A 130000-nucleotide genomic window follows, 5' to 3' on the forward strand; every position below is an offset into this window, starting at 1 on the left:
TGGGAGCGATATGACAACAGCCAGTGAAAGTGCAGGGCGCCAATTTCCAAAAATCAAAAATCTCATAATTAAAATTCCTCAAACATACATGTATCTCATACCATTTTAAAGCTACTCTTGTTGCTAATCCCACCACAGCGTCCGATTTCAAATATGTTTTACTGCAAAAGCACCACAAACGATTATGTTAGGTCACCACATAGCCACAGAAAAACACAGGCATTTTTTTCCAGCCAGAGTCACAAAAATCACAAATAGAGATCAAATTCATCAATAACCTTTGATCATCTTCATCAGATGACACTCATAGGACTTCATGTTACACAATACATGTGTGTTTTGTTTGATAAAGTTCATATATATCAAAATATGAGTTTATATTAGCGTGTTACATTCACTAGTTCCAAAAACATCCAGTGATTTTGCATAGCCACATCATTCAACATAAATAATCATCATAAATGTAGATGATAATACAAGTTATACACATGGAATTATAGATATACCTCTACTTAATGCAACCGCTGTGTCAGATTTTAAAATAAAAAAAAAGAAGAAAGAAGAAAAAGAAACCCATGCAATAATCTGAGCCGGCGCTCAGAAGTAAACGTCACAATAGCCGTAATGATGGCGTGAACATAAACAAGAAATTACACGATAAATATTCCCTTACCTTTGATGATCTACATCGGAAAGCACTCCAGGAATCCCAGGTCCACAATAAATGTTTTTTTTTGTTCAATATTGTCCATTATTTATGTCCAAATACCTTCTTTTGTTAGTGCGTTTGGTACACATATCCAAACGCTCATTCTGGTCAGCGTTACATCGGACAAAAACTTCAAAAAGTTATATTACAGGTCGAGGAAACATTTCAAACTAAGTACAGAATCAATCATTAGGAAGTTTTTAACATATAGCTTCAATAAAGTTCCAACCGGAATATTCCTTCGTGTCTTCATGAGCAATGGAACGCAAGTGGGTACCATAAGGAATAAGCGTGATCAGAAAATGGCTGACTGCCAGACACCTGATAGATTCTGCTCTCATTCACTCCCATAACACCGTAGAAGTCTCATTCAAATTTCTATTGATGGTTGACATCTAGTGGAACCCCTAGGCAGTGCAACATCATTAATATCTCAAGGGGATTTCATTGGTGAATACATACAAAGCTCAGATTTCTCACTTCCGGTTTTGATTTCTCCTCAGGATTTTGCCTGCCATATGAGTTCTGTCATACTCACAGACATCAAACAGTTTTAGAAACTTTAGAGTGTTTTATATCCAATACTACTAATAATATGCATATATTAGCAACTGAGACTGAGTAGCAGGCTGTTTACTTTGGGCAACTTATTAATTCAAGCTACTCAATACTGCCCCCCCAGCCATAAGAAGTTATTAAACAGTTTGGAAAATTCCTGAAAATGATGTCATGGCTTTAGAAGCTTCTGATAGGCTAATTGACATCATTTGAGTCAATTGGAGGTGTACCTGTGGATGTATTTCAAGGCCTACCTTCAAACTCAGTGCCTCTTTGCCTGACATCATGGGAAAATCAAAAATAAATAAGCCAAGACCACGCAGCCGTCATACAGCTCAGGAAGGAGACGCATTCTGTCTCCTAGAGATTAACGTACTTTGTTCCACTACCACCCCCAGTTCGACCATCACCCACCCAGCTCGACCACCACCCACCACCCTCCCCAGCTCGACTACCACCCACCCAGCTCGACTACCACCCACCCAGCTCGACTACCACCCACCCAGCTTGACTATCACCCACCCAGCTCGGGCTGCCAGCAATGCAGGTAGATTCCTTAACCAAGCAGCGACAACCTCTGAAGCTAGAGACTTGATGCTTGTTTGATACTTTTCAAGCAATTCAAGATGTTGTTGTTTTGTGTATTGCAATTAAGCCTTTAGCTGCCAAGTACAGGCTACATGTACGACACTACTACAACATAAGAGCGTTGATTTGAAACACTTTACATCCATTCTATTTCATGGCCATTCTAAATCAAAAGAATACAATTACATTTGCATGTGATGACATCACAATAGCGGAGTACCAAAAGATGGCGGCATCCATGTACCACAAATGCCTTGTTTGCTCAGTTCACCGTATTGTACAATGCTCTCCTTTGCTCTTTTTGTGAGTCGTCATTAGCACAGTATACATGATCCTGATTCTAGCTCCAAGACACCGGCAGCAATGATGGCGAGATGTTGTATCCACTGTGACTATTAAAACCTACACTAACCAGAAACCGTGGATGGATGGCAGCATTCACACAAAACTGAAAGAGCAATCCACTGCATTTAACCATGGAAAGAGGTCTGAGAATACGTCTGAATATAAACCGTGTAACTATTCCCCTCCGCAAGGCAATCAAACAAGTGAAATGCCAGTACAGGGACAAGGTGGAGTTGCAATTCAACGGCTCAGACATGAGACGTATGTGGCAGGGACTACAGACAATCAGACTACAAAAAGAAAACCAGCCACATCAAGGACACCGACATCACGCTTCCAGACAAACTAAACACCTTCTTTGCCCGCTTTGAGGATAATACAGTGTAACCGTCCCGGCCCGTTAACAAGGACTGCCCCACCCCCCCTCCTTCTCCGTGACCGACGTAAGACATTTAAACGTGTTAACCCTCGCAAGGCTGCCGGCCCAGACAGCATCCCTAGCTGCATACTCAGAGCATGCACAGACCAGCTGGCTGGTGTGTTTACAGACATATTCAATCACTCCCTATCCAAGTCTGCTGTCCCCACATGCTTCAAGATGGCCACCATTGTCCCTGTACCCAAGAAAGCATAGATAACTGAATTAAATGACTACCGCCCCGTAGCACTCACTTCTGTCATCATGAAGTGCTTTGAGAGACTAGTCAAGGATCATATCACCTCCACATTACCGGCCACCCTAGACCCACTTCAGTTTGCATATCGCCCCAACAGGTCCACAGACGATGCAATAGCCATCACACTGCTCTATCCCATGTGGACAACAGGAATGCCTATGTAAGAATGCTGTTCATTGACTACAGTTCAGCACTCAACAACACTAACATAATTGCAAAAGGGTTTTCTAATGATCAATTAGCCTTTTAAAATTATAAACTTGGATTAGCTAACACAACGTGCCATTGGAACACAGGAGTGATGGATGCTGAAAATAGGCCTCTGTACGCCGATGTCGATATTCCAAAAAAAAATCAACCGTTTCCAGCTACAATAGTCATTTACAACATTAACAATGTCTACACTGTATTTCTGATCAATTTGATGTTATTTTAGTGGACAGAAATGTGCTTTTCTTTCAAAAACAAGGACCCCAAACATTTGAACGGTAGTGTATGTTTGAGAGAGTGTGTGTTAATATCTGCTCTCATATGAATCATTTCTTGTTTGACACCTGGCCAATCAGGTGATGCGGCGGGGCAGAGCACTGATGTGTCAGGCCATGACTCCTGATAGGCTCCCTGCAAATCATCAGGATGCATCACGCTAGAAGTTGGCCGTTCGGCACAGATCTATCTAGGATCAGCTTACCACCCTTAATTCCTAACCTTCACCACTAGGGAGAAAAACACTAAACAGACCTTACATCAGCATGTCAGGCCAACATAATTGTACTCCTATCTGCTCATCCCAACATGGGCTACACCCACAACACCTGAGAAAGTCACCTAGCCTAACCAGAGGCAGATTCCAGTTTAACGGAAACTGTGGTTGGGAACATTTGTCTTTTCTGCCCCGTCGGTTCCAGGTAGCACACAGTAGTTGATAGATGGAATTTTTTTTAATTTAACCTTTACTTAACTAGGCACGTCAGTTAAGAACAAATTCTTATTTACAATGACAGCCTACCCAGGCCAAACCCTAACTCGGACGATGCTGGGCCAATTGTGCGCAGCTCTATGGGACTCCCAATCACAGCCTGGAATCGAACGAGGGTCTGAAGTGATGCCTCTAGCACTGAGATGCAGTGCCTTGGGGCTCCCGATAGGAACAGGCTTGGCAGAAGTCCTCTCTGATGGAGGTGTAATTGAGGACAAGAGGGCAGGGCCTTTATGCAATGTCATGGTAGGGTGGGTGGAATAGCACAGACATGCTATGTCAGCATAATCAAGACTCCTGCTATAGTCTACTGTACTGTTTTGAGTTGGTATCAGGGCACCTGGGAGTCAGTGCTGTGCTCATCACTGACCGAAAATCCCCATGCATGAAATACAAAGACAGACAGACACAGAGACAGATAGACAGACCCCAGTGGCGGATTTAGGCATATGCGACATGGGCCCAGGGGCCGCTGCCCCGCAAAAATGACAAAATAAACTAAAAAGTAAAATACTCCGTATGGTGACATTTGCACGATCAGTTTTCTATCACTCATTTGCACGTCATGTCAATGATATCATGTCACCATGTGGGACTGTGGGTCAATCAACCTTGTCGGAATGGGCGCCCTGATTCTAGTTTGTGAGCTCCTCAGAAGTACGAGATGGGGAGGGGGCGGGGGTAGGTTGACCTCAGGTCTCCCCACTGGAAGCCCGAGATAGGGGAGGGGGTAGGTTAACCTCAGGTCTCCCCACTGGAAGCCCGAGATAGGGGGAGGGGGTAGGTTGACCTCAGGTCTCCCACTGGAAGCCCGAGATAGGGGAGGGGTAGGTTGACCTCAGGTCTCCCCACTGGAAGCCCGAGATAGGGGAGGGGTAGGTTGACCTCAGGTCTCCCCACTGAAAGCCCGAGGTAGGGGCGTGGGGTAGGTTGACCACAGGTTTCCCCACTAGAAGCCCGAGGTAGGGGAGTCTTTGACCACAGGTCTTATTTCAGCCCGAGGTATTTGTAGGTGATATAGGTCTCCCCACTGGAAGCCCGAGGTAGTTTAATGGGGGTAGGTTTTTGTCTCCCCACTGGAATAGAGGTAGGGGAGTGTAATAATTATATTCTCTTTTATAACTAGGTTGACCACAGGTCTTAGAAGCCCGGGGTAGGGGAGTTAGGTTGACCTCAGGTCTCCCCACTAGAAGCCCGAGGTAGGGGATTTTTGTTTGATGTCTCCCCACTAGAAGCCCGAGGTAGGGATTATTTAGGTTGTGCTCAGGTCTCCCCAAAAGTCGAGGTAGGGGAGGGGGGTAGGTTGACCTCAGGTCTCCCCACTGGAAGCCCGAGGTAGGGGAGTGGGGGGAGGTTGAGCTCAGGCCCACTGAAAGCCCGAGGTAGGGGAGTGGGGGTAGGTTGACCTCAGGTCTCCCCACTAGAAGCCCAAGGTAGAGGGAGTGGGACTTCAGTTGACCTCAGAGTCTCCCCACTAGAAGCCCGAGGTAGGGGAGTGGGGGTAAAATGACACAGCCCACTGAAAGCCCGAGGTAGGGGAGTGGGGGTAGGTTGACCTCAGGTCTCCCCACTAGAAGCCCGAGGTAGAGGGAGAGGGGGTAGGTTGACCTCAGGTCTCCCCACTAGAAGCCTGAGGTAGTGGAATGGGGTAGGTTGACCACAGGTCTCCCCACTAGAAGCCCGAGGTAGAGGGAGTGGGGGTAGGTTGACCTCAGGTCTCCCCACTAGAAGCCCGAGGTAGATGGAGTGGGGGTAGGTTGACCACAGGTCTCCCCACTAGAAGCCCGGGGTAGGAGGAGTGGTGGGATCTATCAAATAGCGCACCTCTAACTTTGTACAGTACTAATGCAATTATTAATGCAATTAGTGGTGACATTTAGTTTGTGTGTTTCTTGTGTGAAGTGCAATAATCAGGTTCTCATCTTTATAAGCATCTTATTTCATTTGTGTATTTGTGTGATATAGTATTTGTACAATTTTGTTTAATTTGTGTTTTTTGTTAGCAATAGGGTAATAGTGTAATAATTATATTCTCTTTTATATACTACAATTTGTTTCTATTTGTCTTTGTTACTTATTTTTATATTTATGAGTCTTATATTTTTGTTTAGATGTTTCTATAGTTTTTAATCTCATGATTATTTATTTGTGCTGTTCCAAATGTCTGGGGGCCGCCCAACTTAGAAGACAAGAGGGGAAAGGGAGGGAGATGTCCGAGCTCAGCCTGCTACAGAGTTCCACGGGAGAACGTGTAGAGATATGGAGCAGTACAGAAAAACAACAGGTAGGTGACTTCAGTTTAATCAGGAGTTCCGCTGTGTAGAATGTGTCAGAAAAAATGAAAAATACACAGCCAAACATGTTAGCAATGCACTCTGGCAATGTTAACCTTCTCTGTGGAATGGTTTGCGTGACCCGAGGTTACATAGAAGACATTTAAACCTTAAAAGGAATGTTCTGGGAATGTGTAAGATCCTAGAAATTAGAGTACACCCACGGATGAACCGGCATCATTTCTGGTTCAGTTGTCTAAGCATGTATCACTCACACAAGTCCACACAGATACAGGGAACTAATGTCTAGAGAGAGAGAAGAAAAACAAAAATGATTTTACACAATGTACTGTACATGAAAATGGACCCTATATCTACGTCTGTAGGTTGTTATAACGCAGGAAATATTCATAGATGTAATTTAACAAAGCAGATATATTAATAATGAACTAAACATACAGTCTAATGTAGACATATCAAAGCGTCATAGAAGGGTGACTAAGTCTGTGTGTTCTAAAGTGACTGTGTGTTAATGTATGGTGACTGTGTGTTAATGTGTGCCAGTGACTGTTAACTGTGTGTTAATGTGTGGTGACTGTGTGTTAATGTATGGTGACTGTGTGTTAATGTATGGTGACTGTGTGTTAATGTATGGTGACAAGTTAATGTATGGTGACTGTGTGTTATGTATGGTGACTGTGTGTTAATGTATGGTGACTGTGTGTTAATGTATGGTGACTGTGTGTTAATGTATGGTGACTGTGTGTTAATGTATGGTGACTGTGTGTTAATGTATGGTGACTGTGTGTTAATGTATGGTGACTGTGTGTTAATGTATGGTGACTGTGTGTTAATGTATGGTGACAGTTAATGTACCAGTGACTGTGTGTTAATGTATGGTGACTGTGTGTTAATGTATGGTGACTGTGTGTTAATGTATGGTGACTGTGTGTTAATGTATGGTGACTGTGTGTTAATGTATGGTGACTGTGTGTCAATGTATGGTGACCATAGTTAATGTGGTGACTGTGTGTTAATGTGTGGTGACTGCAAAAATGTGTGGTGACTGTATGTTAATGTATCGTGACTGTGTGTTAATGTGGTGACTTGTGTTAATGTGTAGTGATGTGTTTCAACAGTATCTCCCTGACTCTCCTAGACCCCTCTCAAAGACCTATAGGGGTTAAGGAGATCGAGAGATTAGAGATGATCGAGAGACTGAGAGAGATCGAGAGAGAGGGAGAGATCGAGAGAGGAGAGAGATCGAGAGAGAGGGAGAGAGATCGAGAGAGAGAGAGAGGAGTCAGCCTATAGGGGTTAAGGACCCCCAGAGAGGATAACCATAGGGGTTAAGGAGATGAGAGAGAGGAGTCACCTATAGGGCTTAAGGAGATGAGAGAGAGGAGTCACCTATAGGGGTTAAGGAGATGAGATAGAGGAGTCAGCCTATAGGGTTCAAGGAGATGAGAGAGAGGAGTTAACCTCAGGGGTTCAGGAGATGATTTTTAAGGAGTCAGCCTCTAGGGGTTAAGGAGATGAGAGAGAGAGGAGTTAACCTATAGGGGTTAAGGAGATGAGAGAGGAGTCAGCCTATAAGGGTTAAGGAGATGAGAGAGAGAGGAGTCAGCCTATATTAAGGAGATGAGACGAGGAGTTAACCTATAGGGGTTAAGGAGATGAGAGAGAGAGGAGTTAACCTATAGGGGTTAAGGAGATGAGAGAGAGAGGAGTTAACCTATAGGGGTTAAGGAGATGAGAGAGAGGAGTTAACCTATCATTAGGAGATTTGAGAGAGGAGTTAACCACAACAGTGGTAGGAGATGAGAGAGGATCAGCCTACAACTGGGTTAAGGAGATGAGAGAGGAGTTAACCTATAGGGGTTAAGGAGATGAGAGAGAGGAGTTAACCTATAGGGGTGCCAAGGAGATGAGAGAGAGAGGAGTTAACCTATAGGGGTTAAGGAGATGAGAAGGAGTCAGCCTATAAGGGTTAAGGAGATGAGAGAGAGGAGTCAGCCTAGGGTTAAGGAGATGAGAGAGAGAGAGGAGGGCCTATAGGGGTTAAGGAGATGAGAGAGGGGTCAGCCTATAAGGGTTAAGGAGATGAGAGAGAGAAGTCAGCCTATATGGGTTAAGGAGATGAGAGAGAGGAGTCAGCCTATATGGGTTAAGGAGATGAGAGAGAGAGGAGTTAACCTATAGGGGTTAAGGAGATGAGAGAGAGAGGAGTTAACCTATAGGGGTTAAGGAGATGAGAGAGAGGACAGGGACAGGTAAACAGAGAGGACATAGAATGGCTCTATCTGAGAAACCTCTTCATAAGAAAAAGATGATGCCAAAGAACATTGCTGACGTTTTACATTCTCTCAACCAATTGTGCTGATTTGTTAGTTTTGTTGCGCAACTTATTTTTTACATAATGTTGCTTCCGTCTCTTATGACAGAAAATAACTTCTGGACATCAGAACAGATTACTCACTGGCGGACTGGAAGAAACTTTTCCTTTAACGAGTCTGACGAGAAGGATATCCTGCTCTCTCTGGAACAGGCCCAGATCCCCACCTTTTGCTTGAAGAAAAGACGCCACAGATCAGGCAGCCTGCTGAGAATCCATAGTAAACTCCCACTGCCATCCGTTCTTCTTGCTAATGTGCAATAATGTGCAATAATTGATGACCTACGATTAAGATGATCCTACCAACGGGACATTAAAAACTGAAATATCTTATGGTCAATGAGATGTGGCTGAACAATGAGATGTGGCAGATCAGAGAAGCTTCGTCTGGTAAGACGAGGGGTGGGATGTATCTATTTGTCAATAACAGCTGGTGCGCAATGTCTAATATTAAAGAAGTCTCGAGGTATTGCTTGCCTGAGGTAGAGTACCTTATGATAAGCTGTAGACCACACTATCTACCAAGAGAGTTCTCATCTATAATATTCATAGCCGTCTATTTACCACAACAGAACGAAGCTGGCACTAAGACCGCTCTCAACCAACTATATAAGGTCATAAGCAAAGAAGAAAATGCTCACCCAGAAGTGGCACTCCTAGTGGCCAGGGACTTTAATGCAGGCAAACTTAAATCAGTTTTACCAAATTATTACCAGCATGTCATATGTGCAACCAGAGTTAACAAATTCCTAGACCACCTTTACTCCACACAGAGATGCATACAAAATTCTCCCCCACCCTCAATTTTGGCAAACTTTTGTCTATTTGGACCATAATTCTCTCCTCCTAATTCCTGAGTACAAGCAAAAACTAAAGCAGCAAGTACCAGTGACTTGTAAACACGGAAGTGGTCAGATGACGCGGATGCTACACTACAGAACTGTTTTGCTAGCACAGACTGGAATATGTTCCAGGATTCATCCAATGGCAATGAGGAGTATACAACCTGTCACTGGATTTCATCAATTGCATCGACGATGTCGAGCCGTGTGTCTGGCGATACGTTAGGGCGTTTCTACGGTAATGAGATAGGACTCGGCTGTGCTCCCTCATCCAGACGCTGATGCGGCGGCAGACAACTCCTTGCCGCCATCGGTACCGGCGGCGAGACGTCCCTGGAACCAGCCACCGGCATGATCCGGTAATATACCGTTAATTATATCTTAAATACCAACAAGGTGTGAGCCGCCACCTGTGGATAACGTGCCAAATGGGAAGGAGAAAAATTATAAACATATTTCAAATGCGGTGACTTGAACCGGGAGTGTCTATCAACTGTCAATCAAATGCCAGCTTCCCTAACGTATGGCCTCTTAATTAGGCATATTCAGACTCATAATGACAGGATCATCTTAAAGGGGTGCATGTCGTTGACTGGCGTCTTGTGGATGATATCAGAACAACTCATGTGTAGTATGAATAGAGGAATGGAAACGGGTCAGAGATGGAGACAGGCTGCTGTTGGCTTTACCCATCTCCTTTCAAAGCTCTTCAGCCTAAAACGGCTAACATGGTAAGTTGATGAAAGTTAATAGATGACAAATTATTATGGACAAATCTACCCAGAAGCGCACCTCATAAACCAGTGATCAGAGAGAACCTGCCCAAGGCTCCCACTTCCCTCTGTGGTTTCAGACTGAGTTCAGTTCCAAACCTCAAACCACCAGCCCATGTCAGCTAAAAGAACAAACCACAATGGTGTCGTTGAATAGACTTTAAAAACAGCGAGAGGACCTGCAGACTGCTTCCTGTAGACTCTCATCAGTCCTAAAACACATCTCCTTACTCCAACTTCCTCTTTCTCTGCACCTCTCACACCACACCCTCATAAAGCCTCATCAAGGCCCACCTAAGGTAAACTCAGGAAAAACTCCTGGCACTAATTATGGGATAACAATCTGAGTGCTGATGATGTAGTCCGAGAGGAAACAGACTGTTTAATGCCTAGACGCAACAGAGGAGTTTACATTATTCATTTTCACACTCTCCCTTCACCTTTACCTCTCCTCCTCCACAGATCAGTGTGAACTATGACATGAGGTTGAATGAGGCATGGATTCTTCATCACCTTCCTCATAGCCAAATCAGCTCTTTACCCTTCAGAGAGAAAACTTTCACATTTGATCTATAGGAGCAGACTATTATTTAAGCAATAAGGCACGGGGTTCTGTGTTATATGGCCAATATACCACGGCTTAGGGCTGTTTTTTATGCACAACGCAATGAAGAGTGCCTGGATACAGCCCTTAGCTGTAAGACTACATACCACAAACCCCCAAGGTGCCTTATTGCAATTATAAACTGGTTAGCAACGTAATTAGAGCAGTAAAAATACATGTTTTGTCATACCTGTGGTATACGGTCCGATATACCATGGCTGTCAGCCAATCAGCATGACATTAAAAGGCAGAAATGGTGAGAAATTGTGAGGGTGTATCTACTGAGGGGAAGAGAAGGGACTAGAGGAGAGGGCGTATCTACTGAGGAGAAGAGGAGAAGGGACTAGAGGTGAGGGTGTATCTACTGAGGAGAAGAGGAGAAGGGACTAGAGGTGAGGGTGTATCTACTGAGGAGAAGAGGAGAAGGTACTAGAGGTCGGGGTGTATCTACTGAGGAGAAGAGGAGAAGGTACTAGAGATGAGGGTGTATCTACTGAGGAGAAGAGAAGGTACTAGAGGTGAGGGTGTATCTACTGAGGAGAAGAGAAGGTACTAGAGGTGAGGGTGTATCTACTGAGGAGAAGAGAAGGTACTAGAGATGAGGGTGTATCTACTGAGGAGAAGAGGAGAGTAGAAGGTACTAGAAATGAGGGTGTATCTACTGAGGAGAAGAGGAGAAGGTACTAGAGGTGAGGGTGTATATACTGAGGAGAAGAGGAGAAGGTACTAGAGGTGAGGGTGTATCTACTGAGGAGAAGAGAAGGTACTATAGCTACTATATTTACAGGACTAAAAGCTAACCTTGGACACATGCACAACTCAAACTTCTGTTCTAATACTGTAGAGAGAAGAAAGGGACAAAGATATTGCAGTGGAGGGGTGTGAGTAGGGGAGGAGAGAGAAAGGGGGAAAGACAGAGGAGAGGTGATGTTGGGCGAGTGAGGAGGAGGTTGTTTCCCCAAACACGCCCCCTCATGGGGTGATGTGAGGGGTGGGGCAGGAAGGAGAGGCCAGGGCAGGGTGATCCCTGGATACCCTGCAGGGGTTTGGGCAGAGGGCCAGGCACACAACCCCTTTGGCACCTGCTAGACACACACCCTCCTCTCTGATGCCCATAGCAGTGACATCAGCAGCACTCGTCTCCACTAACCAGCCAAGCACACACCCACTGTTGTTTGTCAGGTAGGATGTGAATGATTATGGTTTAGCTGAACCTGACACTAGAGTCACAACAAATGAGAACAGACATTTTGTTACAAACTGTTACTATAATTTCTTACAAAGGACAGAAGGCCAACTTAAAAAAGCTCACTATAATGATAGATGGAGTGAGAAGAATGAGAAAGGGGAGAGAAGAGAGAAATGCAGAGAGCCCTCCTGTACACACAGGAAACTTGCTGAAACTCAGCCTTCTCTAATATTCACTGCTACACATGCTTTAGTGCTCCACTCCTCGCTCGCCCAAGCAAGCAAGGGCCCCTTCCACTCTCTCACACACTTATAACACAATCTCACCAGACAAAGTTCTGAGCCACACAGAGAGAAGCAAATACAGTTGAAGTCGGAAGTTTACATACACCTTAGCCAAATACATTTAAACTCCGTTTTTCATAATTCCTGACATTTAATCCTGGTAGAAAATCCCTGTCTAAGGTCAGTTAAAATAAAGTGGTGATCCTAAGAATGTAAAATGTCAGAATAGTACAACATGATGCTGCCACCCTCATGCTTCACGGTTGGGATGGTGTTCTTCGGCTAGCAAGCTGGCCCCTTTTTCCTCCAAACATAACGATGGTCATTATGGCCAAACAGTTCTATTTTTGTTTCATCAGACCAGAGTACATTTTTCCAAAATGTACAATCTTTGTCCCCATGTGTAGTTGCAAACAGTAGTCTGGCTTTTTATGGCGGTTTTGGAGCAGTGGCTTCTTCCTTGCTGAGCGGCCTTTCAGGTTATATCGATATAGGACTTGTTTTACTGTGGATATAGATACTTTTGTACCCATTTCCTCCAGCATCTTCACAAGGTCCTTTGCTGTTGTTCTGGGATTGATGTGCACTTTTCGCACCAAAGTACATTCATCTCTAGGAAACAGAACATGTCTCCTTCCTGAGCGGTATGATGGCTGCGTGGTCCCATGGTGTTTAAACTTGCGTACTATTGTTTGTACAGTTGAACGTGGTACCCACAAGCCTTTGGAATTTGCTCCCAAGGATGAACCAGACTAAAATATTTTTTCCGAGGTCTTGGCTGATTTCTTTTGATTTTCCCATGATGTCAAACAAAGAGGCACTGCGTTTAAAGGTAGGCCTTGAAATGCATCCACAGGTACATCTCCAATAGGCTAATTGACATCATTTCAATCAATCAGAAGCTTCTAAATCCATGACATAATTTTCTGGAATTTTCCAAGCTGTTTAAAGGCACAGTCAACTTAGTGTATGTAAACTTCTGACCCACTGGAATTGTGATACAGTGAATTATAAGTGACATAATCTATCTGTAAACAATTGCTGGAAAAATGACTTGTGTCATGCACAAAGTAGATGTCCTAACCGACTTGCCAAAACTATAGTTTGTTAACAAGAAATTTATAGAGTGGTTGAAAAATGAGTTTTAATGACTCCAACATAAGTGTATGTAAACTTCCATGCATGAACACACTCACACACACTCTCTGACATGTCTTCAGAGGAGTACAGGAAACTCACTTCACTGATTTAAACATAACTTTGTACATTACAAATCTACTCACTCTCTGTGTGATATTTCTGGTGACGACAACGGCTGAGAGGACAAGGGATGAATATGACAGTGGTTTTAAAAAGGTTTTAGAGCCGCGTGTCAAGGGAAGCTGTTTAACTTCCAATGTCCTCAGAGCTTTGCAGGCCACGGTGGAAGACAAGGACGCTGGGCTCTGAGATCTCTAAAAGACATCAAAGGCTCACAGATCTCAAAGACAGAGACTCGGAGAGAAGTCTGATTTCTGACGCTGCGAGTTAAAATCCTTGAATACAATCTGACACGAAAGATCTCGGTTCACAACTAAGTCATTCTGATCTAACTAAGAGTCAATCTGATCTAACTTTGACACTTACTTTTGTTGCATTACACTTGTGCTTTGGCAATACACATATGACCTTCCATGTCTTAAAGTAATTATACATTAATATATATACACACAGTAGCAGGCAAAGGTTTGGATACACCTACTCATTCAAGTGTTTTCCTTTATTTTTACTATTTTCTACATTGTAGAATAATAGTGAATACATCAAAACTATGAAATAACATGTGGAATCATGTAGTAACCAAAAAAGTGTTAAACAAATTCTTCAAAGTAGCCACCCATTTCCTTGATGACAGCTTTGCACACTCTTGGCATTGTCTCAACCGTATGACTGCAGAATGCTGTGGTAGCCATGCTGGTTAAGAGTGCCTTGAATTCTAAATAAATCAATGACAGTGTCACCAGCAAAGCAACCCCACACCTCCTCCTCCATGCTTCACGGTGGGAATCACACATGCAGAGATCATCTGTTCACCTACTCGGTGTCTAACAAAGACACAGAGGTTGGAACCAAAAATCTCAAATTTGGACTCATCAGACATTGCTCGTCTTTCTTGGCCCAAGCAAGTATTTTCTTCTGTATATGCTTTAAAGCTGCACTATGCAGAAATGTCTCCATTTCCCGATTGGTAAAATTCTAATAGTTTGCCTAATTTTAGTTTATGTGAAAAAACAAGCAAGTATAGCGTAGAGAATCATTATACCATCTAAACCTCTGTGAAATATATTTTCAATAAGCAAAAATATTGTATTTTCAGCTGTTTGAAGTTGGTGTACACAACCGAAAGTAAAAGACAGACACAAAAACGAAACTGAAGAACGGGAAGCATAGAAATAGCACCCATAGAACATATTTATGGCTTCTTAGACTTGCTTTCAATGAGAATGATGGATCGCCCAAAAAGTTACCTATTGCAGCTTTAAATATGCTACATTTCAGAGACTAATACCACTGGTCATACCATTAGTATGCACAGACTCATGCATGCACAAGTACACTAATGTACAGTGTCTCTCCCAACATCAGGCTGTCAGACGGCCGTCCCCGCCCGAACGTCAGATGCCCCCCGAACGTCAGATGGCTGTCCCCCCGAACGTCAGATGCCCCCCGAACGTCAGATGGCTGTCGCCGCCGAACGTCAGATGCCCCGAACGTCAGATGGCTGTCCCCCCGAACGTCAGATGGCCCCCGAACGTCAGATGGCTGTCCCCGCCCCCGAGCGTCAGATGCCCCCCCGAACGTCAGATGGCCGTTCCCCCAAACGCAGATGCGCCCCAGATGCGCGCCCCCGGCGTCAGATGGCCGTCCCGCCGAACATGAAGACTTTAATAGATGTGACACTGGGATGGTTTCACACCATAGTCTGGAAACAGGAAACAGAGGTTGACGAAGCAAAACAACTAATACAGAACCAGGGTACAAAGAGGGCTATGGTGAACACACACACACACACACACACACACACACACACACACACACACACACACACACACACACACACACACACACACACACACACACACACACACACACACCAAAGGTCTCAAGAAACTCCCCCCACCCCAAAAACATTACAAATCTAAAAAAAAATCTTGTGACTAAGATATGAAGTAACCTTGGTAGTAGCAAGTTGGTCCCCTTCCGGGGCTTGGGGCCTGTGTGGGCGGTCTGTCCGCTCTGAGGACTGTAGGCATGGCAGGGAGAGGTGAGCTGTCACCCACCATTAGCATCACCGCAGCCGCTCCGAGAGAGAGGGAGGGAGGGATGAAAAGCTGGATCCTCGCTAACCGCCATCCAGAGCCCATCCCCAGGCCTCAGAACCCTCACGCCTCCAGGGACTGGCTCGCACGCTAACACACAAACCCTCCCTCCTCAGCAATTGTTAGTAGTATCAAAGGGTTGTGTGTGAGGGAAGTGAGAGGGTTGGTGTGGAGAAGTGTGTGTGTGTGTAAGAGTGTGGCAGGGCTGAGAAGCAGAATGTGGAAGATGTAGAAATGAACAGGAGGAGGGGAGGATAGTTTAGGAGAGGTGTTGCCAACAGTAGGCGAGAGCCACACACAGAGTGCTGTGATGATTAAAGTTGAATGTGGGGAGGGTTAGAGGAGGCTTAGATAATGCATAACTGTTGTATTGGAAGTCTAACATAACCTACACTGACACACCTACTTATTTAACTCTGTGTGCATGTGTCACACATGTACCACTGAGTACTAAAGACCCAGATACAGTTCAACCCTCCTACACAGGCTGTAACGGGAATCGTCCTCCTCTGACGAGGAGTATGAGAGATCGGACCAATGTGCAGCGTGGTACGTGTTCGTCATGTTTTAATGAACAAAATCCCTGAACACGAAAATACAGAATAACAAATAGAAAGACAGAAACTAAAACCCAAAGTTCCGTGTGGAACACAGACACAGAAAACAATCACCCACCAAACACTGGTGGGAAAAGGTTACCTAAGTATGATTCTCAATCAGAGACAACTAACGACACCTGCCTCTGATTGAGAACCATACTAGGCCAAACGCAAAATACAACATAAAAAAACAGACTGCCCACCCCAACTCACGCCCTGACCATACTAAAACAAAGACAAAACAAAGGAACTAAGGTCAGAATGTAACAGTACCCCTCCCAAAGGTGCAGACTCCGGCAGCAAAACCTGAACCTATAGGGGAGGGTCTGGGTGAACGCCTGTCCGCGGTGGCAGACCGTGGCCTCTTAAAAACGGCGACCCTTGCCGCCGACCTCGGACTGGGGACCCTAGGTCCGGGTCCTGAATGGACGGCAGATTCCGGCAGCACCGGGCGGACGGGAGACTCCGGCATCTCCGGAGTGACTGGCGGCTCCGGCAGCTCCTGGCAGACGGGAGACTCTGGCAGCTCAGGACAGACGGGAGACCCCGGCAGCTCAGGACAGACGGGAGACCCCGGCAGCTCAGGACAGACGGGAGACTCCGGCAGCTCAGGACAGACGGGAGACCCCGGCAGCTCAGGACAGACGGGAGACCCCGGCAGCTCAGGACAGACGGGAGACCCCGGGCAGCTCAGGACAGACGGGAGACCCCGGGCAGCTCAGGACAGACGGGAGACCCCGGCAGCTCAGGACAGACGGGAGACTCCGGCAGCTCAGGACAGACGGGAGACTCCGGCAGCTCAGGACAGACGGGAGACTCCGGCAGCTCAGGACAGACGGGAGACTCCGGCAGCTCAGGACAGACGGGAGACTCCGGCAGCTCAGGACAGACGGGAGACCCCGGCAGCTCAGGACAGACGGGAGACTCCGGCAGCTCAGGACAGACGGGAGACCCCGGCAGCTCAGGACAGACGGGAGACTCTGACAGTGCTGGGCAGGAGGAAGACTCTGGCAGCACTGGACAGGCGGGAGCATCTGTAGGAAGGAGACGGAGAGACAGCCTGGTGTTGGGGGCTGCCACCGGAGGGCTGGTGCGTGGAGGTGGCACCGGATAGACCGGACCTGAAGGTATACTGGAGCTCTTGAGCACCGAGCCAGCCCAACCTTACCTGGTTGATTGCTCCCCGTAGCCAGGCCAGTGTGGCGAGGTGGAATAGCCCGCACTGGGCTGTGCTGGCAAACCGGGGACCCCCAATGCGAAAGGCTGGTCCCCATGTACCCCGGCCAGAGGAGACGCACTGGAGACCAGATGCGCTGAGCCGGCTTTGTGGCATCTGGCTCGATGCCCAACCTAGCCCGGCCGATACGAGGCGCTGCGCTTTAACGCACCGGGCTATGCCTGCGCACCGGGGACACTGTGCGCCTCAAGGTGCCATCCATCTCCACTCAAACAATACAACAGAGGAGGAACAACTGCGTGTTTTACCTGACAAGTTGAAAATAGTCATTTTAGAGCCACGGCCTCATAACAGCTTGGGTACCAGTCTGTTTAGCCATCATTCCTCACAGAGTACAAGGAGTGGAATGTAGTCACAAAACAGGCTCTGGATTTCAGGCTCATAATAATACTCTAGTCTGACAATCAGGTCATAATATGTCCTCACACAGCCTAGATATACTACAGATGGTCCTTTCCCTGATTCCTAAATGACATCATTATGAATGATTCTATAAAGGAATCATAAAACTACGCCAGGAAATACACAGTCCTCTACTGACCTGGTTGTGCTGTTCATGTGTGTGAAGCTCCAGTCCTCTACTGACCTGGTTGTGCTGTTCATGTGTGTGAAGCTCCAGTCCTCTACTGACCTGGTTGTGCTGTTCATGTGTGTGAAGCTCCAGTCCTCTACTGATCCTGGTTGTGCTGTTCATGTGTGTGAAGCTCCAGTCCTCTACTGACCTGGTTGTGCTGTTCATGTGTGTGAAGCTCCAGTCCTCTACTGAGCTCCAGTCGTCTACTGAACTGGTTGTGCTGTTCATGTGTGTGAAGCTCCAGTCCTCTACTGACCTGTGCTGTTCATGTGTGTGAAGCTCCAGTCCTCTACTGACCTGGTTGTGCTGTTCATGTGTGTGAAGCTCCAGTCTTCTACTGACCTGGTTGTGCTGTTCATGTGTGTGAAGCTCCAGTCCTCTACTGACCTCGTTGTGCTGTTCATGTGTGTGAAGCTCCAGTCCTCTACTGACCTGGTTGTGCTGTTCATGTGTGTGAAGCTCCAGTCGTCTACTGAACTGGTTGTGCTGTTCATGTGTGAAGCTCCAGTCCTCTACTGACCTGGTTGTGCTGTTCATGTGTGTGAAGCTCCAGTCCTCTACTGACCTGGTTGTGCTGTTCATGTGTGTGAAGCTCCAGTCCTCTACTGACCTGGTTGTGCTGTTCATGTGTGTGAAGCTCCAGTCCTCTACTGACCTGGTTGTGCTGTTCATGTGTGTGAAGCTCCAGTCCTCTACTGACCTGGTTGTGCTGTTCATGTGTGTGAAGCTCCAGTCTTCTACTGACCTGGTTGTGCTGTTCATGTGTGTGAAGCTCCAGTCCTCTACTGACCTGGTTGTGCTGTTCATGTGTGTGAAGCTCCAGTCCTCTACTGACCTGGTTGTGCTGTTCATGTGTGTGAAGCTCCAGTCCTCTACTGACCTGGTTGTGCTGTTCATGTGTGTGAAACTTCAGTCCTCTACTGACCTCGTTGTGCTGTTCATGTGTGTGAAGCTCCAGTCTTCTACTGACCTGGTTGTGCTGTTCATGTGTGTGAAGCTCCAGTCCTCTACTGACCTCGTTGTGCTGTTCATGTGTGTGAAGCTCCAGTCCTCTACTGACCTGGTTGTGCTGTTCATGTGTGTGAAGCTCCAGTCGTCTACTGAACTGGTTGTGCTGTTCATGTGTGTGAAAAGCTCCAGTCCTCTACTGACCTCGTTGTGCTGTTCATCAGTCCTCTACTGACCTGGTTGTGCTGTTCATGTGTGTGAAGCTCCAGTCCTCTACTGACCTGGTTGTGCTGTTCATGTGTGTGAAACTTCAGTCCTCTACTCCAGCACACTGTCCTCCCATCGGCCCAGGACTAACATCCTGTCACTCATCATCACTCACTCTCATGTGGGACAAAAGGATAGTTTGTCTAAGGGACACACATTGGAGATCACTGCACCACTGCAACCCCCCCCCCCCAAAAAAAAAAGAACCCCTCCCCTCTCCTTTTGAAGTTTAGGGGGCTGTCTCGTTCTATCTGAATAATATAGTGTCTGTAATTAAAGTCCATTCAGGGCTCATCTAGTGGTGTCCTAACTGTCCCCCATCATCTGCTCTGGCCCTTTCAATGGCCACCTGTGACCTCGGAGACGGGGAGACAGAGTGCCATAAAATTCAGAGCCACTAACACGTTCTGGTCAACAGTCCGTCTGCCTGTTCAATCACAGTCAATGAGCACTGTTTTATACAGCCAACTCATCTTTAAGATGTTAAGAGAAGTTATTTCTAAATAGACCTTCCTACAGCCAAGCGTATTGAGCCTGGTAGGGGTTAAGAGAGTGTCATGATTAAGCAGACAGCAATGTCTCTGTGGTCTCTTTCACTTCTCTTTCTGGAAGACAATGAAACAATGGACCAGCTGGGTTTCTTTAGCCAATGAGGCCAGCACATTGTGGCATTGACTGGGCCTCATTGGATAGCGATAGTACTGAGGTATTGATGATGTAATACAATACAGGATGGAATGCAATCTGTCTCATTGAAACTATACATGTTTATATTGAAGTATAATAATAACTGTGTTTATAGTAGCTATCAACATTTCCTGAGGTAAAGTTTTACCCTAGTATTTATTATTTTTGTGTGCGAGTTAAACCTGGTTTTCACAACACGATTTGGGCCTTGATGTAGCGGTCCCAGACATGTTTTTGAGATTAGAGACAACATCCCTATGTCGATGCCGACAAGGGTTCGCGGCAGTCACCGACGCTCATTTAATGTTAGCGGGACAGAGACTCAATCTGAGGGCTACCGATTCCGTCTTTAAGCACTCCCAGACGTCCCAATCATTTCAAACCATTGATTTTGTCACCACAAAACCCGCAATGCTCCAGTAGTGTGATGTGTTACGACAAGTTTTGAGAACGGTGATCAGCAATAGCCAATGAGAGCTTGCCAGAGAAGAAGCCAGTGAGTATCGCATCACCCAGAATGTGTACTCTCGAGCAGGAGCGATGACGACTACTAGAATGGGTTTGTACTTGCCATAATGTCAAATCGCTACAGCTCTGACAAGCTCTTTACACGCAATGTTATTCAATTCAAAATGTATTGGCTAGATTTTTCAACTCTTTATGGCAAGCGTGAATGTCTGACTGAAAATGTTTATGAGGCTTCTTTGAGCCACAGCTCGTGGTCAAGTGAAGAATCTTGTAGTGTGTGATACATCCGTGCCACATCATTTAGTGCCCACCACTATGTTGGCAAGACAAAAAAACTACAGGAACGACGGTTGTTTAATGTGAGAGGCTCAGCAATTTTAGAATTTTAAAAGTAGTGTAGTGTCTGCCCGGAATTAGCCTATCCAAGTCCAGCTCTCCTTTGGGTGAGGAGATGGGTCACACTGTCCTCCAATCCTTCAGTCAGCTAAAGACAAAGCAGGCTCAAAGCTCTGTTATGAAGTTTCCAAACTAGACGTTATTTTAGCCACATTTTTGCCGGCCAGCTGAATACGACCAAACTAAACAGAAACCTCTGTATTCACACACACACACACACACACACACACACACACACACACACACACACACACACACACACACACACACACACACACACACACACACACACACACACACACACACACACACACACACACACACCACACCCCCCCAGGACACGGAGCAGTGAGAGTGTGGGAAAGTTATTTCTAGGGCAGAAGCGGAGAGCGTTCCTGGGCTTTGACTCTCCTGCTCCAGATCAACATTCCACCTTTGAACCGCTCAGACTTCGGCCGTTTGTGCCCATGATGACAATTTCTCCTTTCCTCTTAGGGGGGCGGGCACAGGGGTGGAGGGGGGGGATCACCTTTTTGGCAAGTTCCATTCTCTCCGCTAACGTGTCAATTAGGCACAAGTTAAAAACACAGACAACGTAACTTACTCCAGTTTTAATGATGGATTCATTGGTTTGGTCATATTCTGCATTGGAAGTCCAGACCCTAAGAGACGTAACAGCCCACGTTACCCAGCAGACCATAGACCAGGGGACCCTAAGAGACCTAACTGCCCACGTTACCCAGCAGACCATAGACCAGGGGACCCTAAGAGACGTAACAGCCCACGTTACCCAGCAGACCATAGACCAGGGGACCCTAAGAGACCTAACTGCCCACGTTACCCAGCAGACCATAGACCAGGGGACCCTAAGAGACCTAACTGCCCACGTTACCCAGCAGACCATAGACCAGGGGACCCTAAGAGACCTAACTGCCCACGTTACCCAGCAGACCATAGACCAGGGGACCCTAAGAGACCTAACTGCCCACGTTACCCAGCAGACCATAGACCAGGGACCCTAAGAGACCTAACTGCCCACGTTACCCAGCAGACCATAGACCAGGGGACCCTAAGAGACCTAACTGCCCACGTTACCCAGCAGACCATAGACCAGGGGACCCTAAGAGACCTAACTGCCCACGTTACCCAGCAGACCATAGACCAGGGGACCCTAAGAGACCTAACAGCCCACGTTACCCAGCAGACCATAGACCAGGGGACCCTAAGAGACCTAACTGCCCACGTTACCCAGCAGACCATAGACCAGGGGACCCTAAGAGACCTAACTGCCCACGTTACCCAGCAGACCATAGACCAGGGGACCCTAAGAGACGTAACAGCCCACGTTACCCAGCAGACCATAGACCAGGGGACCCTAAGAGACCTAACTGCCCACGTTACCCAGCAGACCATAGACCAGGGGACCCTAAGAGACGAAACAGCCCACGTTACCCAGCAGACCATAGACCAGGGGACCCTAAGAGACCTAACTGCCCACGTTACCCAGCAGACCATAGACCAGGGGACCCTAAGAGACCTAACTGCCCACGTTACCCAGCAGACCATAGACCAGGGGACCCTAAGAGACGTAACAGCCCACGTTACCCAGCAGACCATAGACCAGGGGACCCTAAGAGACCTAACTGCCCACGTTACCCAGCAGACCATAGACCAGGGGACCCTAAGAGACGTAACAGCCCACGTTACCCAGCAGACCATAGACCAGGGGACCCTAAGAGACGTAACAGCCCACGTTACCCAGCAGACCATAGACCAGGGGACCCTAAGAGACGTAACAGCCCACGTTACCCAGCAGACCATAGACCAGGGGACCCTAAGAGACCTAACTGCCCACGTTACCCAGCAGACCATAGACCAGGGGACCCTAAGAGACCTAACTGCCCACGTTACCCAGCAGACCATAGACCAGGGGACCCTAAGAGACCTAACTGCCCACGTTACCCAGCAGACCATAGACCAGGGGACCCTAAGAGACCTAACTGCCCACGTTACCCAGCAGACCATAGACCAGGGGACCCTAAGAGACGTAACAGCCCACGTTACCCAGCAGACCATAGACCAGGGGACCCGTTACCCAGCAGACCATAGACCAGGGGACCCTAAGAGACTAACAGCCCACGTTACCCAGCAGACCATAGACCAGGGGACCCTAAGAGACGTAACAGCCCACGTTACCCAGCAGACCATAGACCAGGGGACCCTAAGAGACGTAACAGCCCACGTTACCCAGCAGACCATAGACCAGGGGACCCTAAGAGACCTAACTGCCCACGTTACCCAGCAGACCATAGACCAGGGGACCCTAAGAGACCTAACTGCCCCGTTACCCAGCAGACCATAGACCAGGGGACCCTAAGAGACGTAACAGCCCACGTTACCCAGCAGACCATAGACCAGGGACCCTAAGAGACCTAACTGCCCACGTTACCCAGCAGACCATAGACCAGGGGACCCTAAGAGACCTAACTGCCCACGTTACCCAGCAGACCATAGACCAGGGGACCCTAAGAGACGTAACAGCCCACGTTACCCAGCAGACCATAGACCAGGGGACCCTAAGAGACCTAACTGCCCACGTTACCCAGCAGACCATAGACCAGGGGACCCTAAGAGATGTAACAGCCCACGTTACCCAGCAGACCATAGACCAGGGGACCCCGTAACACGTTACCCAGCAGACCATAGACCAGGGGACCCCGTAACAGCCCACGTTACCCAGCAGACCATAGACCAGGGGATCCTAAGAGACCTAACTGCCCACGTTACCCAGCAGACCATAGACCAGGGGACCCTAAGAGACCTAACTGCCCACGTTACCCAGCAGACCATAGACCAGGGGACCCTAAGAGACGTAACAGCCCACGTTACCCAGCAGACCATAGACCAGGGGACCCTAAGAGACCTAACTGCCCACGTTACCCAGCAGACCATAGACCAGGGGACCCTAAGAGATGTAACAGCCCACGTTACCCAGCAGACCATAGACCAGGGGACCCTAAGAGACGTAACAGCCCACGTTAACCAGCAGACCATAGACCAGGGGACCCTAAGAGACGTAACAGCCCACGTTACCCAGCAGACCATAGACCAGGGGACCCACGTTACCCAGCAGACCATAGACCAGGGGACCCTAAGATACGTAACAGCCCACGTTACCCAGCAGACCATAGACCAGGGGACCCTAAGAGACGTAACAGCCCACGTTACCCAGCAGACCATAGACCAGGGGACCCACGTTACCCAGCAGACCATAGACCAGGGGACCCACGTTACCCAGCAGACCATAGACCAGGGACCCACGTTACCCAGCAGACCATAGACCAGGGGACCCACGTTACCCAGCAGACCATAGACCAGGGGACCCTAAGATACGTAACAGCCCACGTTACCCAGCAGACCATAGACCAGGGGACCCACGTTACCCAGCAGACCATAGACCAGGGGACCCTAAGATACGTAACAGCCCACGTTACCCAGCAGACCATAGACCAGGGGACCCCAACAGGTGGCCCACATATGAGTAGCTCACCAAACAATTATCAAAGTACATGCAATTTTCACGTGTTCCACTGCAAATTGATGTAAATAAAAGCTCCCAGCTACTATCTAATCAACGCAACAATGACATTATCCACCCCTGGTTAGCCACTAAACCTAACAATATTTGCCAATCAATTTCCAGAAAAATTGCCCGTCTGTCTGGGTGGTGCGCGTGCTTGTCCATCACTCCGTGTGTAGCCTGTTGATGTGACAACCATCTTGTTGTTTGACAGAAATACTTCCCCCAAAACAGTCTCAATTAAATGTTCACTGCAAAGCAGGCTTACCTGGCAGAAGTAGATCATGAGGAAGTAGACTTTGCCATGGAATGAGCAGCAGCAGTACAGAACCATCACATTAGACTCACATTCCTCACTCTATAGATGCGCATTTAAAAGGGCCAGAGGAGCGATTAAAGGGGTATTACACCATAAAAATGTTAGTTTTCTTCCAGACCTAAAAAATAATAAAGGTCTTCAGATGTGATGTAATTATTCACATGGACTCAGAACATCACATTTAGTTGTTTCTCTATGAACAATTGTAATTTTGAAAGTGAAAAACCAAACAAATCTAAAACCAGGAATAAATAAAACTGAGAAAACCTAATTATGGAAAATAAACGGAACTTGGGGGAAAAAAACATATGAACCGTTATTTTAACAGGTATATTGACAGAAAACATAGTGCACTACTTTCTCTTGAACACTAATGACCCAGGGAAGAGTTGACAACAGAGTGCACTACTTTCTCTTGTACACTAATGACCCAGGGAAGAGTTGACAACAGAGTGCACTACTTTCTCTTGTACACTAATGACCCAGGGAAGAGTTGACAACATAGTGCACTACTTTCTCTTGTACACTAATGACCCAGGGAAGAGTTGACAACATAGTGCACTACTTTCTCTTGTACACTAATGACCCAGGAAAGAGTTGACAACATAGTGCACTACTTTCTCTTGTACACTAATGACCCAGGGAAGAGTTGACAACATAGTGCACTACTTTCTCTTGAACACTAATGACCCAGGGAAGAGTTGACAGCATAGTGCACTACTTTCTCTTGTACACTAATGACCCAGGGAAGAGTTGACAACATAGTGCACTACTTTCTCTTGTACACTAATGACCCAGGGAAGAGTTGACAACATAGTGCACTACTTTCTCTTGTACACTAATGACCCAGGGAAGAGTTGACAACATAGTGCACTACTTTCTCTTGTACACTAATGACCCAGGGAAGAGTTGACAACATAGTGCACTACTTTCTCTTGTACACTAATGACCCAGGGAAGAGTTGACAACATAGTGCACTACTTTCTCTTGTACACTAATGACCCAGGGAAGAGTTGACAACATAGTGCACTACTTTCTCTTGTACACTAATGACCCAGGGAAGAGTTGACAACATAGTGCACTACTTTCTCTTGTACACTAATGACCCAGGGAAGAGTTGACAACATAGTGCACTACTTTCTCTTGTACACTAATGACCCAGGGAAGAGTTGACAACATAGTGCACTACTTTCTCTTGTACACTAATGACCCAGGGAAGAGTTGACAACATAGTGCACTACTTTCTCTTGTACACTAATGACCCAGGGAATAGTTGACAACATAGTGCACTACTTTCTCTTGTACACTAAGGACCAGGGGAAGAGTTGACAACATAGTGCACTACTTTCTCATGTACACTAATGACCCAGGGAAGAGTTGACAGCATAGTGCACTACTTTCTCTTGTACACTAATGACCCAGGAAAGAGTTGACAGCATAGTGCACTACTTTCTCTTGTACACTAATGACCCAGGGAAGAGTTGACAACATAGTGCACTACTTTCTCTTGTACACTAATGACCCAGGGAAGAGTTGACAACATAGTGCACTACTTTCTCTTGTACACTAATGACCCAGGGAAGAGTTGACAACATAGTGCACTACTTTCTCTTGTACACTAATGACCCAGGGAAGAGTTGACAACATAGTGCACTACTTTCTCTTGTACACTAATGACCCAGGAAAGAGTTGACAGCATAGTGCACTACTTTCTCTTGTACACTAATGACCCAGGAAAGAGTTGACAACATAGTGCACTACTTTCTCTTGTACACTAATGACCCAGGGAAGAGTTGACAACATAGTGCACTACTTTCTCTTGTACACTAATGACCCAGGGAAGAGTTGACAACATAGTGCACTACTTTCTCTTGTACACTAATGACCCAGGGAAGAGTTGACAACATAGTGCACTACTTTCTCTTGTACACTAATGACCCAGGGAAGAGTTGACAACATAGTGCACTACTTTCTCTTGAACACTAATGACCCAGGAAAGAGTTGACAACATAGTGCACTACTTTCTCTTGTACACTAATGACCCAGGGAAGAGTTGACAACATAGTGCACTACTTTCTCTTGTACACTAATGACCCAGGGAAGAGTTGACAACATAGTGCACTACTTTCTCTTGAACACTAATGACCCAGGAAAGAGTTGACAACATAGTGCACTACTTTCTCTTGTACACTAATGACCCAGGGAAGACTTGACAGCATAGTGCACTACTTTCTCTTGTACACTAATGACCCAGGGAAGACTTGACAGCATAGTGCACTACTTTCTCTTGTACACTAATGACCCAGGAAAGAGTTGACAACATAGTGCACTACATTCTCTTGTACACTAATGACCCAGGGAAGAGTTGACAACATAGTGCACTACTTTCTCTTGTACACTAATGACCCAGGGAAGAGTTGACAACATAGTGCACTACATTCTCTTGTACACTAATGACCCAGGGAAGAGTTGACAACATAGTGCACTACTTTCTCTTGTACACTAATGACCCAGGGAAGACTTGACAGCATAGTGCACTACTTTCTCTTGTACACTAATGACCCAGGGAAGACTTGACAGCATAGTGCACTACTTTCTCTTGTACACTAATGACCCGGGGAATAGTTGACAACATAGTGCACTACTTTCTCTTGTACACTAAGGACCAGGGGAAGAGTTGACAACATAGTGCACTACTTTCTCTTGTACACTAATGACCCAGGGAAGAGTTGACAGCATAGTGCACTACTTTCTCTTGTACACTAATGACCCAGGAAAGAGTTGACAGCATAGTGCACTACTTTCTCTTGTACACTAATGACCCAGGGAAGAGTTGACAACATAGTGCACTACTTTCTCTTGTACACTAATGACCCAGGGAAGAGTTGACAACATAGTGCACTACTTTCTCTTGTACACTAATGACCCAGGGAAGAGTTGACAACATAGTGCACTACTTTCTCTTGTACACTAATGACCCAGGGAAGAGTTGACAACATAGTGCACTACTTTCTCTTGTACACTAATGACCCAGGGAATAGTTGACAACATAGTGCACTACTTTCTCTTGTACACTAATGACCCAGGGAAGAGTTGACAACATAGTGCACTACTTTCTCTTGAACACTAATGACCCAGGAAAGAGTTGACAACATAGTGCACTACTTTCTCTTGTACACTAATGACCCAGGAAAGAGTTGACAACATAGTGCACTACTTTCTCTTGTACACTAATGACCCAGGAAAGAGTTGACAACATAGTGCACTACTTTATCTTGTACACTAATGACCCAGGAAAGAGTTGACAGCATAGTGCACTACTTTCTCTTGTACACTAATGACCCAGGGAATAGTTGACAACATAGTGCACTACTTTCTCTTGTACACTAATGACCCAGGAAAGAGTTGACAGCATAGTGCACTACTTTCTCTTGTACACTAATGACCCAGGGAAGAGTTGACAACATAGTGCACTACTTTCTCTTGAACACTAATGACCCAGGAAAGAGTTGACAACATAGTGCACTACTTTCTCTTGTACACTAATGACCCAGGGAAGAGTTGACAACATAGTGCACTACTTTCTCTTGTATACTAATGACCCAGGGAAGAGTTGACAACATAGTGCACTACTTTCTCTTGTACACTAATGACCCAGGGAAGAGTTGACAACATAGTGCACTACTTTCTCTTGTATACTAATGACCCAGGGAAGAGTTGACAACATAGTGCACTACTTTCTCTTGTACACTAATGACCCAGGGAAGAGTTGACAACATAGTGCACTACTTTCTCTTGTACACTAATGACCCAGGGAAGAGTTGACAACATAGTGCACTACTTTCTCTTGAACACTAATGACCCAGGGAAGAGTTGACAACATAGTGCACTACTTTCTCTTGTACACTAATGACCCAGGAAAGAGTTGACAACATAGTGCACTACTTTCTCTTGTACACTAATGACCCAGGGAAGAGTTGACAACATAGTGCACTACTTTCTCTTGTATACTAATGACCCAGGGAAGAGTTGACAACATAGTGCACTACTTTCTCTTGTACACTAATGACCCAGGAAAGAGTTGACAACATAGTGCACTACTTTCTCTTGAACACTAATGACCCAGGGAAGAGTTGACAACATAGTGCACTACTTTCTCTTGTACACTAATGACCCAGGAAAGAGTTGACAACATAGTGCACTACTTTCTCTTGAACACTAATGACCCAGGGAAGAGTTGACAACATAGTGCACTACTTTCTCTTGAACACTAATGACCCAGGAAAGAGTTGACAACATAGTGCACTACTTTCTCTTGTACACTAATGACCCAGGGAAGACTTGACAGCATAGTGCACTACTTTCTCTTGTACACTAATGACCCAGGGAAGAGTTGACAGCATAGTGCACTACTTTCTCTTGTACACTAATGACCCAGGGAAGAGTTGACAGCATAGTGCACTACTTTCTCTTGTACACTAATGACCCAGGGAAGACTTGACAGCATAGTGCACTACTTTCTCTTGTACACTAATGACCCAGGGAAGAGTTGACAACATAGTGCACTACATTCTCTTGTACACTAATGACCCAGGGAATAGTTGACAACATAGTGCACTACTTTCTCTTGTACACTAATGACCCAGGAAAGAGTTGACAACATAGTGCACTACATTCTCTTGTACACTAATGACCCAGGGAAGAGTTGACAACATAGTGCACTACTTTCTCTTGTACACTAATGACCCAGGGAAGAGTTGACAACATAGTGCACTACATTCTCTTGTACACTAATGACCCAGGGAAGAGTTGACAACATAGTGCACTACTTTCTCTTGTACACTAATGACCCAGGGAAGAGTTGACAACATAGTGCACTACTTTCTCTTGTACACTAATGACCCAGGGAAGAGTTGACAACATAGTGCACTACTTTCTCTTGAACACTAATGACCCAGGGAAGAGTTGACAACATAGTGCACTACTTTCTCTTGTACACTAATGACCCAGGGAAGAGTTGACAACATAGTGCACTACTTTCTCTTGTACACTAATGACCCAGGGAAGAGTTGACAACATAGTGCACTACTTTCTCTTGTACACTAATGACCCAGGGAAGAGTTGACAACATAGTGCACTACTTTCTCTTGTACACTAATGACCCAGGAAAGAGTTGACAACATAGTGCACTACTTTCTCTTGTACACTAATGACCCAGGGAAGAGTTGACAACATAGTGCACTACTTTCTCTTGTACACTAATGACCCAGGGAAGAGTTGACAACATAGTGCACTACTTTCTCTTGTACACTAATGCCCCAGGAAAGAGTTGACAACATAGTGCACTACTTTCTCTTGTACACTAATGCCCCAGGAAAGAGTTGACAACATAGTGCACTACATTCTCTTGTACACTAATGACCCAGGAAAGAGTTGACAACATAGTGCACTACTTTCTCTTGTACACTAATGCCCCAGGAAAGAGTTGACAACATAGTGCACTACTTTCTCTTGTACACTAATGACCCAGGGAAGAGTTGACAACATAGTGCACTACTTTCTCTTGTACACTAATGACCCAGGGAAGAGTTGACAACATAGTGCACTACTTTCTCTTGTACACTAATGACCCAGGGAAGAGTTGACAACATAGTGCACTACTTTCTCTTGTACACTAATGACCCAGGGAAGAGTTGACAACATAGTGCACTACTTTCTCTTGTACACTAATGACCCAGGGAAGAGTTGACAACATAGTGCACTACTTTCTCTTGTACACTAATGACCCAGGGAAGAGTTGACAACATAGTGCACTACTTTCTCTTGTACACTAATGACCCAGGGAAGAGTTGACAACATAGTGCACTACTTTCTCTTGTACACTAATGACCCAGGGAAGAGTTGACAACATAGTGCACTACTTTCTCTTGTACACTAATGACCCAGGGAAGAGTTGACAACATAGTGCACTACTTTCTCTTGTACACTAATGACCCAGGAAGAGTTGACAGCATAGTGCACTACTTTCTCTTGTACACTAATGACCCAGGGAAGAGTTGACAACATAGTGCACTACTTTCTCTTGTACACTAATGACCCAGGGAAGAGTTGACAACATAGTGCACTACTTTCTCTTGTACACTAATGACCCAGGGAAGAGTTGACAACATAGTGCACTACTTTCTCTTGTACACTAATGACCCAGGGAAGAGTTGACAACATAGTGCACTACTTTCTCTTGTACACTAATGACCCAGGGAAGAGTTGACAACATAGTGCACTACTTTCTCTTGTACACTAATGACCCAGGGAAGAGTTGACAACATAGTGCACTACTTTCTCTTGTACACTAATGACCCAGGGAAGAGTTGACAACATAGTGCACTACTTTCTCTTGTACACTAATGACCCAGGGAAGAGTTGACAACATAGTGCACTACTTTCTCTTGTACACTAATGACCCAGGGAAGAGTTGACAACATAGTGCACTACTTTCTCTTGTACACTAATGACCCAGGGAAGAGTTGACAACATAGTGCACTACTTTCTCTTGTACACTAATGACCCAGGGAAGAGTTGACAACATAGTGCACTACATTCTCTTGTACACTAATGACCCAGGGAAGAGTTGACAACATAGTGCACTACTTTCTCTTGTACACTAATGACCCAGGGAAGAGTTGACAACATAGTGCACTACATTCTCTTGTACACTAATGACCCAGGGAAGAGTTGACAACATAGTGCACTACTTTCTCTTGTACACTAATGACCCAGGGAAGAGTTGACATAGTGCACTAGTGACCCAGGAAAGAGTTGACAACATAGTTACTTTCTCTTGTACACTAATGACCCAGGGAAGAGTTGACAGCATAGTGCACTACTTTCTCTTGAACACTAATGACCCAGGGAAGAGTTGACAACATAGTGCACTACTTTCTCTTGTACACTAATGACCAAGGGAAGAGTTGACAGCATAGTGCACTACTTTCTCTTGTACACTAATGACCCAGGAAAGAGTTGACAACATAGTGCACTACTTTCTCTTGTACACTAATGACCCAGGAAAGAGTTGACAACATAGTGCACTACTTTATCTTGTACACTAATGACCCAGGGAAGAGTTGACAACATAGTGCACTACTTTCTCTTGTACACTAATGACCCAGGGAAGAGTTGCAGAGAGAAGGGCCAATTTGAAAACTAGAAGTGTTTTGTTTTATTTTAAGCCTTAGAAAATAGCAATAAACCTTTCCATATCCCAAAGACACTTAGACACAATCTATAAGCACCAGCAGGGTTCTACAGTAGCTACTAGTCACTACCATTATGCTAATTTAGGGGTGTTTATGAGATAGCCTCATCCCCTGTCTCCCAGCATCACTACACCCCACACACACAACCCCACCCCAATCAACCAACCACCCCTCCCTGGTTGTTGTACTTGTACTCTCATCCTAATCCGAGTTGAAGATCGCTATGATTGTTTAATCTGGTCTGAATCGAGTCTGGCCGGGCCAGCCCAGTGTAATGTAATGAATGGTGAGCGCTATACGCACCCTGTTAAGGGTTCACTGCTCCCCACTGCAACAGCTTCACTTCCAGGGCAGCTCAGGCAGAGCACAGCCTTACACAGTCTGGCAGGAGGGCAGCACATACGTCTTACTAGGTTATTATCCCACCATCTTGTTTTCATATCTGCTGCTCGTGAGAAGGTAGTTTTGTGTTGGAGGCTGGATGTAGGGTAGCATGTCTGGCAACATTCCTGTCTCATCCTCTTTCTGGAGTTTGACTGGCCTAGATTACAACTACTACAAACACTAATACTGTTGCTCCTTTGTCGGGGGAAGACGGTAAGTGATGTACACTACCATCCAAAAGTTTGGACACCTACTCAAGTCTTTTTAAAAATCTATTTTCTATATTGTAGAATAATAGTGAAGACATCAAAACTATGAAATAACACATATGGAATCATGTAGTAACCACAAAAAGTGTTAAACAAATCAAAATATATTTTATATTTGAGATTTTTCAAAGTAGCCACCCTTCGCCTTGATGACAGCTTTGCACACTCTCAACCAGCTGTCATCAAGGTAAAGGATGGATACTTTGAAAAATCTAATATGTAACATATTTTGATTTGTTTGACCCTTTTTTGGTTACTACATGATTCATATGTTATTTCATAGTTTTGATGTCTTCACTATTATTATACAATGTAGAAAATAGTAAAAATAAAGAAAAACCATTTAATGAGTAGGCGTGTCCAAACTTTTGACTGGTACTGTAGATAAAAGAGTTGTGTTCTACCCAATGTCATCTCTGACTTCTAAACTTTAAAATGTTCCCTGACAGCATCAACAACCCTCCCCATCAGTCTACCCATAATCAAAATATCCATCATGTACATCTAATGTGTTTTTGGCCAATCAGAGGCCTCCAGCCATACTGACTCCCTGGAATGTTGGGATCCCAAGGACTCACCCAATTAGCAGAGGACTTAGAGCTGATGGCCATTTCACCTTACTGTCCTAGTCAGCAGAGACATTACATGCTACTCAGGAAGTGTTACATATAGACACTCTTACACAGTCTTACCTAAACCCTGTAAGGCACAGTCTCTCTCATGCAAACACAATGGCAGAATACTGTACATAAAAACCTCATATACATGTACATACACAGATAGATATTACACAAATACATACACACTGCATTCAGAAAGTATTCAGACCACTTTTTCCACATTTTGTTATGTTACAACTTTATTTTAACATTTTATTAAAACAATTTTATCATTGACACACAATACCCCATAATGACAAAGCAAAAACAGGTCCTGACTAGTCTCCCAGTCCCCGCCTCTGAAAAACATCCCCACAGCACGATGCTGCCACCACCATGCTTCACCGTAGGGATGGTGCCAGGTTTCCTCCAGAAGTGACGCTTGGCATTCAGGCCAAAGAGTTCCTTCTTGGTTTCATTAGACCAGATAACCTTGTTTCTCATGGTCAGAGTCCTTTAGGTGCCTTTTGGCAAACTCCAAGCGGGCTGTCCTGCCTTTTACTGAGGAGTTGCTTCCGTCTGGCCACTCTACCATAAAGGCCTGATTGGTGGAGTACTGCAGAGATGGTTGTCCTTCTGGAAGGTTCTCCCATCTCCACAGACGAAACCTAGGAGCTTTGTCAGAGTGACCATTGGGTTCTTGATCACCTCCCTGACCAAGGCCCTTCTCCCCTGATTGCCCCGTTTGGCCGGGCGGCCAGCTCTAGGAAGAGTCTTGGTGGTTCCAAACTTCTTCCGTTTAAGAATGATGGAGGCCACTGTGTTCTTGGGGACCTTTAATGCTGCATAAATATTTTGTTACTCTTTCCCAGATCTGTGCCTCAACACAATCCTGTCTCGAAGCTCTACAGACAATCCCTTCGACCTCATGGCTTGGTTTTTGCTCCGACATGCACTGTCAACTGTGGGACCTTATATAGACAGGTGTGTCTCTTTCCAAATCATGTCTAGTCAATTGAATTTACCACAGGTGGACTCCAATCAAGTTGTAGAAACATCTCAAGGATGATGAATGGAAACAGGATGCACTTGAGCTCAGTTCCAGTATCATAGTAAAGGGTATTTATTGTTAATACATTTGCAAAAATGTCTAAAAAACTGTTTTTGCTTTGTCATTATGGGGTATTGTGTGGAGATTGATTAAATAACAAAATATTTCAATATCAATTTTATAATAAAGCTGTAACGTAACAAAATGTGGAAAAGGGGAAGAGGTCTGAATACTTTTCGAATGCACTCTACATCAGAATACTGTATATAACAACCTACTGCATCATAATAGCAGATGGGGGAATATTCATAACATACATCCAATTGGTAAGTATTCAGCTGAGGGGTCCGGTTGCGTGCCACGGACTCACCTACACACCTCGCCCAAAACACAACAGGGCCTGTGTGCTTCGAGGTAGAGGAAGAGTATGATCGCGAAGAGGTCTGGTCGCGTGCCACGGACTCACCTACACACCTCGCCCAAAACACAACAGGGCCTGTGTGCTTCGAGGTAGAGGAAGAGTATGATCGCGAAGAGGTCCGGTCGCGTGCCACGGACTCACCTACACACCGCGCCCAAAACACAACAGGGCCTGTGTGCTTCGAGGTAGAGGAAGAGTATGATCGCGAAGAGGTCCGGTCGCGTGCCACGGACTCACCTACACACCGCGCCCAAAACACAACAGGGCCTGTGTGCTTCGAGGTAGAGGAAGAGTATGATCGCGAAGAGGTCCGGTCGCGTGCCACGGACTCACCTACACACCGCGCCCAAAACACAACAGGGCCTGTGTGCTTCGAGGTAGAGGAAGAGTATGATCGCGAAGAGGTCCGGTCGCGTGCCACGGACTCACCTACACACCGCGCCCAAAACACAACACGAGGTAGAGGAAGAGTATGATCGCGAAGAGGTCCGGTCGCGTGCCACGGACTCACCTACACACCGTGCCCAAAACACAACAGGGCCTGTGTGCTTCGAGGTAGAGGAAGAGAATTAATTATTTATGTGGATTCTTTTTCAAGGAGTTTGTTCCGATCTGATTGTGACTCCCAAGACAGGCTATAGTTCCTTTGGCAGATGTATTGGAAATGTGACGAGTCATTGTGTTTTCATGTTAGGGTATTGCAGTTTTAGATAGATTTGATGTAAAATCATCACGTATATAAAATCAAACCACGACAGCTGTGATCGAAACAGGAAGGTTCGGTATAATTTTATAAATGCAGACAGAATTTGTTTGTTCGACATGGTGGGATCTTTTTGTGTCTGCGAAATTAATTATGCGAGCAATGGCGGTGGTAACGCCTTTATGAGCAAATATTGATACAATGACCATCACATCGAAGTAAACATGGGGTCCTCCCATTACGACTGGGGAAACCATGCAGTTTATTAGGCTACAGATGAAATTCACAGGCTGGTGAAAGAGCACGATGATCTTGATACTCCTTTTCAATACATATCAAGAGTCTTATTCTGGTGACATGATGATCAATGCTTGACTGCCGATTGACAAATACAAATATTCTCGCTATTATCCAGAATAATCTCATCAGGTAGACTAGCCTACCCAAACTGTATCTGCTGGCTAGAGGCTTGTGCCAAGTCCAGATTGGGTACATTTACTATTTAACGCAACAGTTTGTGACAAAACTATCCGTAGAGTTCAAAATGGATGGAAATGCATTGAACTTTAGATTGTTACTCGGTAGATGAAAACTTAGGCGATAAAGTACATTTTATGTGCACTACGTCATCCTGCACAGCCTTTTATCTGCAACAAGTTCATTTGATGGATACACCTCGTGGGAAAATGCCCAAATTGTTTTTATGCAGATTTTTAGAATATCTGCATGAAAATGAGTCATCAATTGGATGGAAACCTAGTTGGTGTTTTATTTACTTCCTGTGTCTTGGCAGGACTACATTCTACTGTGAATGTCATACTGAGTGTACTCTATTAGAGTCAATATTGAATGACCCAGTTCTACAGTACAGTCTATCAGGCTCAGCTCTCCTCAATGGGAGCTTTACTACTACCACCATGCATAACCTAACACACATGCATAGAAACACACAGATGGGTACTCAGACATGGAATACAAATAAACTCAAACATTCACTAAGTCTCCCTCCCTCTCTCTGTTTAGAGCCTCTGAGGAGCCCTCATTTTAATTAGACCTGACCTCAAAATCACTTAACAGCTCCTCTCTGCTTCCACCTCAACCCCCTCTTCTCCTTCCCCATCGCTCAACTCCGCTCTTCACATATGTCCATTAACACTCCTCCCTCGGCACCCACAGCTTTATACAGGGGGGCGGGGGTAGAGGGGTAGGGGGCAGAGCATGTGAGCGGAGCAGAGCAAGGAGCAGAGCGTGCCCAATTTGACTGGAGCGTGGAGGAGTTTCCCCAAAGGCTGGAGCGTCGGCCATTAGTGCTCACTTCCTCAAGGCATGCCCAGGCCCAGCATGCATTTGATGTCTACTTGTGTGCTGCTACAGCCCCTTGCTTTAGCTACTGTCATGGAGTTCACGAAATATTTTCATTAAGAAACTGATAAAACACACAGGTGCTAAAACAAGGTTAACTTACAAAGATGAGGACCAAGAGCAAGAGAGGGAGTGTGGTGATGTAGTGTCCACAACTAAAGAATCATTGTGGAATCTGAAAAGGCTCATCCAAAAAGCATGATGGTGTACTTACTACGTGGACATGCTAACAGAAAGGAAGGAGGTGGGTAGCTAGCTAAGTGTCATTGTAGCAAAGTATTTATAAACACAAAATCAGATCTCTTAAAAGTTTTGTTAATTTTCGTTTCAATAGGCCATCATTGATCATCGTTTTAATATGACACGTGACCTATTTAGAGTGTTTATATGCTGTTTAATATGACATGTGACCTATTTAGAGTGTTTATATGCTGTTTAATATGACATGTGACCTATTTAGAGTGTTTATATGCTGTTTAATATGACATGTAACCTATTTAGAGTGTTTATATGCTGTTTAATATAACATGTGACCTATTTAGAGTGTTTATATGCTGTTTAATATGACATGTGACCTATTTAGAGTGTTTATATGCTGTTTAATATGACATGTAACCTATTTAGAGTGTTTATATGCTGTTTAATATGACATGTAGCCTATTTAGAGTGTTTATATGCTGTTTAATATGACATGTGACCTATTTATAGTGTTTATATGCTGTTTAATATGACATGTAGCCTATTTAGAGTGTTTATATGCTGTTTAATATGACATGTGACCTATTTATAGTGTTTATATGCTGTTTAATATGACATGTAACCTATTTAGAGTGTTTATATGCTGTTTAATATAACATGTGACCTATTTAGAGTGTTTATATGCTGTTTAATATGACATGTGACCTATTTAGAGTGTTTATATGCTGTTTAATATGACATGTGACCTATTTAGAGTGTTTATATGCTGTTTAATATGATATGTGACCTATTTAGAGTGTTTATATGCTGTTTAATATAACATGTGACCTATTTAGAGTGTTTATATGCTGTTTAATATGACATGTGACCTATTTAGAGTGTTTATATGCTGTTTAATATGACATGTGACCTATTTAGAGTGTTTATATGCTGTTTAATATGACATGTGACCTATTTAGAGTGTTTATATGCTGTTTAATATGACATGTGACCTATTTAGAGTGTTTATATGCTGTTTAATATGACATGTGACCTATTTAGAGTGTTTATATGCTGTTTAATATAACATGTGACCTATTTAGAGTGTTTATATGCTGTTTAATATAACATGTGACCTATTTAGAGTGTTTATATGCTGTTTAATATAACATGTGACCTATTTAGAGTGTTTATATGCTGTTTAATATGACATGTGACCAATTTAGAGTGTTTATATGCTGTTTAATATAACATGTGACCTATTTAGAGTGTTTATATGCTGTTTAATATGACATGTGACCTATTTAGAGTGTTTATATGCTGTTTAATATGACATGTGACCTATTTAGAGTGTTTATATGCTGTTTAATAAACATGGTTCAAAACCAAATGACCTATTTGGGTGTTTATATGCTGTGTTTTAAATGGACCAATTTAGGGTGTTTATATGCTGTTTAAATGAGATGGGTGTTGGTTAAATGAGCCTTTTCCTGTTGTTTATTTAAATACTTTTCATTCAAACAGATGGGTTTGGTTAAATGTTAGGTCCAGGTCGTCACAACAGATGGGTGTTGGTTAAATGGTAGGTCCAGGTCGTCACAACAGATGGGTGTTGGTTAAATGGTAGGTCCAGAGTCGTCACAACAGATGGGTGTTGGTTAAATGGAAGGTCCAGGTCGTTACAACAGATGGGTGTTGGTTAAATGGTAGGTCCAGGTCGTCACAACAGATGGGTGTTGGTTAAATGGAAGGTCCAAGTCGTCACAACAGATGGGTGTTGGTTAAATGGTAGGTCCAAGTCGTCACAACAGATGGGTGTTGGTTAAATGGAAGGTCCAAGTCGTCACAACAGATGGGTGTTGGTTAAATGGTAGGTCCAAGTCGTCACAACAGATGGGTGTTGGTTAAATGGTAGGTCCAAGTCGTCACAACAGATGGGTGTTGGTTAAATGGTAGGTCCAAGTCGTCACAACAGATGGGTGTTGGTTAAATGGAAGGTCCAAGTAGTCACAACAGATGGGTGTTGGTTAAATGGTAGGTCCAAGTCGTCACAACAGATGGGTGTTGGTTAAATGGTAGGTCCAGGTCGTCACAACAGATGGGTGTTGGTTAAATGGTAGGTCCAAGTCGTCACAACAGATGGGTGTTGGTTAAATGGAAGGTCCAAGTCGTCACAACAGATGGGTGTTGGTTAAATGGAAGGTCCAAGTCGTCACAACAGATGGGTGTTGGTTAAATGGAAGGTCCAGGTCGTCACAACAGATGGGTGTTGGTTAAATGGAAGGTCCAAGTCGTCACAACAGATGGGTGTTGGTTAAATGGTAGGTCCAGGTCGTCACAACAGATGGGTGTTGGTTAAATGGAAGGTCCAAGTCGTCACAACAGATGGGTGTTGGTTAAATGGTAGGTCCAAGTCGTCACAACAGATGGGTGTTGGTTAAATGGTAGGTCCAAGTCGTCACAACAGATGGGTGTTGGTTAAATGGTAGGTCCAAGTCGTCACAACAGATGGGTGTTGGTTAAACTCTGATTTTAATGGAGCCAATTTGGAGCGTCAGTTTGGTTTCCTGTGAGTGAGGAGCGGTTGGAAAGGACGTGGAGCGCCGGAGTGGTATGCAAGCACCGCTCCATGAGCTTGATTTCCGAACGCTAAACGCCACTCACATACTCTGGTGGGGGTAGACCAATAAGGCATTGTCTTGAAGACGTTTTTAGGACATGCCATGAGACATTAGCCTGCTCTCCCACCCCTCTGGGGTCCACCATCTCATCTTCAGCTTCCTCTCATCACCACTTATTACTCCTCATCCCTTTCTATCCTCTCTGCTCTCGTCTTCCACCCTCATCCCTTTCTGTCCTCTCTGCTCTAGTCTTCCACCCTCATCCCTTTCTGTCCTCTCTGCTCCAGTCTTCCGCCCTCATCCTTTCTGCCCTCTCTGCTCTCGTCTTCCGCCCTCATCCCTTTCTGCAGTCTCTGCTCTCGTCTTCCACCCTCATCCCTTTCTGTCCTCTCTGCTCCTGTCTTCCACCCTCATCCTTTTCTGTCCTCTCTGCTCCTGTCTTCCACCCTCATCCCTTTCTGTCCTCTCTGCTCTCGTCTTCCACCCTCATCCCTTTCTGCCCTCTCTGCTCCTGTCTTCCACCCTCATCCCTTTCTGCCCTCCCTGCTCTGTCTTCCACCCTCATCCCTTTCTGTCCTCTCTGCTCTCGTCTTCCACCCTCATCCCTTTCTGCCCTCTCTGCTCCTGTCTTCCGCCCTCATCCCTTTCTGCCCTCTCTGCTCCTGTCTTCTACCCTCATCCCTTTCTGCCCTCTCTGCTCTTGTCTTCCGCCCTCATCCCTTTCTGCCCTCTCTGCTCCTGTCTTCCACCCTCATCCCTTTCTGTCCTCTCTGCTCTCGTCTTCCAACCTCATCCCTTTCTGTCCTCTCTGCTCTCGTCTTCCACCCTCATCCCTTTCTGCCCTCTCTGCTCCTGTCTTCCACCCTCATCCCTTTCATCTTCCATTCCTGGACATTAACCCACATCTTCCTCCTCTTTCATCCTCTTCTTTCGCAACTTCAATTTCTCCTCTGGTTTCCCCTTAATCTCCCCCATATCCTCTCCGCTCGCTCACTTCCTTCTTTAGTCCTCAAAAGATGATCTGGAAAATAACCAAACTAAAACTAAAAAACCCTCTTCCACTGTTACTCCTCCACACCTAACTGACAGACAGACATCACAGAGGATCGGCCTGTCTCACCTCTCTAAGAGGGGACTAATTTGACACACATCCCCTAGTCTCATACTACAGCTGACCCCTGACCTCTTACCCTGCCATGGCACCCCAGTACCCCACCGGGGGGGTTATCCATCAGTCTGAGGGTCACAGCAGGGTAAGGAGACTTCATTGGGTAATTCTCACATTCTACAGAGCTTCGTCAGGTGAGGTGAGCAGCCTTCATTGTGAAACTGAATGACTGACAAGTGTGTGAGCGTGTGTCTAGTATGAGTAAAGTATGACCGAGAATGCACACTATTTGTAGGTGTGTTTGTTTTTGTCTGTGTCAGTGCATAAATATGTATCTGCGTGTCACACCACAAGTGTGTGTGAGTGTGTGTGTCCCTGTGAGTGTGTTTTCCCTGTGAGTGTGTGTTAGAGACAGAGATGCAGGTAGAGGTAGAGAAAGAGACACCACTAGAGAGATAGACAGATGAATAGTTGAAGGAGAGTGACAGAGAGAGAGAGAGAGAGAGAGAGACAGAGATGCAGGTAGAGGTAGAGAAAGAGACACCACTAGAGAGATAGACAGATGAATAGTTGAAGGAGAGTGAGAGAGAGAGAGAGAGAGAGAGACAGAGATGCAGGTAGAGGTAGAGAAAGAGACACCACTAGAGAGATAGACAGATGAATAGTTGAAGGAGAGTGACAGAGAGAGAGAGAGAGAGAGAGACAGAGATGCAGGTAGAGGTAGAGAAAGAGACACCACTAGAGAGATAGACAGATGAATAGTTGAAGGAGAGTGACAGAGAGAGAGAGAGAGAGAGAGACAGAGATGCAGGTAGAGGTAGAGAAAGAGACACCACTAGAGAGATAGACAGATGAATAGTTGAAGGAGAGTGAGAGAGAGACAGAGAGAGAGAGACAGAGATGCAGGTAGAGGTAGAGAAAGAGACACCACTAGAGAGATAGACAGATGAATAGTTGAAGGAGAGTGACAGAGAGAGAGAGAGAGAGACAGAGATGCAGGTAGAGGTAGAGAAAGAGACACCACTAGAGAGATAGACAGATGAATAGTTGAAGGAGAGTGAGAGAGAGAGAGAGAGAGAGAGACAGAGATGCAGGTAGAGGTAGAGAAAGAGACACCACTAGAGAGATAGACAGATGAATAGTTGAAGGAGAGTGACAGAGAGAGAGAGAGAGAGAGACAGAGATGCAGGTAGACAGAGAGGTAGAGGAAGAGAAAGAGACACCACTAGAGAGATAGACAGATGAATAGTTGAAGGAGAGTGACAGAGAGAGAGAGAGAGACAGAGATGCAGGTAGAGGTAGAGAAAGAGACACCACTAGAGAGATAGACAGATGAATAGTTGAAGGAGAGTGACAGAGAGAGAGAGAGACAGAGATGCAGGTAGAGGTAGAGAAAGAGACACCACTAGAGAGAGATAGACAGATGAATAGTTGAAGGAGAGTGACAGAGAGAGAGAGAGAGAGAGACAGAGATGCAGGTAGAGGTAGAGAAAGAGACACCACTAGAGAGAGATAGACAGATGAATAGTTGAAGGAGAGTGACAGAGAGAGAGAGAGAGAGACAGAGATGCAGGTAGAGGTAGAGAAAGAGACACCACTAGAGAGATAGACAGATGAATAGTTGAAGGAGAGTGACAGAGACAGAGAGAGAGAGAGAGAGAGAGACAGAGATGCAGGTAGAGGTAGAAAAAGAGGCTGAGCTGCCGCCCGGGGCGGACGTGTCCTGGAGTGATTAGTTGGCTTGGTGTGGGACGTCACACAGGGCTGGGAGGGAATCTCATCGCTATCTCACATGCCAATCAACATCCCTCTGGGACTGTTGTCCAACGGGTCACAGCCACGCCGATACACGCAGACGGAACGCAAAGGTAAACACAGACATGCACACACCTGGGGTGAGGCAGTGACTCAGCAGAAATGGCCGCCGCACCCCCACCATGCATTACCCAGAATGCCAAGCACCTATCACAGCATTGAGAGAGTGCAGAGCATTATGTAATAATGGGATACAACGGCTGATTGGCAGGTGAGATCCAGGCTGTATCACAACCGGCTGTGATTGGGAGTCCCATAGGGCGGCGCACAATTGTCCCAGTGTCGTACGAGTTTGGCCGGTGTAGGCCGTCATTGTAAATAAGAATTTGTTCTTAACTGACTTGCCTATTTAAATAAAGGTTAAATAAATGTTTGATTGGTTTGATGGGCGACTGGTGACGTCATGAGGGATACTCTGGAAATTCACACCACACACACAATACAGATCACCACCAGGGAATTTGATTGGCATTTCATATCGTGTGCTCGCTTATGTCAACATGTGTTGTAGCCAGTTTGACCTGACCTCTTTCCTCTCCCTCTCTTTTCTACTCCATGTCTTACTTTTATTAAGAGTGCTGCCTGTCATTCCCACGACAACCCCACACAAAGCCTGTCCCTCACAGACAGTATGCAGCAGTACAACATCACCCAGTCCCACCGAGGCTCAGGGAGGAGCCCAGCAGACATACAGATCCACTAAGGAGGGGAATTAAAAGGCCGTTCAGAATAACCACCTTGACTTTTATGGACCTTATAAATCTACACTGGAGACAGCTTTTCAGAGGGAGAAGAGGAGAGGAGGAAAGGGAGGAGAGAAAGGAGGAAGAGGGGGTGAGAGAGAGGGAGGAGAGAGGGGAGGAGAGAGGGTGAGAGAGGGAGAGGAGAGAGGGTGATAAAGAGTAGAGGGGTATAAAGAGTGGAAGTCCCTCCTCTCCCTCTCTCCTCCTACCAGAGACGATAACTCCCTGATTAACCACTACAAGGCCAGAGTATGATAAGTTAATAATAAGATAATGATACAGTAATGAGGGACAATGATGAGTTTGACAGAGGAGAGGCCCTTCATCTGGAGAGAAGAGCCACAGAGATGGATTACAGTGAAGGAGAGTGAATCTGTGTGTGTGTATGTGTATGTGTATGTATGTGTGTGTGTGTGTGTGTGTGACGGATAAAGGCAAGGGCAAGAGGGAGGGCAGCTGCACTTGAGTACTTGGATTGGGGGGGTCTGAGGAGGGAGAAAAGCGAGGGAGGAGACAGACACAGAGGGCCTTAATGGAGGGGCTGGCTAGAGAAGCCAGAGGGTCAGGGAAGGGTTGAATTAGCATAGTCAAACCTTTAATGTCAGGAGAGCTCAGTCAGGACTCTGAATATCTACAATATAGAGTGAAAATGACAGATTCTGTACTAGGTCAGTCGAGTGACGGAGGTGTGTACCAATGCGGAAACAGAACCAACCCAGTGCTTGACAGTCCCAAGATTTAACTTAACACCTGCCAGACCCTGGTATAATTATCTCATCAGATGTACAGGCATATACACTGCACTATCCACACATTCCATACTATAGTAACAAAAGTTCTCAACAATAACAGGAAGTAGGTGTCATAGGGGTGTGATAAAAGTCCATAGTAACTAAAGTTCTTAACAATAAAAGGAAGTAGGTGTCATAGGGGCGTGATAAAAGTCCATAGTAACTAAAGTACTCAACAATAACAGGAAGTAGGTGTCATAGGGGCGTGATAAATGTCGATAAAAGTCCATAGTAAGTTGCTCGGCAGTAGGTGTGACAACACTGGTGTATCTATAGTTTCACCTTTCTCATTGCCAACCGACAGCTGGAGAAAGTTCAAACCTCTTGATGCACCAATCCCGTTAGCGGGATCATTTTCGTCAACCACCGCTGAATTGCAGAGCGCCAAATTCAAATTAAAGCACTAAAAATATTTCATTTTCATGAAATCACAAGTGCAATATAGCAAAACAGAGCTTAGCTTGTTTTTAATCCACCTGGCGTGTCAGATTTCAATAAAGCTTTTTGGCGAAAACATACCAAGTGTTTATGTTAGCACATCTCTCTCAGAAGACCAAATATTACAAACAGCTAGCAGCCAAGTAGATTGGTCACGAAAGTCAGAAAATCAATAAATTAAATTGCTTACCTTTGATGATCTTCGGATGTTTGCACCCACGAGACTCCCAGTTACACAATAAATGTTGCTTTTGTTCCATAAAGATTATTTTTAGATCCAAAATACCTCAATTTGGTTGGTGCGTTATGTTCAGAAATCAACAGGCTCGAGCGGTCACAACATCGCAGACGAAAATTCCAAATAGTATCCGTAATGTTCGCAGAAACATGTCAAATGTTTTTTATAATCAATCCTCAGGTTGTTTTTACAATATATAATCGATAATATATCAACCGGGAATGTAGCTTCTTCAGAGAGAGAGAGAAAATGGATACTCCAAGCCGTTGCGCATACAAAACGCTGCTGGCACCCAGCCATACAATGACGCGATGTCATTTTTCTCGCTCATTTTTCAAAATAAAAGCCTGAAACTATGTCTAAAGACTGTTCACACCATGGGGAAGCCATAGGGAAAGGAATCTGGTTGATATCCCTTTAAATGGAGCGAAGGCAGGCTATGGAACATGGAGCTTTCAAAATAGAGGCCACTTCCTGGTTTGATTTACCTCAGGTTTTCGCCTGCAATATCAGTTCTGTTATACTCACAGACCATATTTTGACAGTTTTGGAAACTTTAGAGTGTTTTCTATCCTAATCGGACAATTATATGCACATTCTAGATTCTGACCCTGAGAAATAGGCAGTTTAATTTGGGTACGTTTTTCATCCAAACATCAAAATTCTGCCCCCTACACTCAAGAGGTTTTAACAGAGACTAGTGAAGCGAGGCTAACGCCAGAGACAATTCAAAATAACCATCAGCACTTACTGTGAGCCATGCTGTGGACAGGAAGAATGCAGAAGAAATTAAATGCATAAGGTTTTAAATAAATCATTACTTCTGTTCTCAATGGAGATCTGTAATAAGTTCACGCTTTCATTAAAATTATAATATGATTTGGCTGTTGAGATAATGTGTTTTTTTCTGCATGTATGAGTATGTGCCTGAATGTATATTTGAAAGACATATTTGAAAGACAGCGTGTGTGAAAGACAGCGTGTGTGAAAGACAGCGTGTGTGAAAGACAGCGTGTGTGAAAGACAGCGTGTGTGAAAGACAGCGTGTGTGAAAGACAGAGTGTGTGAAAGACAGAGTGTGTGAAAGACAGCGTGTGTGAAAGACAGCGTGTGTGAAAGACAGAGTGTGTGAAAGCGTGTGTGACAAGACAGCGTGTGTGAAAGACAGCGTGTGTGAAAGACAGAGTGTGTGAAAGACAGCGTGTGTGAAAGACAGCGTGTGTGAAAGACAGCGTGTGTGAAAGACAGCGTGTGTGAAAGAAAGACAGCGTGTGTGAAAGACAGCGTGTGTGAAAGACAGCGTGTGTGAAAGACAGCGTGTGTGAAAGACAGCGTGTGTGAAAGACAGCGTGTGTGAAAGACAGCGTGTGTGAAAGACAGTGTGTGTGAAAGATAAGAGTGTGAAAGAGTATGAGAGAAAGCGTGTGAAAAGATAACAGGATATGACACTTGTTTGTTTGCTAGATTACGTAACCACACACTCGAACGGGTTGTTGTGGTGGCAGAGGCCTACCTCAATGGTGAACTGCTTCCTCTTGAGTTTGAAGGCCAGGTCCTTGTTGTCGGGCAGATCACACACCAGGCAGTTCAGATAGGGCAGCTGACGTACATCTAGCAGACCTGGGAGAGAAGAGGACAGAGGGAAACCAATTTGGATAAAGGACAAAGTACACATCATCCATGGGTGCATCTCAATAGTCAAAGTGGCTTCCTCAATTGTCTCCTTTCCTTTCTCTGCACTGATGTGGAAACAAAGTGGATTGTGAACAGGTTATACCTGGAAGGCATTCTCCACCTTCCTTAAACCTATCTTATATTTTCAGATCAGATGAAGGCATGGACATGGGAAGAGGAAGTCACTATAGACTATTGAGATGCACCCCTCACGCACCAAAGGAGTTGTAATGGCCAGTTATGTGCCAGGCCCTCACATACCTCCTATTAGGAGGGAGCTCAGGAGACAGGTTCCTTCGCCCTCCATGTTTCCCTCTCTCCTTCCCTCACTCTATCCTCCCTTCCAATCAGGAGCTGCAATATTCAGCACTTGAAGCACTCAGGCAAAATGTTGTGATTATACTCAAGTAATGAGGCAGAACAAGATAAACAGGGACTTCTATTCCAGAGGACAAACTAATTGAGTTCTTATTTCAGGAAGGAAGACCGGCAGGCTGGAATGACTGTGTGTGTGTGTGTGTGTGTGTGTGTGTGTGTGTGTGTGTGTGTGTGTGTGTGTGTGTGTGTGTGTGTGTGTGTGTGTGTGTGTGTGTGTGTGCTGTAGGGCTTGCTATACATAATATGTTGTAGATGGGTGGGGTGGTGGGCGAGAGGATTAAATAGGTTCACTTTTCATAGGAAGAGACCTTAAGAAATTCTCCCTCCCTCCGTAAAGTGACATTTCATAAAACTGGAAAGCAGGGATGGTACAAAAGAAGGAGAAGAGAGAGAGAGAGAGAGAGAGGGGAATAGATGGAGAAAGAGAGGGGGATGGTGAGTTCTCTCCGTGCACTTGGGTGATTTCCTATCGCCTGATTCGTTGTGACAGGCATCCCAGCATGCTTTGAGCAGCCCTGAACTGCTGCTACAAAACGCACACACACAAAACACACAATGAACACACATTTGCAAATTCTTAAACAGAGGATGTATATTTTGATATAGGTCAAATACTGCCAGTATAGTTAAATATCAGATCAACATCTTTCTAACAGAGAGATTCAAACCTCAGCTGTGTATTATATTAAACTGTATCATTGTGCGGTGGGTGAACACAAAGCAAAACAATAGCGGTCAGTGGGACAGGTTAGGGACGTGGGACAGGTTAGGGACGTGGGACATGTCAGCATGTAAATAAAACATTGTGTTAGAGGAGAAACTAAAAGATGCCATTTAATCATTCTTCATCTGTCTCAACTAGGGCTGACTAACCAGACTGATAGGAAAGGAGGAATAAACCAAAGGAAATGAGGAATAAAACAGAGGAGAGGAGAAGGGGAATAAACCAGAGGAAAGGGGGAGAGGAGAGGGAGAAAGAACCAGAGGAAAGAAAAGGGGAATAACCAGAGGAAAGGAGAATAAACCAGAGGAAAGGAGAAGGGGAATAAACCAGAGGAAAGGAGAAGGGGAATAAACCAGAGGAGAGGGGGAATAAACCAGAGGAAAGGGGGAATAAACCAGAGGAGAAGGGGAATAAACCAGAGGAAAGGAGAAGGGGAATAAACCAGAGGAGAGGGGGAATAAACCAGAGGAAAGGGGGAATAAACCAGAGGAAAGGGGGAATAAACCAGAGGAGAGGGGGAATAAACCAGAGGAAAGGAGAAGGGGAATAAACCAGAGGAGAGGGGGAATAAACCAGAGGAAAGGAGAAGGGGATAAACCAGAGGAGAGGGGGAATAAACCAGAGGAAAGGGGGAATAAACCAGAGGAAAGGGGGAATAAACCAGAGGAAAGGGGGAATAAACCAGAGGAGAAGGGGAATAAACCAGAGGAAAGGAGAAGGGGAATAAACCAGAAGAGAGGGGGAATAAACCAGAGGAAAGGAGAAGGGGAATAAACCAGAGGAAAGGGGGAATAAACCAGAGGAAAGGGGGAGTAAACCAGAGTAGAGGGGGAATAAACCAGAGGAGAGGGGAATAAACCAGAGGAGAGGGGAATAAACCAGAGGAGAGGGGGAATAAACCAGAGGAAGGGAATAAACCAGAGGAAAGGGGGAATAAACCAGAGGAAAGGAGAATGGGAATAAACCAGAGGAAAGGGGGAATAAACCAGAGGAAAGGGGAATAAACCAGAGGAAAGGGGGAATAAACCAGAGGAAAGGGGGAATAAACCAGAGGAAAGGGGGAATAAACCAGAGGAGAGGGGGAATAAACCAGAGGAAAGGGGGAATAAACCAGAGGAAAGGGGGAATAAACCAGAGGAAAGGGGGAATAAACCAGAGGAAAGGGGGAATAAACCAGAGGAAAGGGGGAATAAACCAGAGGAAAGGGGGAATAAACCAGAGGAAAGGGTAGAGGAATAAACCAGAGGAAAAGGGGAATAAACAAGAGGAGAGGAGAAGGGGAATAAACCAGAGGAAAGGGGGAATAAACCAGAGGAAAGGGTAGAGGAATAAACCAGAGGAGAGTGGGAATAAACCAGAGGAGAGGGGCAATAAACCAGAGGAGAGGGGCAATAAACCAGAGGAAATGGGAGAGGAGAGGGGGAATAAACCAGAGGAAAGGGGGAATAAAACAGAGGAGAGGGGGAGGGGAATAACCAGAGGAAAGGAGAAGGGGAATGACCAGAGGAAAGGAGGAGGAGAAGGGGAATAAACCATAGGAAATTAGGAGAGGAATAAACCAGAGGAAAAGAGCAAGAGAGAAAGAGAGAGGCATGACTAAAAATACCTCCATCTCTTAAACTGACCTTTATGTGTGGGAGAGAGAGAGTGAGGGAGTGATGGAGAGAGGGAACGTGTGTATGAGGGAGGGGGGAGAGAGAGAGAGAGTGTGAGGGAGTGATGGAGAGAGGGAATGTGTGTATGAGAGAGGGAGATGCTTTTAAATATATATATATATCTCCTTCCTCTTCCCCCTCTCAGACTGTCATCCTCCATGTCAGAGCAGACTAAACCATCTATGGAGAGAGGAGTGGACAGAGAAAAAGATGGAGAGAGTGATGGTGAAGAATATGGATTCCCCAGCATTGGTCCACTCCGCTCTACACCAGGCCTCAGGGGTATATGGGACTGGGGTTGTATGTGTGTGGAGGGAGGGCGGGAGAGAGGAGCTCTGCTGGGGGTGAGAGGGGCGAGGGGGAGAGTGCGGCGTGGCAGCTGAATCCCCCGGCCTGTCTAGTGAGGAGCACGTCTGATTGAGCAGCAGCCCACTAACAGGCCCTGACAGCCTGGGCTGCCCTGTGAGGGGCCTGCCTGCCTGCCTAGCCGACCAGCCTCCACAATCGCGCGCGAGAGAGAGACACACACACACACACACACACACACACACACACACACACACACACACACACACACACACACACACACACACACACACACACACACACATCCATTTTATGCACTGGCCCTGTGTGTGTGTGGGGGGGTTACCGTGGTAATCTTTGTACAGGGGGTTGGTCTCTCTCTCTGAGCCTCTGAAGGACTCTAGAGCGATGGCCGTGTCACACAACCTGGTTATATTGCCCATCAGAGCTCTGTTCTGTAGGAGAGAGAGAGATGGAGAGAAGAAAGAGAGATGGAGAGTGAGGGTGAGGGAAAGACACAAAAAGGGAGAGAGGAGAGAGAAAGATGAGTGATCACAGGTAATTGAAAACCTCCTGACGTCAGCGCTGAAATTAAATGAGGTAATCATTACCCGGCAGTTGTTGAGGTTACATGGAGAAAGGTATGGAGGGGGGCAGTTGTTGAGGTCACATGGAGAAAGGTATGGGGGGGGGCAGTTGTTGAGGTTATATGGAGAAAGGTGTGGGGGGCAGTTTTTGAGGTTACATGGAGAAAGGTGTGGGGGGGGAAGTTTTTGAGGTTACATGGAGAAAGGTGTGGGGGGGAAGTTTTTGAGGTTACATGGAGAAAGGTGTGGGGGGGAAGTTGTTGAGGTTACATGGAGAAAGGTGTGGGGGGGCAGTTGTTGAGGTCAGATGTAGAATGGTGTGGGGGGGCAGTTGTTGAGGTTATATGGAAAATGGTGTGGGGGGCAGTTGTTGAGGTCAGATGTAGAATGGTGTGGGGGGCAGTTGTTGAGGTCAGATGTAGAATGGTGTGGGGGGCAGTTGTTGAGGTTATATGGAAAATGGTGTGGGGGGCAGTTGTTGAGGTCAGATGGAGAATGGTGTGGGGGGCAGTTGTTGAGGTCAGATGGAGAATGGTGTGGGGGGCAGTTGTTGAGGTTATATGGAAAATGGTGTGGGGGGCAGTTGTTGAGGTCAGATGGAGAATGGTGTGGGGGGGCAGTTGTTGAGGTTATATGGAGAATGGTGTGGGGGTAAAGGTAAACATTAGGAGCAGGAAGGAGGAGATGCTGCATAATATATTTGTACCACATAACACACAAGTAGAGAGATGTGCATATGTACACTCACGCACAAAGACAAACACACACGCAACATGCACACAAGAACACAAACACATAGTTAAAGGAGTGAAGGGGAGAGGATCGCTCGAGGAGGGCTCCCCTGCTGGTCAGATCTCCCTCTGTTGTGACAGCAGAGAACAAGGAAGAAGGAGAGAGAGGAATGCAGGGAGAGGGAGGGAGGGAGGGAGGGAGGGAGGGAGGGAGGGAGGGAGGGAGGGAGGGAGGGAGGGAGGGAGGGAGGGAGGGAGGGAGGGAGGGAGGGAGGGAGGGAGGGAGGGAGGGGGGAAAGCAGGGAGAGAGCGAGAGAGGAAGAGGGAGAGAGGAAGAGAGGGACGCAGTGAGTGAGGAAGAGCGGGACGCAGGGAGAGGGGAAGAGAGAGAGAGGGAGAGAGGGACGCAGGGATGGTGGGAGTCTTCTATTATTCATCTCCTCAGCCTCTTAAATCATTAAGGTCCTCCTCTCTGTGTTGGCTGCCTGCCACCTGCCTGATGCAGTTTTCATGCCTTCCTGTCTTATCTTCCTTTCTTGTTCTCCATCCTTTACACTTGTGTTCTACTGTTAAAGTATGCATGTTCCCCCAGTCAGGCCTCAGAGCACTTAGAGGCTGAGGTCAGTCACACACAGAAATTAAACCCCAGGTGAGCGAAATTACTTAGCACACATTTTAATTGTACTGTTTAGAGGGGTGAGTCACCAATAGTGTGTTTGTGGTCGGTGATTTTAGGATGGCCAACTAAATGAACATCCTGTCTATAATTTTCAGCTATACTTTTCGTGGCTGTTTATTTACCACCACAGACAGATGCTGGCACTAAGTCCGCACTCAGTCAGCTGTTTAAGGAAATAAGCAAACAGGAAACCACTCACCCAGAGGCGGTGCTCCTAGTGGCCGGAGACTTTAATGCAGGGAAACTTAAATCAGTTTTACAAACCTCTATCAACATGTTAAATGTGCAACCAGAGGGAAAAAATCTAGATCACCTGTACTCCAAACACAGAGACGCGTACAAAGCTCTCCCTCGCCCTCCAGTTGATAAATCCGACCACAACTCTATCCTCCTAATTCCTGCTTACAAGCAAAAATTAAAGCAGGAAGCCCCAGTGACTCAGTCTATAAAAAAATGGTCAGATACACCACCTCAGTCACTGGCTTTATCAATAAGTGCATTGAGGACGTCGTCCCCACAGTGACTGTACGTATATACCCCAACCAGAAGTCATGGATTACAGGCAACATTCGCACTGAGCTAAAGGGTACAGCTGACGCTTTCAAGGTGCGGGACTCTAACCCGGAAGCTTACAAGAAATCCCGCTATGCCCTGAGACGAACCATCAAACAGGCAAAGCGTCAATACAGGGCTAAGATTGAATCATACTACACCGGCTCAGACGCTCGTCGGATGTGGCAGGGCTTGCAAACTATTACAGACTACAAAGGGAAGCACAGCCGTGAGCTGCCCAGTGACACGAGCCTACCAGATGAGCTAAATCACTTCTATGCTCGCTTCGAGGCATGCAGGAGAGCATCAGCTGTTCCGTAGCGTCCATAGCCATGAAGTGCTTTGAAAGGCTGGTAATGGCTCACATAACACCATTATCCCAGAAACCCTAGACCCACTCCAATTTGCATACAGCCCAAACAAATCCACAGATGATGCAATCTCTATTGCACTCCACACTGCCCTTTCCTACTTGGACAAAAGGAACACCTATGTGAAAATGCTGTTCATTGACAACAGCTCAGTGTTCAACACCATAGTACCCTCAAAGCTCATCACCAAGCTAAGGATCCTGGGACTAAACACCTCCCTCTGCAACTGGATCCTGGACTTCCTGACAGGCTGCCCCCAGGTGGTAAGGGTAGGTAGCAACACATCTGCCACGCTGATCCTCAACACTGGAGCTCCCCAGGGGCGCGTGCTCAGTCCCCTCCTGTACTCCCTGTTCACCCACGACTGCATGGCCAGGCACGACTCCAACACCATCATTAAGATTGCTGACTACACGACAATGGCAGGCCTGATCACCCACAATGACGAGACAGTCTATAGGGAGGAGGTCAGAGACCTGGCCGGGTTGTACCAGAATAACAACCTATACCTCAACGTAACCAAGACTAAGGAGATGATTGTGGACTACAGGAAAAGGAGCACCGAGCACATCCCCATTCTCATCGATGGGGCTGTAGTGGAGCAGGTCGAGAGCTTCACATTCCTTGGTGTCCACATCAACAACAAACTAGAATGGTCCAAACACACCAAGACAGTCGTGAAGAGGGCACGGCAAAGCCTATTCCCCCTCAGGAAACTAAAAAGATTTGGCATGGGTCCTGAGATCGTCAAAAGGTTCTACAGATACAACATCGAGAGCATCCTGACCGGTTGCATCACTGCCTGGTGCGGCAATTGCTCGGCCTCTGACCGCAAGGCACTTCAGAGGGTAGTGCGTATGGCAAAGCTGCCTGCCATCCATGACCTCTACACCAGGCGGTGTCAGAGGAAGGCCCTAAAAATGGTCAAAGACCTCAGCCACCCATCATAGACTGTTCTCTCTGCTACCGCATGGCAAGCTGTATCGGAGTGCCAAGTCTAGGACAAAAAGGCTTCTCAACAGTTTTTACCCCCAAGCCATAAGTCTCCTGAACAGGTAACCAAATGGTTACCTGGACTATCTGCATTGTGTCCCACCACCCGTCAACCCCTCTTTTTACACTTCTGCTACTCTCTGTTCATCATACATGCACAGTCACTTTAACGATACCTACATGTACATACTACCTCAATAAGCCTGACTAACAGTATATAGCCTTGCTACTCTTTTTTCAAAAGTCTTTTTACTGTTGTTTTATTTCTTTACTTACCTACACACACACACACCTTTTTTTCCACACCATTGGTTAGAGCCTGTAAATAAGCATTTCCCTGATTTTGGAAGTTACCTGTAGGTCATCAGACAACATATTACAATCAATAAACCAAATGCCGATGTCTTGCCGCTTCCGCCCTGGCATGCTGTCAATTTACTTCTGGGCCACATCCTGACTGATGGCAGCCCATTATTGCATAATCAATGCTTGGAGTTGGTCAGAATTTTTTTTTGGTTTTGTTTGTCCACCCGCCTCTTGAGGACTGACCACAAATTCTCAATGGGATTAAGATCTGGGAGATTCCTGGACATGGACCCACATTTTTTTGGGTCCATGGCCACATTATAAGAATGTGAAATGTCAGAAAAATAGTAGAGAGAATTATTTATTTCAGCTTTTATCTCTTTCATCACATTCCCAGTGGGTCAGAAGTTAACATACACTCAATTAGCATTTGGTAGCATTGCCTTTAAATTGTTAAACTTGGGTCAAATGTTTCGGGTAGCCTTCCACAAGCTTCCCACAATAAGTTGGGTGAATTTTGGCCCATTCCTCCTGACAGAGCTGGTGTAACTGAGTCAGGTTTGTAGGCCTCCTTGCTCACACAGGTTTTTTCAGTTCTGCCCACAAATGTTTTATATGATTGAGGTCAGGGCTTTGTGATGGCCACTCCAATACCTTGACTTTGTTGTCCTTAAGCCATTTTGCCACAACTTTGGAAGTATGCTTGGGGTCATTGTCCATTTGGAAGACCCATTTGCGACCAAGCTTTTAACTTCCCGACTGATGTCATGAGATGTTGCTTCAATATATCCATATTATTTTCCTACCTCATGATACCATCTATTTTGTGAAGTGCACCAGTCCCTCCTGCAACAAAGCACCCTCACAACATGATGCTGCCACCCCCGTGATTCATGGTTGGGATGGTGTTATTCAGCTTGCAAGCCTCCCCCTTTTACCTCCAAACATAACAATGGTCATTATGGCCAAACAGTTCTATTTTTGTTTCATCAGACCAGAGAACATTTCTCCAAGATTTATGATCTTTGTCCCCATGTGCAGTTGCAAACCATAGTCTGCCATTTTTATGGCAGTTTTGGAGCAGTGGCTTCTTCCTTGCTGAGCGGCCTTTCAGGTTATGTCAATATAGGACTCGTTTTACTGTGGATATAGATACTTTTGTACCCGTTTCCTCCAGAATCTTCACAAGGTCCTTTGCTGTTGATCTGGGATTGATTTGCACTTTTCGCACCAAAGTACATTCATCTCTAGGGGAAAGAACGAGTCTCCATCCTGAGCAGTATGACGGCTGCGTGGACCCATGGTGTTTATACTTGAGTACTGTTGTTTGTTCAGATAAATGTGGTACCTTCAGGTGTTTGGAAATTGCTCCCAAGGATGAACCCGACTTGTGGAGGTCTACAATTTCTTTTCTGAGGTCTTGGCTGATATTTTTGATTTTCCCATGATGTCAAGCGAAGAGGCACTGAGTTTGAAGTTAGGCCTTGAAATACATCCACAGGTACACCTCCAATTGACTCAAACAATGTCAATAAGAAGCTTCTAAAGCCATGACATCATTTTCTGGAATTTTCCAAGCTGTTTAGTCAACTTATTGTATGTAAACTTCTGACCCACTGGAATTGTGATACAGTGAATTATAAGTGAAATAATCTGTCTGTAAACAATTGTTGGAAAAAGTACTTGTGTCATGCACAAAGTAGATGTCCTAACCAACTTGCCAAAACTATAGTTTGTTAACAAGAAATTTGTGGTGGTTGAAAAAACGAGTTTTAATGACTCCAACCTAAGTGTATGTACATTTCCGACTTAAAATTATGTCAAATCACATACAGTTGATCTGTGGCCAATGACCTTGAATCTTCTTGGATGGGTACTTCTAATGTAACTAAGGCAGCACCCAAGGGGCTTGAATTTCGAGCTCTACCCTTAGATTTGGCGGTGACGTAGTGTCCCCATGAGTGACAGAACACTGAGCCAATCACGGTGCAAATAGAGAACATTACCAACCCTTATGTTCTGTATTTTCCACTGGCTGCCCCTCCACCACAGAAAGCTCTGAGCGAGGCTGAAACACCTGCATTTTGGAGCTGCCTTACTCAAGAAAGCAAAAAAGAGACCAAGTTTGTATGTGGCTTTAAATGTACATCGTTTCCAAACTGATGTGTGACACGTATTAATGTCAACATTACATGCAAAACATGCATCCCTCAAAAAATAATATATATGATTATTTTTAGCGAAAAAGGTAGGGATCAAAACTAGTGGGGCTCTGAATGACGGGTGTGTGTGATGAGCAAGGGGACCGAGGTCCTGATTAAAGTTTCAAGTGGACTGTGGCACTGGGCGGTGTGAGGAGGCTTTCTATGCATCACTCTTCCTCCCTGGGTGTGGGTGTTTAATAATGGATAGCCCAGCCAGCCCCACTGCTGCCAGTCTAGACTGTCTGTGGCTGAGAGAGACCAGACTAACCAACTAGCTAAATAAAGCTTCCTCTATCACAGTCACGTGTTGCTATACCTCCAACATCACGTGTTGCTATACCTCCAACATCACGTGTTGCTATACCTCCAACATCACGTGTTGCTATATCCAACATCACGTGTTGCTCCAACATCACGTGTTGCTATACCTCCAACATCACGTGTTGCTATACCTCCAACATCACGTGTTGCTATACCTCCAACATCACGTGTTGCTATACCTCCAACATCACGTGTTGCTATACCTCCAACATCACGTGTTGCTATACCTCCAACATCACGTGTTGCTATACCTCCAACATCACGTGTTGCTATACCTCCAACATCACGTGTTGCTATACCTCCAACATCACGTGTTGCTATACCTCCAACATCACGTGTTGCTATACCTCCAACATCACGTGTTGCTATACCTCCAACATCACGTGTTGCTCCAACATACGTGTTGCTATACCCAACATCACGTGTTGCTATACCTCCAACATCACGTGTTGCTATACCTCCAACATCACGTGGTTGTTACAGGGTGGAGGAGGGTAGAGAATCAGATATGAAGGGTTGAGTATTCAGGCCAGAGAGGGACAGTCAGTGGTCACTCCCATCAGAGAAGGCATCGTTGTCCATACTACCTCTCAGGACAGGGATGGGGGTACCGGGTAGGGCCCGGGAACATACCAGTATCGCGATTCTTGTTAGTATTGTGGCAAGGAAACAAAACACATAGCGGATTTAACTTCTTTAGGAAAACAGCCAAATTGTTGGAAACAATACCTCATTATGATGTCATCTAGAGTCCCATGTATTTATGTTCCAAGCTATAGCACACAATAAAGGCTAAACTACACTGCTCAAAACAAATAAAGGGAACACTAAAATAACACATCCTAGATCTGAATCAATGAAATATTCTTATTAAATACTTTTTCTTTACATAGTTGAATGTGCTGACAACAAAATCACACAAAAATTATCAATGGAAATCAAATTTGTCAACCCATGTATGTCTGGATTTGGAGTCACACTCAAAATTAAAGTGGAAAACCACACTACAGGCTGATCCAACTTTGATGTAATTTCCTTAAAACAAGTCAAAATGAGGCTCAGTAGTGTGTGTGGCCTCCACGTGCCTGTATGACCTCCCTACAACGCCTGGGCATGCTCCTGATGAGGTGGCGGATGGCCTCCACGTGCCTGTATGACCTCCCTACAACGCCTGGGCATGCTCCTGATGAGGTGGCGGATGGCCTCCACGTGCCTGTATGACCTCCCTACAACGCCTGGGCATGCTCCTGATGAGGTGGCGGATGGCCTCCACGTGCCTGTATGACCTCCCTACAACGCCTGGGCATGCTCCTGATGAGGTGGCGGATGGTCTCCTCAGGGATCTCCTCCCAGACCTGGACTAAAGCATCCACCAACTCCTGGACAGTCTGTGGTGCAACGTGGCGTTGGTAGATGGAGCGAGACATTATGTCCCAGATGTGCTCAGTTGGATTCAGGTCTGGGGAACGGGCGGGCCAGTCCATGGCATCAATGCCTTCCTCTTGCAGGAACTGCTGACACACTCCAGCCACATGAGGTCTAGCATAGTCTTGCATTAGGAGTAACCCAGGGCCAACCCTCACCAGCATATGGTCTCACAAGGGGTCTGAGGATCTCATCTCGGTACCTAATGGCAGTCAGGCTACCTCTGGCGAGCACATGGAGGGCTGTGCGGCCCCCCAAAGAAATGCCACCCTACACCATGACTGACCCACCGCCAAACCGGTCATGCTGGAGGATGTTACAGGCAGCAGAACGTTCTCCACGGCGTCTCCAGGCTCTGTCACGTGCTCAGTGTGAACCTGCTTTCATCTGTGAAGAGCACAGGGCGCCAGTGGCGAATTTGCCAATCTTGGTGTTCTCTGGCAAATGCCAAACGTCCTGCACGGTGTTGGGCTGTAAGCATAACCCCCACCTGTGGATGTCGGATCCTCATACCACCCTCATGGAGTCTGTTTCTGACCGTTTAAGCAGACACATGCACATTTGTGGCCTGCTGGAGGTCATTTTGCAGGGCTCTGGCAGTGCTCCTTTTTGCACAAAGGCGGAGGTAGCGGTCCTGCTGCTGGGTTGTTGCCCTCCTACGGCCTCCTCCACATCTCCTGATGTACTGGCCTGTCTCCTGGTAGAGCCTCCATGCTCTGGACACTACGCTGACAGACACAGCAAACCTTCTTGCCACAGCTCGCATTGATGTGCCATCCTGGATGAGCTGCAATACCTGAGCCACTTGTGTGGGTTGTAGACTCCGTCTCATGCTACCACTAGAGTGAAAGCACCGCCAGCATTCAAAAGTCACTAAAACATCAGCCAGGAAGCATAGGAACTGTGAAGTGGTCTGTGGTCCCCACCTGCAGAACCACTCCTTTATTGGGGGTGTCTTGCTAATTGCCTATAATTTCCACCTGTTGTCTATTCCATTTAAACAACAGCATGTTAAATTTATTGTCAATCAGTGTTGCTTCCAAAGTGGACAGTTTGATTTCACAGAAGTGTGATTGACTTGGAGTTACATTGTGTTGTTTAAGTTTTCCCTTTATTTTTTTGAGCAGTGTATATTGATCAAAAATGTAAATTATTAGTGGGTCTTATGGCTGCGGAAGGCTTATATTTAGCCTAGATATAATTTTATAACCCCTGAATTCATTCGATTATTGCTGACTGTTTGAAATGCAGTGTATTTTACCTGAAATTGTGCAACAGCGCTTATTTAGAGAAAACGTTAAAAATATATACTGTATATCAAGAAATCTCCCATAAATTAGATTGAGAATAAATCAAGATATGATTTTTAGGCCATATCGCCCAGCCCTACATCAGATCGCTCTGGATGTCTGTTCAAGTGAGTCTGTTTGTGTGGCTGAGTTTCTGGGAGAGAGCCGCCGTCTGCCATATGCCCCTACCTACTCCACACTGAGGGTCCAGAGTAAGGACGAACACACACACACAACACACACACACAGACAGCAAAGTGGATCCCTCTTTCAATTCTGAAACAGTGAGACTGGCTTCATATGACCACATACTGTAGTCTAACCCTGGTGACACTGTGCTCCAGGGTGTTGACCATACACATACTGTAGTCTAACCCTGGTGACACTGTGCTCCAGGGTGTTGACCATACACATACTGTAGTCTAACCCTGGTGACACTGTGCTCCAGGGTGTTGACCATACACATACTGTAGTCTAACCCTGGTGACACTGTGCTCCAGGGTGTTGACCATACACATACTGTAGTCTAACCCTGGTGACACTGCGCTCCAGGGTGTTGACCATACACACTGCGCTCCAGGGTGTTGACCATACACATACTGTAGTCTAACCCTGGTGACACTGCGCTCCAGGGTGTTGACCATACACATACTGTAGTCTAACCCTGGTGACACTGCGCTCCAGGGTGTTGACCATACACATACTGTATTCTAACCCTGGTGACACTGCGCTCCAGGGTGTTGACCATACACATACTGTAGTCTAACCCTGGTGACACTGCGCTCCAGGGTGTTGACCATACACATACTGTAGTCTAACCATGGTGACACTGCGCTCCAGGGTGTTGACCATACACATACTGTAGTCTAACCCTGGTGACACTGCGCTCCAGGGTGTTGACCATACACATACTGTAGTCTAACCCTGGTGACACTGCGCTCCAGGGTGTTGACCATACACATACTGTAGTCTAACCCTGGTGACACTGCGCTCCAGGGTGTTGACCATACACATACTGTAGTCTAACCCTGGTGACACTGCGCTCCAGGGTGTTGACCATACACATACTGTAGTCTAACCCTGGTGACACTGCGCTCCAGGGTGTTGACCATACACATACTGTAGTCTAACCCTGGTGACACTGCGCTCCAGGGTGTTGACCATACACATACTGTAGTCTAACCCTGGTGACACTGCGCTCCAGGGTGTTGACCATACACATACTGTAGTCTAACCCTGGTGACACTGCGCTCCAGGGTGTTGACCATACACATACTGTAGTCTAACCCTGGTGACTACTGATAATCCATAGAACAATGTGAAAGGTGATGAACATGAATTGAAAATGCTGGGGTGCATGTGACACACCTATGTGCCCTTTGTGACACACCTATGTGCCCTTTGTGACACACCTATGTGCCCTTTGTGACACGCTTAGTGCAAGGCACATACTCTTACCTGGATGAGGTGTGAGGGCACGGTAACCACGGCGACAGAGAGCGATGACCTCAGCATGGCCCGGAGGCCGTAAAGGAAGGTGGTGAGGGCGTGGCCGTGGCTTGGGTTTTCACGGCAACACAGGTCGTCATCCCACAGGGCGGAGCCGAGGGAGTGCAACCCGATCCGTAGGATGTTCCGTGACTTGGTCTGTGTAAGAGTGAGTGACTGAGTGAGTGAGTGAGTGAGTGAGTGAGTGAGTGAGTGAGTGAGTGAGTGAGTGAGTGAGTGAGTGAGAGAGAGAGAGAGAGAGAAGAACACAGAGAGAGAGAGAGAGAGAGAATCACCGAGAGAGAATCACCGAGAGAGAGAGAGAGAGAGAGAGAGAGTGAGAGAGAAAGACACTGAGACTCTTGATTAAAACAGTGGATGTAAGGAATTGTCATGGAGTTGAAATGACACATTATCATTGCATTTTTAGCTAAAATATTGGGCATGTGTTTATGACCGTAGAAAAGACTTATTATATTTCTGTTGGTAATTAAAACCCTCACGTTGTGGTAGTAAACACAACAGTGGAGAGTTTACAGACACTAGCAGCCCAACAGGACAGGAGAGTCTGCTCACCAGCACAGACCATCGGAACACAGCCGCCAAACGTGATTGGACACAACTGCCCAATCACAGAGGCCATCTGACAGGGGCACAATGGACCTGTCAGACAGGATTCCAATATGGCTGCCACCCAGAAACGCCGGCACATTCTTGGCACCAGAACGAACCTTGCCGGCCAAGGGGGCCGTGGGGAGGGGTGGTGGACGGAGGGGTAGAGTGTTACCCTCAAAGTCTTGCCCACCCTCACAAAACACCCTATGACTATAGAATAAAGTGTCTCCCTGCTTTGGTGTTTCCCTTTTTCTCAGTCTCTCGCTTTTCCTTATGTCCCAGCATGCTTTTCTCTATTCTCTCATCCCTCTTACCCTGCTTCTTTCTATGCCCTCTCCAATCTCTCTTTCTCTCCTCTCGTCCATTGATCTAGGGCCTTTTTCAGCATTGGTGCTATCTAAGATAAATAAACCTCATTGTTACTAGGAGTTTCCACTGTTGGCCTTGCACAATCCCAAGGGAGGGGTACCACTCTTCTGTCCTCTTCCCGCTCCCTCTCTCTCTTTCTCCTACACTTCCTGACCAACTTATTCAATCACTCAGTCATTCCTGTTGTCTTTCTCCTTTTCTATTCTCTCACACGTTAATCCCTGACTCACTTCCTGTCTGCTTGTATGTGTGTCAGAGACATCCCACCACAGTTTATCAGACCCCTGGGCTCCAGTGGGAAGGGAACCGTAGTAACATGCCTGTTGCTGTGGCAACATCATGAAGAGGCCAACGTTTCCTCCTATAGAAAGGTGTTTAGTACTCCTATAGAGAGAAGGTGTTTAGTACTCCTATAGAGAGAAGGTGTTTAGTACTCCTATAGAGAGAAGGTGTTTAGTACTCCTATAGAGAGAAGGTGTTTAGTACTCCTATAGGGAGAAGGTGTTTAGTACTCCTATAGAGAGAAGGTGTTTAGTACTCCTATAGAGAGAAGGTGTTTAGTACTCCTATAGGGAGAAGGTGTTTAGTACTCCTATAGAGAGAAGGTGTTTAGTACTCCTATAGAGAGAAGGTGTTTAGTACTCCTATAGAGAGAAGGTGTTTAGTACTCCTATAGAGAGAAGGTGTTTAGTACTCCTATAGAGAGAAGGTGTTTAGTACTCCTATAGAGAGAAGGTGTTTAGTACTCCTATAGAGAGAAGGTGTTTAGTACTCCTATAGAGAGAAGGTGTTTAGTACTCCTATAGGAGAAGGTGTTTAGTACTCCTATAGAGAAGATAGGTGTTTAGTACTCCTGTAGAGAGAAGGTGTTTAGTACTCCTATAGGGAGAAGGTGTTTAGTACTCCTATAGAGAGAAGGTGTTTAGTACTCCTATAGGGAGGTGTTTAGTACTCCTATAGGGAGAAGGTGTTTAGTACTCCTATAGAGAGAAGCTGTTGAATACTCCTATAGAGAGAAGCTGTTTAGTACTCCTATAGGGAGGTGTTTAGTACTCCTATAGAGAGAAGGTGTTGAGTACTCCTATAGGGAGAAGGTGTTTAGTACTCCTATAGAGAGAAGGTGTTTAGTACTCCTATAGAGAGAAGGTGTTTAGTACTCCTATAGAGAGAAGGTGTTTAGTACTCCTATAGAGAGAAGATGTGTAGTACTCCTATAGGGAGGTGTTTAGTACTCCTATAGGGAGAAGGTGTTTAGTACTCCTATAGAGAGGTGTTTAGTACTCCTATAGAGAGAAGGTGTTTAGTACTCCTATAGAGAGAAGGTGTGTAGTACTCCTATAGGGATGTGTTTAGTACTCCTATAGGGAGAAAGTGTTTAGTATTCCTATAGAGAGAAAGTGTTTAGTATTCCTATAGAGAGAAGGTGTTTAGTACTCCTATAGAGAGAAGGTGTTTAGTACTCCTATAGGGAGAAGGTGTTTAGTACTCCTATAGAGAGGTGTTTAGTACTCCTATAGGGAGGTGTTTAGTACTCCTATAGGGAGAAGGTGTTTAGTACTCCTATAGGGACAAGGTGTTTAGTACTCCTATAGGGACAAGGTGTTTAGTACTCCTATAGAGAGAAGGTGTTTAGTACTCCTATAGAGAGAAGGTGTTTAGTACTCCTATAGAGAGAAGGTGTTTAGTACTCCTATAGAGAGAAGGTGTTTAGTACTCCTATAGAGAGAAGGTGTTTAGTACTCCTATAGAGAGAAGGTGTTTAGTACTCCTATAGAGAGACGGTGTTTAGTACTCCTATATGGAGGTGTTTAGTACTCCTATAGAGAGAAGGTGTTTAGTACTCCTATAGGGAGAAGGTGTTTAGTACTCCTATAGGGAGGTGTTTAGTACTCCTATAGGGAGGTGTTTAGTACTCCTATAGGGAGGTGTTTAGTACTCCTATAGGGAGAAGGTGTTTAGTACTCCTATAGGGAGAAGGTGTTTAGTACTCCTATAGAGAGAAGGTGTTTAGTACTCCTATAGAGAGAAGGTGTTTAGTACTCCTATAGAGAGAAGGTGTTTAGTACTCCTATAGAGAGAAGGTGTTTAGTACTCCTATAGAGAGAAGGTGTTTAGTACTCCTATAGGGAGAAGGTGTTTAGTACTCCTATAGAGAGAAAGTGTTTAGTACTCCTATAGAGAGAAGGTGTTTAGTACTCCTATAGAGAGAAAGTGTTTAGTACTCCTATAGAGAGAAGGTGTTTAGTACTCCTATAGGGAGAAAGTGTTTAGTACTCCTATAGAGAGAAGGTGTTTAGTACACCTATAGGGAGAAGGTGTTTAGTACTCCTATAGAGAGAAAGTGTTTAGTACTCCTATAGAGAGTCGGGGAACAGTGCCAAAACACAGCCCAAACCCACCAACCAGAGCCCCACCATACAGCCAAGCCAAGCAGTACTGCCCCAGAACAAGAGACACCTGACAGTCAAGCCAGAAAACACCAAATTATAGCAAAGAAGGAGTAACATAAAGGGCCCAAAGAGACTGCATTATGAAGTGATAATATTATGCCTGGTTTCTGTAGCCAACATCCAAGACAAACAGTATGAGCAGGGGTGGAAACACACACACACAGTCTTCCCTATACTGGAAATTCTTGTGATGGTGCCCATGTCCTGTCTGCATTCCTCTGCTCTGCCAAAAGCGCTTTGATGATGTCAGAGCTTAATTAATTAATGATTGACAGCGCTGGGTCAGGGGGGGTAATCCTGTGTGTGAGTGACAGGGGGAGAGGGGGGAGGAGGCTCCAGGTGAGGAGCAGAGGGGTCACAGAATCTAGGTGATCTGCCCCCTCCACAGGTCCACACACCTCAGTGGAAAAACTAAAATAGAAACACAGAGAGACAGATGGCATTTCTGACATTCTGAAGAGGATTGATAATCATTAAAACAAAGATATGTTTCAAAGATGGGACACACACACACACACACAGCTGTCTGCTCTGCTGCCAGGATCACCATAACACTGATGAAGTCATTCTAGTCAGGTGAGAGGAATTCACATGGTAACTTGAAGAGGGGTGTTGGGAAGGGCAGTTATTTGATATGGATGAGATTATAGCTAACAGTAGAGAGGAGCAGGTTAGAGTATAGCTAACAGTAGAGAGGAGCAGGTTAGAGTATAGCTAACAGTAGAGAGGAGTAGGTTAGAGTATAGATAAGAGCAGAGAGGAGTAGGTTAGAGTATAGCTAACAGTAGAGAGGAGCAGGTTAGAGTATAGCTAACAGTAGAGAGGAGTAGGTTAGAGTATAGATAAGAGCAGAGAGGAGTAGGTTAGAGTATAGCTAACAGTAGAGAGGAGCAGGTTAGAGTATAGCTAACAGAAGAGAGGAGCAGGTTAGAGTATAGCTAACAGTAGAGAGGAGCAGGTTAGGGTATAGCTAACAGTAGAGAGGAGCAGGTTAGAGTATAGCTAACAGCAGAGAGGAGTAGGTTAGAGTATAGCTAACAGCAGAGAGGAGTAGGTTAGAGTATAGCTAACAGTAGAGAGGAGCAGGTTAGGGTATAGCTAACAGTAGAGAGGAGCAGGTTAGAGTATAGCTAACAGTAGAGAGGAGCAGGTTAGAGTATAGCTAACAGTAGAGAGGAGCAGGTTAGAGTATAGCTAACAGTAGAGAGGAGCAGGTTAGAGTATAGCTAACAGTAGAGAGGAGCAGGTTAGGGTATAGCTAACAGTAGAGAGGAGCAGGTTAGAGTATAGCTAACAGCAGAGAGGAGCAGGTTAGAGTATAGCTAACAGTAGAGAGGAGCAGGTTAGGGTATAGCTAACAGTAGAGAGCAGCAGGTTAGAGTATAGCTAACAGTAGAGAGGAGCAGGTTAGAGTATAGCTAACAGTAGAGAGGAGCAGGTTAGAGTATAGCAGGTTAGAGTATAGCTAACAGTAGAGAGGAGCAGGTTAGAGTATAGCAGGTTAGAGGATAGCTAACAGTAGAGAGAAGCAGGTTAGAGTATAGCTAACAGTAGAGAGGAGCAGGTTAGGTATAGCTAACAGTAGAGAGGAGCAGGTTAGAGTATAGCTAGAAGTAGAGAGGAGCAGGTTAGAGTATAGTTAACAGCAGAGAGGAGCAGGTTAGAATATAGCGAACAGTAGAGAGGAGCAGGTTAGAGTATAGCTAACAGTAGAGAGGAGCAGGTTAGAATATAGCTAACAGTAGAGAGGAGCAGGTTAGAGTATAGCTAACAGTAGAGAGGAGCAGGTTAGAGTATAGCTAACAGTAGAGAGGAGCAGGTTAGAGTATAGCTAACAGTAGAGAGGAGCAGGTTAGGGTATAGCAGGTTAGAGTATAGCTAACAGTAGAGAAGAGAAGGTTAGAGTATAGTTAACAGCAGAGAGGAGCAGGTTAGAGTATAGCCAACAGTAGAGAGGAGCAGGTTAGAGTATAGCTAACAGTAGAGAGGAGCAGGTTAGAGTATAGCTAACAGCAGAGAGGAGCAGGTTAGAGTATAGCTAACAGCAGAGAGGAGCAGGTTAGAGTATAGGTAACAGCAGAGAGGAGCAGGTTAGAGTATAGCTAACAGTAGAGAGGAGCAGGTTAGAGTATAGCTAACAGTAGAGAGGAGCAGGTTAGAGTATAGCTAACAGTAGAGAGGAGCAGGTTAGGGTATAGCTAACAGTAGAGAGGAGCAGGTTAGAGTATAGCTAACAGCAGAGAGGAGTAGGTTAGAGTATAGCTAACAGTAGAGAGGAGCAGGTTAGGGTATAGCTAACAGTAGAGAGGAGCAGGTTAGGGTATAGCTAACAGTAGAGAGGAGTATGTTAGAGTATAGCTAACAGTAGAGAGGAGCAGGTTAGAGTATAGCTAACAGTAGAGAGGAGCAGGTTAGGGTATAGCTAACAGTAGAGAGGAGCAGGTTAGAGTATAGCTAACAGTAGAGAGGAGCAGGTTAGAGTATAGCTAACAGCAGAGAGGAGCAGGTTAGAATATAGCGAACAGTAGAGAGGAGCAGGTTAGAGTATAGCTAACAGTAGAGAGGAGCAGGTTAGAATATAGCTAACAGTAGAGAGGAGCAGGTTAGAGTATAGCTAACAGTAGAGAGGAGCAGGTTAGAGTATAGCTAACAGTAGAGAGGAGCAGGTTAGAGTATAGCTAACAGTAGAGAGGAGCAGGTTAGGGTATAGCAGGTTAGAGTATAGCTAACAGTAGAGAAGAGAAGGTTAGAGTATAGTTAACAGCAGAGAGGAGCAGGTTAGAGTATAGCCAACAGTAGAGAGGAGCAGGTTAGAGTATAGCTAACAGTAGAGAGGAGCAGGTTAGAGTATAGCTAACAGCAGAGAGGAGCAGGTTAGAGTATAGCTAACAGCAGAGAGGAGCAGGTTAGAGTATAGCTAACAGCAGAGAGGAGCAGGTTAGAGTATAGCTAACAGTAGAGAGGAGCAGGTTAGGGTATAGCTAACAGTAGAGAGGAGCAGGTTAGAGTATAGCTAACAGTAGAGAGGAGCAGGTTAGGGTATAGCTAACAGTAGAGAGGAGCAGGTTAGAGTATAGCTAACAGCAGAGAGGAGTAGGTTAGAGTATAGCTAACAGTAGAGAGGAGCAGGTTAGGGTATAGCTAACAGTAGAGAGGAGCAGGTTAGGGTATAGCTAACAGTAGAGAGGAGTATGTTAGAGTATAGCTAACAGTAGAGAGGAGTAGGTTAGAGTATAGCTAACAGTATAGAGGAGCAGGTTAGGGTATAGCTAACAGCAGAGAGGAGCAGGTTAGAATATAGCTAACAGTAGAGAGGAGCAGGTTAGAGTATAGCTAACAGTAGAGAGGAGCAGGTTAGAATATAGCTAACAGTAGAGAGGAGCAGGTTAGAGTATAGCTAACAGTAGAGAGGAGCAGGTTAGAGTATAGCTAACAGTAGAGAGGAGCATGTTAGAGTATAGCTAACAGTAGAGAGGAGCAGGTTAGGGTATATGTCAGGTTAGAGTATAGCTAACAGTAGAGAGGAGAAGGTTAGAGTATAGTTAACAGTAGAGAGGAGCAGGTTAGAGTATAGCTAACAGCAGAGAGGAGCAGGTTAGAGTATAGCCAACAGCAGAGAGGAGCAGGTTAGAGTATAGCTAACAGCAGAGAGGAGCAGGTTAGAGTATAGCTAACAGCAGACAGGAGCAGGTTAGAGTATAGCTAACAGCAGAGAGGAGCAGGTTAGAGTATAGCTAACAGCAGAGAGGAGCAGGTTAGAGTATAGCTAACAGCAGAGAGGAGCAGGTTAGAGTATAGCTAACAGCAGAGAGGAGCAGGTTAGAGTATAGCTAACAGCAGAGAGGAGCAGGTTAGAGTATAGCTAACAGCAGAGAGGAGCAGGTTAGAGTATAGCTAACAGCAGAGAGGAGCAGGTTAGAGTATAGCTAACAGTAGAGAGGAGCAGGTTAGAGTATAGCTAACAGTAGAGAGGAGCAGGTTAGGGTATAGCTAACAGTAGAGAGGAGCAGGTTAGAGTATAGCTAACAGTAGAGAGGAGCAGGTTAGAGTATAGCTAACAGTAGAGAGGAGCAGGTTAGAATATAGCGAACAGTAGAGAGGAGCAGGTTAGAGTATAGCTAACAGTAGAGAGGAGCAGGTTAGAGTATAGCTAACAGTAGACAGGAGCAGGTTAGAGTATAGCTAACAGCAGAGAGGAGCAGGTTAGAGTATAGCTAACAGCAGAGAGGAGCAGGTTAGAGTATAGCTAACAGTAGAGAGGAGCAGGTTAGAGTATAGCTAACAGCAGAGAGGAGCAGGTTAGAGTATAGCTAACAGTAGACAGGAGCAGGTTAGAGTATAGCTAACAGCAGAGAGGAGCAGGTTAGAGTATAGCTAACAGTAGAGAGGAGCAGGTTAGGGTATAGCTAACAGTAGAGAGGAGCAGGTTAGAGTATAGCTAACAGTAGAGAGGAGCAGGTTAGAGTATAGCTAACAGCAGAGAGGAGCAGGTTAGAATATAGCGAACAGTAGAGAGGAGCAGGTTAGAGTATAGCTAACAGTAGAGAGGAGCAGGTTAGAATATAGCTAACAGTAGAGAGGAGCAGGTTAGAGTATAGCTAACAGTAGACAGGAGCAGGTTAGAGTATAGCTAACAGTAGAGAGGAGTAGGTTAGAGTATAGCTAACAGTATAGAGGAGCAGGTTAGGGTATAGCTAACAGTAGAGAGGAGCAGGTTAGAGTGTAGCTAACAGTAGAGGAGCAGGTTAGAGTATAGCTAACAGTAGAGAGGAGCAGGTTAGGGTATAGCTAACAGTAGAGAGGAGCAGGTTAGAGTATAGCTAACAGCAGAGAGGAGCAGGTTAGAATATAGCTAACAGTAGAGAGGAGCAGGTTAGAGTATAGCTAACAGTAGAGAGGAGCAGGTTAGAATATAGCTAACAGTAGAGAGGAGCAGGTTAGAGTATAGCTAACAGTAGAGAGGAGCAGGTTAGAGTATAGCTAACAGTAGAGAGGAGCAGGTTAGGGTATATGTCAGGTTAGAGTATAGCTAACAGTAGAGAGGAGAAGGTTAGAGTATAGTTAACAGTAGAGAGGAGCAGGTTAGAGTATAGCTAACAGCAGAGAGGAGCAGGTTAGAGTATAGCCAACAGTAGAGAGGAGCAGGTTAGAGTATAGCCAACAGCAGAGAGGAGCAGGTTAGAGTATAGCTAACAGCAGAGAGGAGCAGGTTAGAGTATAGCTAACAGCAGAGAGGAGCAGGTTAGAGTATAGCTAACAGCAGAGAGGAGCAGGTTAGAGTATAGCTAACAGCAGAGAGGAGCAGGTTAGAGTATAGCTAACAGCAGAGAGGAGCAGGTTAGAGTATAGCTAACAGCAGAGAGGAGCAGGTTAGAGTATAGCTAACAGCAGAGAGGAGCAGGTTAGAGTATAGCTAACAGTAGAGAGGAGCAGGTTAGGGTATAGCTAACAGTAGAGAGGAGCAGGTTAGAGTATAGCTAACAGTAGAGAGGAGCAGGTTAGAGTATAGCTAACAGCAGAGAGGAGCAGGTTAGAATATAGCGAACAGTAGAGAGGAGCAGGTTAGAGTATAGCTAACAGTAGAGAGGAGCAGGTTAGAGTATAGCTAACAGTAGACAGGAGCAGGTTAGAGTATAGCTAACAGCAGAGAGGAGCAGGTTAGAGTATAGCTAACAGCAGAGAGGAGCAGGTTAGAGTATAGCTAACAGCAGAGAGGAGCAGGTTAGAGTATAGCTAACAGCAGAGAGGAGCAGGTTAGAGTATAGCTAACAGCAGAGAGGAGCAGGTTAGAGTATAGCTAACAGCAGAGAGGAGCAGGTTAGAGTATAGCTAACAGTAGAGAGGAGCAGGTTAGGGTATAGCTAACAGTAGACAGGAGCAGGTTAGAGTATAGCTAACAGTAGAGAGGAGCAGGTTAGAGTATAGCTAACAGCAGAGAGGAGCAGGTTAGAATATAGCGAACAGTAGAGAGGAGCAGGTTAGAGTATAGCTAACAGTAGAGAGGAGCAGGTTAGAATATAGCTAACAGTAGAGAGGAGCAGGTTAGAGTATAGCTAACAGTAGACAGGAGCAGGTTAGAGTATAGCTAACAGTAGAGAGGAGCAGGTTAGAGTATAGCTAACAGTAGAGAGGAGCAGGTTAGGGTATAGCAGGTTAGAGTATAGCTAACAGTAGAGAGGAGAAGGTTAGAGTATAGTTAACAGCAGAGAGGAGCAGGTTAGAGTATAGCCAACAGTAGAGAGGAGCAGGTTAGAGTATAGCTAACAGCAGAGAGGAGCAGGTTAGAGTATAGCTAACAGCAGAGAGGAGCAGGTTAGAGTATAGCTAACAGCAGAGAGGAGCAGGTTAGAGTATAGCTAACAGCAGAGAGGAGTAGGTTAGAGTATAGCTAACAGTAGAGAGGAGCAGGTTAGGGTATAGCTAACAGTAGAGAGGAGCAGGTTAGAGTATAGCTAACAGTAGAGGAGCAGGTTAGAGTATAGCTAACAGTAGAGAGGAGCAGGTTAGAGTATAGCTAACAGTAGAGGAGCAGGTTAGAGTATAGCTAACAGTAGAGAGGAGCAGGTTAGGGTATAGCTAACAGTAGAGAGGAGCAGGTTAGAGTATAGCTAACAGCAGAGAGGAGCAGGTTAGAATATAGCTAACAGTAGAGAGGAGCAGGTTAGAGTATAGCTAACAGTAGAGAGGAGCAGGTTAGAGTATAGCTAACAGTAGAGAGGAGCAGGTTAGAGTATAGCTAACAGTAGAGAGGAGCAGGTTAGGGTATATGTCAGGTTAGAGTATAGCTAACAGTAGAGAGGAGAAGGTTAGAGTATAGTTAACAGTAGAGAGGAGCAGGTTAGAGTATAGCTAACAGCAGAGAGGAGCAGGTTAGAGTATAGCCAGGACAGTAACAGCAGAGAGGAGCAGGTTAGAGTATAGCTAACAGCAGAGAGGAGCAGGTTAGAGTATAGCTAACAGCAGAGAGGAGCAGGTTAGAGTATAGCTAACAGCAGAGAGGAGCAGGTTAGAGTATAGCTAACAGCAGAGAGGAGCAGGTTAGAGTATAGCTAACAATAATGTGTGCCCGGGCGGACTGGGATATATGGTCATTGAAAGGGCAGGAGGTCTTTGGGACCCCTATATGGGGAACTCTTTGGGTAGAGAATAGCTGTAATTTGGATGGGAGTCTAGGGGTAGTGACAGGACTATGGATGTGTGAGAGTGAGTGTACCTACCTGGGGGACGGATCCATCAAAGCCTTCCCTGTGGATGACCTCCTGGAGATTGTTCAGCAGAGAGGAGTAGGTCTCTGGCATAGGGCTGGAGAAAGGGTGAAGAGGAGGGGTAAAGAGAGGGAAGAGGAGGAGAGGAGAAAGAGGGAAGGAGGGAGTAGAACATGAGGTTATTGCAGGACAGGTATCAAGTCTCAACAGACGAAGTCAAATGCTCCTTATCCCCCATGACAGGGCTTTACAATGACCACTAGAGCAGATGAATATAATGGAGGAGCCTTATCAAGAGATTCAATTAATTTATTCAGGTAATCTAATTAAAACCTGGTGGCCTGTCAGCTCCCCGAGGGTCCGATTGGAGGTGTAATGACACACACAGACACACACACACACTAGCTGAGAAAGGTTATTTAATGGGTTGCTGGTTACGATTGGATGGGCACAGTGTTAGAATGGTTAATGAAGGGTAAGATGTGCACCATTGACAAGGTACACAAGTCACTCACAATAGATTTCTGCCTTTCTCTAATAACCACAAACCACCCTAACATAACCTCCTGCCAAGTCAACCATGTGCCAACATCATGGTCAGGGTAAAGTTTTACACAGAAATCCTTCCTTAAGATCAGCTGGCTATAGTAACAACCACTGTCCATTGAGTCTTACAGTAGGTCGTTACGCTAGCCAGCAATTACAGGCTAACAGAACTAAAGAACATTCTTACCCACAGGGGAACAGACAGACACACACCAGCCAGACATCAGGTACATATACATATGCCTAAACAAACACCAAGCAGACACAGTACACACTTCCTCATATAGCTACATATAGAACAAACATATTGCCTCCGATTGTTCATCATTAACAAAAACAATGGCGCCTTCTGACCCTGCAGGGGTTCATAGCAGAACCATTCCACCAGGCTTCCTCCACTTGGTGGCCATTGTGTTTGAGGGCATTGTGCTTCGTCCGCCCCCACTGGGCACCCTCCATTCAGGTGGTGCTGAGGGCTAGGTGCTTAGCCACGGGGCTAGCGCATGTGCTAATTAGTATCATACTCAGGAGGCCACATTAGCTCAATGCTACCTCCCTCCTCCTCCACTCTAAGGAGAAAGGAGAGAGAGGGGAGGCTTGGTCTTCAACAACAGGGGCTGTATCACCTAGAGAGCAATTTGTGCCAATTATGCCAGCGAGTGAAACTGAGCAATTTAACAGCCAGGGTAGCAACATGGGGTGGTGGCCACGTGCAAGAGGGGAGGCTAGGGAGTGAGAATGTGTGTATGTCTGTTTGTCTGTCTGTGTGTGTATGTCTGTCTGTGTGTTTATGTGAGCAGTGCAGGTATAGCTTCCTGCTGACCAGCTGTCATGTTGTCTGGCAGATCAGTGTTCTATTCAGAGAACCTGATGGGCAGTGCCACTATGATGGCAATGCCACTGTCAGACTTAATTACTAACCCACAGAACGACAGGAGAAGGATGGATTCTGTCTAACAACGTAAAGGACAAAACAAAAAGGATTTCCTATGACAATGATTTACTCAACACTGCTCAGTGATAGTAAATATGAGTCAAATGAAATTGGCCAGACACACTCACTCGCGTTTGCATGGTCCAGAGTTAAAGGGTGTCTGTTTGCAGACATGAAAGCAGAGGGGTTCTATAAAACCTCATCTCCGCTCCAGATTGGCCTGTTTGCCAATCGTGTCTGACTCGGTATCTGACTGTGTGTGTGTATATGCGCTTGTGTGTGTCTCACCGCTCTCTCTCGTGTAAATAGTGTGCCTGACCTCTGAACCCTAAGCACACTCAACGATGAACAAAACAAACTCACAGCAAACGGTCCCTCTACATTCACCACCAAAGCCTTTTTTCTCTGCTGAATGTCTCATCTCAGCCAACTAGCCTTCCTACCTAAAGACTGACCCTGTTTTTATACAAGCTTAACCAGCTGGTTATAAACATCAGACACTGACCATAATAGACCATCCCGATCTGATGGGGGGGTTAGTTAGAGTAACTGTCTAAACATTGCCCATCTACAATTACTCTTCACACTGTAGGTTAATCCCAACCTAATCCAAAAGCTTCTCCAAAATATGACAATAGTGTCTCAGATGCTTCCAAAACGTGATACGTATACTACTAGATATGTGTCATACGGTTGGCTCCTCAGGTTGTAGGGTGAGCTTCTCAGGTTTTGACTAAGTTCTCTTAGAGATACAGTACATTTGCACAATATATTGTGTAAATAATACTGAGCACCATGAAGAGATAAGGGTGGGGTAGTGTTCAGGGGTTGCCGGGTTACCTCTGGCCGGGGTGGTAGCGGTGGGTGATGTCACAGTGGTGGAGTGTTCTGGAAGGTAGAAGCCGTGGCACCTGGCTGCCTGGCAGATCTCAGGGTCCATTGTCTTGGAGACGTCGTAGTAGTGTCCGAACCTCGACGAGGACGCCAGGGCCGTCTGAGGGTCAACAGTTAGTGTTGAGAGAAAAGCCGTGTCCATTTGACACTGCTGTTGACCACATTGCAACTAGGGTAGATAATCCTACTTCGTAAGTGTGAAACGTCCTCACTTTCAACAAGTAGAGTATGATAACTTTAAATAAATTACCTGCTCATAGTTCATACAAGTGTTTCAAAATCCTGTTTGATCAAATAAAAACCTGCAGAGAAGTTAAACTCCTACAACCAGCATGTTAATCATGTCTCCACATAACCGTCCACTTGTGGCTGTGAAAACAGCCGTGTCGGTCTGAGGGGGGAGTAGAAGGATGTTTTCTCCTGGGTGAAAGGGAGAGTTCTGTAGCCCTGCTCTCCCCAGTGAAAGCAACCAGGGGCCCCATTGTCAGACGGGCTCTTAAATCTACCACTAATCTGGATTAGGGCCCCCGGTGTGCCCCTCTCCTGACAGGATGGGCGAGTCAGGGAGGAGGGGGGGGTCAGTGGCTCATCTTCTCTTTGTAAGCAGGGGGGAGAACCGCTTAGTGTTCCAGGCCCGCCCCCGGCCACCTCACCTTTGATCTGATGTCTTCATTGGACAGGGCGACGCGGAGAGGGTTGGCAGGAGAGGTGTGTAGGGGGAATGGGGGTAGAGGGGGACTCAGGGAGTGAATTTGGGATGTAAATCCTCTGGCTGGGGCTTATTGACAGTTTGGTTTGTAAAGTCTGTTTTTGGGAGGGTGGGGAAGGGGCAGAGGTGAGGGAAAGACACAGAGATAAAGACGTCTCCAGAGAGAGACAGAGAAAGAGAGATCTCCAGGGACTTGCTGTGTGCTGTTAATCCACATAGCGATGTGGATTATATCCTGGGCAGGGGAGAGAGGGGAGGAGAGGAGGATGGAAGGGGTCACCATTCCTTCCTCACCATTCCTTAGATCTGGGTTATGAGGGTTAAGGCGGGTGGCGTGCCATTAGATGGGCTGCAGGTACCCTGGTTTCCCAGGCTAGGCAGGGTGTGTATGTCGACAGGCCCCACCTCGCAGCAGCTAAGTGTGAGTAATCTCCATCAGCTCTGAATGGAGAGGCTAGGAGTTTAGGAGCTGATGGATTTAGAGGTGAAGACCATCACCCCCATAGAACCAAGAGCTAGACCTGTGGCCCCATGCCGACTGCCTACACACATACGTTTACCTGTACTTTTGGCAGGTTCTGGTAGCGCCAGGCGATCTTCATGGCGTCCTGACTCTCAGGGTCACATGACTTTGCCTGGTCCTCTGTTTTGGGGCTGGCGATGTCATCCAGGATGGGGGCGGGAGTTCCTACAGATAATAACACAATTGCATTGTTTATACACTATTCTATTTTATTCAGTCTTCAGGTTGTATTGTGTAGAATTCAGCATGATGGCAAATAATATGAATCAACACATACATTTGGTGTTACTGTGTGAAACAAGAGTCCTTGTCATGTAGTAGACTAGGAAGCTGGTGTATATGAGGTGTCATGTTGTTTTCTCATTAACAGTGGCATGTCCCTCCAGACAGAGAAACAGAGGTTAAATCAATTAGTAGACACTGACTAGACAGGTCTCAGAGCAAATCTCTCAGAGAGCTGACTGAGTCTGTTACAAATGGGATGGAACCTGAGAGGAGGGGGACTGTCTAACACACACACACACACACACACACCTGAGTAGACAGGTTTAATAAGGCTCGGAGAGGGGGGAATGGAGAGAGAGCGATGGAAAGAGATTGCGAAAGAGAACGCGAGATAGAGAATACAACCCATGTTTATGTTTATTTATTTCCTTTTTGTACATAATGACACTTGAAATTCTTTATTATTTTGGAACTTGTGTGAGTGTAATGTTTACTGTTAATTTTTTCATTGTTTATTTCACTTTTGTTTATCCATTTCACTTGCTTTGGCAATGTAAACAATATGTTTCTCATGCCAATAAAGCCCTTAAATTGAATTGAGACAGAGACAGAGAGAGAGAGCTAGATAGAGAGACTGACATGGAAAACACAGGACTGAGCAACCTGCCCTTCAGAGTTCAGACACAGACAGTCCCCTCAGACACTTCCTCTAACACGGACTTCACTGTAACACACACACACCAGCTTGACCTTCATTCATACACATCTCACGCAAGTCAGACACATAGCTATGACGTAGGCTACACCAACAGTCTGGTCAAAACAACGTCGAGCCCAGAAGCATGGTGTAGGGTTGCAAACACCACCAATATGACCAGTTCAAACCAAAGCTTCTGAATCTAATATAATTGTATTCATCACATGCGCTGAATACAGCTGGTGTAGACTAAACATTGAAATGCTTACGAGCCTTTCCCAACAATGCAGAGTTATTAAACAATAAAAAACATTTAACAGTAACAGGGATAGAATAAAATACACATGAATGGATCTACAGTGCATTCAGAAAGTATTCAAATCCCTCACCTTTTACACATTTTGTTATGTTACAGCCTTATTCTAAAATTCCATTTTAATAGTGAAGACATCAAAACTATGAAATAACACATATGGAATCATGCGGAACCAAAAAGGCGTTAAACAAATCTAAATATATTTTATATTTGAGATTCTTCAAAAGTAGCCACCCTTTGCCTTGATGACAGCTTTGCACACTCTTGGCATTCTCTCAACAAGCTTCACCAGAAAGGTTTTCCAACAGTCTTGAAGGAGTTCCCACATATACTGAGAACCTGTTGGCTGCTTTTCCTTCACTCTGTGGTCCAACTCATCCCAAACCATCTCAATTGGGTTGAGGTCGGGTGATTGTGGAGGCCAGGTCATCTGATGCAGCACTCCATCACTCTCCTTCTTGGTAAAATAGCCTGTACACAGCCTGGAGGTGTGTTGGGTCATTGTCCTGTTGAAAAACAAATGATAGTCCCACTAAGCCCAAACCATAGCCATGCTGGTTAAGTGTGCCATGAATTCTAAATAAAATCACAGACAGTGTCACCAGCAAAGCACTTCCACACCATCACACCTCCTCCTCCATGCTTCACGGTGGGAACCACACAGGCAGAGATCATCCATTCACCTACTTTGCGTCTCACAAAGACACAGCAGTTGGAACCAAAAATGTCAAGTTTGGACTCATCAGACCAAAGGACCGATTTCCACCGGTCTAATGTCCATTGCTCATGTTTCTTGGCCCGAGCAAGTCTCTTCTTATTCTTTTTTGCAGCAACTCGACAATGACCATTTTTATTTTATTTTTTGCCTTTACCTCCCTTATCTCACCGCATTTGCTCACATCATATATAGACTTGTTTCTACTGTATTACTGACTGTATGTTTGTTTTACTCCATGTGTAACTCTGTCGTTGTATGTGTCGAACTGCTTTGCTTTATCTTGGCCAGGTCGCAATTGTAAATGAGAACTTGTTCTCAACTTGGGTACCTGGTTAAATAAAGGTGAAATAATATTTTTTATTAAATTTAGGCCTGATTCACGCAATCTCCTCTGAACAGTTGAGATGTGACATGAACTCTGAAACATGGTAACTATAATGAATTTATCCTCTGCAGCAGAGGTAACTCTGGGTCTCCCTTTCCTATGGCGGTCCTCATGAGAGCCAGTTTCATCAGAGCACTTGATGTTTTTTGCGACTGCACTTGAAGAAACTTTCAAAGTTCTTGAAATTCTCCGGATTGACTGACCTTCGTGTCAAAGCAATGGACTGTCTTTTCTCTTTGCTTATTTGAGCTGTTCTTGCCATAATACAGACTTGGTATTTTACTAAATATGTCCATCTTCTGTATACCACCCCTACCTTTTCACAAACGCATTAAGAAGGAAAGAAATTCCACAAATTAACTTAAGTCACACCTGTTAATTTAAATGTATTCCAGGTGACTACCTCATGAAGCTGGTTGAGAGAATGCCAAGAGTGTGCAAAGCTGTCATCAAGGCAAAGGGGGTCTACTTGAAGAATATCAATTATAAAATATATTTTGATTTGTTTAACACTTTTTTTGGTTCCATATGTGTTATTTCATAGTTTTAAAGTCTTCAAAATGATCCTACAAAGTACAAATAAACCCTTGAATGAGTAGGTGTGTCCAAACTTGAGTGCTACTGTAAGTAAGTATTCAGACCTTTTACTCAGTCCTTTGTTGAAGCACCTTTGGCAGCGATTAAAGCCCTGAGTCTTCTTGGGTATGACGCTACAAGCTTGCAACATCTGTATTTGGGGATTTTCTCACATTCTCCTCTGCAGATCCTCTCAAGCTCTGTCAGATTGGATGGGGAGGGTCCCTGCACAGCCATTTTCAGGTCTCTCCAGAGATGTTTGATCGGCTGGGGAACTCAAGGACACTCAAGAGAATTGTCCCGAAGCCACTCCTGAGTTGTCTTGGCGGTCTGTTAGGGGGGGGTTGTCCTGTTGGAAGGTGAGACTTTGCCCCAGTCTGAGGTCCTGAGCGCTCTGGAGCAGGTTTCATTAAGGATCTCTGTACTTTGCTCCGTTCATCTTTCCCTCGATCCTGACTTGTCTCTCAGTCCCTGCCACTGAAAAACATACCCACAGAATGAGGCTGCAACCACCATGCTTCACCGTAGGGATGTTACAGGCCAGGTGATGAGTGGTATCTGGTTACCTCCAGATGTGACATTTGGCATTCGGGCCAAATAGTTCAATCTCGGGTTCATCAGTACAGAGAATCTTGTTTCTCATAGTCAGCGGCCTTTAGGTGCTATTTGCCAAACTCCAAGCGGTCTGTCATGTGCATTCTATTGAGGAGTGGATTCCGTTTGGCCACTCTACCATAAAGGCCTGATTGGTGGAGTGCTGCAGAGATGGGAGAATCTTCCAGAAGGACAACCATCTACACAGAGGAACTCTGGAGCCCTGTCAGAGTGATCATCGGGTTCTTGGTCACCTCCCTGACCACGGTCATTCTCCCCTGATTGCTCAGTTTGGACGGGAGGATGGCTCTAGGAAGAGTCTTGGTGCTTCCAAACGTCTTCCATTTAAGAATGATAGAGGCCATTGTGTTCTTGAGGACTTTCAATGCTACAGAAATGTTTGGTACCTTTTCCCAGATCTGTGCCTCAACAAAATCCTGTCTCAGAGCTCTACAGACAATTCCTTCGACCTCATGGATTGCTTTTTGCTCTGACATGCACTGTCAACTGTGGGACCTTATATAGACAGGTGTGTGCCTTTACAAATACTGTCCAGTCAATTGAATTTACTACAGGTGGACCCCAAGATGTAGAAACTTCTGAAGGATGATCAATTGAAACAGGATGCCCCTGGTGCTCAATTTAGAATCTCATAGCAAAGGGTCTGAATACTTACGTAAATAAAAGGTATTTCTGTTTTTTATTTTTGATAAATAAAACAATACGACCCCAGTGATGTACTGGGCTGTCCGCACCCCCCTTTGTAGGTCTTTGTGGTCAAGGGTGGGGCAATAGCCATACTAAGAGGGACGCAGCCGGTCAAGATGCTTTCGATGGTGCAGCTGAAGAACGTTTTGAGGATCTGAGGGACCATGCCAAATCTTTTCAGCCTACTGAGGGGGAAGAAGTGCAGCTGTGCCCTCTTCACGATTGAGCTGGTGTGTGTGGACCATGTCATGTCCTTAGTGATGTGGACGTGAAGGAACTTAAAGCTCTCGACCCCCTCCACAACAGCCCAATTGATTTGGATGGGGGTGTGCTCTCCCCTCTTTATCCTGTAGTCCACGATCAGCTCCTTGGGCTTACTAACATTGAGGGCGAGGATGTTGTCCTGGCACCACACTGCTAAGTCTCTGACCTCCTCCCTGTAGGCTGACTCATTGCCGTTGGTGATCAGGCTTACCACCGTCATGTTGTCAGAAAACATGATGCTGTTGGAGTCGTGTGCACCACACAGCCATGTGTGTACAGGGAGTACAGGAGGGGACTAAGCACACACCCCTGAGGGGCCTCTGTGTTGAGGTTTAGTGTGGTGGAGGTGTTGTTGCTTACCTTCACCACCTGGGGCCGACCCCATCAGGAAGTCCAGGATCCAATTGCAGAGAGAGGTGTTCAGTCCCAGGGTCCCTAGCTTGGTGATAAACTTGGAGGGGACTATGGTGTTGAACGCTGCACTGTAGTCTATGAACTGCATTCTTACATAGTTATTTTGGCAGGTAGCCTAATGGGTAGAGATTTGGGCCAGGTGGGCCAGGCGTCATTTGTGGTTCTGTTGGGGCGGTACGCAAATTGGAGTGGGGTATCTGGGATTATGGTGTTGATGTGTGTTATAAGCAGCCTTTCAAATCACTTCAGAATTACAGATGTGAGTGCTACAGGGCGATCGTCATCTAGACAGGTTACCTTGGAGCTCATGGGAACAGGGACAATGGTGGTCAGGTTGAAACACATTGGGATTACAGACTGGGAAAAGGAGATATTTCAAATCTGTGAAGACCTCTGCCAGCTGATCTGCGCATGCTTTGAGAACGCGCCCTGGGATTCCAGCCTTGTGATTGTTAACCTTTTAAATATTTTGCTTACATCTGCCATGGAGAGCGAGAGCACACAGTAATCCAGAAAAACATGACTTTCACGCAAGGCACAGCTTTATATTCATCGAAGAGCATAAGAGGCATTTAGCTCATTTGGGAGTTCTGCGTCGCTGGGAACCTCATGGTTGGGTGTGTCTTTGTAATCCGTTATCGTCTGCAAGCCCTGCCACATACCACGAGCATCATAGTCGGTTAAATAGGATTCCACCTTCCTCCTTGGCCTTTTGCATGTTTGATGTCTCGGAGGTCGTAGCAGGATTTCTTGTATGCGTCCATGTCGGTAGCTCTAGCCTTTAGACCAGCATGGATGTTGCCTGTAATCCATGGTTTTTGTTTGGGATATGTTCTTATAGTCACTGTGTGGACAATATCGTCTATTCCCTTATTAATGAATTCCATGACTGTTGTGGTAAACTCCTCAATGTTATCCGATGAATCCTGCAACACATCCCAGTCTGTGCAGCAACACATCCCAGTCTGTACAGCAACACATCCCAGTCTGTACAGCAACACATCCCAGTCTGTACAGCAACGCATCCCAGTCTGTGCAGCAACACATCCCAGTCTGTGCAGCAACACATCCCAGTCTGTAGTAACAACACATCCCAGTCTGTACAGCAACACATCCCAGTCTGTAGTAACAACACATCCCAGTCTGTACAGCAACACATCCCAGTCTGTAGTAACAACACATCCCAGTCTGTAGTAACAACACATCCCAGTCTGTAGTAACAACACATCCCAGTCTGTAGTAACAACACATCCCAGTCTGTAGTAACAACACATCCCAGTCTGTACAGCAACACATCCCAGTCTGTACAGCAACACATCCCAGTCTGTACAGCAACACATCCCAGTCTGTAGTAACAACACATCCCAGTCTGTACAGCAACACATCCCAGTCTGTACAGCAACACATCCCAGTCTGTACTAGCAAAACAGTCTTGTAGCCTCGCATCTGCTTCGTCCGACCATTTCCACATTGAGCGCGTCACTGGTACTTCCCGTTTGAGCTTTTGTTTGTAAACAAGAAGCAGGAGAATGAAGTCATGGTTAGATCTGCTGAACGGAGGACGAGGGAGGGCCCTGTATGCGTTTCTGTGGGTAGAATAAAAGTGGTCTAGAGTTTTATCACCCCTAGCGGTGCAGAAGACTTGTTGGTAGAAGTGAGGTTAAGTCTCACCCACCAGGAACGCTGCCTCTGGATGAGCGGTTTCTTGTTTGTTTATGGCCCATACAGTTGGTCGAGTACCAGAGTGGTGTTGGCCTGTGGAGGAATGTAGACAGCCGTGATAATTACAGATGAGAACTCTCTTGGTAGATAAGAGTCTGCAGCTTACCATTAGGTATTCGATATCAGGTGAGCAAAAGCTCCAGATTTCCTTCACACTTGAAGCAGCAAACCAGTTGTTATTTAGGAAAAAACACACTGCCCCCCGAAGCCGCCTTCCGATCCTGCCGCTGCTGCATGGAGAATCCACCGAGTACTAGGTGCATAGCGTCATCATCCAGCCACGTTTCAGTAAGACATAACATTGCAGCATCTCCCGCGTTTACACCTGCGGTGTTTTGTTAGCGCATGGAACAAATTAACAGGGATGTATGATCAGTGGAACAGCTGAGTCGGAGTTGAAGTCATATTTGAAGTCGAAATCAAGGTTAGTAACTGTCGATCTGATGTCCAGAAGTACTTGGTGGTCATATGTGATAATAGTATGAACTGTCTGTACAAAAAAGTCAAGATAAACACAATAAAAGTTACTATATAGCAAAGTTGGGCTGGAACTTCTCCATTGGCACCATCTTTCTAGAGACGCAGTTCAATCAATCGCAGAATAAAGAAACTGCCGTACAGTTCCTGGCTCGGCAATTTTCCTTTTCTGCAACTGATTGAATTGGGGACCAATATGATTTGATTATGCCAGACCAGAGGCCTCCCTCCTCTCTTACTCTCCTCCTCTAACCCTTTGATATAAAAAGAGGGGGTTAAGTTGTGACCCCTCCCACTATCAATCAGTATGGGAGTTCCCCTCCTCCTGTGGTGCCGAGTGGGAAACAGCTTTAGGAGCTCTGCTCCCCTTCAGAGTGATGTATCCGGAAACATCCCCAACACACACCACCCTCGAAGTCTGTCCACCCAGTGGGACAGACTGACAGTATGAATGCACACACACACACACCTGTAGGATGTCATTGGGGTGGTCCAGAGCAGACGCCACGTAGAGTTCATGTCCACACACCACCCCCTCTGCCAGGAAGTACTTGAGCAGCATACGAGAGTAGCTGTCATATCGGTCCTCCTCTGAGAAACAACACACATAACGTTAGGTTCCACTGTCATAGTGTCCTCCTACCTACACAGAGAACAGCATCATTGACACAGATCCCTGCCACTTTAGTCTCAAAAAGGGAAGAAACAAATGCCATTATAAACACATGTACACAGCATAGAGGTGATGAAGTTTAAATGTCTATCTACATTGACAGTAAAAGACGCTGTTCACATAAAGCCACAGTGTTTCCCAACGCAACACCTTACACCTGGATGAGCCTAATCACAACACAACAGATGGGGATCTGTCACACTACCTGTCTGGAATGGATGTAATGACCAGTCACTCTTAGTGAGGGAGGTGGGAGAATGGACACGACACAGGGACACAGGTGTCATCTCCTGAACCAGAGCTCCCAATCATATGAGACGACAGCCACACCTCTCACAGAAAGGGGTGAGCCACACATCATCTCCTCCACCATCTTGAAGAGGGGATAGGACATCCTGTGTGGAGGATTCACCAGAGTTCTCATGGAGGTATGAGCCCCTGTCAGCTAAATGACACAGGGATGTGGAACTCAACCTGCATTCAGAGTCGGGAGTGTTTCTTCACGCCAATGAAATGACCATTGTGTGTTTATTTTGTTGATGTGTGAGTCAAGTCAACTCATTTCAATGGTAGACAATTTCTTGACACCCAGCTCACTTTAATTCACTGTTGTTCTCTCAGGATTATGATGGTGATGATGGCTTTTCAAACGGCCTTGTGTTTGTTGGTGTAATTCATATGAACACTATTCAATTCAGAAGTGAACGCTGGTTTAGGTGAGTAGAAAAAGGCATCAGGTGACATTTACATCCAAAAAGACGTGCAGTCTAAATGTCAAACACAACACAACAGTGAGACACCAGTCCTAATTCTAGTGGAACTCCCAGAACTGTGTTTGCAGCTTCAGGACAAGAGGCTAACACTTGGAAGAGCTTTGCATTCTGGTCTAATTTACATCTGTATTGAAGTCCTGAGTGACAGTGAGGACTAGTGACTAGTGAGTGAGGGACACATTCTACCACAGATGGCTACCTCAGACCACAAAGCACCCACCACCCAACCACAATGTAGACCCACTTCCTAATTCTACAACCCCACATACCACTACCCAGCATGCCACTGCTGCTTCTTGTCACAGCCACAAACCACCATTTTGTAAAGCAGTCTCTGGCCTCTACACACAATGGCAGACAGTGGGCACACACACAAAGGACAGTGACAGTTAAAGGTGACAGCCATACAGCTGACATCACATCCGACAGCTCGGGAATAACGCAGAGCCATCCAGGAACACCTGGGGAATGTACTTCCCTCCCCGACATTCCTGGCCTGTCTCCTCATTCCTCACCCATGATGGGACAGCTCCCGGGATGGCCCAGGAAATTCCCTGCCTCTTCAATTTGTCGTCGGTGGGGCTCCCTGTCCTCTTATTGATGGCTTTCTAGGTCATCAGGACCTTTGTGGCTTTCAGCAGGGCCCACAAAGCCTCCCAGATGGGCCCTCTCCAGATGAGGCCCATTGTGCCCTGCCTTTCTATGGGAGCCCTTCCAAATACAACCTGAGGGAGTCATTAGGCTGCTGAGGAGGAGGGGGTTGAGAAAAGAGGAGAGAGAGTGGGGAGTGACGGGGGGCGGGGTGGAAGGTTGAAGCAGTAGAGTCACCTCTTGGTGGGTTGTGACCACAGGACCCCACGACAGATCAGTCACTCTCTGAACAGTCAGAGGGGGAATTACTTTTTGTCTTAACAGGTTTTCCTTTTTTGGGGCTCTTTTTTTTGCTCATTTTGACGTGGGATTGTAAAAGGAAGTGACCTCTAGGATTTGGCTTTTAACATGGAGATGGAATGGCCCTGTCTCATGTAGCTGAAGGGGGTGGAAATGGTGGAGATGGTGGGGGGGATGGTGGGGGGGGGGTGGAGATGGTGGGGGAGGGGGGTGGAGATGGTGGGGGGAGGGGGGTGGAGATGGTGGAGATGTTGGGGTGGAGATGGTGGGGGAGGGGGGGGTGGAGATGATGGAGATGGTGGGGTGGAGATGGTGGGGGAGGGTGGAGATGGTTAGCCACGCTTCAGGATTGTTTTGATCACATGCACTCTGATATGTTCCAGGGTAGCTAGACGCATACACGGATACGGTGACTGAGTTCATAAGGAAGTTTATAGGAGATGTAGTACCCACGGTGACTATTCAAACCTACCCTAAACAGAAACCGTGGACAGATGGTAGCATTCTTGCGAAACTGAAAACGTGAACCACCGCATTTAACCAGGGCAAGGTGCCTGGTTATATGGCAGAATATAAACAGTGTAGTTATTCACTCCGCAGGGAAATCAAACAAGCTAAACGTCAGTATAGAGATAAAGTGGAGTCGCAATTCAACGGCTCAGACACGAGATGCATGTGGCAGGGACACGCTTTGAGGATAACACAGTGCCACCGACGCGGCCCACTACCAAGGACTGTGGGCTCTCCTCCTCCGTGGCCGATGTGAGTAAAACATTTAAATGTGTTAACCCTCGCAAGGCTGCCGGACCAGACAGCATCCCTAGATGCATCCTCAGAGCATGCGCATACCAGCTGGCTGGTGTGTTTACAGGCATATTCAATTTCTCCCTATCCCAGTCTGCTGTCCCCACATGCTTCAAGATGGCCACCATTGTTCCTGTACCCAAGAAGGCAAAGGTAACTGAACTTAATAAATATCGCCCCGTAGCACTCACCTCTGTCATCATGAAGTGCTTTGAGAGACTAGTCAAGTATCATGTCACCTCTACTTTACCTGCCACCCTATACCCACTTCAATTGGGTTACCGCCCCAATAGATCCACAGACAATGCAATCACCATCACTCTGCACACTGCTCTATCCCATCTGGACAAGAAGAATACCTATGTAAGAATATTGTTTATTGGCAATCGCTCAGCATTCAACACCATAGTACCCACCAAGCTCATCATTAAGTTTGAGGCACTGGGTCTGAACCCTGTCCCGTGCAATTGGGTCCTGGACTTCCTGACAGGCTGCCCCCAGGTGGTGATCCTCAACACTGGGATCCCACAAGGGTGTGTGCTCAGCCCCTTCCTGAACTCCCTGTTCACCCACGACTGCGTGGCCAAGCACGCCTCCAAATCAATCATCAAGTTGGCAGATGACACAACAGTAGTAGGCTTGATTACCAACGATGACGAGACCACCTACGAGAGGAGATGAGGGCTCTGGGAGTGTGGTGTCTGGAAAACAACCTCTCACTCAACACCAACAAAACAAAGGAGATTATTTTGGATTTCAGGGAACAGCAAAGGGTGCACCCCCATATCTACATCGACGGGACCGCAGTGGAGAAGGTGGAAAGCTTCAAGTTCCTTGGCGTACACATCACTGACAAACTGAAATGGACCACCCACACAGACAGTGTGGTGAAGAAGGCGCAACAGAGCCTCTTCAACCTCAGGAGGCTAAAGAAATGTGGCTTCTCACCTAAAACACTCACAAATTTTACAGATGCACAGTTGAAAGCATTCTGTTGGGCTGTATCACCGCCTTGTTCAGAAACTGCACCGCCCGCAACTTCAAGGCTCTCCAGAGGGTGGTGAGGTCTGCCCAACACATTACCGGGGGCAAACTACCCACCCTCCAGGACACCTATAATAATACCTACTGTAATCACTGCCTCACACATCGATTGGGGGGGTTAAATTGAAGGGCAAGGCAATATATGGCTAATATCAGTTGATACACACAAATGACAGCTTTTAAAAAGAAAAGAAAATCACCTTTATTTAACTAGGTAGGCAAGTTGAGAACAAGTTCTCATTTACAATTGCGACCTGGCCAAGATAAAGCAAAGCAGTTCAACAAATACAACAAGAGATACCAGCCAGGCTACTTGACCTCACCAGCAAGCAAAAATACTGTACAGCCTGAAATGCTTGATAATAATAACACATACAGCAGAAAACTCTCTTATCCCAATCAACCAACATGGCTTTGAATTGAACACAGCTTCCATGAATGCAGCTGGAGTACAGCCAGATGAAGTCAGGGTCAGTGGCTTGCTCTACGGCAGAGTGGCAGTTTGTTTACCTGGGACTGGAACCAGCTGCTCATTAGTCCATCTGCATGATTGTTATTATTTCATACCAAAGCTTATGGAAGCCTCATATAAGTAATATTATACAGTTGAAGTCAGAAGTTTACATACACTTAGGTTGTCATTAAAACTCATTAAAACTCGTTTTTCAACCACTCCACAAATTTCTTGTTAACAAACAAAAGTTTTGGCAAGTCGGTTAGGACATCTACTTTGTGCATGACACAAGCAATTTTTCCAACAATTGTTTACAGACAGATTATTTCACTTATAATTCACTGTACCAAAATTTGAGTGGGTCAGAAGTTTACATACACGAAGTTGACTGTGCCTTAAACAGCTTGGAAAATTCCAGAAAATTATGTCATGGCTTTAGAAGCTTCTGATAGGGTAATTGGTATCATTTGAGTCAATTGGAGGTGTACCTGTGGATGTATTTCAAGGCCTACCTTCAAACACAGTGCCTCTTTGCTTGACATCATAGGAAAATCAAAAGAAATCAGCAAAGACCTCAGAAAATAAATTGTAGAACTACACAAGTTTGATTCATCCTTGGGAGCAATTTACAAATGCCTGAAGGTACCACGTTCATCTGTACAAACAATAGTACGCAAGTATAAACACCATGGGACCACGCAGCCGTCACAAGAAGGAGACGCATTCTGTCTCCTAGAGATGAATGTACTTTGGTGCGAAAAGTGCAAATCAATCCCAGAACAGCAAAGGACCTTGTGAAGATGCTGGAGGAAACAGGTACAAAAGTATCTATATCCTATATCGACATAACCTGAAAGGCCGCTCAGCAAGGAAGGAGCCACTGCTCCAAAACCGCCATAAAAAAGCCAGACTACGGTTTGCAACTGCACATGGGGACGATGGTCGTACTTTTTGGAGAAATGTCCTCTGGTTTGATGAAACAAAAATAGAACCGTTTGGCCATAATGACCAAAGTTATGTTTGGAGGGAAAAGGGGGAGGCAAGCAGAAGAATACCATCCGAACCGTGAAGCACGGGGGTGGCAGCATCATGTTGTCGGGGTGCTTTGCTGCAGGAGGGACTGGTGCACTTCACAAAATAGATGGCATCATGAGGAAGGGAAATTATGTGGATATATTGAAGAAACATCTCAAGACATCAGTCAGGAAGTTAAAGTATGGTCACAAATGGGTCTTCCAAATGGACAATGACTCCAAGCATACTTCCAAAGTTGTGGCAAAATGTCTTAAGGACAACAAAGTCAAGGTATTGGAGTGGCCATCACAAAGCCCTGACCTCAATCCTATAGAACATTTGTGGGCAGAACTGAAAAATTGTGTGCGAGCAAGGAAGCCTACAAACCTGACTTAGTTACACCAGCTCTGCCAGGAGGAATGGGCCAAAATTCAACCAACTTATTGTGGGAAGCTTGTGGAAGGCTACCTGAAATGTTTGACCCAAGTTAAATTTAAAGACAATGCTACCAAATACTAATTGAGTATATGTAAACTTCTGACCCACTGGGAATGTGATGAAATAAATAAAAGCTTGAATAAATCACTCTACTATTATTCTGACATTTCACATTCCTAAAATAAAGTGGTGATCCTAACTCACCTAAGACATTACATTTTTACTTGGATTAAATGTCAGGAATTGGGGAAAAACTGAGTTTAAATGTATTTGGCTAAGGTGTATGTAAACTTCTGACTTCAACTGTATACACCTAGGGAGCCCGAGACCAGTGATATTATATTCACCTAGGGAGCCCGAGACCAGTAATATTATATACACCTAGGGAGCCCGAGACCAGTAATATTATATACACCTAGGGAGCCCGAGACCAGTAATATTATATACACCTAGGGAGCCCGAGACCAGTGATATTATATACACCTAGGGAGCCCGAGACCAGTGATATTATATTCACCTAGGGAGCCCGAGACCAGTGATATTATATTCACCTAGGGAGCCCGAGACCAGTGATATTATATTAACCTAGGGAGCCCGAGACCAGTAATATTATATACACCTAGGGAGCCCGAGACCAGTAATATTATATTCACCTAGGGAGCCCGAGACCAGTAATATTATATATACCTAGGGAGCCCGAGACCAGTGATATTATATTCACCTAGGGAGCCCGAGACCAGTAATATTATATTCACCTAGGGAGCCCGAGACCAGTGATATTATATTCACCTAGGGAGCCCGAGACCAGTAATATTATATACACCTAGGGAGCCCGAGACCAGTAATATTATATTCACCTAGGGAGCCCGAGACCAGTAATATTATATACACCTAGGGAGCCCGAGACCAGTAATATTATATTCACCTAGGGAGCCCGAGACCAGTAATATTATATTCACCTAGGGAGCCCGAGACCAGTGATATTATATTCACCTAGGGAGCCCGAGACCAGTAATATTATATTCACCTAGGGAGCCCGAGACCAGTAATATTATATTCACCTAGGGAGCCCGAGACCAGTAATATTATATTCACCTAGGGAGCCCGAGACCAGTAATATTATATTCACCTAGGGAGCCCGAGACCAGTAATATTATATACACCTAGGGAGCCCGAGACCAGTAATATTATATTCACCTAGGGAGCCCGAGACCAGTAATATTATATACACCTAGACCAGTAATATTATATTCACCTAGGGAGCCCGAGACCAGTAATATTATATTCACCTAGGGAGCCCGAGACCAGTAATATTATATACACCTAGGGAGCCCGAGACCAGTGATATTATATTCACCTAGGGAGCCCGAGACCAGTAATATTATATTCACCTAGGGAGCCCGAGACCTGTAATATTATATACACCACCCTAAATTGCTCTAAAATGTTGTTTTTTTTCCTCTGCAAAAGGGGGGTAAAATGCATTTACCCTCCATTACACTACTGTTTGTCATGCCAAACATGATGGGGGGTGTGGCTAAGAACAAACACATCTGACTGCCAGGCTAGGTTACACACACCTCAACCAATGAGGGCCAGATCATTCGCTTTCTGGGTGATCGGAAGGAACACAACTTATCTACCGGTTATCAACAACTTATCTACAAGGGTGTATTGTTTTAAGGGACTTGGATGGCAGGTGTCAGGCAAAACAGCTTTCTGCTTGTTGGTCAAAAACAAGCAGTGTCCTCTGCTAAACCCACTAAAGCAAGTGAGAAGCACAGGTGAAAGGTCATCTAAGTGATAAGGACAATCTAATGCCATAGCATTGCCTTACACCAGTCTCGGGTACTTTCAGGTGGAGATAGTGACTGCAATAATCCCTGGGTTCTCATTCGAAACATTGACGACGGGGCGGCCAATGTGTATAACAGCCCCGACGCTCTGTCTACACATTAATACTCTTAGCTTGGACTCTTGGAACTTTACAATGTTTTGGAAACTTTTGGAACTTTACTTTAATATAATTGAGAAATATTAAATTACTATACACCTTTTAACACGATTAAAATGTTCATGTTACGGCTTGTTTACGGAAGAGAGAGGCAAACACCTGTTCAAATGAGCAATCTAGCATCTCCAATCACCAGTGTGTAACGGAGGAGGGACGTCCTAGAATGCCTTATAGAACCGTATCGCAATTGAGAATCGATTCCCGTTTAGATAGAGTATTTGTCTGTTTTGGCTGTCAGTATATGTCTGAACATAAGGTTCTTGGATATTAAAAGGAGTAGGTTACCTAAGCTAGTACATCTTGGACAAGGTACAGTAGTACCTCTATTCATAAATGGTCTAAATGTACAATGGAAAATGTAGAATTAGACTTACCTATGAGTAGAAGGGTTCCAACTGCTAAACCACCACCTATTTCAAGAATTAAAAAATATTACAAATAGGTCGATTTTTGACAACACCATATAATTTACAGATAACCACGTGTAGCATAGACCTGACATGCAAGGTGATTCCTCAAGAAAGCAGGGGGGACCATGATTTGGGTGGATTTTCACAACATTTCATCCATAGAATGTTTTTTGGAGGACTGATTGTTAAAATATGTTTTGTCAAATATAGAGAACTAATATTAGCATATTTTACATTTTGTCCTTACATGGGCCTGTTAACTGTTTCATATGTAGGCCTTAAAAATAAAAAAATACTGCTTGCTCTGTGGTCCCACAGGGAGAGCAGGCTTTTGATCCAGCTCTAGCTAATCAAGCTCATTGTTGAATAAGTGTTGGACTGGAACAAAAACCTGCAAACAAGTTACGAGTGCCCAGTACCATGACTGACGAATACTCCAGAGCCAGCTGACAACCATTACTATGGCGTGAAGGTGTGCCGGTTGTTTCAAATGGGGCACACGAATTATTGTTGACGTTACATGAATGTTATAGTAAATAACGTGAAGCTAGCCGGCTACCTTCATGCGACTCAGTGGTTGAAGACATGCAATTGAATAGTGACAACATTCCTTTAAAACTAACTAAATTAAAACAATTATTATTGTTAGTTTAATCAATCAGAAAAAGCAAAACTCGCGGACACATTCGTGGCAGACTGACCAATCACGTAGTCGAGAGATGTGACACCAGTCGAAACAATAAGTTGCCCGTTTTGAATCGAAGGTCTTGTGCCAGGTATTGAAACTAGTTTGCTTCGTGATTTCTTCTGAAAACTGGTGGTATTGCACGGTAAACGGTCCGCGGTGGGTTTACCCACGCTCATCTTGGGGGCCGCCATGCTTTTTTCCCCCCGTGGTGACGAATGTTGATGTTTTGAATTACATCAACCCAATCAGAGCTGGGATTGCTCAGTCGCTACCAATCACAGAAGCAGTTGTTAGGTAGCGTGTCTGTGTGAGGGCAGCTTCCGTAGCTGTCGGCGCTGGATAGCGGTGAGTTGATTATCCAAGATGACAAATGCATGTTTTAAATGTCTATTACCATTTAGTGAACGTATTTTGCTGAATAGGAAGCTGCGATTCTGTGAAATAAAGACATAACTCCGATTTACAACAAACTGATGGTTAGGAAACTCGAACATGCAGATGGGGTTCTGTTTGTGAGTTGCCTTTGTTTTGCCCAGTCTTCAACCTTACAAAACTATTACAGCTTTGTTTATCTTTAGATTAGGGTTACACTAATGTCTTTGAAATACAATATCCCAGCCTGCCAGCCCATTTTGCATTCTAGTGAATACGGTCATCGGTCTGCAATGTGGATAGACACTTAGCTTTCAAATGACACACATGTAGACTATTCGAGACTAGAAAGTAGCAGACTATGACCTTCAAACGTAGGCTTTTATAGATCTATAATATTTGATTTGCATAAATATTGCATATAGCCCAGGGCTCTCCAACCCTGTTTCGGGAGAACTCCGTCCTGTAGGTTTTCGCTCCAACCCTAATTTAGCCAACTGATTCTAATAGTTGGCTGCTTAATAAACCAGGTTAGTTGCAACTGGGGTTGAAACAAAAACCTACAGGAGGGTAGCTCTCCGGGAACAGTGTTGGAGTTAAAACCTACAGGAGGGTAGCTCTCCGGGAACAGTGTTGGAGTTAAAACCTACAGGAGGGTAGCTCTCCGGGAACAGTGTTGGAGAGTCCTGATCCAGCCTAACAAAGATTTAAATCTATGTTTTATCATATCTGTTATGAAATCAGCCAAATGCATGTTGCAATCACTTTATTTTACTAGGCAAGTCAGTTAAAAACACATTCTTATTTTCAATGACGGCCTAGGAACAGTGGGTTAACTGCCTGTTCAGGGGCAGAACGACAGATTTGTACCTTGTCAGCTCGGGGATTTGAACTTGCAACCTTTTGGTTACTAGCCCAATGCTCTAACCACTAGGCTACCCTGCCGCCCCACATGTTGCTCTAATCATCAGAAAGAATCCCTTTTGTCATCTCTTGCTATATTTTAAAGAGGCTGCTCAAAGCCTCAAACCAAAAGTCCCCCCTTTCAGACCTCATGCCAATGAGTATTTTGTGATACATAAGCTAGTAAAGTTCTCTCTTTTTTTTTTTTTCTCAACCTTTGCAAGGTTACCCTTACTGATGCCTGGACAGTCATTTGCTCAAGAACCTAAAATTACATGAAGTTAAATGCGTGCATGTGTAACATCACAACCGCAATTTATTAATCTTAAAGTGATTATTTGAACTATTGGACATTATGTTTATCATGTTCACAACCACTTTACTACTTAAAGATACTGATGTGGCCCTCTGCTTGCTGCCTACATCAGCCAGCAAATGAGATACGTTTCTGGTCATGTGACCTTGGGGCAGAGCCATGGCGATGCCAGGACTTAATTAGTGAGGTGCAACGTCTACACATATAAATGCAGCCTAATGTGTAGAACTGACACAATTTCCTATTCTACATGACATAAAAAAAACATGCCTGTGACAAGACACTAATTTGCTGAGCAGGTGTGGGGTGGGTGGAAGGGGTTAAATCTAGCATGACGGGGGGTGGGGTTGGGAGGAGTGGCTATATGTTTCCAGTCGGCCACAGTTTGAACTGAAGTTTTGGGGATTGTAACATTAGTCTTCAGATTAGCCTTTGTCTTTGTCTCTCAGGCTGCTTTCCTAATTAGACTCAGTGTTGTCAAAACAAGGAGCTGTTGGACAGTCTGATGAAGGAGACTAGTCTTTGTTAACCTCTGTCTCTCTCATGCTGTGACTCCAGTCATCTCAGGTCAGGGTCTGACCCCTTGCAGAGGGAATACAGACGGAGTCTCAGCTAACTTTCCCTGTCACACAGACCCAATACTATAAAACAGAGGTACAGTAGCTCCTGGTAGAATTTGTCCTAAGACACCGATCTGGGATCAGTTAACCTTCCCAAATCGTAACCATACCCATTATGAGGGAAACCGTAAAACTTTAGACCAGTGTCTATGGGAAACTTCATCCTACTCCAGAGCGCTCTGTGAGCACTGCAAGAGAAGAGGCGTGCCTCTCATAGGGAGCTGTATGTGTGGTGGGTTAAGATGAGAGAGACTTACAGCTCAGTAAGGATGCTGTTATGCTCTAGACTAGAAGTGATGGCCCAACTGCTCACTTTACAAAATGCTCTTAGCAGAGGCAGTCCTGTTGTTGTGACAGCGCTTTGAGGTAAACATGGGCTGACAGGAGACCCGGGGAATATAGCCAGGCCTTCTACTGACAACACAGGGCATTGTGCAAGACCCACAAGAGGTAGGCTGGATCTAAGAGACATCTAAAAATGAAAACGCTAAAATAATTGACTGTTTAATGTATAATAATAAGGGTATTACCAGGGGTGAGGATATAGTGTCAAGTTTCATCACTATTGAATTGTAGGAGAGGACAATGTCACTGGGAAAATCAACCCTTATTATTATTATTTATTTATTTATCCTCTTTTTATCTTGTCTCATCATCGCTGCAACTCCCCACCGGGCTCGGGAGGCCAAGGTTGAGCCATGTGTCCTCCAAAACATGACCTGTCAAACTGCGCTTCCTAACACCCGCACCAATGTGTCGGAGGAAACACAGTTCAACTGACGACCGAGGTCAGCCTGCAGGCACCCGGCCCGCCATAAGGAGTCGCTTGAGCGCGATGAGCCAAGTAAAGCCCCACTCCGGCCAAACCCTCCCCTAACCCGGATGACACTGGGCCAATTGTGCGCCGCCCTATGGGACTCCTGATCACGGCCGGTTGTGATACCGCCCGGAATCGAACCCGTGTCTGTAGCACTGCGATGCATTGCCTTAGACCGCTGCTCCACTCGGGAGGCATAAATCAACCCATTTTGAAGTGAATAATTCCACCACGTCTAAATTCCCAATTCAACCCCAGGGCCTACTGTATGTGACCTACTGTATGTGACCTACTGTATGTGACCTACTGTATGTGGCCTACTGTATGTGACCTACTGTATGTGACCTACTGTATGTGACCTACTGTATGTGACCTACTGTATGTGGCCTACTGTATGTGACCTACTGTATGTGACCTACTGTATGTGACCTACTGTATGTGACCTACTGTATGTGGCCTACTGTATGTGACCTACTGTATGTGACCTACTGTATGTGACCTACTGTATGTGGCCTACTGTATGTGGCCTTACAGGTCAATGTGTGGCAGTAGTATCAACATGACTGCCAGTATTTCTAAAATAACATCTTTCCCTCCTTTTTGAATGTCATCCGTCCCTGTGTATTATTTATATTATATCAGTTTTATCCATCAGTGTATCTGATTGGGCCATATAATGCAGGCAGTCATAACATGTCAGCCTCTTCCGCTGTATATTGTTCTGGTTTCTCCAGTCTTATTCCGCTATAGCGCTAGCTGTGTGTCACTGGGAGAGGGAATAGAATGGCTGTGACTAGAGGGGAAGTCAGATCTCCATCAATGTACTCCATGTTTGTTTGAGTAGCGTTGAAAGGAAAGAAATGTTCTTAGGGTAAATGGACAATTAGTGGGGCTAGGGTTTTTCTTCAGGCCGTTTTATTTTTTTACTTTTTTCCAATAGCAATTTTTTCAAAATGTCTATATTTTTGGCTTTCTTTGAATTTTCAACAGCTGCCGAGTGAATAATTTACAATGACTAGGTCTATATTAGTGAATGTTTAGGCTATATTGCAAATCATACGTCTATAAATACTGTACATGTCCAGCTCACAATATGGCCTGATACGCATAGACCTATTCTTCTGACATGATGGGTGGGGGGGGACGTTAGCTGGTGGCGAGGGGGGTGGGGGGGTGGCGGGTGCTCTGTTGAGGTGTCTGAGTCATTGGCATGAACACTGACCTAATTGTGAAAGCAATACAAGACCCCGATAAGATCAGTCCACTCTCTCAACACCGGCCCAGCACCGCACACACCAGCCAGCGGCCAATACAATAAAGATTAGTCACCAGTATTCTATTCCGTGTCATTGTTTGGGGACATGGGCCCAGCAGCCCCAGACACGTCCGTTTCAATTCAAAGCAGTCGTATTCATATCACTAGACTGTTATTTGCTCTGGGCTGACCCATTGATTGCTGGCTCTAAGCCTCTGACTCCTCAAATAGGCACCCTGCTCAGCTGTTTGGCGGCTGGGTTGCTGCTAGCAACAATGAAAAGAGCAATGTGGAGATCAGTCTGTTCAATCATCTCTGTGTTCAGGAACAGGGGAGAGGGGGGCTAGATGGCTACATTGTAAGGCTGTGACTTGTGATTTGTTTTGCATCTGTCACTCTCGGTCCCAGACAGGTGTCTGTTTCTAAAACAGTAGGATTAGCTCTGATTGTGCTGATAGTTGCACACAGATCCCTGGTCAGTCCCCCTTTAAAACTCACATTAAGATCAAATCGAGCTTTAGCACCCACCCTTCCACTGCCTTCTGCTGCCCAGAGAGGGGACATCAGAGGTGGGATTCATTCCCTCCCCATCTGGGGTCCACAGGGAGAAGCACCATCTCTGACATGGGGTCTGTAAGCCTCTTAGCCCTCCAGTGGCCCAGCCCTCTTTCAGCCCATGTTTTCCTAATGTAGGCTTGTAAAGAGAGCAAGGGCCTTGTAGACTGTTTGAATTGGGACTCCCTTTGTGCTCCTAATAGACTGGTCATGTTTGATAATGACTGCCTTCGTAGAGTGAAACCTTTTCTCTGATTTTATTAGATCCCCATTAGAGACAGCTAGTCTTCCTGGGGTCTGACACATAGGACTAACGAAAAATACATTACACACAGAAATACTTTACAATTGACATACATTTAAAACATTAACAAAGACATTACAGCCTTTTATATAAAACAACCTTTGGAGACCAGGGGCGGTGATTCCAATGAGGAACCTACTGCAGTCCCTTGTGGATCAGGCGGTAGAGCATAGCGCTTGCAACGACAGGGTTGTGGGTTCGATTCCCATGGGGGACCAGTAGGGAAATGTATTATGTACTCACTACTGTAAGTCGCTCTGCAGAAGACCGTCTGCTAAATGGTTCTGGTTCTGATATCCCTATTCCCTCTGTTAGAAGCCCCCTTCTTACTGACTGGTAATGACGATATAGGCCTTGGTCTATTTAGGCCTAGTTTTGGTTGTATGATTGTTTTTAGTGTCATACTGTGCTCCATGTTGACTCTTGTATCCAGTCATACAACTTAATTACATTTGTCAACTGTATGTAAATTCTGCTGCTTGTGATTCCTGAACTATTGTCTGAATGTTGTCCCCCAGTCAGTGGTCATAGAGGTAAAAGACACCCAATGGGGCTTTTCTATTCACTGGTGGATTTGGGATCCCCTGTAATTGCGCGCCCGCTGTCGCTGGGAGCCATGTGACTGTAGGAGGCCGGCGGGTGACTGTAGGAGGCCGGCGGGTGACTGTAGGAGGCCGGCGGGTGACTGTAGGAGGCCGGCGGGTGACTGTAGGAGGCCGGCGGGTGACTGTAGGAGGCCGGCGGGTGACTGTAGGAGGCGCGGCTGGGAGGTGACTGTAGGAGGCCGGCGGGTGACTGTAGGAGGCCGGCGGGTGACTGTAGGAGGCCGGGCGGGTGACTGAGGAGGCCCCTGTAGGAGGCCGCTGTGACTGTAGGAGCCATGTGCGGGTGACTGTAGGAGGCCGGCGGGTGACTGTAGGAGGCCGGCGGGTCTGAGGGATCCCCTGTATTGCGCGCCCGCTGTCGCTGGGAGCCATGTGACTGTAGGAGGCCAGCGGGTGGTGACTGTAGGAGGCCGGCGGGTGACTGTAGGAGGCCGGCGGGTGACTGTAGGAGGCCGGCGGGTGACTGTAGGAGGCCGGCGGGTGACTTTAGGAGGCCGGCGGGTGACTGTAGGAGGCCGGCGGTGACTGTAGGAGGCGGGTGACTGTAGGAGGGGCGGGTCTGAGGGCCTGTGACTGTTGGGAGGCCGGCGGGTGACTGTAGGAGGCCGGCGGGTGACTGTGGGAGGCGGCGGGTGACTGTAGGAGGCCGGCGGGTGACTGTAGGAGGCCGGCGGGTGACTGTAGGAGGCCGGCGGGTGACTGTAGGAGGGCGGCGGGTGACTGGGAGGCCATGTGACGGGTGACTGTGGGAGGCCGGCGGGTGACTGTAGGAGGCCGGCGGGTGACTGTAGGAGGGCGGCGGGTGACTTTGGGAGGCCGGCGGGTGACTGTGGGAGGCCGGCGGGTGACTGTGGGAGGCCGGTGGGTGACTGTGGGAGGCCGGCGGGTGACTGTAGGAGGGCGGCGGGTGACTGTGGGAGGCCGGCGGGTGACTGTGGGAGGCCGGCGGCTCTGTGAGCCTGTAGGAGGCCGGCGGCTCTGGGAGCCATGTGACTGTAGGAGTCCAGCTGACACAGATGGTTCCACTCAGATGCTGCTACCACTCTTTGTTTTTCCAGGAACATATTTGGTGTGTAATCTTGGATTAACAGACAGAGATTTAGAGTTTAATGTCCAGCTGAATGTCAACAGCTACCCCAAAGACACAGGCAGGGTATTATGGAGGAGATAGCCTAGTGGGGTTTGTCCTAGACCCACAGCCAGGGGGATCGCGGGGGTAGAGATCCTATCAGATGTCTCTGGTGGTGTGTCCCAACTCATTCTCAATCCCAATTCGAGTTCCTTGTGTAATGTAACACACACACCCCATGGGTGACAGAGACTGCCAGATAAAACCAGGTGGCTGCATGTGGCCTCTCTCTTGATATCAGTCACTGGCCGTGTGATCTTATTATGTTAAGACCCTAATCCCTACCTATGATGAATGCACACCGGAATGGAGGGATGAAATGGAGAGATAATGAAGGATATAGGGGATTGTACACTGGTTTGGGGGATATGGCTGTGCGATGTTGAGTGGTTGTGATAGTCCTAAATGTTCTCTCTGATCCTTGATACTCCATGATAGGGTGTTCAGGCCCTTGATTTAGGGATTCAGTTCCTCTAGGTTCCTAGAAGGACAGGCCCTTGATTTAGTCTGTTGTGGACTGGGATTCAGTTCTACTCTAGGTTCCTAGAAGGACTGGACTGACCTGTAGGATTCACTTCTACTCTAGGTCCCTAGTAGACTCAGACTGGACTGACCTGTAGGACTCAGTTCTACTCTAGGTTCCTAGAAGGACTGGACTGACCTGTAGGATTCACTTCTACTCTAGGTCCCTAGTAGGACTGGACTGACCTGTAGGACTCAGTTCTACTCTAGGTTCCTAGTAGGACTGGACTGACCTGTAGGACTCAGTTCTACTCTAGGTTCCTAGTAGGACTGGACTGACCAGTTCTACTCTAGGTTAGGACCTAGTAGGACTGGTTCCTAGAAGGACTGACCTGTAGGATTCAGTTCTACTCTAGGTTCCTAGTAGGACTGGACCTGACCTGTGGACTCAGTTCTACTCTAGGTTCCTAGTAGGACTGGACTGACCTGTAGGACTCAGTTCTACTCTAGGTTCCTAGTAGGACTGGACTGACCTGTAGGTCAGTTCCTAGGTTCCTAGTAGGACTGGACTGACCTGTAGGATTCAGTTCTACTCTAGGTTCCTAGTAGGACTGGACTGACCTGTAGGACTCAGTTCTACTCTAGGTTCCTAGTAGGACTGGACTGACCTGTAGGACTCAGTTCTACTCTAGGTTCCTAGTAGGACTGGACTGACCTGTAGGACTCAGTTCTACTCTGGAGGTTCATAGTTCCTAAGGACTGGACTGACCTGTAGGACTCAGTTCTACTCAGTTCTACTGACCTAGGTCAGTTCCTAGGTTCCTAGTAGGACTGGACTGACCTGTAGGATTCAGTTCTACTCTAGGTTCCTAGTAGGACTGGACTGACCTGTGGGATTCAGTTCTACTCTAGGTTCCTAGTAGGACTGGACTGACCTGTGGGATTCAGTTCTACTCTGGGTTCCTAGTAGGACTGGACTGACCTGTAGGACTCAGTTCTACTCTAGGTTCCTTGTAGGACTGGACTGACCTGTGGGATTCACTTCTACTCTAGGTCCCTAGTAGGACTGGACTGACCTGTAGGACTCAGTTCTACTCTAGGTTCCTAGAAGGACTGGACTGACCTGTGGGATTCACTTCTACTCTAGGTTCCTAGTAGGACTGGACTGACCTGTAGGACTCAGTTCTACTCTCGGTTCCTAGTAGGACTGGACTGACCTGTAGGACTCAGTTCTACTCTAGGTTCCTAGTAGGACTGGACTGACCTGTTCCTAGTAGGACTCAGTTCTACTCTAGGTTCCTAGTAGGACTGGACTGACCTGTAGGACTCAGTTCTACTCTATACTATATGCTATACTATATGACTAGCAGACGCTACTTTATCCAAAGCGACCTTCAGTAGGTTCCTAGTAGGACTACATTCTCAGTTCTATGGGTGGTCCTGTAGGACTCAGAATCTAGGACTGGACTGACCTGGCGTTACAGTTCAAGGCCAGACCTGTAGGACTGCTCTACCAACTAGAGCTTCAGTTCTACTCCTAGTAGGACTGGACTGACCTGTAGGACTCAGTTCTACTCTAGGTTCCTAGTAGGACTGGACTGACCTGTAGGACTCAGTTCTACTCTAGGTTCCTAGTAGGACTGGACTGACCTGTCGATTCAGTTCTACTCTAGGTTCCTAGTAGGACTGGACTGACCTGTAGGACTCAGTTCTACTCTAGGTTCCTAGTAGGACTGGACTGACCTGTAGGACTCAGTTCTACTCTAGGTTCCTAGTAGGACTGGACTGACCTGTAGGACTCAGTTCTACTCTAGGTCCCTAGTAGGACTGGACTGACCTGTAGGACTCAGTTCTACTCTAGGTCCCTAGTAGGACTGGACTGACCTGTAGGACTCAGTTCTACTCTAGGTTCCTAGAAGGACTGGACTGACCTGTAGGACTCAGTTCTACTCTAGGTTCCTAGTAGGACTGGACTGACCTGTAGGACCAGGGGGCTGCTATGATCAGCTTCTATGATCTGGGATTCCTACTCTCTAAGTGCACACAAACTGACTGACCACAAACTGGGTTCACTGCAGTTTGTCAGACCCTTTTTCTCTTTCCTCCAATAAGAGCATATCTTCACAGTGACACACATTGAGAGACAATCACACACATTCACCACAGATTATTCCAGGACTCCTAGTGTAGAAGCAAAAACATGGCAGGGTGGAGGGATGAAACATGACCAGGATGTAGCGATAGAGGCAGTGGTATATGCAGTAGGATGTAGGGATAGAGGCAGTGGTATATGCAGTAGGATGTAGGGATATAGGCAGGGGTATATGCAGTAGGATGTAGCGATAGAGGCAGTGGTATATGCAGTAGGATGTAGGATATAGGCAGGGGTATATGCAGTAGGATGTAGCGATAGAGGCAGTGGTATATGCAGTAGGATGTAGGGATAGAGGCAGGGGTATATGCAGTAGGATGTAGGGATAGAGGCAGGGGTATATGCAGTAGGATGTAGGGATAGAGGCAGGGGTATATGCAGTAGGATGTAGGGATAGAGGCAGTGGTATATGCAGTAGGATGTAGGGATAGAGGCAGGGGTATATGCAGTAGGGATATAGGCAGGGGTATATGCAGTAGGATGTAGGGATAGAGGCAGGGGTATATGCAGTAGGATGTAGGGATAGAGGCAGGGGTATATGCATAGAGGGGTATATGCAGCAGGATGTAGGGATAGAGGCAGGGGTATATGCAGGCAGGGGTATATGCAGTAGGATGTAGGGATAGAGGCAGGGGTATATGCAGCAGGATGTAGGGATATAGGCAGGGGTATATGCAGTAGGATGTAGGGATAGAGGCAGTGGTATATGCAGTAGGATGTAGGGATATAGGCAGGGGTATATGCAGGATGGGGATATATGCAGGGGTAGTAGGATGTAGGGATAGAGGCAGTGGTATATGCAGTAGGATGTAGGGATAGCAGGGGTATATGCAGGGGTATAGCAGCAGGGGTATATGCAGTAGGATGTAGGGATAGAGGCAGGGGTATATGCAGTAGGATGTAGGGATATGGCAGGGGTATATGCAGTAGGGGTATATGCAGTAGGATGTAGGGATAGAGGCAGGGGTATATGCAGCAGGGGTATATGCAGTAGGATGTAGGGATAGAGGCAGGGGTATATGCAGCAGGGGTATATGCAGTAGGATGTAGGGATAGAGGCAGGGGTATATGCAGTAGGATGTAGGGATAGAGGCAGGGGTATATGCAGCAGGGGTATATGCAGTAGGATGTAGGGATAGAGGCAGGGGTATATGCAGTAGGATGTAGGGATAGAGGCAGGGGTATATGCAGTAGGATGTAGGGATAGAGGCAGGGGTATATGCAGCAGGGGTATATGCAGCAGGGGTATATGCAGTAGGCATGAAAGGTGGAGCAATATCAGCAATAGGATATGGATTCAGTTTGTATTTGGGGTGAGAGGTGGGAGAAGAGTATCGTGTGTGTGTTGAAAGGGACAGAGGGGTAATGGGATTAGGGTTAACGCCTTTCGCGGGCGCAGGGAGAGCCACCTGACACTCGGTCTGTTGGGGACCTGGGGATTGTGGGGGACGGGGTACAGGACGCGGGGGTCTAATCCATGTCCGTCTTTGGGAAGTCATTCCCAGAGCTCTGAGGATTTAGGGCTTTGGTTTCCGCTCTGCTAGCTTTGGTTAATAATGTTATTGGTGGGATGTGAGACATGGAGAGAAAGGGGGATGAATAGAGAGAAAGAGAGGAATTCATTACCCTGTGGTGGTCTTGCAGGACAGAGTCCTAAGCCAAAAGCATGGTGTCTGAATATAACCAGGTTTGATATGATCTATAATGTAGCCTACACCTCTAAACCCTCCCCAGAACACATACACCTCTAAACCCTCCCCAGAACACATACACCTCTAAACCCTCCCCAGAACACATACACCTCTAAACCCTCCCCAGAACACCTACACCTCTAAACCCTCCCCAGAACACCTACACCTCTAAACCCTCCCCAGAACACCTACACCTCTAAACACTCCCCAGAACACATACACCTCTAAACCCTCCCCAGAACACATACACCTCTAAACCCTCCCCAGAACACCTACACCTCTAAACCCTCCCCAGAACACATACACCTCTAAACCCTCCCCAGAACACCTACACCTCTAAACCCTCCCCAGAACACCTACATCTCTAAACACTCCCCAGAACACATACACCTCTAAAACCTCCCCAGAACACATACACCTCTAAACCCTCCCCAGAACACATACACCTCTAAACCCTCCCCAGAACACCTACACCTCTAAACCCTCCCCAGAACACATACACCTCTAAACCCTCCCCAGAACACATACACCTCTAAACCCTCCCCATAACACATACACCTCTAAACCCTCCCCAGAACACCTACACCTCTAAACCCTCCCCAGAACACCTACACCTTCAAACCCTCCCCAGAACACCTACATCTCTAAACCCTCCCCAGAACACCTACATCTCTAAACACTCCCCAGAACACCTACACCTCTAAACCCTCCCCAGAACACCTACATCACTAAACACTCCCCAGAACACATACACCTCTAAAACCTCCCCAGAACACATACACCTCTAAACCCTCCCCAGAACACATACACCTCTAAACTCTCCCCAGAACACATACACCTCTAAACCCTCCCCAGAACACCTACACCTCTAAACCCTCCCCAGAACACATACACCTCTAAACCCTCCCCAGAACACCTACACCTCTAAACCCTCCCCAGAACACATACACCTCTAAACCCTCCCCAGAACTAAACCCTCCCCAGAACACATACACCCTCTCTAAACCCTCCCCAGAACACCTCCTAAACCCTCCCCAGAACACATACACCTCTAAACCCTCCCCAGAACACATACACCTCTAAACCCTCCCCAGAACACCTACACCTCTAAACCCTCCCCAGAACACCTACACCTCTAAACCCTCCCCAGAACACATACATCTCTAAACCCTCCCCAGAACACATACATCTCTAAACCCTCCCCAGAACACATACACCTCTAAACCCTCCCAGAACACATACACTCTAAACCCTCCCTACACCTCTAAACTCTACCGTTCAAAGGTTTGGGGTCACTAAGAAATGTCCTTGTTTTTGAAAGAAAAGCACTTTTTTGTCCATTTAAAATAACATCAAATTAATCAGAAATGCAGTGTAGACATTGTTAATGTTATAAATGACTATTGTTGCTGGAAACGGCAGATTTAAAAAAAAAAAAAATGAATATCTACATAGGCGTACAGAGGTCCATTATCAGCAACCATCACTCACTCCTGTGTTCCAATGGCACGTTGTGTTAGCTAATCCAAGTTTATCATTTTAAAAGGCTAATTGATCATTAGAAAACCATTTTGCAATTGTTAGCACAGCTGAAAACTGTTGTCCTGATCAAAGAAGCAATAAAACTGGCCTTCTTTAGACTAGTTGAGTATCTGTGCTTTTCAGCATAGAAAGAAATGTTTCTTTCAAAAACAAGGCCATTTCTTAGTGACCCCAGACTGTTGAACGGTATGTGGAAGTCATCCTCACCAGGGCTAGATCGGGGAAACATTAGATGTATTATCTCTACCATACCTTTTATCATGCAGTTGTTGTTTCTGTTTAAATGTCCCTTACGTTGGAAAAAAAGGGTATTTCAGTTTTTTTTGCGTGTGTGTAAAGATTGAGTCACTCTCCCCATCCGGCAGGTTGCGTTCTGAGTAAAAGTCAATACCCTGAGTGGTGCTGCGGTGTTTGTTCAGATGACACACTGTTATCTGTGTGTGTGTGTGTGTGTGTGTGTGTGTGTGTGTGTGTGGCAGTCAACAAAGACTACGCGTTCCATTTCCATGGCTCCCACAGAACTGGATAACTGTCCTGAAGACCCTGGTCAACATGGCTGATGCAGGGAGGGCAGTGTTAGGGACTGATGCTGTCCTGAAGACCCTGTAGACCCTGGTCAACATGGCTGATGCAGTGTTAGGGACTGATGCTGTCCTGAAGACCCTGGTCAACATGGCTGATGCAGTGTTAGGGACTGATGCTGGTATGAAGCTGTACTGAAGACCCTGGTCAACATGGCTGATGCAGTGTTAGGGACTGATGCTGGTATGAAGCTGTACTGAAGACCCTGGTCAACATGGCTGATGCAGGGAGGGCAGTGTTAGGGACTGATGCTAGTATGAAGCTGTACTGAAGACCCTGGTCAACATGGCTGATGCAGGGAGGGCAGTGTTAGGGACTGATGCTAGTATGAAGCTGTCCTGAAGACCCTGGTCAACATGGCTGATGCAGGGAGAGCAGTGTTAGGGACTGATGCTGGTATGAAGCTGTACTGAGACCCTGGTCAACATGGCTGATGCAGGGAGGGCAGTGTTAGGGACTGATGCTGGTATGAAGCTATACGGTAGACCCTGGTCAGCATGGCTGATGCAGTGTTAGGGACTAATGCTGGTATGAAGCTGTACTGTAGACCCTGGTCAACATGGCTGATGCAGTGTTAGGGACTAATGCTGGTATGAAGCTGTACTGAAGACCCTGGTCACCATGGCTGATGCAGTGTTAGGGACTGATGCTAGTATGAAGATGTACTGAAGACCCTGGTCAACATGGCTGATGCAGTGTTAGGGACTGATGCTAGTATGAAGCTGTACTGAAGACCCTGGTCAACATGGCTGATGCAGTGTTAGCGACTGATGCTAGTATGAAGATGTACTGAAGACCCTGGTCACCATGGCTGATGCAGTGTTAGGGACTGATGCTGGTATGAAGCGGTCCTGTAGACCCTGGTCAACATGGCTGATGCAGGGAGGGCAGTGTTGGGGACTGATGCTGTCCTGAAGACCCTGGTCAACATGGCTGATGCAGGGAGGGCAGTGTTAGGGACTGATGCTGGTATGAAGCTGTACTGAAGACCCTGGTCAGCATGGCTGATGCAGTGTTAGGGACTGATGCTGGTATGAAGCTGTACTGTAGACCCTGGTCAAATTGGCTGATGCAGTGTTAGGGACTGATGCTGGTATGAAGCTGTACTGAAGACCCTGGCTGGCTGATGCAGGGAGGGCAGTGTTAGGGACTGATGCTGGTATGAAGCTGTACTGTAGACCCTGGTCAACATGGCTGATGCAGGGAGGGCAGTGTTAGGGACTGATGCTGGTATGAAGCTGTACTGTAGACCCTGGTCAACATGGCTGATGCAGGGAGGGCAGTGTTAGGGACTGATGCTGGTATGAAGCTGTCCTGAAGACCCTGGTCAACATGGCTGATGCAGGGAGGGCAGTGTTAGGGACTGATGCTGGTATGAAGCTGTACTGTAGACCCTGGTCAACATGGCTGATGCAGGGAGGGCAGTGTTAGGGACTGATGCTGGTATGAAGCTGTCCTGAAGACCCTGGTCAACATGGCTGATGCAGGGAGGGCAGTGTTAGGGACTGATGCTAGTATGCAGTGATAGGGACTGATGCTAGTATGAAGCTGTACTGTAGACCCTGGTCAGCATGGCTGATGCAGTGTTAGGGACTGATGCTAGTATGAAGCTGTACTGAAGACCCTGGTCAACATGGCTGATGCAGGGAGGGCAGTGTTAGGGACTGATGCTTGTATGAAGCTGTACTGAAGACCCTGGTCTGGTATGAACATGGCTGATGCTGATGGGAGGGCAGTGTTAGGGACTGATGCTGGTATGAAGCTGTACTGAAGACCCTGGTCAACGCGGCTGATGCAGGGAGGGCAGTGTTAGGGACTGATGCTAGTATGAAGCTGTCCTGTAGACCCTGGTCAGCATGGCTGATGCAGTGTTAGGGACTGATGCTGGTATGAAGCTGTACTGAAGACCCTGGTCAACATGGCTGATGCAGGGAGGGCAGTGTTAGGGACTGATGCTAGTATGAAGCTGTACTGTAGATCCTGGTCAACATGGCTGATGCAGTGTTAGGGACTGATGCTGGTATGAAGCTGTACTGAAGACCCTGGTCAGCATGGCTGATGCAGTGTTAGGGACTGATGCTAGTATGAAGCTGTACTGAAGACCCTGGTCAACATGGCTGATGCAGTGTTCGGGACTGATGCTGGTATGAAGCTGTACTGAAGACCCTGGTCAGCATGGCTGATGCAGTGTTAGGGACTGATGCTGGTATGAAGCTGTACTGTAGACCCTGGTCAAATTGGCTGATGCAGTGTTAGGGACTGATGCTGGTATGAAGCTGTACTGTAGATCCTGGTCAACATGGTTGATGCAGTGTTAGGGACTGATGCTAGTATGAAGACCCTGGTCAACATGGCTGATGCAGGGAGGGCAGTGTTAGGGACTGATGCTGGTATGAAGCTGTACTGAAGACCCTGGTCAACATGGCTGATGCAGTGTTAGGGACTGATGCTGGTATGAAGCTGTACTGAAGACCCTGGTCAACATGGCTGATGCAGTGTTAGGGACTGATGCTAGTATGAAGCTGTCCTGAAGACCCTGGTCAACATGGCTGATGCAGGGAGGGCAGTGTTAGGGACTGATGCTGGTATGAAGCTGTCCTGAAGACCCTGGTCAACATGGCTGATGCAGGGAGGCAGTGCAGGTTTAGGGACTGATGCTGGTATGAAGCTGTACTGGAAGACCCTGGTCAACATGGCTGATGCAGGGAGGGCAGTGTTAGGGACTGATGCTGGTATGAAGCTGTACTGTAGACCCTGGTCAGCATGGCTGATGCAGTGTTAGGGACTAATGCTGGTATGAAGCTGTACTGTAGACCCTGGTCAACATGGCTGATGCAGTGTTAGGGACTGATGCTGGTATGAAGATGTACTGAAGACCCTGGTCAACATGGCTGATGCAGTGTTAGGGACTGATGCTAGTATGAAGCTGTACTGAAGACCCTGGTCAACATGGCTGATGCAGTGTTAGGGACTGATGCTAGTATGAAGCTGTACTGAAGACCCTGGTCACCATGGCTGATGCAGTGTTAGGGACTGATGCTGGTATGAAGCTGTCCTGAAGACCCTGGTCAACATGGCTGATGCAGGGAGGGCATGCTGTTATGAAGGACTGATGCTGGCTGATGAAGGGCTGATGCCTGAAGACCCTGGTCAACATGGCTGATGCAGGGATGGGGCAGTGTTAGGGACTGATGCTGGTATGAAGCTGTACTGAAGACCCTGGTCAACATGGCTGATGCAGTGTTAGGGACTGATGCTGGTATGAAGCTGTACTGTAGACCCTGGTCAACATGGCTGATGCAGTGTTAGGGACTGATGCTGGTATGAAGCTGTACTGAAGACCCTGGTCAACATGGCTGATGCAGGGAGGGCAGTGTTAGGGACTGATGCTGGTATGAAGCTGTACTGTAGACCCTGGTCAACATGGCTGATGCAGTGTTAGGGACTGATGCTGGTATGAAGCTGTCCTGAAGACCCTGGTCAACATGGCTGATGCAAGGAGGGCAGTGTTAGGGACTGATGCTGGTATGAAGCTGTACTGTAGACCCTGGTCAACATGGCTGATGCAGGGAGGGCAGTGTTAGGGACTGATGCTGGTATGAAGCTGTACTGTAGACCCTGGTCAACATGGCTGATGCAGGGAGGGCAGTGTTAGGGACTGATGCTGGTATGAAGCTGTCCTGAAGACCCTGGTCAACATGGCTGATGCAGGGAGGGCAGTGTTAGGGACTGATGCTAGTATGCAGTGATAGGGACTGATGCTAGTATGAAGCTGTACTGAAGACCCTGGTCAACATGGCTGATGCAGTGTTAGGGACTGATGCTAGTATGAAGCTGTACTGTAGACCCTGGTCAACATGGCTGATGCAGTGTTAGGGACTGATGCTGGTATGAAGCTGTACTGAAGACCCTGGTCAGCATGGCTGATGCAGTGATAGGGACTGATGCTAGTATGAAGCTGCTAGGCTGGTATGTTTGTCCGTGATCTGCAAGGTGTCGATTGGTCAATCTCACACAGGGTCAAAGGTTAGGCTGGTTCTGTGGTGTCAACGGGCTGTAGAGCCCCTGAGAATGAAACACCAGGGAGTGTGACACTAGTCTGCACTGCACACTACTCCTAGAGCTGCTAATAGACTAGCTGCTGTGACAGCTCACCCTCACCTGTCTGTCCCCTGAATGAAGCGCTGTAATGATGTGTGTTGTGTTTGTGTAGGTGGTGAGATGTTCCGCAGTGCGCTGGGGAAGACCTTGGGCTTCGTGGGATACACCATCCAGTACGGCTGCGTCGCCCACTGTGCCTTTGAGTACATCGGAGAGTTTGTTGCGGTGTGTAGGATACTTTTCTCTCTGTGGCCATGGTCTGTGAATTCCCGAGTAACAACTTCAATGCCTGTGAATTTACCCACAGTGCTCTGGTCCTTCTATGGAGCCCACCATCACAAGCCACGACGTTGTCTTCTCAGAACGGTTGAGTCGCCATCTCTGCAGAATCGAGAAGTGAGTTTTAGTTTTCAACTTGAAATTCTCAAAGTTGGTAAAGTAAAACGTAGTTTACTCTGAGTGGTGTCTTTTTGCACCGTAACCCCTTGATGTTCTCCCTGATATCTGTGAATCACATCACACCCCATTGATCCTGTCTTCTCTGTCTGCAGTGGTGATATAGTCATCGCTAAGAGTCCATTTGATCCACAAATGAACATCTGTAAAAGAGTCATCGGTTTGGAGGGAGACAAAGTCTGCACCAGTGGCCCCTCGGATGTCTTCAAGACCCACCAATACGTAAGTATTCATCAACAGTCATGTCCCAGGACTCTCAGCCACACGTAAAGTATTCATCAACAGTCATGTCCCAGGACTCTCAGCCACATGTAAAGTATTCATCAACAGTCATGTCCCAGGACTCTCAGCCACACGTAAAGTATTCATCAACAGCCCCAGGACTCTCAGCCACACGTAAAGTATTCATCAACAGTCATGTCCCAGGACTCTCAGCCACATGTAAAGTATTCATCAACAGTCATGTCCCAGGACTCTCAGCCACATGTAAAGTATTCATCAACAGTCATGTCCCAGGACTCTCAGCCACATGTAAAGTATTCATCAACAGTCATGTCCCAGGACTCTCAGCCACATGTAAAGTATTCATCAACAGTCATGTCCCAGGACTCTCAGCCACACGTAAAGTATTCATCAACAGTCATGTCCCAGGACTCTCAGCCACACGTAAAGTATTCATCAACAGTCATGTCCCAGGACTCTCAGCCACACGTAAAGTATTCATCAACAGTCATCCCAGGACTCTCAGTATTCATCAACAGTCCCACTCTCAGCCACATGTAAAGTATTCATCAACAGACATGCCCCAGGACTCTCAGCCACACGTAAAGTATTCATCAACAGTCATGTCCCAGGACTCTCAGCCACATGTAAAGTATTCATCAACAGTCATGTCCCAGGACTCTCAGCCACACGTAAAGTATTCATCAACAGTCATGTCCCAGGACTCTCAGCCACACGTAAAGTATTCATCAACAGTCATGTCCCAGGACTCTCAGCCACACGTAAAGTATTCATCAACAGTCATGCCCCAGGACTCTCAGCCACACGTAAAGTATTCATCAACAGTCCCAGGACTCTCAGTCCCAGGACTCTCAGCCACATGTAACAGTATTCATCAACAGACATGCCCCAGGACTCTCAGCCACACGTAAAGTATTCATCAACAGTCATGTCCCAGGACTCTCAGCCACATGTAAAGTATTCATCAACAGTCCCAGGACTCTCAGCCACATGTAAAGTATTCATCAACAGTCATGCCCCAGGACTCTCAGCCACACGTAAAGTATTCATCAACAGTCCCAGGACTCTCAGCCACATGTAAAGTATTCATCAACAGTCCCAGGACTCTCAGCCACATGTAAAGTATTCATCAACAGTCATGCCCCAGGACTCTCAGCCACACGTAAAGTATTCATCAACAGTCCCAGGACTCTCAGCCACATGTAAAGTATTCTACCTTTAGTTTACCAGGTAAGAGTATTGAGAGCACATTTACAACAACGACCTGGAGAAGACTTTGACGAGGGCTTGACATGAGCCAGTAAAGCGATACATTCTGGATGAACGATTAAGCCTTGTCAAGACACTTCATGTTGTGTTTCAGATAGTCTCTCATTTCAGTCAATCATCTTCATAAGTAGCCAAACACCTGTGTCTTCAACTCAATCCCAGTGTGTTCTGGGTGTTTAGATTCCAGACCAGGCACATCCATCTTGTGTCGTCAGTCCAAATATCATCCTTTGACAGCGACTGTATTTCCTCAGAGCCGTGGTTGTGGTGGAACCACTGTCATTGCATTCTTATTACTGCTCCCCCCGGCCACGCCGCCCTCAGCCACCGCTCAGCCTGCCAATCTCTCTGAAGCCTGTTAGAGTTAGTGCCAACCGAGTGGACAGGTTGATGGGTGGGCTGAGGTGTTTGTGTTGTGTGTGTACACACACTCTCACATGAACAGTGGACGTATAGGTGAATGTAACCACACACAGGATGTGCTGGTGTCATCCAGGAAATGAAAGAAACTAATTTTCCTCTGGGAACAGGTTTCATCTCTACACACAGGCAGTAAAGCTATATTGAACAGGTTTAATCTCTACACATATCTTGGTCAAAGGTCTCAGCCTACAGATGTACTCTCTTAATTGGATCACTCTGTTGGCGTAGAAAATGCATACATGTTGTGTATTCAAGTTTTAAAACGTATTCTAATGTTTGCTATTCACACTTTAAAATGTCAGACCTTGATTTACCCTTATTTAAAATGTATCAACCCATACAAAAATGTCCATTCATTTTAATCCACATAATAGTCCACATTTCCTGTTACTGCAGGATTATTTCCCTGCCGTGAGAAACTGGTCAAATTAAGATGGCAGATCGGTACCTCTGAAATGTGTCTCAGTGCAAGACATAGGTCAACAATGCATAAGACCAGACCAATCTCTGTAGGATTTCCCCTGTCAAAACACACACCAAAATATCTGTCAACACAGTTGGTTGTGGTGTTAATGAAATAGAAGCCTTGTGTGACATAAGGCATCCCACCATGCATGTTTTTGTTTGTGTGCTATATGAGAGCCTGTCCTCACCTCCTCTTTCTTCTGACAGGCTGGCAGGTTCTTTCCTCCCACATTGATGATGAGGAGATGGACAAATTGGCTTGTCACCTCTTAGGAGTCTTTCCTACAGTATGTCTGCTGCATTGTCACAACAAAGACATTTGATCCATGATATGATGGTGGGTGTCTTTGAGAGAGACAGAGGGGGAGAGAGAGCCTTCAGAGTCTAAAGCTATCCCCTCCATGTTAGACAAAACACAGTACCTCAATGATATTAGTCTAATGATCAGAGAGAGCATGGTGAGGCCTTAAACAACACTACCTCAATCATGTTATCTTAATGAGTGAAGCAGGTGAGGCCTGAAACAGCACTACCTCAATCATGTTATCTTAATGAGCGACGCATGGTGAGGCCTTAAACAGCACTACCTCAATCATGTTATCTTAATGAGCGAAGCAGGGTGAGGCCTTAAACAGCACTACCTCAATCATGTTATCTTAATGAGCGACGCAGGGTGAGGCCTTAAACAGCACTACCTCAGTCATGTTATCTTAATGAGCGACGCAGGGTGAGGCCTGAAACAGCACTACCTCAATCATGTTATCTTAAGCAGGGTGAGGCCTTAAACAGCACTACCTCAATCATGTTATCTTAAGGCATGGTGAGGCCTTAAACAGCACTACCTCAATCATGTTATCTTAATGAGCGACGCATGGTGAGGCCTTAAACAGCACTACCTCAATCATGTTATCTTAATGAGCGAAGCAGGGTGAGGCCTTAAACAGCACTACCTCAATCATGTTATCTTAATGAGCGAAGCAGGGTGAGGCCTTAAACAGCACTACCTCAATCATGTTATCTTAATGAGCGAAGCATGGTGAGGCCTTAAACAGCACTACCTCAATCATGTTATCTTAATCATGGTTAAACAGCACTCCTCAATCATGTTATCTTAATGAGCGAAGCATGGTGAGGCCTTAAACAGCACTACCTCAATCATGTTATCTTAATGAGCGAAGCATGGTGAGGCCTTAAATCAGCATCTACCTCAATCATGTTATCTTAATGAGCGACGCATGGTGAGGCCTTAAACAGCACTACCTCAATCATGTTATCTTAATGAGCGAAGCAGGGTGAGGCCTTAAACAGCACTACCTCAATCATGTTATCTTAATGAGCGAAGCAGGGTGAGGCCTTAAACAGCACTACCTCAATCATGTTATCTTAATGAGCGAAGCAGGGTGAGGCCTTAAACAGCACTACCTCAATCATGTTATCTTAATGAGCGAAGCAGGGTGAGGCCTTAAACAGCACTACCTCAATCATGTTATCTTAATGAGCGACTCAGGGTGAGGCCTGACCAGGCTGTTGGAACGGCAGACTTCACTATCCAGGTGAGCTCAGCTTTCCCACCTTGACACGTCTCTGACAGGTACACATAGCCTCGCCCCCACCCCTTCAACCACCCAACCACAGAACAGGTTCCATCACTCCCTCTGAGTCCCATCACAACACAGCCGCCAGGTTGAGTTGAGATACGCCACTCAACCCTAAACCCTAGCTGGGCACACAGTCTGACTGGATGACTGGGCTGGCTGGAAGTGTGTTGTGGAAAGTAACAATGTCTGTTGATTATGGTTTGGCTGAGCGCTCTCATTCTGTTCTGGTGACTCAGTGTAGGGAGTTGGGACAGGGCATGTCAGACTGGGAGCTTAGTGTCATGGAGAAGTAGGTAAACAGTTCATGAGGAGTGTTTGCTTCTCTGCCTGTCAATCATGCAGGTGCTTATCCTTGACATCCTCTCTACCTTCACTCAACACTGGTGTGTGATCCATAAATGCGTTTTCAGAGACTGCTGTGGTTATGATGGCCTGCGGTGAGCTTGCAGGTGTTTAATCAGAGAAGAAGAGTTCCACCAACTATGACGGGGGACAGAATTTGTCTACCTCGTTCCAATACCACCAGTATCATACCCCTAGGTAATAACCAGATCCATTTGAACATCCAGTGCAGGTAAAATGAAAGGAGAGGTTAGTTCTACCCTCTGGTTAAGTTAGGGTTCAAGAGGAGAACGTCAGGGACATCCGTTTCTACAAATGATAGAGTCTGGCCTCTCTTTACACCATCCCAGTCATAATAAAATGTACGATTCTGACATGTGTTAACATGCAAGGTGATGTGTGAACCCTCGGTCTTTCACCACCATAATATACTGCAATAATAATATATGTTTCAGAGGAGTAACTTTGAAATGCCCTGTCTGAGACTCCATGTGGAATGTTCTCTACAGGGTCATTAGTTTGATGCTCCGAATCAATCAGAGCTTTGGTGTTTGTGTGTCTGTGTATTTGTTGATCACTCTTGATTGACTCGCAGCAGATCGATCTAAATGTATTGACCTTGTTAGTAGTGGACAGAATGGAGTCTAGATCCTGAATAGAGTTGACCTATACCTTGATGTTGGATTAGTTAGGTAGTTCCTTCACTCCGTGGGCCCTAAGCTTTGACCACCACTAATGTATCCTACCTAGTGTTTGCTAAACTCTGAGGCAGTGTAATGGACTCAGATTAGACCTTCTGCTAGCCTAAAAAGCACTTTCAGTAACGTTTCTATGGAGACTTGAACCCGCTTTGAAACCAGAAGTAGTCTGAACCTGTGTTCAAGCAGCCGCCCCTTTTGTGTCTCCTAAAACATAGATGAGCGTGCCTACCGACAGGGTCGTGTTGATGATATTACACCCCTGACTTTCTGAGCAGGACAAAGGCAGTGAGTCAGTCTAAGATGGAGGCTGAGGCTGGAGCATAGCAGGGGCTTATGGTCCAGCAGATGACAAACGGCACCGGCGTTCCTCTCTGGTCTCCGTGTGCTTGGGAGCAGCCATATGTTGCCATGCTACTGAGGGGTAATGGTGGGAATGCAGCAGGCTGACATATGCTTCTCAGATGACATTGGTTTGTGTCGTCGTTGTTCTCGGGGGCCGAGTTGTTTACCTCGTGTTAGGTCAATATGTCACTGCATCACGATTAGTGTCAGCTCATCTGGCTCATCCATGGAATATGAAACACAACACAATGCATAGGTTAATACTGCATAAGGATTCTGGATGTTGGGACGATTGCGATACGATGGACGCACACAATTGGAATCAAGACATCAGTGTTTGCGTGTGTCCCCCCTCTGATAATGTTCTCATCTGATTTCATCTCCCTCTCCTTTTCTCCCCAAGACCTTGTTCATTAAAAAGTTAGGCAACACAAACACAGTTGCAGATTGTGATGCCCATTATGACAATATAATGTGTTGTTCATCCTGTCTTCACATATAGGAGGGACGAGGAACTTAATTAGGGCCTTGACAAGATTATTCTAGTAAAGTGATGAGATGAATCATAATTGGTGTCACTGTGGATTAGCGCTCGCTCCGATTGGCCACCCCACTGGCAGCTCGGGCCTCACTAATGGAGACCAGTGGACGATTCAGACTGAAAATCTTCAGCCCTGGCCCCTCTCTCTCTCTCCCCCTCTATATCTCCCTTGGTAAGAGGGGGTTAGATCTCAGCCAACAGCCTAATGGCCCCTTTTGAAGTCCCACTAAATCCCCCTGACCCTGCCCCCCGTTACACATGACCCCTTGCTCCTATGACCGTCCGGGGCTAAAGGAGGACAGACCAGGGGTTGACGTTAAGTTGGGTTGAGGGAAAGTGGGGGGGGGGTTCAGTTGGGCGAGGCGGCTGAGGTGGGCTCTCTTTACATAATGGTGGGTGGAGGGTGCTGGCGCTGTATTGTCTCACTCCTTCATGTAAACAAAGTTTAAAAGCTAGGTCAGGGAATCGTGTTGTTTACAGTATAACTGGCTGTTGCAGTCGTCGTGGAACAAATTCAATATTTTCTATCGTTGTGTTTTTTCCCGTGTCATCCCGTGGGTGTGTGTCTTGCTGTGGGTGTGTGTCTTGCTGTGGGTGTGTGTCTTACCGTGGGTGTGTCTTGCCGTGGGGGTGTGTCTTGCCGTGGGGGTGTGTCTAGGTTCCAAAAGGGCACGTGTGGCTGGAAGGGGATAATCTTAGGAATTCCACAGACTCCAGGAGCTACGGCCCAGTTCCCTATGCCCTGATTCGAGGCCGTGTCTGCTTAAAGGTAAGGAGGGGAACATCGCCGGACCCATCTCACATTCATTTGAACCTTTAGAGTTAGTATAATGGTCTGCATAAAGAGTTAGTAGAATGCTCTGGTCTGTATAAAGAGTTAGTAGAATGCTCTGGTCTGTATAGAGAGAAATCTGTGCCACGTTTACGATATCACAGCCTCCTTTTGTCTTTGCCCATGGCCATGGTGAAATATGAAATGCCTTGCACTGAAATTGATTGTAGGTTTTGCTTTGCCTGGATTCAAAATATTCCTTATTCCCCATTCTGTGGCAAGTTGAGTAAATGTAAACACTCAAACAAGTTGGAAGTTCAAGACAGATCTGTCTCGTAGACCAAGGCCTGGGCTATTGTCTAGCTGTCCATTCTGCTGTGTTGTCATGTCACTGGATGTCATAGCAACCATGACCCTGGAAACAGGTCAGACAACCTTCTGTCCGTTTGACTGGACAGCAGCCGTCCACTGGGGGCCCAATGACGAGACCTGACGACAGTTTTATGAAGTCTCATACATCATTTAAATCCACGTTACCAAGCGTATCCAGGAAGTGAGGATGTTGGAATAGTCATGATAAACACATTATGTAATGGATAAATGTTGTTTGTTCTTCTTTTACGAGAGCCCTATAGTACCCTTTTAACCCAACGTCTTCTGTCTTCTGCTTTGTTTGTTTTGGTGATTTTCTCTCTTTCCAGCTCTGGCCTCTACATCATGTTGGTGCCCTCAACCAAAGTCCCACAGGACGAGTCGTAAAAAGGAGTGACTGAGTCTACTGATCTGTGTACATGCATCATTTTGTAATATTTTCTAATTAAAGGCATATTTATCTTGAAGAATCTTGTCCCTCTCAGTTTGACTGACAATTTGAGTTCATTTGGGTTGAATTGTAGGGTGTGTTTTTGTCAAATGTGAAAATCCATGGATAGTTGGATCTGCAGGTCGATAACGTACCAGGCATAGTAATCTGGGGGTTCCAGTGTGTTGGCAGGAGCAGCACCCTGCTCTGTAGGAACAGCGTCACGTGAGGAGGGAGTTACACTGTGCCTCTCTGGAGCTGCTAGTGGTAGAGGAGGAGAAGGACAGACTTGTTGCTCTCACGCTCCACTTTGGTATGATTTTGGACTAACAGAAGAACTCATCTCTGACCCAGCTAACTCAACAGATTACAGTGAATAGCTGAAATCCAGCATCCAAGAAGTAGAGGCCATTCATTTAAATCAGTTGAATTGTCCTGGAATGGACGTCTTCTGCCACTGTAGATCTGAGATGCCTACTTTTAGAATCTCTACGTGTATAATTGACTGGCCTACAATGCAGGGCGTGCTGTATGTATCATCCCTGACAGACATGGAAAATGGGGGTCAGGAAGGATCAAAGACGCTCAACATCTACAAAGGAATACAAAAAGTGTTATTTCAACTTTACCTTTTCTCACTGTTGTGGTAAAACAAAAGCTTTTCTTGGCGATTAATATTTCATTGGGCCAACAAGGCAATTGGACAAATGTTAACATTTCCCATTTAGCCATTCAATATTTATAAGCACTTAGTAAGGCAAAGCTCACAACTGAATAGTTAGTGTATACACTCTACACTACTATTCTATTGATGTGGGGAGGAAGAGAGATGTTTGGCATTTTGGGGAATGCTTTGCAATCTGTGTGACAAGTTCAGGGTCAACTGCAAATACACAAAATATCTTTCAATATCAAACCTGTAATACGTGCAGTCCGCCAGAACAACGTGCTCTCCATCAGCCGCTGAGAACAACGTGCTCTCCATCAGCCGCTGAGAACAACGTGCTCTCCATCAGCCGCTGAGAACAACGTGCTCTCCATCAGCCGCTGAGAACAACGTGCTCTCCATCAGCCGCTGAGAACAACGTGCTCTCCATCAGCCGCTGAGAACAACGTGCTCTCCATCAGCCGCTGAGAACAACGTGCTCTCCATCAGCCGCTGAGAACAATCAGCCGCTGAGAACAACGTTTCCATGCTCTCCATCAGCCGCTGAGAACAACGTGCTCTCCATCAGCCGCTGAGAACAACGTGAGAACTCTCCATCAGCCGCTGAGAACAACGTGCTCTCCATCTGAGAACAACGCTCTCCATCAGCCGCTGAGAACAACGTGCTCTCCATCAGCCGCTGAGAACAACGTGCTCTCCATCAGCCGCTGAGAACAACGTGCTCTCCATCAGCCGCTGAGAACAACGTGCTCTCCATCAGCCGCTGACAATATGACTGCAAACAGTGCATTCGGAAAGTACTCAGATCCCTTAACTAGACCATTTACTCAGTACTTTATTGAAGCACCTTTGCCAGCGATTACAGACTCAGGTCTTCTTGGGTATGACGCCAAGCTGGCACATCTGTATTTGGGGAGTTTCTCCCATTCTTCTCTATAGATCCCCTCAAGCTCTGTCTGGTTGGATGGGAACTTCGCTGCACAGCTATTTTCAGGTCTCTCCAGAGATGTCTGATCGGGTTCAAGTCCGGGCTCTGGCTGGGCCACTCAAGGACATTGAGATTTGTCCCAAAGCCACTCCTGCTGTATATTTAGGGCTGTTGTCCTGTTGGAAGGTGAACCTTCAACCCAGTCTGAAGTCCTGAGCGCTCTGGAGCAGGTTTTCATCAAGGATCTCTCTGTACTTTGCTCCATTCATCTTTCCCTCGATCCTGACTAGTCTCCCAGTCCCTGCCACTGAAAAACATCCCCACAGCATGATGCTATGGCCTTATATAGACAGATGTGTGCCTTTCCAAATCCCATCTAATCAATTGACTGCAATCAAGTTGTAGAAACATCTCAAGGATGATCAATGGAAACAGGATGCACCTTAGCTAGTTTTGAGTCCCATTCTGAATACCATGTAAATAAGGTATATGTATATGGAGATATTTGTTTTTTATTTGAAATTATTTAGCAAAAAATGTTTTAAACCTGTGTTTGCTTTGTCATAATGGGGTATTGTGTAGATTGATGAGTGATGTTTTTATTTTTTTATCCGTTTAAGAATAAGGCTGTAACGTAACAAAAGAAAACTCAAGGGGTCTGGTTGAATGCACTATATGTTCTGCAGTACAAATGCACCTATTTAACACGATGCAGCCAAATATATTATTAAACACATTCTCTCAACAACAATGATTTGGTTTGTCAAGAGGTTCAAGTCCTGTATGTAACTCAACTGGTCTGCAGGCCATCAAGGACTTGAGCTTGTCCCAAAGCCACTCCTGCTGTATCAAAACTTTAGCCCCCAATGGTGGAACAAACTCCCTCACGTAAAACGCCAGGCTCGGAGTCACCACCTTCCGGAGATGTCTGGGGCTAAGGTGAATGCACCTAAGCAAACCCTTCCACCTTTCCCCTAAAGGCGCTATCCTGGATAGTTTCATCAAGGACTGTCTTACTTTGCTCCTAATTCCTTTCATCCCGATCCTAAAAGTCCCTGCTCACTGAGAAAACATCCCCACAGCAAAGTGGCTGTATCCAGACAGATGTCATAAGCCTTTCCAAATCCCATCTAATCAATTGAATTTACCACAGGTCTGACTCCAATGACTTAAATGTACATCTTAGGATGAAATGGAAACTTTATGACATCAGCATATGTGTGTGTATACATGTTTTATTCCCATAGCAAAAGGTCTGTGTAAATAACTGGTATACTTACCTGGGATTCTCCCAAATGTGGAAACTGTTTTTGCTATTGGAATCCCAATTTTTATTCAGCAGAAACCTGCTGTTCTAAATAAGGTATGCTTAGTACAGATACTGAGGGGATGTTTTTGTTTGAAATTATTTAGCAAAGAAGTTTTAACTGTAAGATGCTTTGTCAGATGGGGATCTGTTTTTGATGGTATATGTTTTATTAACAAATGGATACTTTAACCTTGGGGATTGCCAAGATGGTGGATACTGTAACCTTGGGGATTGTTTACAGATGGTGGATACTGTAACCAACAGATGATACTGTAACCTTGGGGATTAGCGTCAAGGGGGTCTGTAATACTTTCAGTCAATGCACTATATGGCTTCTGCAGTACAAATGCACCTGGTGGAACACGATGCAGCCAAATATATTATTTAACACATTTTCCTCAACAACAATGATTTGGTTTGTCAAGAGGTGAACTAGGACTGTATGTAACTCAACTGTCAGTCAAGCAGGATCTTCAGCTTAGCCCAGTCAAAACTGTTCGCTGCTTAGCCCCCAATGGTGGCAAACTGTCAAACTTCCGGGATGAATACCTAGGAAGTACAAGTGGCTGTTCCACCTGTCACCTCTTTACAGGAATACCTAGGATGTGGATATCCTTCTTGGCCCCCCTGTAACTTTATAATTTAGATGCACTATTGTAAAGTGGGGAGTTCCACTGGTGTCATAACTTGGGTGAATGCTCCCACAGATGGTGGATACTGTAAGGAATAGCACTGTTCAGGAGCTACAATGTGGATACTGTAAATGTAAAATGTAAAGACACCAGTGTGATACTGTAACCTTGGGGATTAGCTACAGATGTGGATACTGTTAACCTTGGGGATTGCTCAGATGGTGATACTGTTAACCTTGGGATTAGCCCACAGATGGTGGATACTGTAACCTTGGGGATTAGCTCCCACAGATGTGGATACTGTAACCTGGGATTAGCTCCCCAGATGTGGATACTGTAACCTTGGGGATTAGCTCCCACAGATGGTGGATATGTAACTTGGGGATTAGCTCATACACCTTGGGGATTAGCTACAGATGTGGATACTGTAACTGGGGATTAGCTCTACAGATGGTGGGCCTTGGGGATTAGCTCCCACAGAGTTACCCTTGGGGATTAGCTCCCACAGATGAGGATACTGCCTTGGGGATTAGCTGCCCAGATGTGGATCCCTGTAACCTTGGGGATTAGCCACAGATGGTGATACTGTAACCGGGGATTAGCTCCCACAGATGGTGGATACTGTAAACTGGGGATTAGCTCAGCTGTGGATACTGCCTCCTGGGGATTAGCTCTGTGTTTGTGTGATCATTTGCATCATGTTGTGCATAGTGGTGGATACTGTAACCTTGGGGATTAGCATCATTTGCATATGGTGGATTGTTTTGGGGATTAGTACGGAGAGGGTTTGGAATACTCTAGGAGATTTCCCAGATGGTATTTTAACTTCATCTGCTGTGTGTCTGGCGGGGATTAGTGCCAGATGTCCAGTGAAATGCTGACACAGGGAATCTGTTTATATTTTATAACCTAAGTGCCCCATAGATGGGGAGCTCACTGTAACTGCTTGAGGACTAGAGATGACATAGCACTGTGTTCTGCTGCACAAGCAATGGTGGATACTGTAACCTTGGGGATTAGCTCCCACAGATGTGGATACTGTAACCTTGGGGATTAGCTCCCACAGATGTGGATACTGTAACCTTGGGGATTAGCTCCCACAGATGGTGAATACTGTTAACTTGGGATTAGCTCCCACAGATGGTGGATACTGTAACCTTGGGGATTAGCTCCCACAGATGTGGATACTGTAACCTTGGGGATTAGCTCCCACAGATGGTGGATACTGTAACCTTGGGGATTAGCTCCCACAGATGTGGATACTGTAACCTTGGGGATTAGCTCCCACAGATGGTGGATACTGTAACCTTGGGGATTAGCTCCCACAGATGGTGGATACTGTAACCTTGGGATTAGCTCCCACAGATGTGGATACTGTAACCTTGGGGATTAGCTCCCACAGATGTGGATACTGTAACCTTGGGGATTAGCTCCCACAGATGGTGAATACTGTTAACTTGGGATTAGCTCCCACAGATGGTGGATACTGTTAACTTGGGGATTAGCTCCCACAGATGGTGGATACTGTTAACTTGGGGATTAGCTCCCACAGATGGTGGATACTGTAACCTTGGGGATTAGCTCCCACAGATGTGGATACTGTAACCTTGGGGATTAGCTCCCACAGATGTGGATACTGTAACCTTGGGGATTAGCTCCCACAGATGTGGATACTGTAACCTTGGGGATTAGCTCCCACAGATGGTGGATACTGTAACCTTGGGGATTAGCTCCACAGATGTGGATACTACAGATGGTGGATACTGTAAGAGGGATTAGCTCCCACAGATGTGGATACTGTAACCTTGGGGATTAGCTCCCACAGATGGTGGATACTGTTAACCTTGGGATTAGCTCCCACAGATGGTGAATACTGTTAACTTGGGATTAGCTCCCACAGATGGTGGATACTGTTAAGGGGATTAGCTCCCACAGATAGATGATGAGCATATAACTAGGCATATAACACCTAATCTACTACTAGGAGATCATTCCTGTCTACCTTCAACAGTTTAAATTGAATTCCACCACGTGAAATACAGACATGCAATTCCATATGAACTGTAAAGTGATAACCACAATTGATCTCTATTTAATGGCAAAGTCCCAAAGATGCACACTTTATTTAATGAAGTTGAATTCCAGCAATGACACCCACCCACACAGCTGTACAACCTCACATAATTACTGAAGAGATGACGGGGCAGAGATGTACCTCACATAATCACTGATGAGATGAAAGAGAGAGAGGTCCAGAGAGAGAGAGATCCAGAGAGAGAGAGAGAGAGATCCAGAGAGAGAGAGATCCAGAGAGAGAGAGAGATCCAGAGAGAGAGAGAGAGATCCAGAGAGAGAGAGAGAGATCCAGAGAGAGAGAGAGATCCAGAGAGAGAGAGATCCAGAGAGAGGAGAGAGATCCAGAGAGAGAGAGATCCAGAGAGAGAGAGAGTCCAGAGAGAGAGGTCCAGAGAGAGAGAGGTCCAGAGAGAGAGAGGTCCAGAGAGAGAGAGGTCCAGAGAGAGAGGTCCAGAGAGAGAGAGGTCCAGAGAGAGAGGGTCCAGAGAGAGAGAGGTCCAGAGAGAGAGTCCAGAGAGGAGAGAGGTCCAGAGAGAGAGAGGTCCAGAGAGAGAGAGGTCCAGAGAGAGAGAGATCCAGAGAGAGAGATCCAGAGAGGTCCAGAGAGAGAGAGAGATCCAGAGAGAGAGAGGTCCAGAGAGAGAGAGGTCCAGAGAGAGAGGTCCAGAGAGAGAGAGGTCCAGAGAGAGAGAGAGAGGTCCAGAGAGAGAGGTCCAGAGAGAGAGAGAGGTCCAGAGAGAGAGAGGTCCAGAGAGAGAGAGGTCCAGAGAGAGAGAGGTCCAGAGAGAGAGAGGTCCAGAGAGAGAGAGGTCCAGAGAGAGAGGTCCAGAGAGGTCCAGAGAGAGAGAGAGGTCCAGAGAGAGAGAGGTCCAGAGAGAGAGAGGTCCAGAGAGAGAGAGGTCCAGAGAGAGAGAGGTCCAGAGAGAGAGGCCCAGAGAGAGAGAGGTCCAGAGAGAGAGGCCCAGAGAGAGAGAGGCCCAGAGAGAGAGAGGCCCAGAGAGAGAGAGGCCCAGAGAGAGAGAGAGGCCCAGAGGAGAGAGAGAGGCCCAGAGAGAGAGAGAGGCCCAGAGAGAGAGAGGTCCAGAGAGAGAGGCCCAGAGAGAGAGGCCCAGAGAGAGAGAGAGGTCCAGAGGCCCAGAGAGAGGTCCAGAGAGAGAGAGGTCCAGAGAGAGAGAGGTCCAGAGAGAGAGGTCCAGAGAGAGAGAGGTCCAGAGAGAGTCCAGAGAGGTCCAGAGAGAGAGAGGCCCAGAGAGAGAGAGAGGCCCAGAGAGAGAGAGAGGTCCAGAGAGAGAGAGAGGTCCAGCGAGAGAGAGGCCCAGAGAGAGAGAGGCGGTCCAGAGAGAGAGAGCGGTCCAGAGAGAGAGCGGTCCAGAGAGAGAGAGGCCCAGAGAGAGAGAGGCCCAGAGAGAGAGAGGCCCAGAGAGAGAGAGGCCCAGAGAGAGAGAGGCCCAGAGAGAGAGAGGTCCAGAGAGAGAGAGGTCCAGCGAGAGAGAGGTCCAGCGAGAGAGAGGCCCAGAGAGAGAGAGGCCCAGACAGAGAGAGCGGCCCAGAGAGAGAGGCCCAGAGAGAGAGAGGTCCAGAGAGAGAGAGGTCCAGAGAGAGAGAGGTCCAGAGAGAGAGAGGTCAAGCGAGAGAGAGGCCCAGCGAGAGAGAGGCCCAGACAGAGAGAGGTCCAGAGAGAGAGAGCGGTCCAGAGAGAGAGCGGTCCAGAGAGAGAGAGGTCCAGAGAGAGAGAGAGGTCCAGAGAGAGATCCAGAGAAATCTCTCCAGGAACAGGGTTGGAGAGCCCTGAGACATAATATATCAATCTCTCAAACAAATAGAACCATGAGGGAGGTCAATAGTACAATCTGTTTCAAATAGTTATCAGACATTGCTCTTTGTGTAAATAGTCTTATTTGCCCTGTGGCCATATCACTCTTATAGCAACACAGGGGACAACTGCTCCAGTCAGTCTACAAATCCTTTCTCCTCTTTATCTCTTTCCTTTCTCTATCCCACCCCTCATCTCTGTTACCCCTCCTCTTTCTCATCCCTATCTTCTCCTTCTTTAACTATCCCACCCCTCATCTCTGTTACCCCTCCTCTTTCTCATCTCTATCTTCTCCTTCTTTATCTCTTTCATTCTCTCTATCCCACCCCTCATCTCTGTTACTCCTCTTTCTCATCCCTATCTTCTCCTTCTTTATCTGTTTCCTTCTCTCTATCCCACCCCTCATCTCTGTTACCCCTCTCTTTCTCATCCCTATCTTCTCCTTCTTTATCTCTTTCCTTCTCTCTATCCCACCCCTCATCTCTGTTACCCCTCCTCTTTCTCATCCCTATCTTCTCCTTCTTTATCTCTTTCTCCCACCCCTCATTTATCTCTTTCCCCTTCTCTCTATCCCACCCCTCATCTCTGTTATCCCCTCCTCTTTCTCATCCCTATCTTCTCCTTCTTTATCTCTTTCCTTCTCTCTATCCCACCCCTCATCTCTGTTACCCCTCCTCTTTCTCATCCCTATCTTCTCCTTCTTTATCTCTTTCCTTCTCTCTATCCCACCCCTCATCTCTGTTACCCCTCCTCTTTCTCATCCCTATCTTCTCCTTCTTTATCTCTTTCATTCTCTCTATCCCACCCCTCATCTCTGTTACCCCTCCTCTTTCTCATCCCTATCTTCTCTTCTTTATCTCTTTCTTCTCTCTATCCACCCCTCATCTCTGTTACCCCTCCTTTCTCATCTATCTCCTTTTTATCTCTTTCCTTCCCTATCCCACCCCTCATCTCTGTTACCCCTCCTCTTTCTCATCCCTATCTTCTCCTTCTTTATCTCTTTCCTTCTCTCTATCCCACCCCTCATCTCTGTTACCCCTCCTCTTTCTCATCCCTATCTTCTCCTTCTTTATCTCTTTCCTTCTCTCTATCCCATCATCTCTGTTACCCCTTCTTTCTCATCCCTATCTTCTCCTTCTTTACCTTCTCTCTATCTCTCTGTTACCCCTCCTCTTTCTCATCCCTATCTTCTCCTTCTTTATCTCTTTCCTTCTCTCTATCCCACCCCTCATCTCTGTTACCCCTCCTCTTTCTCATCCCTATCTTCTCCTTCTTTATCTCTTTCCTTCTCTCTATCCCACCCCTCATCTCTGTTATCTTCCCTTCTTTATCTCTTTCTTTCTCATCCCACCCCTATCTCTTACCCCTCCTTTCTCATTTCTTCTCCTTCTTTATCTCTTTCCTTCTCTCTATCCCACCCCTCATCTCTGTTACCCCTCCTCTTTCTCATCCCTATCTTCTCCTTCTTTATCTCTTTCCTTCTCTCTATCCCACCCCTCATCTCTGTTACCCCTCCTCTTTCTCATCCCTATCTTCTCCTTCTTTATCTCTTTCCTTCTCTCTATCCCACCCCTCATCTCTGTTACCCCTCCTCTTTCTCATCCCTATCTTCTCCTTCTTTATCTCTTTCCTTCTCTCTATCCCACCCCTCATCTCTGTTACCCCTCCTCTTTCTCATCCCTATCTTCTCCTTCTTTATCTCTTTCCTTCTCTCTATCCCACCCCTCATCTCTGTTACCCTCCTCTTTTCATCCCTATCTTCTCCTTCTTTATCTCTTTCCTTCTCTCTATCCCACCCCTCATCTCTGTTACCCCTCCCTTTCTCATCCCCATCTTCTTCTTTATCTCTTTCCTTCTCTCTATCCCACCCCTCATCTCTCTTACCCCTCCTCTTTCTCATTATCCCCTTCTTTATCTCTTTCCTTTCTCATCCCTCATCTCTCTTACCCCTCCTCTTTCTTCCCTATCTTCTCCTTCCCCTCCTCTCCTTTAGCTGATGAGGGAATCACTCCTTTCATTAACAAATCCTTTCAGGTTCTTCTTTTAATCACTCTTCTGTTAGAGCTTCTTAATTAAGACTTCACAGTCCTGTTTGAACACAGCAGATTTCAGCTCTGTGTGTGCGTGCGCATGCCTGTGTGTGTGTGCGTGCGTGTTCCCGCCTGTGTCGAGGGGCGAACATCAGAACAGAGGAGTTACACTTCTGTTGTCAGTTTGAAGTTGCTCACACACACACACACACACACACACACATACACCGACTTCCCAAACACACACACACTCAGGCAGCCCCAGAGATCCATACCAGACAGATGGTGTTGGTGTGCTCAGGGATGGGTGGGATGTCTGTTTGTTGTGATCAGACACACACAAGGTTGTCTTCTCACAGCCCACTGATCAAAGCAGCAGCACAACACAAACACTATCTTAATCAAGCACAGATAAAGTTGGGAAATGTAATGAAAAGCTGAAATGCTGAAACACAAGGAAAAGCATTCCAAATATACCATATTTACAAAAGTATGTGGACACCCCTTCAAATTAGTGGATTCGGCTATTTCATGTCGCTGACAGGTGTACGAAGAGCTCAGTGACTTTCATTGTGGCACCGTCACAGGATACCACCTTTCCAACAAGTCAGTTTGTAAAATGTCTGCCCTGCTAGAGCTGCCCTGGTCAACTGTAAGTGCTGTTATTGTGAAGTGGAAACATCTAGGAGCAACAACGGCTCAGCCGTGAAGTGGTAGGCCACATACGCTCACAGAACCGCTGAGTGCTTAACAGCATAGCGCGCAAAAACCGCCTGTCCTCAGTTGCAACACTGACTACCGAGTTCCAAACTGCCTCTGGAAGCAACGTCAGCACAATAACTGTTCGTCGGGATCTTCATGAAATGGGTTTCCATGGCTGAGCAGCGGCACACAAGCCTAAGATCACCATGTGTAATGCCAAGCATCGGCTGGAGGGGTGTAAAATCCTCGCCGGCATTGGACTCTGGAGCAGTGGAAACGTGTTCTCTGGAGTGATGAATCACGCTTTGCCCTCTGGCAGTCCGACGGACTAATCTGGGTTTGTCAGATGCCAGGAGAACGCTATCTGTTCGAATGCATAGTGCCAACTGTAAAGTTTGGTGGAGGAGGAATAGTGGTCTGGGGCTGTTTTTATGGTTCGGGCTAGGCCCCTTAGTTACAGTGAAGGGAAATCTTAACACTACAGTATACAGTGACATTCTAGACGATTCTGTACTTCCAACTTTGTGGCAACAGCTTGGGAAGGCCCTTTCCTGTTTCAGCATGACAATGCCCCTTGTGCACAAAGCGAGGTCCATACAGATATAGGTGTGGAAGAACTTAACTGGCCTGCACAGATCCCCGACCTCAACCCCATCGAACACTTTTGTGATGAATTAGAACGGCGACTGCGAGCCGGGCCTAACCGCCCAACATCAGTGCCAGACCTCACTAATGTTCTTGTGGCAGAATGGAAGCAAGTCCCCGCAGCAATGTTCCAACATCTAGTGGAAAGCCTTCCCAGAAGAGTGGAGGCTGTTATAGCAGCAAAGGGGGGGAACCAACTCCAATATTAATGTCCATGATTTTGGAATGAAATGTTCGAGGAGCAGGTGTCCTCTTACTGTTGGGTCATGTAGTGTAGTTTTAACATAGAATAGATTCATTCTATTTATATACATTGTAATAACTACATGATGCAAACTTCTTCTGTCTGTTGTTGTTTCAATAGGACGTCGGCAAAGTGAGCCACAAAGTGAGCCTGATGACAGCGTCTATATAGCAGCTATGGGAAACTCTGGTCCTCAGGGGCCTGACTGGTGTCACACTTTTTCCCCAGCCCCTTCTAACACACCTGACTCCAATAATCAACTAATCAAGATCTTCAGTTTAGAATGTAATTAGTTTAATCAGCTGTGTGACATCACTCCGGCACTCGAGGACTGGAGTTGCCCATCCCTGGTCTGTAGTAGTTGGACATATAACATGGAGAGACAATAGGTGCTAATCATTTCCCTAACGCAATATCTAATGCAGAAGCTTTTCCTCTGTAATAGTCTTCCATCCAGCATGGTACATGTTCCTGTCACAGCTGGTGTTTCCCCCCTAAAGGCAGTCAACACTATTTGTACTTCTCCTAATGTTGGGACGTACTGTGTGTGTGTGGGGGGGGGGGTGTTGTACTCTCACAGAGAGTCCTAATGGAAAGCTATGGGACCTGTATCTGCAAGGCATGGGGGGGGGTGAAGGGGGTGGGCGATGGGCGATGGCAGCCTTGGTCTGACATGCCTGACCTATATACCCCCATTCATACAAAACACACACACACACACTGACTAAAACACACACATGCACTATCTCATGCGCATACATACACACACACTTTGCTAAGAAAGTGTTTTCTGTAGTAGAGGGAAAGAATACAACCCTCTCATCTGGGACACCACTCCTGTTTTAAGGGTTTCTTCTTCTCTCTGCTCTGTTTCGGAGGATTGGCCTTGTATATAACTCTCTCTCTCTGCTCTGTTTTGGAGGATTGGCCTTGTGTATACCTCTCTCTCTCTCTTTCTCTGCTCTGTTTTGGAGGATTGGCCTTGTGTATACCTCTCTCTCTCTTTCTCTGCTCTGTTTCGGAGGATTGGCCTTGTATATATCTCTCTCTCTCTTTCTCTGCTCTGTTTTGGAGGATTGGCCTTGTATATAACTCTCTCTCTCTCTCTCTCTCTCTCTGCTCTGTTTCGGAGGATTGGCCTTGTATATCTCTCTCTCTCTTTCTCTGCTCTGTTTCGGAGGATTGGCCTTGTATATCTCTCTCTCTCTCTTTCTCTGCTCTGTTTTGGAGGATTGGCCTTGTATATCTCTCTCTCTCTCTTTCTCTGCTCTGTTTTGGAGGATTGGCCTTGTATATCTCTCTCTCTCTCTTTCTCTGCTCTGTTTTGGAGGATTGGCCTTGTATATATCTCTCTTTCTCTGCTCTGTTTCGGAGGATTGGCCTTGTATATCTCTCTCTCTCTCTTTCTCTGCTCTGTTTTGGAGGATTGGCCTTGTATATATCTCTCTCTCTTTCTCTGCTCTGTTTTGGAGGATTGGCCTTGTATATATCTCTCTCTCTCTTTCTCTGCTCTGTTTTGGAGGATTGGCCTTGTATATATCTCTCTCTCTCTTTCTCTGCTCTGTTTTGGAGGATTGGCCTTGTATATATCTCTCTCTCTCTTTCTCTGCTCTGTTTTGGAGGATTGGCCTTGTATATATCTCTCTCTCCTTCTCTGCTCTGTTTTGGAGGATTGGCCTTGTATATATCTCTCTCTCTCTTTCTCTGCTCTGTTTTGGAGGATTGGCCTTGTATATATCTCTCTCTCTGCTCTGTTTTGGAGGATTGGCCTTGTATATACTCTCTCTCTCTGCTCTGTTTTGGAGGATTGGCCTTGTATATAACTCTCTCTTTCTCTGCTCTGTTTTGGAGGATTGGCCTTGTATATAACTCTCTCTTTCTCTGCTCTGTTTTGGAGGATTGGCCTTGTATATAACTCTCTCTCTCTCTGCTCTGTTTTGGAGGATTGGCCTTGTATATATCTCTCTCTCTTTGCTCTGTTTTGGAGGATTGGCCTTGTATATACTCTCTCTCTCTCTGCTCTGTTTTGGAGGATTGGCCTTGTATATAACTCTCTCTGGCCTTGTATATAACTCTCTGCTCTGTTTTGGAGGATTGGCCTTGTGTATAACTCTCTCTCTCTTTCTCTGCTCTGTTTTGGAGGATTGGCCTTGTATATATCTCTCTCTCTCTTTCTCTGCTCTGTTTCGGAGGATTGGCCTTGTGTATATCTCTCTCTCTCTCTTTCTCTGCTCTGTTTCGGAGGATTGGCCTTGTGTATATCTCTCTCTCTCTCTCTTTCTCTGCTCTGTTTAGGAGGATTGGCCTTGTGTATATCTCTCTCTCTCTTTCTCTGCTCTGTTTCGGAGGATTGGCCTTGTATATATCTCTCTCTCTCTTTCTCTGCTCTGTTTCGGAGGATTGGCCTTGTGTATATCTCTCTCTCTCTCTTTCTCTGCTCTGTTTCGGAGGATTGGCCTTGTGTATATCTCTCTCTCTCTCTCTTTCTCTGCTCTGTTTTGGAGGATTGGCCTTGTATATATCTCTCTCTCTCCTTCTCTGCTCTGTTTCGGAGGATTGGCCTTGTATATATCTCTCTCTCTCTCTCTGCTCTGTTTCCGGGAGGATTGGCCTTGTGTATATCTCTCTCTCTCTCTTTCTCTGCTCTGTTTTGGAGGATTGGCCTTGTATATAACTCTCTCTCTCTCTGCTCTGTTTTGGAGGATTGGCCTTGTATATAACTCTCTCTATCTCTGCTCTGT

At 46.1% G+C, this 130000-nt stretch overlaps 1 protein-coding gene, 3 long non-coding RNA genes and 1 pseudogene across 16 annotated transcripts; 1 reads left to right on the forward strand and 4 right to left on the reverse strand.

Moving 5' to 3' along the window:
* Positions 1-16897: 16897 nt before the first annotated feature.
* Positions 16898-19367, reverse strand: LOC127924134 (uncharacterized). Of its 6 annotated transcripts, XR_008116873.1 has the most exons (5): positions 19215-19367; positions 18956-19045; positions 18506-18865; positions 18283-18372; positions 16898-18042 (listed from the first exon to the last, which is right to left on the reverse strand). It is a non-coding gene; the product is annotated as an uncharacterized LOC127924134 (long non-coding RNA). The 6 variants fall into 6 exon arrangements; XR_008116874.1 differs by lacking the exon at positions 18283-18372; XR_008116875.1 differs by lacking the exon at positions 16898-18042 and having other exon boundaries at positions 18243-18327; positions 18551-18865.
* Positions 19368-22885: 3518 nt separating this feature from the next.
* LOC127924135 (uncharacterized) lies at positions 22886-24392 on the reverse strand. 2 transcript variants are annotated; one of them, XR_008116877.1, is made up of 3 exons: positions 23522-24392; positions 23184-23336; positions 22886-23032 (listed from the first exon to the last, which is right to left on the reverse strand). It is a non-coding gene; the product is annotated as an uncharacterized LOC127924135 (long non-coding RNA). The 2 variants fall into 2 exon arrangements; XR_008116876.1 differs by having other exon boundaries at positions 22892-23083.
* Positions 24393-46076: 21684 nt separating this feature from the next.
* Positions 46077-91050, reverse strand: LOC127924132 (elongator complex protein 4-like; annotated as a pseudogene).
* On the forward strand, positions 91049-116253 carry LOC127924131 (mitochondrial inner membrane protease subunit 1-like). Its single transcript, XM_052508566.1, has 6 exons — positions 91049-91198; positions 108372-108484; positions 108567-108655; positions 108811-108937; positions 115298-115408; positions 116113-116253. The coding sequence occupies exons 2-6, from the start codon at positions 108380-108382 to the stop codon at positions 116182-116184; spliced, it is 504 nt and encodes a 167-aa protein (XP_052364526.1). The 5' UTR covers positions 91049-91198; positions 108372-108379; the 3' UTR covers positions 116185-116253.
* LOC127924133 (uncharacterized) lies at positions 111490-112936 on the reverse strand. 7 transcript variants are annotated; one of them, XR_008116864.1, is made up of 3 exons: positions 112322-112936; positions 111958-112065; positions 111490-111756 (listed from the first exon to the last, which is right to left on the reverse strand). It is a non-coding gene; the product is annotated as an uncharacterized LOC127924133 (long non-coding RNA). The 7 variants fall into 7 exon arrangements; XR_008116866.1 differs by having other exon boundaries at positions 112012-112119; XR_008116868.1 differs by having other exon boundaries at positions 111490-111864; positions 112012-112119.
* Positions 116254-130000: the final 13747 nt, after the last annotated feature.

Source organism: Oncorhynchus keta, unplaced genomic scaffold (genome assembly GCF_023373465.1).
Source record: "Oncorhynchus keta strain PuntledgeMale-10-30-2019 unplaced genomic scaffold, Oket_V2 Un_contig_3711_pilon_pilon, whole genome shotgun sequence".
Lineage (NCBI taxonomy): Eukaryota > Metazoa > Chordata > Actinopteri > Salmoniformes > Salmonidae > Oncorhynchus > Oncorhynchus keta.

Coding starts and splice junctions, on each gene's coding strand:
- LOC127924131 (XM_052508566.1), top strand. CDS start 108,380: ATGTTCCGCAGTGCGCTGGGGAAGACCTTGGGCTTCGTGGGATACACC. Junction 108,485..108,566: donor ACATCGGAGAGTTTGTTGCG/GTGTGTAGGATA, acceptor ATTTACCCACAG/TGCTCTGGTCCTTCTATGGA. Junction 108,656..108,810: donor CATCTCTGCAGAATCGAGAA/GTGAGTTTTAGT, acceptor CTCTGTCTGCAG/TGGTGATATAGTCATCGCTA.